Source organism: Gastrolobium bilobum, unplaced genomic scaffold (assembly GCF_033153095.1).
Source record: "Gastrolobium bilobum isolate Gb01-03AN ecotype WA unplaced genomic scaffold, APGP_CSIRO_Gbil_v1 utg1031, whole genome shotgun sequence".
NCBI lineage: Eukaryota > Viridiplantae > Streptophyta > Magnoliopsida > Fabales > Fabaceae > Gastrolobium > Gastrolobium bilobum.
In genome coordinates this window covers 720,148-822,031 of record NW_026899326.1, presented here as the reverse complement: position 1 = coordinate 822,031, position 101,884 = coordinate 720,148, and the positions used below count along the sequence as shown (strand labels likewise).

The 101,884-nt window shown below is 33.0% G+C and overlaps 5 protein-coding genes and 1 pseudogene across 10 annotated transcripts; 1 reads left to right on the top strand and 5 right to left on the bottom strand.

The window, feature by feature from the left end:
- Nucleotides 1–6,694: 6,694 nt before the first annotated feature.
- LOC133289674 (uncharacterized) lies at nt 6,695–17,548 on the bottom strand. The gene is made up of 6 exons (XM_061487665.1): nt 17,108–17,548; nt 12,950–13,084; nt 12,746–12,833; nt 9,900–9,994; nt 8,120–8,287; nt 6,695–7,246 (listed from the first exon to the last, which is right to left on the bottom strand). Exons 1-6 carry the CDS (start codon nt 17,430–17,432, stop codon nt 7,086–7,088), a joined length of 972 nt encoding a protein of 323 aa, XP_061343649.1. The 5' UTR covers nt 17,433–17,548; the 3' UTR covers nt 6,695–7,085.
- A 2,741-nt stretch (nt 17,549–20,289) lies between these two features.
- Nucleotides 20,290–24,582, top strand: LOC133289686 (zinc finger protein VAR3, chloroplastic). The gene is made up of 7 exons (XM_061487679.1): nt 20,290–20,679; nt 21,174–21,291; nt 21,904–22,262; nt 23,264–23,380; nt 23,693–23,812; nt 24,007–24,099; nt 24,186–24,582. Exons 1-7 carry the CDS (start codon nt 20,324–20,326, stop codon nt 24,298–24,300), a joined length of 1,278 nt encoding a protein of 425 aa, XP_061343663.1. The 5' UTR covers nt 20,290–20,323; the 3' UTR covers nt 24,301–24,582.
- Nucleotides 24,583–25,924: 1,342 nt separating this feature from the next.
- On the bottom strand, nt 25,925–94,001 carry LOC133289687 (putative pentatricopeptide repeat-containing protein At1g12700, mitochondrial; annotated as a pseudogene).
- On the bottom strand, nt 32,458–41,274 carry LOC133289682 (mitogen-activated protein kinase 9). Of its 2 annotated transcripts, XM_061487675.1 has the most exons (11): nt 38,365–38,739; nt 37,088–37,496; nt 36,886–37,013; nt 36,670–36,729; nt 35,839–35,988; nt 35,452–35,607; nt 35,208–35,345; nt 35,037–35,110; nt 33,667–33,768; nt 33,151–33,373; nt 32,458–32,532 (listed from the first exon to the last, which is right to left on the bottom strand). In XM_061487675.1, exons 1-11 carry the CDS (start codon nt 38,683–38,685, stop codon nt 32,458–32,460), a joined length of 1,836 nt encoding a protein of 611 aa, XP_061343659.1. In that variant the 5' UTR covers nt 38,686–38,739. The 2 variants fall into 2 exon arrangements, with proteins under 2 accessions (XP_061343659.1, XP_061343660.1); XM_061487676.1 differs by lacking the exons at nt 32,458–32,532; nt 33,151–33,373; nt 38,365–38,739 and adding an exon at nt 41,253–41,274 and having other exon boundaries at nt 33,663–33,768; nt 37,088–37,498.
- On the bottom strand, nt 44,555–64,430 carry LOC133289681 (probable serine/threonine-protein kinase SIS8). Of its 4 annotated transcripts, XM_061487672.1 has the most exons (14): nt 63,489–64,430; nt 61,783–62,220; nt 61,381–61,484; nt 60,692–60,993; nt 59,771–60,643; nt 59,611–59,651; nt 59,166–59,234; nt 57,732–57,832; nt 55,619–55,697; nt 55,417–55,515; nt 55,264–55,332; nt 48,796–48,845; nt 46,340–46,516; nt 44,555–45,011 (listed from the first exon to the last, which is right to left on the bottom strand). In XM_061487672.1, exons 1-14 carry the CDS (start codon nt 63,978–63,980, stop codon nt 44,858–44,860), a joined length of 3,048 nt encoding a protein of 1,015 aa, XP_061343656.1. In that variant the 5' UTR covers nt 63,981–64,430; the 3' UTR covers nt 44,555–44,857. The 4 variants fall into 4 exon arrangements, with proteins under 4 accessions (XP_061343656.1, XP_061343655.1, XP_061343658.1 ...); XM_061487671.1 differs by having other exon boundaries at nt 59,771–60,993; XM_061487674.1 differs by having other exon boundaries at nt 59,771–60,993; nt 61,783–62,239; nt 63,489–63,626.
- On the bottom strand, nt 74,890–80,403 carry LOC133289683 (uncharacterized). 2 transcript variants are annotated; one of them, XM_061487678.1, is made up of 5 exons: nt 80,195–80,403; nt 79,155–80,087; nt 75,645–75,713; nt 75,402–75,550; nt 74,890–75,317 (listed from the first exon to the last, which is right to left on the bottom strand). In XM_061487678.1, the coding sequence occupies exons 1-5, from the start codon at nt 80,315–80,317 to the stop codon at nt 75,209–75,211; spliced, it is 1,383 nt and encodes a 460-aa protein (XP_061343662.1). In that variant the 5' UTR covers nt 80,318–80,403; the 3' UTR covers nt 74,890–75,208. The 2 variants fall into 2 exon arrangements, with proteins under 2 accessions (XP_061343662.1, XP_061343661.1); XM_061487677.1 differs by having other exon boundaries at nt 74,890–75,550.
- Nucleotides 94,002–101,884: the final 7,883 nt, after the last annotated feature.

Here is a 101,884-nt window from a genome sequence, read left to right as displayed (position 1 = left end):
ATGTGAACAGAAATATATCAAGTGTAATATAATATATGAGACGTCATGAGAAGGTAGTTTGAGGTGTGAGTTCCGAGCACTAGGAAATGTGTGTATGTTTACACCGAGTGTGGTGGTATGAATTTTGGGTTCCAAGGAAAGTGTGAAGATTGTCGGGGATTATTGCCTTATGATACATAATAGCAACGTGTTAATGGTGAAGAATCGAGTGAATGTTGTATTAGAAGGGACTAATGAGGAACAAATGTGTAGTTAAGATAGTGGCCTGATGGCCTTTCATAAGAAGTTAGTTGTGATGGAATTAGGTGGAAATGTTAATATGGACCAGTGACTTAAATTTTAGTGATATAAGAAAGGTTGATAACTCAGTGGAGTGATTTGGAGCACGGTAAACGATACATGCTAAGTGAGAGAGATATATCTTTGGGAGATACACGGTATTGATAAAAATTTTAAAATTTGTTTAAGGATGAAAGTAGTGCCAGGTGATAGAACGATTGTGTTTAGGGATTATCAATATGGGGAGACTTATATGTGAGTATAATGATATAGTATTTTTAGTGGGACATCCATGATAAAAATGTCAATAATGAGGAAATGGTGGTATAAATGAATGAAAAATATGTTGAATCTATAACAGTGTTACAGAATGATGAATAGGAAGGGTTAAGTGCAAAAAATATTAGGGAGTAGGCCTTTGATACGGAAGGCATTGATGGAAGTTGAGTTTAGGCTATGAGAGGGCTAAATTGATAGAATTTAAATGGTTAAGTGATAAATAGATTAACAGGGAGTACAAATTATAAATGTGATGTTGTAGGTGAAAATATTCATGAATGGAATTGTGGGAGAAGACCTGGAAGTGACTGACAGGGAGTATCAGCTGTTGTGAGGATTGTTAGCTTCGTGTCCCAAAGAGAAAGACATAGTGGTGATCATCTAAGAAGGTATGGAGACACAAGACAACACCTCACAATTCTAAATTAAGTATTAAAATATTAAGTGAGTAATTAAGTGAAGGATTAGTGAAAATTCTAAAGATTAGGCCAAAATGCAATGAAAGGGCAAAACGGTAATTAGCCAACACGCAACCCTAGGAAGATAAAATTTGAGTATAAGGTCTCAGATGATAAAAATAACCCTGGAAATGGATTCAGAACGAAAAATGGAGTGGATAGGCAAGTTTCAGAAAAATCAGTGAATAGTATTTTTACCGGGTAAAAACACCGCGGTACGATTGCACCGTAAAATGTGCCAGTTGAGTTTTGAGCTCTAGATTTCAAATATGATTTATAAATGGTCTATAGAAATAGGAAATATGATTTCTGATAATATTTGATGGAATTAAGTCAGTTTGGGAAAGCGTGCCAACGGCGCGCGTAACAGCTTAAAATAGTGTTTTCTCCGAACGACCGGAAAACTCTGGATTCATCTGATCAAGTATAATTAAAGGACAATGGTTAATGTTAAAAATTAGAGTTTTTAAATAGGTTGTGAATTTTTGAACGTTTAGTGAAAGTTTAGATGAATTTTAAATCGCGTGACGTGGCGTGGGACCCACCCACTCAAGTCCACTTAAGCCACATCACCTCCCTCACCATTCATCATTTTCTCTCTCCCTCCCTTCTTCTTCTTCACGCATGACAGCCCCTCCACCACCATCTTTGTGCAAAATTTTCAATTCACCATAACTTGGTCGTTTCTCCACCGAATCAATCGATTCTTGTCTTGAAATTCGATGGAAATCATCATCCGAACTCGTTCCACCGATTAGTTTCCCTTGAAACCCTCTCTTTGGTGAGTTATTGCCCATTTACAGCTGCAAATGTTTGGAGGAATTTGAGGTTCATGGAGTCATTTGAGCTTCCATTGCTTGGAGGAGTCTTGGGGTAGCATCTAGCCTTGGTTGTGAGTATATTTTCATCTCATTTACATGGTTTGATTGTAGTGTATTTTCATGAACCCTACACCTTGATTTCGTGATTGGTGATGTTAGAGAGCTCAATTGGAAAATGTGTATTAGATGATAATGTCTTAAAATGATGTGTTAGAGCTAGAAATGCCATGAAAATTATTGGTGAAAAATATGGATTTTTAACTTAGAGAAAATTGATGGTGTCATGACTTTGTGTTTGAGATTATTGGTAGGATTGTGTTGGTGAGTTGTTGAATGATTATATGTTGATATAATGGTGTTGTATGGAGTGTGAAATGATTAAAAATTGAGTGAGAATTCTTTAGAAAGTCCAAGTGTGCAAATCGGCCATAGAGAGAGTTTTAGGAAATTGATGTTGTTTGTGTTGATTGGATGATATATCAAGTGTTGAATGGTATTAAAATGGGTTGTGTGGTGGTTGGAAAGTGGTAGAATCAATGGAAAATAATAAATTGTTTTTAGGGACATAAAAGAACCTAGAGTGGATTATTTAGCAAAACGATGCTTAAAAGACGTAAAACGAAAAAAATGGCACTTGAATTAGCCTCTTGGCAACCTAAGGATGTGTAATAAAATGAGAAAGAAAATTTAGAAAAATAAATTTGAATTTTTGCCTTGTTTGGCCGAACCTTCAAGAGGAAGGGGAGGATTTTGTGGTTTTTCGCATTTTGATAGAATTGACGTATACTGATGGCTGTACATGGTGGTATAGGTTGTCGTACGTCGATTTGAATCCCAAACCGTGAATCGGTGGATTGCCCTTGGTCCTGGACCAAGTGGATTGAGGTAAGTGATTGGATCAATGTATGTATAATTGTGAATTAGCATGTGTTGTGTGAATTTCGAGTAATTGGGAATGTCCTCTGTGTAGGCATTCTGTTGAGTAACAAGTTGGGAAATAAGCTGCTGTGGAGCTAAGTGGAGGAAGTATTAAGGTAACCTCTTGGTACTGGGGCTTGTTCCCCTTTTCTGTTCCACCATACCCGTTGAGGGTAATGGTAGGAAGTGTATATGAGTAGTGTAGAACAGCATGAGCATGCATGTAGCATTTATGAGGGTACTTATGTACCGAGTCTCTGGCCAGTAGACAGTGTAGCCTTCGGGCAGTGCGGACTTCCACTGGATAGGTCTCCGAGAGAGAGTTCCAGTTGACCTAGAGTCGTGGTGTGTAATCCGGTTAGGAGCACACTAGGAAGTCTCGGGTGTATATGGATGGGAGGGGTACCTTGGTTGTGGTTCTAGGAACACGCCTTGGATGATACCGGTAGGCTTATATGCCGAGGACGTTGCGTGGTATTGGTAGCTACCATTCCAGCTTCGTCGTATTTTATATCCCGATATTTCCCAGTTTCTCTAAATCCCTTGCTATATCCCGTTTTGAAAGTGGTTGTTTTATATTATTTATATGCATCGAAGTGAACCATTGGGCGGAGTTTTCTCCAGAACCTCTGGGTTACTGAGATATATCCGTATATCTCACCCCGTCTTGGGGGCATTATTTCAGGAGGTAGCAGTGGCACAGGAACGGCAGTCAAGATGCCCTAGGATGAGTCGTTGGAGGACTTTTATGTTTTGCATTTAGATGGTCGTTGGGCCTAGGCTGTATCTAGATCATGAATAATGTATATGATTGGGAGCATGGTCATTATTTGTTCATAATGTATATCTTGTCTAAATGTATTCTTGAACACCATGTTATTTAGGGAGTGTTATCTTGTCTATTTTAAAGAGGAATTGTAATATGTTCATTGGAGTTGTAAGTGGTACCTGAATTGATGTAATCATGAATCATGTGTAATATGATGAAAGGGCTTTAGGCCTATTTTAGGATCATGATTAATTGTATATTGAGAAAGTTGCATGTAAATAGACTTGGGTGATTGAAACAAGCTAAAGGTTTATAAAGTGAGCCATATATTATGAATTGTGTAATAACTATATCCTGAGTTGGGTTGTAAGTGCCCCAAGGCATTGTTGGTCCTTGTGTGTGCCACCCATTGGTTATTAGGTACATTTGAGATACTAAAAAGCTTATGTAAATTTGGGGATTTTAAGAAAAACAAAGGAAACTCTGGCGAATTTTCGGTAGAATTGGCAGATTTTAGACGAACTTCGGGAGAGCATATCTCCCTCCAATGAGGTCCGATAGGCACGTGCCATATGCCATTTTGAAGCTTGAGATGTCCCCTACAATGTTTCAAAATATTAGAATATTCTGGGCTGCACGCAGCCCTGTAGGAGCCAGTGAAAACCGACTGTCCAGAACCCCCTTATGCAGGGGCTGTTTCTGGCAGTTTTTTGGAAATTAATTACTGCTTCGTTTCTCAGTCAAATTAAGCGTATGATATATCAAATTGAAGGTTGAGGTGTCTAGTTTGTAGAATAAAAATTTGAAAGCAATTGGATGAGTGAATTTTCTGCAGTAATTCGTGGAGTGAGAGAGGTTTTGAGCTGTTTTGGGGTTGGTTGGTTGTTTTGCTTATCCAACTTCAAACGGCGATAGCCGGAGCAAACGAGTTCCGATTAAAGTGTGTGATAGCTTCTTAGAAAGAGAATTAAGTAAGAAAAAATATAACTCGAAAGGATGGTCTAATTGTGAGCGGTGAGTTCGCAGAAAATTAATTAGTGAACCATGTTCAAAAAGGTAAAAACGTAAATTTGAGAAATTGGCTAAGTGGGTTTATGGGAACCCCTGAGTAACTTATGATAAGTAAAATAATACATAGAAATAGTTTAAATAAGTATTCCGCAAGAGTTTACACTTACGGTCACAGCTTTTAATTATTACGCTTTTTATTGTTTTAAATGCTTGCGTAATAATCGGAAAAAGTTTATTCGCATTTTTATAAATGAATTGTTGTGATTGTAACTGCGCTTAATATCATAATTAATGTTAACAATACCGGTGTACAACGGGCTGTTACACTTAGTACTCTCCTTTCCACTTCCTAAGATTGTTTCCCATGTCTTTTATTATAGTAATTTTTGGTGCCTAGAATGAACCATGCTCTGATACCAAGTTTGTAGGCTTGGGTCGGAGTTGGCCGATTCCAGATTTTTTTTTCTGAGAGCCGTTAGATCAAAAAATATCAACAACTCTGATTTGCAAGCATGTGACACCATTGATCTTTTTTGATCTAACGGTTCTCAGATGAGTTGTCAAAATTGAAATTTGACACCGGTGTCAAAGGATCCTACCTCATGTGTATATATATATATATATATTATATAGGGAAATAGTAGTCTCATGTTGTAGGAGACTACTATCTTATGCCATAGACAGTTCGATAAGTTTGCTGCTATTTTCTTTTCTTTTCTTTTCTCTTTTTTAGTGGTGTATCCCATTATTTTGTGTCTTAGCATAAGATATGCTCTCTCCTACAACATGGGAGTAGACAAACCCATATATACATGGATTTTATTTATCTCATGTCATAGAGACAAATTTGTGGGCTCCATCATCTGAAAAATAAAAAAAATAAAAAAGAAAAAAGTGGCATAGTTATCGAAGGGTGTGTAGGAGAGAAAGTTATCACATGTAGCATAAGAGTAGTTTTTCCCTATATATATATGAGGAAGGTTATACTTACAACTTTTTTTTTACAACCTCTTCCAACCATATCTTAACACCGTTGATTTCCGTCAATCAACGGTTATCATTTATTATGAATTAATAATTAATTAATGAGTTTAATTTGCGAAAATCATAACCGTTGATTGACGGAAATCAACGGTGTTAAGATATGGTTGTAAGAGATTGTAAAAAAAAATGTTGTAAGTATAACCTTCCTATATATATATATATATATATATATATATATATATATATATATATATATATATAGGTTCGTCTTTTCTATGATCAATGTAGATAAATTATTTATATTGAGCCTAAAACGACGTCATTTTGGGACCGAAATCAAGATATTTTTGTAATTATAATTTATTTAAGAATTAAAATAGTCTTTCTCATTATAATTTTTAATCATCCATCCCAAGAAAATGTGAACTATCTTAGCTTTTTCCTATATATCATTTTGGTTATATATTCATTCATGGTGTGAAATTCAATATATATATATATATATATATATATATATATATATATATATATATATATATATATATATATATATATATGCTTTAATATTTTTAAAGTGAATGTAAATAAGTTATCTACATTAAACCCAAAATGATGCCATTTTAGAACAAAAATTAAAGTATTTTTGTATAAATTATAAGTCTTTTTAATTATAATTTTTTAATTTTTTAATCCAAAACAATAGAGTGAATGTAAGTAACTTAGCTATATTAAAACCTATTTTAAATAGTTTAATTATATTGTCCTAAAAACAATTCATTAAATGTAATTATATTTTTATAATTAAATATATTTAATAACTTTCCGTATTTCTTACGTAGTTATTCAAAATTAAGTAAATTAAAATAGACAAAAAAATAAATATTAAACTAAATGAAACATAAAACTATCTTTAATTGTAACTGACATTCTGAGGGTTCTCCCAAGATTTTCTTAACTCAAGGTGCCATTGTTGAAAGAAAAAAAAAAAACACCAAATGTTCAAGAAAAAAAATAGAAAAGAGAGAGTTCCAAAGGAACAATCACTTTATATAACAAATAATAAAGATAGTAAATATATTTAAGACATCGTAAATCATACTAGATGTGGGAGGAGCCAGGGTTCAAAGCTTTGATAATCACAATCATATTTTGATCATGTAAATTTACACCAATTTAGTTATTCAAGATTTGTTTACAATCAATTGATCAGGGATCACATCAAAGTCCATACTTAATGAAGTTCTTTTATGTATTCAATAACCCAAAGTTTTAAATATCACAGGCACAGCAGGTATTGTCTTATTCTTGGATACAGCTGAAAGATTTCTTCAAACTCTACATAACAGCTGTTATAACATATATGAATCATTTTTCTAAAGAATCGATTGATCAGCAAAACTTTGCCTATATTTATAACTAGCACCAATCGCAGTATATTTCTAATGAGCCAAACATGTTCATTGAGAAACCGAAATGTATTCCCTTCCAACCAGTGGAGGCAAAACCTCAGAGCATAGTAATAGAAGCAAAAAAAATGTATGCAGTCTGGACTCAACAGAACCCAGTTTAGGCTTTAATCCTGCAAGACTCTCCCACAGCGTTCTCCATTCTTGTGTACCACTCACCAATACGTGTGTGCTCCACCATATCCTTGCCAGACCTCAAATAGCGTATGGGTCTTAAAACCCCAAAGACAGCCAGGTCGGCAAAGTTAGGCTTAGACCCTCCTGAAAAGATAGAAAAGTAATCCTTGTATCATACCCAAAGAATGCAAAATGATTATTCATCACAATAACACTAAGAAAATTGAAGTAAACTGAAGCAAGCGCTGGAGACTTAATTATTATAGCTAAACTAACAAATAGATATGCAAGGTTTACTTTTTAGTTCTTACTTTTAAGGATTTATTTGGTGAACTAGATAGAATAACGATTAACGAAGAATATGACGAATACAATAAGAGGGTTGGATAAAAGTAGGAAATAACATAGATATGGTAAATCATATATTATTTTATGTTTAATGCACACTAAATATGCAAGGTGACAACAAGTTGCATGATTGTTCTCATGGCCTTATGCTAGCTAGCTATCTGAATTGTCAGTCCTTCCTACTACTTGATATTCCATTTGGCTGGCCAATATGTACAGACTCTCACATTCTCAAGGAAGTTCCAAGAGACAAAGGGCTACTTTCGGGGCAAAAGTTTCCTATCCCACTGTTAAATCCTAACCCACCCCCATCTTCAGTATCATGTCCATCAAACATGCCCTAAATGGTTCCATGTAGGTTCTGAACTATGAGTGATCTTATAAGGTCCAAATCAAACAGATCAAGTGGAGATAATTTCAGAAGAGTCATCAATGACAAAAAACTAAGAAGTATTATAAATGGAGAACTCATGATCAATACTTTGACCTGCCGAGGATATATGAAGCTATAATTTATTTATTACTCCTTTACTAGGCAAAAAATCACCATAAAAGAAAATTAAATCATTAAAGCATTTTGAGATATATCCAGCTGTAGTTTAACGTGCACAAGCATACACACACTATATGTGAATGATAGTCTCCTTAACCCAACAGTGGAGTACATACCAAGGAACTCCCGGCCATTCAGAGCATCCACCCATGTTTCTGCTGCCTCATAAAGAGCAGCACGTTCGTCAGTAATGTTATATTTCTTCTTCAGATTCTTAGACACAAAATACATAGCTGCAGCTCCAGCATACTTCACCGAGACTTTTTCCATAAAGCTGAAATTGCCTAAAATGTCAATAAAAATGAAATACATTATCACACATTATCCATTTGTGAAGTTTAAATAGAGCATGGCCAAAGAAAAAAGTTTAAATAAAGAAGTTCAAAGAAAGCAAATTGAGGATTTGCATGCATGATAATTACGGGCTGAAAGCAGAAAAAGCACAATATACAAAGAGAGATTTGAAGACATGTTATTTCCATCCATGCGTGCATGTATTTGTATGTGCATAATGAAAAAGAAGATGGAAAAAAAAGCTTCAGCTGCGCATGCATGGAATTAATATAGATTGAGCAAAGACACAACATATAGGAAAATTGTTAATTCTCTCATTGAGAAAAAATGACAACTCCTGGTCAAAGAACTGTTGTATAAGTCAAAATGGGAGAGCTGCTAATCAATCTCTGTGTGTGTGGGAGCATTTCAGTGTCGCAGCACCAGTGATAGTCATCCTTTGTAAGAAATGTTTATTAGAATCAAATTTGACGACTCAGCGATAAAAAGTAAAGTTTGAAAATCTACTTTGTAACCATTGGTATTAGCAAGAATGAGAAACCCAAACTGAAACTATTATTAGACTCTCTTTTCAGACCAAAAGCAGATTACATGCTATGTCCTCTAAAATCTTCTGTAAGTCATAAGATAACGGAATGCAAATCCAAAGTGTCTCTTGTTTCTTTTATTGCCACACATAGATCTCTTTCTATACCCATCATCTTCTGAGCCTTCCCAATGCCCACATTTTCAATTATAAAAAAGGCATCCACCAACAAAGCTCGGCATAGTTGGTAGATGATTGGGTCTCTTAAGCATGCTGATAGAGGTTCGATTCCTGACCGTGTATGGAAAAGGCTTTGATGGTAGAGACAAAACCCACTTCGGTGATCTCTACGCCTCGAAAGTATTAGTCTTCGGCTGTCGGTTGGAGAATACATTGAGGAAACTCAAAAAAAGGCATCCCAATTCATGAGGATTATATAACTATGACAGGCCCGCATTTTTGAAGTTGTAAAAACTAAGGATGAATGGAGGTGTAAAAAGATGACCCTTTCACAAATAAATAAATAGTTCTAGAATCTGGAAAGAAATCCCAAACACAATTATGTAATTTTTTGTGCTTTATATCTCTTCTACTTTGAGTTTCTTTCTTTGCCGGATAACAGATATCTGACAAAATATTTGTTCAATAAAAGACAAACTTTATGGGAACAATACAAACTTTAGGAAATTAACAGATGGACACACAAAAGACAAAAACAAAATGACCTACCTCCAAAATGAAAATTAAAAGTGAAAAACACAAGATATTAAATAAAAAATAAGCTTAAGAAATGCCCAATAGTTCCAAGAAAATTTATGACATCAATAGAAAAAATGTTCATATCTTATAAATGCCTCTCTTCATGCTGGAAATTGGATTATTGCATTCAAAAATAATATGTCCATCTTATCTACCAAGAATAGACTTTGTTCAAAACTCATGCTTATTGAGATATCAAAGACAACTTCATTAAACAGAAAACTTAGTGGAAAGAAACAAAAATCAAAACATAAGCTCAACTAAATGTAAATAATAATAATAATAATAGAACAATAGCAAAGTCCAGTACAACTCACCATTGCTTGTGATATAGTCAAAGGATTCAAGTGCTTCCGAAGTATTCCGATATATGTTAGGTGACAGAACATGTACCAAATGATTATCAACCCACCTATATCAGAAGAGTAAAATTGATTAGCCTGGTAGATATATTACTTGCTAACTTATGCTAAGCTAAAATAAGATTCAATCAATTTCCTCAGACATTTATGTCTGAGTTTCTAACAACAGGTTCAATTTACCAAAAGCAACTCAGGCTGCCCATATTACTGTATCATGCAATCCAAGCAAAGGGTCGAATTGTTTGGGAATACAAATTTAAGTATAAGCATTGGATTCTAGATTGAGCATCATACTGAAAAGAAGTGCTCATAGACACAAATTGACAGGTACTAATGTCTACATTCTACAGACAACCTCTCTTACTCATGTAAAGAACCAATTCAATCCAAAAAGTTATGTTGTTGGGTGAGGTTACATTAATGGTTTTATATAACTTTAACACACACCCTCACACGAGAACCCATTGGGCTTGAAGGGTGGACAATGCACAAATCCATCTACCTAAGCTAAGAAAGTCCACAATACTGAATTAATTATTAATTAAATGGGGGCGGTGAGAATCGAACCCGTGACATGAGGCTCTCATACCATGTAAAGAATCAATTCAACCCAAAAGCTTAAGCTGTTGGGTGAGACTACATAAATGATTTTATATAAGTCTAACAACTCAAATGAATGGCATTTATTGTGATCACAGGTGGAGCAACAACAAAAGAATAAAGGGGGGCCAATGTAAAATATTTAATGGTGAAGAGAAGAAATAAATACATCAAGAACACCTTTATCCCAAACTAGTTGGAGTCGGTGGTAGATGAACCCAAAAAATGGTATGAAAAGATTGTAAAAAAAAACTATATATATATATATGGGATAGGATATTGTGACACACAAATACTGTTACGCACAATGTTACGACCACATCTTAACCGTTGATTTCCGCCAATCAACGGTTATCATTTTTCAAATCAAACTCATTAATTAATTATTAATTCGCAATAAATGATAACCGTTGATTGGCGGAAATCAACGGTTAAAATGTGGTCGTAACATTGTGCGTAACATTATTTGTGTGTCACAATATCTTATCTCATATAGAAAAGCAGTACACAATTACAAGGAAAAATAAATTAATATAAAATACAAATAAGAATATAAAAAGGATAGAAGAGAATAAGAAAGTAAGAAATAAAATTAATTAATTAAAAAATAAATAGATAAATAAATAAATAAAATAACATAAAAAGGGATATAGGGAAAAAGGAAAAGAAAAACACATAAATAAATAGGTAGGAGAAAAAGATTGAAAGGAAAAGTGGAATAAAGAGAAGAAGGAAGAAGAAAGAGAAAAAGGGGGGGGGGATAAAGAGGAAAATGATTAAAAAGGGACTGTCTCGAACATAGGAATAAAAATGGGTCTAACCCTCCACCATGCTTATAGCTTTTCTCCATTTCGTCCTAAAACACTTCGTCCGCCAATCTAAATCTCACTCCATTAAGTCTTGTTTTACTACCTTCCCCCAAATAAGTTTCAGTCTACCTCTACCTCTCTTTATGTCAAGCTCTTGGTAACAAACATTTGTTCTTACGAGAGCATCCAAGGGCCTTCTTATTACGTGCCAAAACCACCTCAATCTATGTTCTCTCATCTTTTACGCCATCGATACTACTCTCACCTTTCGTCGAATATCTTCATTTCTTATCTTATCCAACCTCGTAAAACCACACATCCACTTTAACATCCTCATTTTAGCTACTCCCATTTTACGCTCATGTTACCTATGTGTTGGCCAACATTCAGCTCCATATAACATTACAGGCCTTACTGTTGTCATAATTCTATTTACATTGAAAAGTATGTCATAATTCTATTTTATTTTGGGGGGCGTGGGAAGGTTTGCCAAGGCCACCCTTACATAAACATAGTGCCACCCCTGGTTAGGATATTCATATTGAACCAAGAATACAAATCAAGGGAGTCATAAGTAAACAATTGAAAGATTGGAAGGTTGACTGAAATCTGACCCATGAAGAGATTTAGTGTAAAGAACTAATTCAACCCAAAAACTTAAGTTATTGGGTGAGGCTACATTAATGGTTTTATATATCTCAACACGCCCCCTCACACGAGAGCCCACTGGGCTTGAAGGGTGGACAATGCACAAGCCCACCTACCTGTGCGAACAAAGAAATTCCACTTGAAAGAAAGTGGGGGGCGGCGAGGATCGAACCCGGTACACCGAGGCTTTGATACCATGTAAAGAACTAATTCAACCCAAAAGCTTAAGCTATTGGGTGAAGCTACATTAATGGTTTTATATATCTCAACATTTAGTAAATAATAATCATGCATAGACATAATCTTCTGAACAAGTTACATGTAATAAAGAATGACTGAAATCAAACTGCCACATAGAAAGAAAGCAACAACTTGTTTTCACAATCACATAATAAATGCCCAGTGATACGTAAGCTTGTTAGCACAGTAGCACATCGCGAAAGAAGTGGAATGTTATAAAATCGTTACCGAATATATTTTCTTCAATCCTAAAGCATATGGGTAAAAGAAAGAAAGAACAAAAAGCAGAGCAAGAAAGAAAGCTTTATCTTCCAATTAAACAAACCATCTCTTCTGTAGTTGGTTCAGATGAAAGTATGCAAACAACTTCCTAAAGTTGAAAAAATGACATACATTCAAAATTCAAACTGCTGAAAAAGATTGCTGCCACTTTCACCCAATTATATTTATTACAGACATGCTTGATTGAAAAATAAAACAGGATCAAGAGAAAGAAAACCATACCGCCGCCATTTTGTCTCTTCGTCATCCTCAGAAGTTGAATCTGTCTTTTTCTTTGACAAAATCTTCTGTCCCAGCTTGTCAATAATAGCTGCCAAAAAAAAAAAAAAAAACATTAGTGAAATATTACAGTGTGGCTCATTCAAGGGCATAGTAAGTACATGAGAATAAGTCACAATCAATTTTCACACGAAATTTGCCAAAAACCTGATGAGTCATTTAGCTGCTCGCCATCTACCATCAATATTGGCACCTTCTTATACTCGGACCATTTTATTTCTTTCTTACTGAGTGGGTTGACCTCCACAACTTTGTAAGGTATATTGTGGTAGTCCAAAAACGCTGGTAAAGCAATAAAAACATCAGCAGCAGAAACTAGGAAAATGCTGTGAAAGCTCCATGGAAAAACTACAGTAATAAAAAAGAAAGAAGTAGAGCAGAATAACCACCAACATCCTAGCACAAGTTCACCATTATAAGTGAGATAAAACAATCGGGGAGGAATATAAAGTCATTTAAAAGTTTTAATTGACTAACAAAATTCCATTTTTTCCGTCTTCTATCTATTTCTCAGACTCATCACTTCCATTTAAAATTTTCATATAACAAAATAAGTTTCCAATGGACTGAGCACAGGTGACCTTTGGCTTTCATTTCAAAATAATAATAGAAAAAAAAAAACTTTCTTTTACATATATATAATAGCAGTGAGAGTGTGACAATGTTAGAAGAACTAATAATAATATAGTTGAGATTAGCACCTCTCAAGCCCCTCTATCTCATTGTATGTATATATAGGAATAGGAATTTTCCCCTTTTCTGGGGTCGATCCCCTTGTATTTAATGACTAATATAACTGATAAATTAAAGCTAATAGATTAGAGCTATTAGATATAAGCTAATCAACAGCCAAAATATAACAGAAACGGTAAAGAACCTTGGGATACACCACCCCAAAAGCTAGCTCAAAGGGTGGGAGTGCCCAAGGCCTTATAAAGGCCACATTAGTTGCACATACAACCAATGTGGGACTATATATCTCAACACGCCCCTCACACAAGAGCCCATTGAGCTTGAAGAGTGGACAATGCAACAGGCCCAACCTACCTGTGCTAATAAACGCCACAAGAGAAAGTGGGGGGCGGCGAGGCTCTGATACCATGTAAAGAACCTTGGGATACACCACCCCAAAAGCTAGCTCAAAGGGTGGGAGTGCCCAAGGCCTTATAAAGGCCACATTAGTTGCACATACAACCAATGTGGGACTATATATCTCAACAGAAACTTTGGAGTATACTTCATGGGCTTGAGGTGGCTTTGAATGCTGGCTACAGAAGGGTCATTCTAGAAAGTGATTTGCTTACAGCAATCACTGGGCTCACCAAACAGGGTGCAATAGTTCGTGAGGAGCGCTTGCTATCTCGTATAGGAACGTGGATTGGAAAGGAATGGGAAGTTCAAATTCAACATACTTTTAGGGAAGGGAATATGTGTGCAGATTGGCTGGAAAATTACTTGTTAAACAGCGCGGAGCAGGTTGATCAAATTTTCTTTGAGGAACCTCCAGGTGGAATTTTTTTGTTATTTATGGCGGACCTTGCGTCTGTAGGGAGAGAACGTTTAGTTACTCTTCCTTGTTAGTTTGTTTTCTTTAGTTTTTGCTTGCTGGGGTCTAATCCCCTTTTGTTTATAAAAAAAATAAAGCTTTAATATTTCTATAGTGAATGTAGATAACATTCATTACCAAAACGACGTTGTTTTGGGTTGAAAGATTAAAAAATTATAATGAGAAAGACTATTGTAACCCTAAAATAAATTACAATTACAAAAACACCTTCAATTTCTGCTCCAAAACGACGTCGTTTTAGGCGCAATGCAGATAACTTATTTACATTGACGGCAGAAAAAAGAAACCTTATATATATATATATATATATATATATATATATATATATATATATATAGGGTTCGCTTTTTCTACAGTCAATGTAGATAACTTATCTACATTGCATAGTAGTTAATTGCGCCGCAATAGCGCCGCAAGCCGCATAGTATGGGTGTTGCGGTGCCTCGCCTCAAGAAACCGCGTCTTGCCGCACCGGAAAGTAATTGCAGCCATTGCTATCGCATTTGCGGCCAAATCGCAGCCATAAGGCAAAATGTCAATTTTGTACTAAATTTAAATGTGTAACAGAAAATTTTTAAGAGTTTTTTAGTCTATCTGTGTCATTCTCTGTCACTTTTGCAATCTCTGCCTTTAAAAAAAATTTCTTTTTGTCATAATTTATGTCATATTTATTCAACTATTTTCGCAACCGCAACCCGTTATAGCGCTATAGCGTTTTTTGGGAGTGGCCGCAATCCGCATTTGATAACTTTGCTACATTGAGCCCAAAACGACATCGTTTTGAGGCGGAAATCAAGGTATTTTTGTAATTATAATTTATTTTAGGGTTATAATAGTCTTTTTAATTATATTTTTTTAATTTTTTAACCCAAAACGACGTCGTTTTGAAAGCGAATATAGATAATTTATATACATTCAATTTAGAAACATTAAAGCCAGATATATATATATGTGTGTGTGGGGTTTACATTTTTGCAGTTGCTGTACGTGCAGCAATCAAATACTTGTCATATATATACGTGAAAGCATTAAATGCAGGGAATCATAACCATACAAAAGATGAAAGCATTAAATGTGAGGAATCATAACCATACACCTGTCGTTGTTGTACGTAAAGCGGCTGCAGAAATGATTTTACCTATATATATATATATATATATATATATATATATATATATATATATATATATATATATTGGTCATGCTATTTTTACATCAGTGTAATAATAATAGTGTTATACCAAATCTTGACCATTGATTTACTTGCATCGAATGACTCACATATCTAATAAATTAGAGTCATTAAATATAAATAGAATTAATGGGCCAAGGTTAAATACACCACATAAATTTATCCTCATATATATATATATATATATAGAAGGGTTATATTTTTTTATTTTTTATCTTTGTAAATAAAGAGGGGCTAAGCCCCAGGAACAGAAAGAAATTACAAATCAGAAACTAACAAGCTAGACATATTTCTAGCATCAGCAACTATAAGTTCCATCAACTGAGGAGGAGGATCTTTAAAAATCTTGAAATGGAGATTATTAGTCTGCCCAGCTTTAGCTAACCAATGAGCACATTTGTTGTTTTCTCTCTTGGTATGAACAAGATGAATAGTCCAATCTACTTTTAACCATAATCTCAATCTGCTAGTGACTTGAGAGTCCCTAGGATCTTCATGCTGCTCCTTTAACATCTTGATGGCTTGGCTAGAATCACATTCTAGCTCTATTCTTTTTAATCCTGTTCCCCAAAACATTTCCAAACCTTTCAGTAATCCCCATAATTCAGCATCAAGAGGATTGCATGAACCTAAATTACAATAGAAGCTTCCCAAAAAGGATCCATTGTGATCTCTTAATATACCACCACAACTAGCTTTTTTCATGCCACTAGAAGAAGCTCCATCACAATTCAACTTAACCCACCCTTGCTTGGGGGCTGTCCAAACACTAGGGTTATATTTACAAACTACATTACTTACAAACTGTTATAATTAAATCTTAACCGTTGATTTTCGTCAATTTAATAGTTATAATTTATTGGGAATTAATAATTAATTGATAAATGTGACCCAATAAATTATAACCGTTAAATTGACGAAAATAAACAGTTAAAATTTTATTGTAAGAGTTTGTAAACAATTTAATTTGTAAATATAACTCTCCTCGTGTATGATGGAAGTTATATTTACAACGTCTTACCACTAAATCTTAACTGATTTCAGCCCATCCAATTTATTGATCACATCTATAAATTAATTATTAATATAACCGATTGGTGGAAATTAAGATTTGGTTGCATGATAAGCGAAGAGAGATTATAAATATAAGATTCATATATATATATAAAACAAAACAAAGGGTTATATTTATCTCATTCAACGTGAGATAACACATTTTCCTACACACATAACAAAATAACCAAGGTGGATCCCACTTTTATTTTATTTTTTCTTTCCAATCATCTGTGGGTCCTTTTTATTATTATTTTTTCGCTAATATAAGATAACTTGTCTACGTCGAAAGAAGAAAGAGATTTCCCCCGAAACAAATTACGTTTTCATAATTTCGAATCAAAGACATGTGATAAAGAATTGAAATTTCAACAAAGAGACAACTATCGATTGCAATTCAAAGCAAACTATGTAAATCAACATTTGCATCTGAACGCAACACCATACAATTCCAATCCTAAAAACACCAAAACACAAGGAAGAAAAGTTTCACCTTTGACTTTATTGCAGAAAGGGCAAGCCTCGTACTGGTAGAGAACAACCTCGTTGGGGAGAGCCTCAGGCGGCGGCGGCTCCTTGGCGAAGACTTCCTGGACAGAAGCGGCGGCGACCAGAGCCCCGGCGACGCCGAGAGAGGCGCCGGTGAATGGAGCGAGGAGAGACGAGAACCATCGGCGGTGAGCGCGGGTACCGCCGGTGGAGCTGCCGTAAAGAGCGGCCGGGAGTAAACGGTTAGGGAGGGCGAATGAGGCGGCCGGAGAACCGCCGCGAGCGGCGGCGAGGGTTCTACAGAGAAGAGAGGATGAAACCCTTCTCATAATAGCGTTTTCAGATTCAGAAACAGATCTCTGTCTGTGATCGTTAGAACTAAGTAGAAGGGTTTTATGTCGGTGTCGCAAATCGAAAGGGTTTTAGCTTTTTCTCCTTGATGGTCGTTAACGCCTCACGTGGACTCAGAATTTTTCATACACACATATTTTGATTAAAATTGCTTTATTCAATTTAATTAATAATTAATTAAGTCTGAGTTGAGCCTGATGTATTATCTATTCTTCAAATTTAATAGGCTCTCGTATGAGAGGCGTGTTAGAGTTATATTAATCGTTAATGTAGTCTCACCCAATAATTTAAGTTTTTTGGTTGAATTGATTTTGTATATGATATCAAAGCTGATTGTTACGGGTTCGATCCTCGTCGTCCTCCTATTTAATTAATAAATAATTAAGTCTTATTGAGTTTCTTAGCACAGGTTGACGGACCTGGACATTGTCTATCCTACTTTCATGTAAGAGGGTGTATTGGAGACACCCAACAATTTAAGCTTTTGAGTTGAATTGGTTCTTTACATATGTTCGATCATTTCCAATATCATATAAAAGAGATTTAAAGTATTAATCATATATCGTCCCGAATAAGATTGTCTCCCGTAAAGTATACACATGGATTATCCAAAAAAAAAAATCATCTAAACAACTTATTGTAAATAAATATTTAAAAAAAAAAAAAAGTAAAAGAGAATTTGTCATATATTTCAAGGGTAAAGATTTCTCCGAGTCAATGGAGATAAATTATCTCTGGTAATCTCGAAATGATGTTGTTTTCTGGCGGAGATCAAAGTAATTTTGTAATTCTAATTTATTGCAGAGTTATATTAGTCTTTATCATTATAACTTTTTAATTTTACAACCCGAAATAACATCATTTTGAATTCTCTGAAGATAATTTTATCTCCATTGTGACCAAAGAAATATTCTTCCCATATTTCAAGTTAAATTGTGAATGCATAAATAAAGCAATCACCATCTTAATCTTAATAAAGGGGCAATTATTGTGAAAAGTGACCAAACAAACACTCTAGTTCCTTGCAAATAACAGTTGAAATTAATATTAATTTTATCTCTTACATATATATTAAAGTGTGTAGGGCACATGTCGGGTCATGTGAAGAGAATTTGTCATATATTTCAAATTAAATAAATTGTGAATGCATAAATGAAGCAATCACCATCTTAATAAGGGGGCAATTATTATGAAAAGTGACCAAACAATCACTCTAGTTCCTTGCAAATAATAGTTGGGAATTGGGATTAATATTAATTTTATCTCTTACACACATATTAAAGTGTGTAGGGCCCAAACTCTCAAGGGTATTTTAGTTGGCAACTAAGGGTTTGCTGGAGTAGGTTCAAATCCTACCTCAAGCAAATTCTTGAAAAATCTTTAGGAGCTAGAGGATGTGCCTCCCTCCTCGAATGTAGGATTAGTCTCATCCTTCCTCTGGTAGCGAAGCTCAATGCACTCGTTGTTCCAATGAGGGGTAGCCTTTAGAGCCGTACTCCAAGGACAAGGTGACCGGAGGAGATTGAATTAGGATACCTCCAGATTATACCAAAATAAAAAAGAAGCGTGTAGGGCCCATATGGAGTCATACGAAGAGAAGAAAAAAAATATAGATCTCATACACTTTTATATATATAAGAGATAAAATTATCTCTTACAACATGAAAAATACTAATAGACAAAAGTTATTTCCAAGTGATTACCTCTATCCACGTAAATGTAATAACTGATAGAGTCAAAAAAAAAATTCGTGACAGAGAAGAAAATTTTAAAATTTACACTAAAACAACACAATAGTAGATAATACGAGGAATAAGAGTAATAATTTTTTTACCCAGTGTAGCTCAGTTGGTAACTTGGCGCTGAGTTGTTGGACATGTGTTCGATTCCTGCTGAATGCATTCTTGGGGAGGGGGCTGAACCTTTAGCCATCACTGCTCTCCCACACTCCGGATTAGTCTCATAGCCGGCTCAAAGAGTCGAAGCTCGTGGGGATACCGGAGGGAGCCAACTCGCCTCAAAGAGGTAATTAGGATTGGGTAACTACAAAAAAAAAAGAGTAATATTTTTTTTTTAAAATCAAGATGTAATTTATGACAAAGCTCTGATGAATTTGAGCGACAAGATCGCCACATACTACAAGTAAATATTGAAATTGTTGCATCATGACCAGAATAGAAATATATATGCCTATGATTTGTAATTAAATAACAGTGACAGTAAGCTTTACACGTTTTTTGTAGTTGTTCGTGTTCCACTCACTTAGTATTGTAATGTAGGAAAATTTCTTTGGTGCTAGGATTGACTACGGATTCGAGTAATAGCACATGATTTCATAAAAACGTACGATTTTTCTGATCTAAACAAAGCAGATTTTTCATAGATTTGACTCCAACTGGGATTATCCGAGACAAGTACTGCTTGTTTCGGAACTCCCACTGCACGGGAGTGGTGCCCCTATCAGGCAGCTGCCGATACCAACGCTGGCTCCATACTCCCAAAGGGAGATTGAGAATGTACAGATGGACCGTACATTCAGTGTATCTTTCACTTATATCGTGACACGTGTTTTTTTATTAAATTAATAATAAATAATTTATTTTAAAATTAAGAAAAAAAATTATTTAATATAAAATAAGACATATGTCACAAAATAAAAAATACACGGAGCTTTTAGTACATATGTAATACCAAAGATATTTTGATAATGGAGGCCCCATTGGGCCTCACGTGCGCAACCATATTTTTTTATTTTATTTTCTTGAAAAAAAAAAAAGGTTTTGAAGAATATCTCAAAACCCTTGGAGTTGTTGAGCTGCGAGGATAAACCTCTGAGGTAGCATTTGAAAGAAAGAAGAAGAAGAAAAAAATGTCAGCTTCAAAGCTCGCACTGTACGGAATCGGAACCGCACTGTTCCGTAACCGTCGAACTGCAACTTCAACTGTCAACTCTCCATTTCTATTCTTCAAACCTATACCCTTCGCGCCACCGCTCTTCCACCGCCGCGCTTCCTCCTCCTCCGCCGCCGCCGATGAAGAAACCGTATTCTCCGTCGACCAGCACCATCCCTGGCCCGAATGGGTCTCTTTCGTTGACCGCTTGAAGACCAAAGGCTATCTCACAAAACGCTCTTCTTCAAATAACGATGAGAGTGTTTACATAAACATCTACCTCTTGAAAGATGCTTGTCTCAGCTTCTCCCGTGACCGCTACGATCTTTTCAAGTGCGTTCTCTCTCTCTCTCTCTTATAATTTTGATTTAATATTACTTACCTGATTTTGAGTGTGAAAAAAGACTTGTTTTTTAAATCGAATTGACCACTGGAGACATGATTTCCTACCTGGGTCGAATTGGTCACTAATATAGTTTGCTTGGTGTGTTTGGTGAATGTCGATGAAGGAAAAGCTATTATTTTTATATTATTATTATTATTAAGGATGCATGATGAGAAGGGTCTAACCACCAATTGCAAGTGACATAAGTTTGTTCCAGCTTAATCAGTCATCTTGAATTCAAGTTCAGAGTAATTAGTGGTCTTGAATTCAGCTATATTAAAAAATTTGGTAGGTAAAGTTTTGTCATTCTTGTGGTCCTTTTACCTCCACACGATTCATTGATGAACTGGTGGAAATTTTTTTACAAAACTAGGATCTAGATGAGATTTATATGTTCCTTATTAGAATTAATTTGACTTTTGTTGCTTGTAATGTTATGTAGATTGCTGGCATTGAAAGATATCCAATCAATTGTTGAGGGAGGATGTCCTAATGTTCTTCGTAAACCTGTTAACTCGGCTAAAAGGTTGAGAGCCCACCTGCGATTGGATGAAGGGGATGTATGTATGTTAGTTCATTTTTCCGAAGCATTTATTTTTCCTACGTTTTTGGTTGCTACTTGCAAAAATAAAGAGCGAGTCTAGAGTAGGGATAAAATTACTCCTTTGTGACTGGAAAGTCACAGGTTCAAATGCGAAAAACAGGTTTTTCGCAAATACGTAAAGGTAAGGCTGCTCAAAAGGATTGCTCTCACCCTTGTCCTTGCTAGTTGGGATTTAATGAGGAATGGTTTGGTTGCTACTTGGGAGTAATAGTTGATAAGACAAATACTAGCAACACACTCTTTTACATTCTTTTTTTTCAAAGCACTGTTTTTTAACATCAATATCAATATCTCCTTTATACCAAAATAGTTGGGGATGGTAGTTGATGAACCCATATAAAAGCTTTAACACACTGTTTATTAGGCGAAATTTCATGCTAGCCTAACTAATAAAGTTTAATTGGTGGGGTTAGTATGGAATTTTACCTAATAATAAAGAGCGTGTTAAAAGCATTTTTCTAGTTAAGCAAGATGTTCAATGCTTTTATTAGTCTATGATATTTATTTATTTGTTTTTTCTACTTGAATTTGAGGAGCCATTTTGATTTCCTATCATCTGGCAAGGCAGGTTTGTAGTGCTTGCAATCTGCGAGGCTCCTGTGATAGAGCTTACGTGATTTTAAAAGAATTTGAAGCTGATGCTCGGACTGTGGATATAGTACGGATACTTTTGTTCTATGCACTAGATCCACTTGTTCTTTCTGGAGGAGAGAAACCACCGGGCAGAGAAGTTATTGAATCATCTGCAAGAAAACTTCTCTCTCAGCTGATTGAGTTGAGTGAGTCGTACCCAGCTCCACCTCCTGCTCCCGCTCATTCAAAGCTCACTGCACAGGATTCTGTGGCAAAAGGCCAACCTCTAAGATTTATGACTAATAAGTTGTCTAAAGATGTTGAGATGAAGAAGGGTGACTGGATGTGTCCAAAGTGAGTTATATTAGCTCATGGAGATCTATACTTAGCTTGTGTAGCAATTTCTGCATGTTAAATTTGATTTTCTGCATGTTCATAAAATCTGGAAGGCTTTGTTAATATGGAGAAGTAATATTTCTCCGTTCATCAGCCATTTTACTTCAGAAATTAAACAGGTAAATCCATCATCAATTGATTCCCTGCAACATTTGTTTTAAAATACCATTCAGCTTGCTATCTGTTTTGTGTCCTGAATTCTTTCAACGGATTATTTGCACTCTGTTGGACAGCTGAATTTGGCCTAATGACTGACATTGGCTTTCTTTGCATTAATAATATGATACCTTAAAACTTCAGTTTCATAAGTTCTCTTCCACCAAACTGATCCATATGATCATATTGGGCAACCGCTGGAAGGCACTTAATCTCATGTTATGTAAACATTCTAGTATATTAAAGATTTGATTGTATGTTTAAGCTCTTTATATTCTCTATTATTGCTTCAGTGTAATTTATTCTGTGCATTTTATTGCTATCTTATGGTGTAGGGCTGAAGTTTTACTAAGATAATAGCAACTAGACATTATAGATATAAAACTCTCTTAAAATGTGCAGTGAGAATTATTAGTTTTTGTTCCTGTGTAATAACATTTATTTTTTGTGTGATAGTCTTTAGTGATAGTATTCATTGAGAAGTATTTTTGGCCATTGGATAGGTGGATTTGTCTTCTTTACCTTTTGTCATTGATACAAGTTTATTTCCTGTGTGATAGTTTTTAGTGATAGTATTCATTCACAAGTATTTTTGGCTGGTGAGAGAGTGGATTTGCTTTAAATCCCTTGTGCCAATAATACACTTCTTCCTTATCATGAATATTGATGATTTAACTTTCCACAATTCGTGTTATTGGAAATGTTGTATGTCTTTTAACATCATAAATTAGATGTTTGCAATTGAATAATTCATTTCTAAGAATTGGTTCTCTTCTCTCTTTTTTTCCCCAAATTTCCTGCAGATGCAATTTTATGAACTTTTCTAGGAATATGCATTGCCTAGAATGTAATGAAGATAGGCCAAAGGATATTGACTTGCTTGCTGTTGAAATGAAGCAAGGAGATTGGAACTGTCCTGAGTAAGTCCTGTAGTTGCCTACTAGCATTTCTCCCAAGGCATAGTCAAGTTCTATGTGTGGTCGTCAGCTTCCCTTCTAAAGTCTGATAATGTCAGTTAAAAACAATGAAATCATATGAAGTGCCTCTTGGCATCTTCTATGAAATCATATGCATGTCAATCTGACATGTATCTTAAAGATGGACCACTCATAAGATTTTTCCTCTTCTTTTCCTATGTTGTCAACATTCATGCCGATCAAATACTTGTGTTCAATTATCCTGTATTTAGTGTCTTTTGGTCTGATGACAATTGCTCTTTGTTTTTGCCACAGATGCAGTTTCTTAAATTTTTCCAGAAACACACGGTGTCTAAAATGCAAAACAGAGGGGCCGTCAAAGCGTGGCAGTACAGGGGAAGTTGAAATAAAAAAAGGAGATTGGACTTGCAAGCAGTAAGCCTCCTATTTTTACTGACAAGGAAATTCCCATTGAAATATTTTTAGTTTCTGTTCCCTATGATAGCAGATGAATCAATTTTATGTCAATAATTAAAATTTTGATTACTCTTGCTAAACCTAAAACATTGATAAATTTCACACATTGTTAACAGTTAGTTACAGTTTCATGAATTTCACTGTGTATGTAGGTGCGGGTTCATTAATTATGCTAGAAATTTGAAGTGTTTACGTTGTCCTGAGCAGAGGCCCAAGAAACATCCTGGGGATTGGAGTTGTCCCAAGTGAGTCCATTGTTTTTCTTCCCCTCGCCCCTTCCTATCTCCTTGCATGCTAAAAGTTTCTTGTTTCATGTATATGCTTCTTGTAGGTGTGATTTCTACAATTTCAATAGAAACACGGCGTGCATGAAGTGCAATACTAAATGCCCTAAAGAACAAGCAACCAATGATTATAACGAGCATATATGGAGACGGTCAAACTGATCAAAAAAAGGCTATCAGGCTTTTTCATTGGGGGGGTTCATGATTTTGGCCTTGGCTTTAACAAATATTTTTTCGTAGATGCAGTCTCTATCTGCCCATGTTTCTTAATCAATCTTCTCATTAATGTGGTGCTAACTGCTTCGTCTTTAGAAATGCTACATACACAACAATTAGGGATACGCATGTTATTTGATTGTATGTGTGTTTTAATATGATCATATACAGTTCTAAAAGCAAATTTAATGTGTTATGTAGTATTATTCTTGATATACAGAGCAGGATTGAGCCTTGTGAACTTTTTTTCAGCTTTATTTAGCTTCAGGTTCCAAACATAAGGGAACTCGTTTGCTGCATATGCCATACCTTTTACTAAAAATACAAGCGCGCACCATATAAAAAAAAAAAAAAAACAGGAAACAACAGGTAATGATAATGGCATCAAAGGACAACATGAAGAATACAATTACGAAGGATGCATATGGAAACCATGATGCGAGAGAAATCATGATCAATCTAGGTACCACTTAATAGCAAAAGAAGCACTTCATATAAAGTAATAGCAATTCTGAGGTTCATGCCGGTAAATTGCCACCGATTTTCGAGAAACCACACTTCATTGTGCAACAATCACGTCAATGAACAGTTTAGCCTATTATCTATGCCAGCTCTCATGGTGAAATAGAATGTGTTTCACCATTTTTCTAGCTGTAAACTCAACAGCAGAAAGTATTATGCAAACATAAAAAGACGGATTTTGACAAGACTTTGTAAGGTTCAGGATAAGAAACACAGTGGGGCAAAGATAAAATCATGTGTAACAATCCACCCTGTTCCTGCACGCTATGATCAAAGGGACAATATATCTTCTCACATGACACAAACCAAGTTCTCAAACTTTCAGCAACTACAAATACATCTTAAGCACTAACCCCGTGAGCATTGAGAAAAAACTGGGAAGATCCCAAGAGCAAGGCAGATTGGGATTACCAAAGGTAGACAGGATGAAAGCCATATCAACACTCAAAAAGTCAATCAACAACACAGGCCAAAATCAATGAAAAAGACAAGAGTTAATCTAAACTTAAGTAGCAGTGAGGTCATTGCATAACTCAACTCCTGTACTAATCATTCAAACAAATTCAACAATAGAAAAGCTCCAATTAATTGTGCAGCAAAGACCTCAGGAAAATGGCGGGAACTTCAACACCTAAGACAACTCAAACAATGCAACCAAAATATGCTTGTGTATTTAAATCTTTGCTCTCTGTAAAAATATCACAAGAAAATTACAGCCAAAAAAAATAAAAATAAAAAATCCAGCTCTACCATCCATAATTTGGGGTAAATAGAGTCAACCAATGCACCCAAAAAAAAAAGTCAACTAAAAAGGATAAAGAATTCCAAATAATCATATCAGTTTCAGCTAGGTTGGTTATCTGAAACAATAACAATGGACAGTGACAAGACTATCTTTAAAAGTAAACGAAGCAGATGGCCTGTACAATGGGGAGAAAAGCATAGTTATGTCAAGACTCCGACAAAATGACCATTGTCATCATTACAATATCAAGATGAAACTAAAAACATGTCTTATACTCAAAACAAAAGTGATATTGAGTCCATAGCATAGTCCATCTTCTTTTTTATGTGAAACTACCAAAACAAATGAAGGTTGGTTTGACATCATCAAAATTAAAAATAATGTAATGTACAACTAGAAAGCATCTCACCTAGTTTTACTATTACATAAGGCCTCTAGCAATCATTTCATGAAGAAGTTTCTCTGCTTTATCATTCTCAGCTTTTTCAAAGAGAGCACAAATAATTGTTTCAAAAGTCACAGAATTAGGCATGCAATCATTGTCTCTTCCATTTTTGCTAGCAAGGCCAATGCTTCACCAAACAAGCCCTCTGTACAAAGACCATTGATCATAATAGTATACGTCCAGACATCTAGATGATAGCCTTTAATCGAAAGATCCTCAAAAACCTCTTTTGCATTCTTAAGTCTTCCACCTTTGCATAGTCCATCAATAAATATATTGAATGTTGACACATTTGGCAGAATTCCCTGATCTTTAATTTTGGTCAGCAATGCAAACGCCTTGTCAAGATGATGGTTTTTGCATAAAGAGTCTAATAAGGAATTGCAAGTGATTACATCAGGTGGTTGACCTCTATCATGCATCTCATCAATAAGATCCCAAACATAAAAGATTCTCCTTTATTTGCATAAGCCATCAACAAGAGAGTTGTAAGTTACCATATCAGGAATCATATTCTTGCAATGCATTTTTCTAAAGAGATTCATGGCTTCATCCACCATTTCACTCTTACATAATCCACTAACCATGATATTATAGCTCCGAACATCAGGAGTCACTCCCTTTTGCCCCCATAGTGTTGAATACATATTTCGCATGGTTTACTTCATTAAGTAACCAATACCCATCCATTAATGTATTATAAGTAACAACATTAGGTCTTACACCTCCTTTTATCATCGCAGCTAACATATTTGTAGCCTCTTTAACCTTTCCTTCCTTACATAAGGCATCAACAAGTATAGTAAAGGTATAAGCATCTGGTTTGATTTTTTTCCAATAGCATAATGCAAAAGCCATAGATTAGAGTATTGTAAGTGACAACATCAGGAGGAATTTTCTTGACAACCATTTCATAATATAAATCACATGCATAACTTACAAGCTTATCTTTGCATAGACCTATCAATGATTGTGTTGTACATTACTACATCAGGCTTAATCAATTGTCCTTCAATCTTTCTTAACAATTGGAGGCTGCTTTTATTTCTCTTATTTTACGTAACCCATTGATCAAGGTCCCATAACTAACTTGTACAACTGAAAACAGAATAGAATTTCACAGCCCCCCCTCCCCAACACTACCACCCTCCTCCGACCAGCAGGATCCTAGCGCACAAGCACCACCGCCACTGCCACCATCATCCCCTTAATTAAGGGGCATATCCAATCCCACGTTTCTCATGCCGTATGCATCTGTCCATGCTGTTTCTAGGGGCAAGAAACAGAAGACCAGTCAAAAATGAAAGCTTGAGCGTAGCGGGTATGGGGGTATGCGAGTATGGGTAAATTCCGTGAATTCCATCTGTTTGGAAAGGGAAATAGCTGTGTTGTAATGCTTCATCTTCGCAAATGAGCCTAAAATCTTGTTTCAGAATGAACGGCGATTGAGAATGAGAATTAGAGTATAGTCTCATTGAGGTTGAAGGGAACCTTAGGATCGAAACAGCATACCTTAACCTTGACATCGACATCGACATCGACATCGACGTTAACATTGTGTTCGCAGTCGCAGCTACCAATAGTGTTAGGGTTTGTTTGTGAAGAATGAAAACCGATAAATGGTTGATGACGACTTATCTGATTTCTTGCAATGGTAATAATATTATATATTGAGGAATTTTTTTTATTATTATTCAGGTTATTCCAATAACAAATAATATTATTTTCCTCTAAGTTTGGATCTTTAATTAAGAAAAACAATAAAAAATGACTTATTTTCTGAATTATACTTTACCTCAACGTGGTTAAACTAAAAGGGTTTAGTATTTGTCTTTCTAAAATATATATAATTATATCACTTTAAGAGAGAAAAAGACACGAACAATGAAAATTACGAGGAGAGAAAATAAGTAAATAAAAGGATGGAGATTTCAAGCAAAAAAAAAATTTATGAAAATTATGACGCTTGGTATATTAAAAAAATTAAGAGTAAAATTTATGACTTGTAAAATTTCTCTCATTTTTTAGTTTATTTTAAGAATTAATGTTTCTTTTGCAACAGTAAATAACTTCATCCTCAAATTCAAGTGTTTCTCTTATTTACGAAGTAAGTTAATTAGTAATCATTTCTATAACTTGAAGTTCCAATTTAATAAAATATTTAAATAGCCGTTTATATTTTATGCTTCTAAGTTTCTTTTATGAATAATTGAATATATTTTTTTTGGTACAAAGTTAATTGAATACTCAACTCCAAAAGGATATACATGTATTTTGAAGGAATGTATAGGGGCTTGTACATCAAAAATCCAATTGCAATAGAGTTATCAAAAGGAATATATATGTTCGTAAAGGCCTAGCTGCCACAACAAACATGTTTGAAAAATAATTTGATTAGAATTTAGAAGTAAGAACATTGGATGTGTGGCCAAAAAAGCAACCATGATTACTCTGCTTGGAAAGTTATGTATAACAACTCAAATTTTTAATAATTATTTATATATGGTTATTATGGATATATTATGTAATTTTACGGTGAATATGTTACGGAAGGTAGAATTGATCCGTTAATCATTCAATTGACATGAAATAAATTATGAAAATACAATTCATGCCAAGCAAGTCAAGTAGGACCCTAAAAATAATACTTGAAAAGTTTAGGGGCCAAATTTTAATTATGTGAAAGTATAGGGACCATTTTGCAATTAAGCAAAAATTAGGTCTAAAATTTAATTAAATAATATGATAAAATTCTATGGAATTTTGTAAGGGTTTTAAGTAGTCATAAACCATGTTAAATTGGAGTATATGTTGTGTTTTGATGAGTATGGAGTTGATTGGATTAAGTTTGAATCATTGGAAGTTGAATGAAATTCGTGGAACATGTAAACCTCAAATCTGTCCTATTTTTCAAAAATTCATACTAGAGTTATAAACCTCCAAATTGAGTGTTGTTTGTTGCAAATTACAGCTGTGGGTGTCTAGTATAACATACTAAAATTTCAGGGCAAACGGATGAGAAATGAATTTTAAGTGAATTAAATGGTGCGGACTATTCAGACTGAAAATTAAGTCACTATTTCGGCCATATTGAGTAAAAAAAAAGGCTTGGAAGCTTGTTGGCTTATGTTTTAAGGATGTTTGGTGCTAAATGAATGTATTAGGATGAAATGAATTAGTTGATTTATTAGTTGAAAGCATAGAATGGTTATTGACACTTTATGTGATCATTGAGCTTAATAATGGAAAATAAAGTTAAGAGTTGTTTTGTGTAGTCTTTGATGAAGAATAGAATGCATGAAATGCATGGTAACCTTACTAGTACCATTCGACCACTATGTGGTTATGTGATCTAGGTATGGTTTTTAATTCAATTAAGTGCTTGGTTGTATAAATCAAATAAAATTAAGTGTATGTTATGTATGGTGAAAGTGTGGAGACCTAAGTTAACCTATGGGTTAAGTGAATTAGGTTAAATGTGTTATATGTAAGACTTTAAGTATATGTTTAAGTTTGAGTATTGACTTGTGAATTGCTATGAATTGATAAGTAAGAATATGTTATGAATTATGTAAACTAACTTGAGGAAGAATTTCAAAATATGTATGTATATAAGGGAATTCTTCAAGTGTAAGTAATTATGTATTGACATGAAGATCATGTTTGAATAGGTGATTTTGAAAATTACGAATATACGGATAACTTTAGTGACGTACGAGCAGGGTTTACAGAAAAGCTAGTTTCAGGTAAACTCTTAGTTTCGAAGTTTTCTCCGGTATGTTGTTCCACCATAGTCCGTTTGGATGATGGTTCATATGGTATATACTGTGATGAATGTAGGTATGTAACATAGTTGCATTCATGTAGCTCATGCAGATGATATGATATGACATGACACAATATGATATGTATGTATGATATATGGTTCTTGATCAATGAACACTCCATTGAAGACTTACGTTCTCAGAGATTATCTATGGACTGGTCAAAGTGAGAAATTACGTCGTGAGAGTCTTATGTTATGTTATATGATAAGAAATAGTATGAAGTAATATGATATATTGCTATGTGATAGGTTATAAAGAAATATGTTATGGTACGTATAGGATTGGAGAGTACAGGTGTAGACTCCTTTGCAGGATATAACCCCTGAGAGTATACGTTTATGTTAAGATCTCCTTTGCGGGATACAACCCTTAGGAGTATAAGTATAGATATATGTTATGATCTCCTCTGCGGGATATAGCCCCTGGGAGTATATGTATAGGTTAAGATCTCTTTGCGAGATACAGCCCATGGAGTATAGCTTAGGAATATGTATATGTATGAAATATGTATGTGATGAAATATATGATGTATTATATGCTATGTTATCTGACATTTATGTAGGAAGCGAACTCATGGATAAAGACTACTCCATAAACCCTGGGTTTACTAAGATGGTTAATCTCACCCCGTCTGGGGACTTACTTTTCAGGTACTACAGATGCAGGAAAGCCCTCACAGGGTAAGAGACCAGTTCAGGATGGCTAGAGACTAGCTGGAGCAGTTAGCTAGTGTAGCATTCTGGAGCATCACTATATATGTATAGGTTTTGTTGAGCATGATATGTTATGTTCATGCATATGTACAGTATTCCATTTTGAGAGGCATATATAGCCTATAGATAATTGTATACATATGACAGGATTATGTATAAGTGTGTATGTTGTTAAGTAGGTTGATATCAGTAGTGGCATAGAGCCATGTTCTAGTATGTATGTATATATATGGATTGGACTTTTCTGTTTATCTGGTGTTATGTAGGAAGTGAGATTTGATCCCTAGATTAGTCCAATTTACCGTTGTTATGCTCTCCGTAAAGACTCTATTAGAAATGGTATTCATTATCATATTCGGATAGTGATATGACCATTAATTATGGTCACATGTTTATTAAGTATGGATTCTATGCAGATATGTGACTGTATAGATTATGTTACATGAAAAATAAATTATGCACGACGATACGTAAAGATAATTTAAAAGGAAAAAAATTAAGTGACTAGTTATTTAAGTAACGGTGAAATATTTGCTTAAGCTTTCCGCTTCAGAATTTAATTATTCTGTGCTTTAAGTATCATGTGTAAGTTAACAAACCGGGTGTTACAAATGCATTGCATCTATCTCAACATGAAGCAAAGTGTGATTAATTAGCAACAGCAAAGTAGAGTTGCATTGATGATTTGAAGGAACTAAGTTTTGGCCAGGAGTTAAAAAAAAAAAAAAATTTACCATTCTTATCATTACAATATCAATATGAACCTAACAACATTAGAATTTAATCAAAATTAATGTGGTAATGAGTCCATTGCAAAATCCATCATCTTCCTTTTTTATGTGTAATTATAGACAGAAATACAGATTGGCCGGCCATCATCACTAGTTATTTAAGTAACGGTGAAATATTTGCTAAAGCTTTCCGCTTCAAAATTTAATTATTCTGTGCTTTAAGTATCATGTGTAAGTTAACAAACTGGCGGCCGACAGGGGTGTTACAGATGCATTGCATCTATCTCAACATGAAGCAAAGTGTGATTAATTAGCAACAGCAAAGTAGAGTTGCATTGATGATTTGAAGGAACTAAGTTTTGGCCAGGAGTTAAAAAAAAAAAAAAAAAATTACCATTCTTATCATTACAATATCAATATGAACCTAACAACATTAGAATTTAATCAAAATTAATGTGGTAATGAGTCCATTGCAAAATCCATCATCTTCCTTTTTTATGTGTAATTATAGACAGAAATACAGATTGGCCGGCCGTCATCAAAATTCAAAATAACTTAATGTGAAACTAGAAAGAATCTGACCTACTTTTACTCTCACAATATCCCTCTTGCCTTATCATTCATATGTTTTTCATAGAAAGCACGAATAATTATTTCAAAAGTTATAGCACTAGGGATGCAACATGCAACCATTGTCTTTCAAAAGTTATAGCAAGGCCAATGCTTCATTAAACAAACCCTCTTAACAAAACAATCGATAACAGTATACATCTAGACATTTATATGATAGTCTTCAATCAAAAAAAATTCTGGAAGACCTCTTGTGCATTCTTAAGGGTGGAAGACTTACGAATGCACAAGAGGCTTTCCAATATATTTTGATTAAAAGATATCATAGAAATGTCCAGAACATGGTCTTAATAAAGAGGGTGTGTTTGATGAAAAATTGGTCTTGCTATCAGAAGTGGAAGACAAGGGTTGCATCCCTGATGTTATATAACTTTCGAAACAATTATTCGTGCTCTCTTTGACAACTATGAAAATGATAAGGAAGAAAAACTAGTCAAATATTGATTTATTTACTTGATTTACAAATGTCCATACAAATCTATAGCTTGATTTATGCATGGAGGGTAGAAATCTTCTCTGTCAACTCGTCCAATATCTCATCATTAACTTCGGTAATTGGCTCCTCCTATCGAAAAAGGAGCACCGTCAACTTAACCAGGAGAGAAATGTATTCTAAAGAATGCAAACTGGAAAATAAATACAGATCATTTGAAGGAAGATGTATATTGTTTATTCTTATGACTACACGAAATATGCCAGACAGACCAAAATTTTGAAAGGAAAAAATGGCATAATATAGAACTTACATCAACATCAATTTTACCTTTTAACCAAAACTAATTTGGTTTATGAACTCAAATAAAAAGCAACAAAAGATTGAGGGAAGAGAAGAACAAGAGAGAAAGATAAATAAATATTGGGAAAAGGAACTAAAAAGGGTCAACCAAAACATAACCAGTCACAAGACAGGATAAAGGAAAAAGGTTGGCGTCAAGCATAACGAGCCAACCATTTAAAAAAAAAAGGTTATTTTTATGACATGAAACGTTTACGAGAATATAGAAACTTAGAAAGGACTAATATGTAAGATGGTTGAAGGAAGTCTCAATAAGTCACTGTGTTCTTACTTGGTAGAACAAGGAAATCCTAACCAATTATATATTTTAATGATTTCAAACTCTCCAGCTAATACCATTCCATTTTACCCAAAACAAGGACAGCACTTGAAAGAAGAGTTAACTACCTCTGGATTTTTACTTTGTTTCACATCTATACATTTGGAACCACTAATGCTGGCACTCTTCAACAGGCTACGCGAGCTGTAGTTCGGCTTGGAGATTCCATTTTGTGCATCCGAGTTTCCAGAATCCATCACATTAGACCCTGGAGGACTCTGAAGATTTGATCCAGTAGGCTTTTCATCATTGTTTTGATCATTTTCATCCTTGGGAGTAGAAACTCGCTCTCTAAAAAAAAAGTGAAATTGAAATTGTCAATACATGACTCTTAAACGATATCAGAGATAAAGCTTTCAGGCATAACAGGCTGCCTCATCTATGAAGATTGTGGATACAATAATAATCTGGATTAAAAATTTTAAAACCTATGATGGTAATAAAAAAATATACACAAAATAAACCTCCAAAAGAACAGGCTGTTATTCAGTGCACAAGTATGAAAATCCACATGTATTTGAACAGGTTCACCAAGTTTGGATCAAGAAACTGACAAGGGACCGAGAAGTTTAACCAAAACTTACCTAGGTAAGGAGGCATGCTGTCTCAGCAGTGGAGTGCTTCGTTCACCTTTGCCATAATGCTCCTCAAGATGTGCAAACTGTCGCTTGAAACGATCAACCCCACTGTGCAACAAGATAACACAGAATTACTAACTAATATCCCAAACATGCAACACTTTCAAAGAACCCACATTCCACAGTTCTTAGATGACATGCAAAACACAGACAATTAACCAACAGCTGCTTCTCAGAAGTCGAAAATTTTACCTGTACAAGAATCATCAACCGAAACTGATATTTAGAAGGAATTGAAATTTTAGAAGGCAAATCAAGCACGCATGTCGATGTTTTCTAATGGGGGCTCTAGTTCTGTATAAGAATCAAAGTTATCAAATGTGGATTGCGGCATGTCACGGCCAACCCCGAAAAATGCTATAGCGGGTTGCGGTTGCGAAAATAGCGGAATAGATATATGACAGAAATAATGACAAAAAAAGGTATTTTTTAAAGGCAGAGATAGCAGAAGTGACCGAGAGAGACAGAGATAGACTGAAAAACTCTTCAAAAATTTCTGTTACACATTTAAATTTAAGACAAAATTGACATTTTGCCTTATGACAGCAATATGGCCACGATTTGGCAGCAAATGCGATCGCAATGGCCACTATTGTGTTCTGGTGCGACGCAATTAACTACTTTGATAAGAATTTGCATAGAAAAAATCCAACAGAACCTTGGTGCATTGACAATAAATGTATACAAGGGATCCTGACAATGGCTATAAAATTAGGTATAATGAAAAGCATATCCTAAAAGCTGGCTGAATATCTTGTTTCATTTATGAAAGAACATGCCTAGAGGTAGGACAGACATGTAGTCTGAGCATATCTGCTTTCACATATGCATCAAGCCAACAATTTTCAAATGCATAGGCTGTTCAGGCACAGAGGTTTAGATCATCGTAACCTGGCCAGATATACATGCCATGTACCAGACCGTCACAATATAATCAATGAATCATGAAACCTAGACTAATAATCATTGGGATAGGTTAAAAGCTCTCTTAAGACATGCACTAAGAGTAATATCAAAAAATTGTTAAAACCATACATCTAATCAAATACTCTTATGATAGAAGCAATAATTAATAAATATCAAAGTTTTGCAACAAAATACTAGGATATGAAGTTTGAGAACACTATAAACCAGAAAAAAATTATTTCAATTATGAATATTAGATCATATTCCAAAATCAAAACAAGAACTTAGATTGTACTAAATATTTAGCCTAAAATTAACTTACTTAAAAACCATTGTTCAATGATAGCACTACCAGAAATCTTAAAACCAATTGAATTAGAGAAAAGGATAGCTCAGCATTACTGCTCTACCTTGGATACATGAAGCTGGTTTGGTCTCCACCACGAAGATATTCTTCGAGCATCTGGGGATGATACTCTAAAATCTGTTTAGTACAAATGTATACTAATTATTACCATTACCAAGGCAAAGAGGAGAAGACAATAAATTGAAGCGAGAGTCATTGAAATATATGGCCATACCTCTCGATAAATCAACTCTCTAACATCATCTTTGGTCAATTTTCTTCTCTCAAACTCAAACTCAAGTTTTGAAATGGGTTGAGTGGTTGGTTCACGGTCCACATTGGACAAACCATGGAAGTAAGGATCAGATAATGCCTGCAATCACAAGCATAACAAAGAAATAAGGAACCTGGGAAGTTGTATCCTCACATTTATCTTAAAGATGTTTCATTCAGTACATCCAACAAAACTGAAAATCAACCTCTTCAGCTGTTGGACGATCTTTAGGATCAAATGCAAGTAATCTTTCCAGTAAATGAAGAGCCAACGGATCTACATTTGGAAATTTTTTAGAGAATGGAACTGGTTGCTTTTTCCGCATGCTACTAAGGTAACGTCTAGCCTTCTCATTTCGAATCTGTAATATTAAGATTAAAATTATTTACAAGACGACAAGGGAGAGGTAGTAAAACAAGATAAAAAGGCATTTATTACAACATATCATAAGGTAAAAAAATCCGGCATGAAGCACTTCAAAACAAGAAAAAAATAAGTTTATAATTAATATTATTTGTCATTACAGGCTACAGCATGTCATAAGCTTGCCTATTGATGTTAAAAACTTCAGACTAGATTTGGATAAACTAACCTTCGAAATGGATTCAGCAGGAGGAGTACCAAGCAAATCAGTCATGAGATCCAATTGGTGTACCACATTTTTCCCAGGAAACACTGGCTTCCCGCTGAGCATTTCTGCAAATATGCATCCAATGCTCCAAACATCAATTGCGGGGGTATACTGCAAAAGACAAGTATTTAAAATTACACATATACTTCTATATTTTACGTATATTCAACTTCTTATATCATACACAACCAAGGCAGGGGAGGATAGAAGAGGTAACTGCTCTAGTGCATAAAAGGCTTCCGCAAAAGGATAATGAAGGAGCAACTGAAACATAATATGACGTATATGTAGCAATTGATATTTGATAAAATATATACAAACTACAAAGAAAGGTTTAAGAATAACATAAATCACAATCCCTTTAGATATAGGTAACAACTACCAGTTCTTGATTTCTTGTGTTCTTTAATTGTCCTAATTTTATCTAGTTCTTGTTGTTTTGGAGGTTATCTTATCATCCCCTAGTTCTACTTTCTTCCTTTCTCTGAAAAAAATAATATAGAAATAAATAAATAAATATAAGGCAAGGATATGTGTGATAGCAATTATCACCACAGATATGGCAAGAACAAGGAAATTAACACAGTTAACTCTACATTAAAGAAGTATAATATTTCCATGTAGATAGTATTATATATGCACATCAAGCTAATGTTCGGAATTCAAAGGTAAGAAAAGAGAGAAATGAACTATATCACATAATTAAAAATAATTGTATTTGAAGCAATAAAATAATTGCATTAACTCTACAGAAAAGGGGGATGCAAGGTGCAAAGAAGAAAAGAAGCTTACCTTTGAGAAAAAAGAACCACATAGTTCCGGTGCACGATACCACCGAGTTGCAACATAGTCCTTAGTAAGGTAAAACAAGTCAGCAAGATCTTTAGAAGGACAATTATGGAACAGAAACAATGAATTCAATTGCAATTTCCTGCTAAATATCTTAAAAGGCAGAACAGAATTAAAAAGTGCAACAGATTGCCATGGCATGCACAACAGAATACTTACAGTCCAGAATATAGCTGATGGAGCCTCATTAAAGGAAACCCGAGCAAGCCCAAAATCACATATTTTTAGTTTGCAATCAGCATTAGCTAGAATATTTTTTGGCTTCAAGTCACGATGAAACACATTTGCTGCAAGGAAAATATTATTTTAGTATAATATCACTATCTACAAAAGCCAAGGACTTAAAGAGATACAAGGATACCTGAATGTATATATTTCAGGCCCCGAAGAAGTTGGTACAAAAAAAATTGGTAATGCTCAGGTGTAAGATCATCATTTGCCTTAATAACTTGATGAAGGTCAGACTCCATCAACTCAAACACAACATAGACATCCCTGAACTCTCTCCGTGAGGGAGGAAGCATTATATGCTTAATTTCTACTATATCGGGATGTCGGATCAAACGAAGGAGTTTAATTTCTCTTAGGATTCGCGTGGCATCAGATACATGCTCAAAAACATCATTGATTTTCTTAATTGCAACCTTTTCCCCAGTATGAGTGTCTATGGCAGAACCTACAACACCATAACTTCCTTTGCCAACCACTTCTTGGATCTCGTACCGATTTGCCTCTCCATACTCAGTAAAAAACTCTGTCTCTGAGGCGCCCTGTTTGATAACCAGAAAACATTATGTAGAAAGAGACAAATAACATGTAAAGATGATTTGAGGACTACATGTTAATTTGATGTTGTATTTTGACCCACTGCAAATTCTAGTGTAACGGATGTAAAACACAAATGTAGGAAACATCAGAAAACATAACAAGAATATGTGTGGGACAGTCAAATTGGAGACAGCCTTGCAAATTCACAATGCCATGAAAGTTGGCACTTTTTCATATTAAATGCATTTGTGATAGCACGTCAAAGTGAAACACTAGAAACTTCAGAACCAACACCATCAAACTACTGCTTGATTCAAAATCATGCTAATTCCTAACTATAGTCAAGAGTACATGGGTAATTGGGTATAAATCAAAATCATGCTAATTCCTAACTATGCCTCTTCCTCTTTATTTCCCATTGTCAAGAGAACATAGCAAGAAAAGGAAAGTTAAGCAAGACTGGGCTAACTTGGTAATTACTGAATGCTACCTCTTAGTTCTCACAACTAACCAGGAAGAAGCACCAAATGTAATCAGTGACAATCTTTTTGCATATTCCCATACAAAACTTAAACAAACAAATAGAAAACCACACACAAACATACACACACAAAAGCCAAAACCAAAATACCAAACACAGATATATATAACCCAATTGATCAGATAAATAACAAATCATAAAACAAAACAAAAATCAAACAAACACAAAAAAGGGTAGGAAAAAAATTGAAACTTGAGCAACACTCATTACCCAAATAAGCTAAACTACAAAAAAAAATAAAAATAAAAAATAAAAAGGCTCGATCTTCATTCTGAGAAACAATAAAAACGGAACCCAACAAAAAAGTTTTATTTTTTTTAAAATGGGACCTTTTTGTTACGATCCATGGAAGAAGTATTGAAGTGGAAGCGTGAAGGCACTTTGAGAAGCTTCAATGAAGAGTTATCAAGAAAGCGTTGATCGGTTTCGTGTGTGGGAACTGTGTCCAAATGGGCGCGTGAATCTGTCACGAGGACGTCGTTGTTGTTGTTATTGTTTTCTTCTTCTTTAACGTTGGTATCGTTAACGTTGTTGGCATTGCTTCCAACACCAGTATTAATGTTGTTGTCATTAACAACGTTAGAGTTAATAGAAGTTCGACGATGGAAGAGGCGACGAATGCCATCCGCGAGTGTTCCTCCACCACCCATATAAACTGTCTCTTCCTCAATCTGCGCCACTCCAATCCACCATTGCCTCTCTCTCTCTCTTCCCTTTTCTAGTTCTCTTTTTTCTGTCTGAAATATTTTTACTTTATTTTTATTTTTATTTTTATTTTTGGGTAAATTTTTTAGCCCGAAGGCCGCGGAGACAACATGAAAAATAATTCAAGTTTGTGTTATTCTGATTCAATTTCCTATTGTTTCTGATAAATATAAAGGGAAATAATTTTTTTATATTACAGAAAACAAGAGTTATCTTATATAATAAAAATAAAATTATAAGTGAGATTCAGAGAATAGGAAAAACATAAAAATGTGACCAATTCATCTTTGATGTGTGCTGAAAATTTATTTATCTTACGCAAAATAAGAGAAATATAACCCAAATATAAAGTGTCTATCAAGATAATGATAGATTATTTTATCTATTTTTTTTTGTCTATCTTTTTCTATCACCCTCCAGCACTCTTAGATCAGAATCTCAAGATTATGATCTAACAGTGTTAAAGGTGATATGCGGAGATAGACAGAAAAAATAATAAGTAAAATATCCTATCTCATCATGATAACATGGGATTTTTTTAAGGGATTAACTTTTTCATTGCATGAGATAAAATATTTGCTGCAATTTAAAAAGATATTGTTTTAGGATTTAAAAAAGGGAAAAATATTTCTGCAGATAAGTTATCTGCATTTATTCCCAAAACCACGTCGTTTTGGTATTGAAATATTAAAAAATTATAAATATAAAGACTATTATAACCCTAAATAAATTAAAATTACAAAAATACCATGATTTCCGCCCCAAAACGACGTCGTATTGGACTTACTGCAGATAAGTTATCTGCAGTAACTGCAGAAAAAACGAACACTTTAAAAAAAGAAAAAAATGTTTGTCATTTTAAATGACATAAAGTTATGTCATTTAAAATGACAAACACGAAACTCTTAAAAAAAATACAATACATTTTAGTAAAATGATAATAAATAAAACAAAATAACTAAAATACTCTAAAAAAAATTTCCAAGACCACATGGATTTGTAAAGGTTGTCTTTAAGTCACCCGTTTCTCCTTAATGACAAAATAAGTTTTTGTGTTTTTTTTTAAGTTACAGTGATCAAATAATAAGTTAAAATATATGAAACATAATTATCAGTATTTTATGATACATGATATGATTCGTATGATATGATACGATTTGCAAGCACAACAATACATATCGCTAGGTGTATTTGAAATTTTTTTGTAAATCGGACGATACTGTATCGTACATTACGATACGCATCGTGTATTACACGATATGAAAATTAAATCAAAATTTAAAATTTTTAATACAAATCAAAAGAAATAAAGGATTTAATTTATGATTTAAATTAAAAAAATCTAAAAAATAATTATTAATAAGGAAAATAAAATAAAGATTTGATTTTATGATTTAAACTCAAAAATTAATCTGAAAATTTTGTATTAATAAAGAAAATAATTAAATATATATTTTAAAATTATTTTTTATTATATTTTTGTATCTTACGATTCGCTACGATTAATGATATATGATATAAAAAATTAGTCAAATGATACACGGTAGTATTGCGATTCAACAAGCTTGCTCTGAAATCTTATGTAATGCTTGTTTGCAAACAAATTTACAAGATTCTAATCAAAAGTATTCCTTAGATTCACAATTTATAATAGTAGTAAATATTTATTATTTTGCATAAATATCTTCTCATGAGAATATTAACAGAAAATGATCTTGCTGTGGATGCCTTTGAAGGTGTATGTGTAATGAAGACGTGATCCGTAAATGGCATGCTATTTTTGCTTTCCCTCGTTCGTTTATTTTATTATATTTTAATAACAGTAGAAGCAATCACCATCTGATAGTGGCAAAACGGAAATGTTTAAAACTGGCATTGACAAATGACAATGCATGCTCAATAGTGTTAAGGGTTAATTTTTTCTCATTTTACATGAGAAAAGATTCTCATGTTACACATACAATTAAAAAGTGGATCCCATCTTGATTTCTTTGTCTTATCACCTTTTTGTGAACCCCACTCATGTATTGAATGTGTCGCATGCGAAAATTTTCTCATGTAAAATGAGAAAATTAATCCCCTAATGTTAAAAGGTACAAAGACGCGAACCAATGCAAATTTAAAAATAAATTAGTTAATAATGCAACAAATTTATTTCGAGAAATAATATAATCAATTGTTCATGAGAGAGATATCCAACCAGTTACACTTACAATTACACATATGGAATGTGCAACTGTAAATAAAAATTATTTACAGAAATAATATAATCAATTGTTCATGAGAGAAATACCCAATCATTTACACATGGACTGTGGAACTGCCACGTAACATAATTAGTTGAGTTGTACACACCTTATGTACCACTCTTGATCCACAAAATAATTGATTTTTTAAATTTAAAAATGTTAAACTTATTATATTAATCATGATTTTATTTTGTTTTTTGTTTGAATTTTTTTGCCAAAAAATGAAAAAAAAAATTAATTATTAAATCGTAATTGATCATAATTTGATAATTGATTTTTTTCCATTTTCGGTGAAATAATTTAAATAAATTTAAATTATCTGCTTTATTTGAATTATTTCACCGAAAATAAAAAATCATAATTATTAAATCATAATTATTTTTTATTTTTAGAAAAATTATTTTAATTTTTGTTTAGCTCATATTTATTATGTTAATTATTATTCGACTATATAAATATTTGTGATGCTAATCAATATTTACGTGGAGTAGAGGGATTAAAGTGTGTATGTAATGTACAACTAGTTGTTGACTAGAGATGAAACTTGGTCGGACCGGTTTACGGGGCTTATGGCTTGGCTATATCAGGTCAGATCTAACTTAGTATATTTCGTAAAATAGGTCGGGTTTGGACCTTGAAAAAACTTGTTTAATAAAAAGCCGTAAACTCACTTTCACAAAGCCTGACCTATAAGCCTACAAGCCGACCTATATTGTATTATTTATTTTAAATAAAATAAATAGAATAAGTATGTCTTGAAGAAAAAATAAAAAATATAAATTTAATCAATTGCAATTATTTATAACTTAATTATATTCGCTTATATTTTAATAAAAATATGACTTTATTTCTTATATAGGAGAAACCAACATCTCAGCATGTTAAATTGTGTATATAAATATATTAAAAGATTTTTGGGAGAAATTATACTTACTACAAGCATCATGATGTGTTTGTTGGATTCATGTAGTTATTTTAATTTACATAGTATGGATTTGTTTGTTGGATATGATAAAATATATATTAGTTAGTTTGAGCATTTTGCGTTTGAAAGTGACTTAATTACAGATTGTATGAGTTTTGTTGTGATTCATGATTCTGTTTAGACGTTGAAATTATGATTTTTGGTTTAGCAACAGAATTTGAATATTTTGTAAAGTTGATTCATGGTTCTACTTAGAAGTTAAAAATTAATATGCTAACGGGTTAGGTCAGACCATTTATTTTTTTATAAACGGACCAAGTAGGCGAACAATTAGACTCATACTAAGTTTGGACCAGTCTAAATTAAAAAAATTTGATGTAGGGTTAGACTTTTTGAGACAAAGTTTGACCCAACTCAGCCCACTTTCATCCCTAGCTCTGACATTATCATGTGAATTGCACATGGAGGTATGTACAACTAGTTAGGCATTCCATCTATGCACAACTAATTGTGAATTTATCCTCCCTACATAACTGATCATATTATTTTTGAATTTATATTAGTTACGTCTTTTTAGCCCACGAGCTATATTTTGAAGTAAAATCTTCAAAGATTGAAATAAATAGGGAAGTGGTTTTATCATTGTAATAACAATTATCGTCATTTTTTATTTTCGAATACAGGAGACATATTCCTTAAAAAAAAAAAAGGGTGTTTAGTTGATATGTTTTATTGTCATAATCAGACATTTATCACTAAATTTTTGTTTCTTTTTTCAAAAATAAAGAAAGTGTCTATTGTGATCTTCAAATTTGGTATTATTTTTAAAATATTTCCAAAAAATATCCATTTTTATTTTTAACATATTTTTATTAAAAATAAAACAAAACATGCAAAGCAATCTTGCTATATAGTGGCCAACAAATGTAACCTCCATTTTAGATATAAATAATAGGATAATAGGCTCTCATGTTGTAGGAATTTGAAATTCTCCTACAAATTATATACTTCGGGAAGTACATATTTATAATATTAAAAAAAAATCATACCCCCTATATCTATGTACTCTGGGAAGTACATAATTATAATATTAAAAGTTATTTTTTTCTTATATTATAACTATTTACTCTCCGAATTCATAATTTGTAGGAGAATTTCAAATTCCAGCAACATGAAAAAAAAGGACCCATAAATAATTCATCCTAAACTATCAAATTTATGGTTAATATGAGTGAAAATACCTCACCAAAAAAAAAAAAAAAATATATATATATATATATATATGAGTGAAAATATTTTTCAAAACAATTTCTTCATTGGAAAAAGATAAGAGACTTGTCCTTATGCCCACGTTTTTCTTATATCACTTCTCTTTTATGTAAAATTTTCCTCATTTAATTTTTTGTTTTATTGCTGGGAGATGTTATTCTACTCAAAATTTTCTGGCTCTCGAATTATATAGACGGTTACAGAGTTTACTCGTGTGATATCCAAAATATATTTGTAAAAAACTCAAATAAAAGGCAACCATACGATACAATTTTATGAAGTCATTGTGACTATCTTTTATACACTATCAATTCATGCAAAAGCTTTGACTCCACTATACATGACACTGAATAAGTGATGTTTTATCGAAGTGAAATTTGAATGTCAAGAATTAAGCCTACAAGAAAGACGGAGAAAAAAAAAAGACACTAAAACAGTAATTTGTCATTTGGATAAAAGAATTTAAACAGTAATTTTTCATCTTTTGTCACATTTCTCTAATAATTTTTTTGGGCTCATCTGAACTAACATTATGAACTCAACTATATTCGATTATATGAAAAAATAGAGGAAATATAATTTCTCATGTTACACAAGACAAAATAGTCTCGTACATACACATGAGAGAAAAGATGAATACACATTCACCTTAGTAGGTCAGATTCACTTTTTTATGTTCGCATGAGAAAAATGAATACACAATTGAGTTTTGATTTCATGGTTGGAGTTCTTGTTATAATCTTTTCTTAACCCTTCCATCTGTGTCGAGGCCAGTTTCAGTTTCAAATTTTTGTGCTCAAGGAAGAAAAAATCACCAACTGAGATAGGAAGATCAAGGTAAAAACAAATTTACCAACTAAGATTGTTAGCTGCATGAATATAAGGCAAAGCTTAATTCATTTCTCTTCTATCAAAAACCAATGGTGGAGATTTACAGATTTATTCAAAAAACCATTTAGGTGCTATTTTTTCAAATAGCTTCATTATTATTATTATTATTGAAGAGATAGAGGTGAAGTGATTGATCTAGAGAAGGTAAATATGATGGAAAGCAAGAAGACACTGCTATGAGGTTTATGGTACATTGATACTCTTGTGAGGCCAACTACTTTGCTGTGTTTTGAGCCTGGTGACAAAAGTGTCATTTCTCCAAATGCAGATTTGATTTCCATAGCTCCAAACTCAAATTTTGCATGTTTACCATTTTATTTTTATTTTTTTTCACACATTGGGCAAGCAGAGTGTGAGAGGATGTTGGCACAATCCAAATAGGCACACAAAATTTAAAGCATTTACACAATCAAAAAACTGTTTTCACCCTTTCTCCATCTTTTGTTCAAGTTATATAGCTCCATAATTTCATAACTATTTTTGGGTATCAAAATTTAGAATTGGTTACAACAATTACAAAAGAATTGTGTTACAAACAAACGGTACAGCTTGACAATGACTGCACTGCAGATTGCAGAAGGAAAACCAACAAATAAAAAGGAGAAAACAAAGAAAAAAGAAAAGGAAAGGCACAAGAGTGAAAAGAATCACAACCTTGAACTAGAATTAAGTTAGGTGATAGCTTCAACCACTCACTCTTTTCATTCAAAAAAACTATACAACTTGTCCTCCATTTTTTAGCAGCAAAATGAACAAAGATTTGGTTAGTTGTATGATTGTTTCCTATCTTGCTGAGTCTTCTGCCACACGTGATGACTGAGCCTTCTCATGCTTACCGGGTGCACTTGGTCGAGGCACTTGAGAACCAATTATTGGCTTCTGTAATGGCTTCAGAGCCGCCAATATTTCAGCAAATGTAGGTCTCAACTTTGGATCTCTATAATACAAAATAGTAACATCCAGTCACTGGAAAAAAGAAATTCTTTCACGGTAATATATATCTATAACATGCAATAACGAAATACATTATTGTAAAATTCATATTCCCAAACTAAAAAAGCAAGCTTATATCCTTTGCAAGTTCTCGAGCATGTTCTGTTCTGCTGCAACTATTCATAAAGAAACATCTGAATTATATAATAAAGAACTATTTCAATCCAAAAGCTTAAGCTGATAGGTGAAGGCTAAATAATAGTTTTATATTATATTTTTTTAACATGCCCCCTCATACAATAGTCAACTAAGCTTGAAGAGTGGATAATGCATAGACCCATTTATCTGTGCTAAGAAACTATATAATATTCAATTATCTATTAATAAAATGGGGACTGTGAAAATCAAAGTCGTGACCACTTGGTCACATAGGCTTTGATACTATGTAAAAAATTATTTCAACCCAAAAACTTAAGTTGTTGGCTAAAAGTCATATTAATGGTTTGATATTATATTTCTCTAACATATATCATGCCTACAACGGTGTTAACATGTAAACTCATACAGAGATGCACCTCCCAGCGAGAGTACACCAACAGCCAAAAATATACTAAGAAGAATACTAGGGAAATATTTGAGAGCATATATCCATAGGGTTTATCCAAAATATATATATATATATATATATATATATATATATATATATATATTCGAATACAGAAAAGAGCCTCTTTGTAATTATGCTAAGGTAAGGTTGCGTACAAAGATTTCCTCCACCCCACACTCGCTAGTCAGGTTAAACGAGGAGTGATTTTTTTATTAGAGGGTAAACTGGAGCAGTGGTAAAATTGTTCCTTTGTAACTGAAAGGTCATGGGTTCGAATCCAAGAAACAGCCTCTTTGCAATTATTTGCAAGGGTAAGGCTACTTGCAAGGATTGCCCTCACCCCACATTCGCTAGTCGGGTTTAAGTGATGAGTGGTTTTTAAGGGAGCGAACTGGAGCAGTTGTAAAACTGTTCCTTCATGACTGAAAGGTCATGAGTTCGAATCCAGGAAACAGCCTCTTTGCAATTATGCAAGGGTAAGGCTGCGTACAAGGATTTTCTCCACCCCACACTCGTTAGTCGGGTTTAACGGAGAGTGAGTTTATATATATATATATATATATATATAAAATACATAGGGTGTCTGTGTTTTACAGATTATCCCATTACAATACAATTCTCATCTCTACTCTTCCTCACAAATGCCATGAAGAAAATGCATAAAAATAAACAAATTTACAGACATCTTAGAATGAAAGCATAAAATGATTAAAAAATATACTCACGTCTGCCAGCATTTCCTGATAATATCAGCAATGGCAGGGTCCACATCGTCTGGGATGTCAAGACGGCGATGTTGGAAACCCACAGCACCAACAACCTGCATTGGATTCATTCCTCCCCAGGGTTGCTGCAAAGTAGAGAGCTCCCATAATATGACCCCAAAGCTATAAACGTCACACCTAGATATTGGATCACAACTTATTAGCATCATAAAACAATGAGGGATTAAAAAGTAACAAAGTCAATGAGAACATTGGTGTGAGACAAGGGATCAAGCCAAAGAACAAAATTTTACATGAAAATAAAATCCGAATTGTTTTTTTCCCTAAAACTCCAGATGATTCAGCAAGTAAGCAGGCTTCAAGTTTTTCCTCTTTTTTCTTTATTTTTATCTCTCTATTTCTTTATTTTTTTTATGTATTTTTATTTTTACTTTCTTTTTTTTTCCTCTTATATATCTTTATTTTCACTTTCTTTCTTTTTTCTTCTAAATTGTTTATGGCTATGTTTTCATTTCTAGTGTTATTATATTTCTTTTAATTTTATTTTTATCCTTTTTTTTCCCTCAATTTTTTCATACTTTTCATTTGAGTTCATCTGCTACCAATCCCAACTAGTTTGGGATAAAGGTGATGTTGATGAAAAGATTTTATTAGTGAAAATTTTGAGCCTAACTAGTTTGAAAACAGCAACAAGGCTTCCAACTTCTCTGCAGATGAGATGATATATATAAGATAAGGTGATGCACTTACAGTTGGCCCATTGCACATGGCTCAAACATTGATTCAAGAGGTTAAAAAAACCATTAATGTAGCCTCACCCAACAGCTTAAGCTTTGGGATTGAATTGGTTCTTTACATGGTATCAGAGCCTCGTGTCTCGGGTTCGATCCTCTCCGCCCCCCACTTCTCTTGTGGAATTTCTTAGCACAGGTAGGCTGGGCCTGTTGCATCATCCACCTATGAAGCACCGACACTTCAAAAATCCTGACGTGTCGTGTCCGACACTCCTCGACAACTCCAACACGTGTTATAGAAATTTAAAAAAGGGTTCAAAGGTTGCGTTGCTTGAGTTTTTAGTTCCAACTATTAGATTTGTTGGATTACGATTATCATATTATTGAGTTTGATATAAATATTTGGAATATCTTATGTTTCTTTATAAAATTGATGAATATTATAAGTTTAATTTTATATTTTTATTAAATTATTGAATATTAAATATAATATACACTACATAAATTAAAAATATTATTTAATATCAAAACGTGTCCTAACGTGTCGAAATCTAACATTTTTTAGAATTAACGTGTCAGAGTGTCGTGTTGTATCGTGTCACGTGTCAGTATCGGTGCTACATAGTCATCCACCTTTCAAGCCAAATGGGCTCTGTTGTGAGGGGGCGTGTTGAGATATATAAAACCATTAATGTAGCCTTACCCAACAGCTTAAGCTTTTGGGTTGAAATGGTTCTTTACAACTAGAGTTGTGGCCCAATAAGTATGACCAAATTGTTGAAAGAGACAATGATTTGAAATATAACAAATTACAATCGAATCCAAGTCTCAATAAAGCAACATATATGATTTTGATTTATTTGACAAGAAAAGGAAAGCAACACATTTGGTGTGATTTGAGATATAAGATTTGGTACGTATTTTGAATGATTTAATTGTAATTATTTATTTATTTTTAGAAGCTAATTACTGTTATATTTATTTTAGGAAGTTTTCTTATTTTTAAGATTTTAGATTTTTGAATTTTGAATCAATTTGTAATTAGTCTATAAAAGGGTGCTTATGACCCTTATTCTAGGAGTTGAATTTTGTTGATAATAGAAATTGAGAACCTGAGGGTTACTCTTTTATAAAAATCTCAACTTTCTATTTAGCCACTTTTCTATACGCTCTCGGCATCACAAGGAGGCACTCCTAAAAAACTATTCCATATCATATCATATCAGAGGACAAACAGGCAATATACAGCAAAACACAGGCAATATACAAAGCCCTATTCCACATACAAAGCAATATACAGCAAAACTAGTCCAGAACATCAAACAGGCAATATACAAAGCCCTATTCCATATCATATCAGAGGACAAACAACACCCTTGAAAACACAGGCATTTGCTTCAACCAAATACAGCAAAAAAATGCACAATGCCATAGCTTCATTTTTCTCAGGAAACTATTTAATCAAATCATGAGAAACAGCACCAGGGTGGAAGCACACCCATAGTCACCAAGAACTCCAACAAGTTTTTTCCTTAAGAAATTAGCCATCAAACAATGCAAAAATTAACAGTTACCGGTTCCTGAACAAGCCCTAAAAATACCATACATATTAGGAGAAATATGGGTGAGGTTTGCAGCAATGCCGCATGTTATTTTATGGCAATATTAAGTTAAGGAGTTGAATAACAACAACAACAAAGACCAAGAGTATAAAAAAATTACTTTTCATTTGAAGGTTCATTCCTCAACACCTCTGGAGCCATCCACTCGGCCTGAAACATAATTTACAAGATAAAGTAACTAATATATCCAGTTGCAGTGAGTTTGAATCTTTTATTCACAAAGCAGACCCAAATAGAATGATAATGAAAGAATTGAAATTCCTTATGCAATGCCCAAATTAAAAGCAAAACTAAAGCTCAGCATGACCTGATGACACATGTGAACAATGAAGTTTCACTAATACAGTCAGTTGCAAAATTAAGCTGCCTATACCATCACTTGAATAAAGTGTTTAACCTGCCTAATACTGTAAAGAACCGATTCAACCCAAAAGCTTAAGCTGTTGGGTGAGGCTACATTAATAATTTTATATATCTCAACACGCCCCTTAACACGAGAGCCCACTGGGCTTGAAAAGTGGACAATGCACAAGTCCACCTAAATGTGCGAAGAAAGAAATTCCACTAGAAATAAAGTGGGGGGCGGTGAGGATAGAACCCGGTACACCGAGGCTCTGATACCAACTTGAATATAAAATAATATGTTGTGTATTAATCTAATACAAAGAATTACAATATATAGAGACCCTAATGGACTTAAGTGAGAAGCCCAGATCTTATACAAAAAGAATATCTAAAGATAGGAAAGTAATCTAATCTATTAGGGGTGTTCGCGGTCTGGATTGGATCGGTTTTGGAAGCAAAAATCATCTGATCCAATCCCTTCGGTTTGATCATATAATAATCTATTCGGTTTGGATTTTTTTTCAAATCCGATTCGATCCAATCCAATTTTTTTCGGTTTGGATTGGATCGGTTTTCTGTTTTTTGACAATTCTAAAATTTATTTCATGATTATTGTGCAAATAACATCTTTTGTATATATTGGCTTTGTAAAAAAAAAAATTGAAATACAAAAGCATTAGTAAACTATAATATAGTTATGTTACCAAAAAAAAACTATAATATAGTTTTGTTTTTTTTTTGGCAATAAGATATGAAGCTCTACAAAGATAAGATTTTGTTGATAAGATGTGACTTATTTTTTTTCTGGTTTAGTTTATGGGTTAATGGGTCTTGGATTTAGAAATCTTTAGGCTATGATTAGGGAAAGACCCAAGTAGGTAGAGGGGAATTAATATATTGGATCGGTTTGGATTGGATCGATTTTCATCAACCCATCCAAAAACCGATCCAATCCAATTTGCGGTTTTTTTTCGGTTTTCGGTTTTTCAGTTTTCAATTTATTTGGTTTTTCGGTTCGGTTACTGCGGTTTGAATCGGTTTGGATCGGTTGATGAACACCCCTATAATCTATACAAATCAGAATCAAATCTATATATCTAATATTTCTTATTCTAACACTCCACCTCAAGCTGGTGCGTATATATTGTGAGCACCAAGCTTGCTACAAATGTATTCAACCCGAGGACCTCTAAGAGCTTTAGTGAAGACATCCGCTAGTTGATCATTAGAGTTGACAAAAGCCGTTTTGATTTCTCCTGACTGAATCCTTTCTCAAATGAAGTAAAAATCAACCTCTATATGTTTGGTTCTCTCATGAAATACAGGATTAGAAGATATATGTAGCGCAGCTTGATTGTCACAAATGAGTGTCATGGGTTGTTTCTGTTCATAAAGATGAAGCTCCTGAATCAACTGCTTTAACCAAATTAACTCACAGGTAGTAACTCCCATTGCACGATACTCAGCTTCTGCACTAGATCGAGCAACAACAGGTTATTTCTTACTCTTCCAAGAAATTAAGTTTCCTCCAAAGAAGACACAATAGCCGGAAGTAGAGCGCCTGTCTAAGGGTGATCCTGCCCAATCAGCATATGAATAACCACAAATTTCTGTATTTCCCTGATCCGAATACAACAAACCTTTTCCTGGTGCTCCTTTGATGTATTGGAGGATTCTCACAGCAGCATCCCAATGAGAATCACAAGGGGAATCAAGGAACTGACTAGCCGTACTAACAGCGAAAAAAATGTCTGGCCTAGTCACAGTAAGATAATTTAGCTTCCCAATTAGCCTCCGATAACGACCAACATCAGATAATGCCCCCCCCTCTGTCCGGGCAATAACTTGACATTGGGATCCATGGGTGTATCAACTGGTTTACACCCCAACATACCTGTCTCTTCTAGGATATCCAAGGCATACTTCCTTTGACAGATAGAAATGCCCTGTTTAGATTGTGCCACCTCAATTCCCAAGAAGTAACGCAGCTTCCCAAGGTCCTTTGTTTGAAATTGACTGAATGAATGCTGTTTTAACTGACGAATTCCAACTTGATCACTTCCGGTGAGAATGATGTCATCAACATAGACTAACAAATAGATGCACTTATCAGGAGATGTGATCCTATAAAATACATAATGGTCAACTTTACTGCGGATTAAGCCAAACGCCTGAACAGCAGAACTGAAGCGACTGAACCATGCCCGAGGAGACTGCTTGAGACCATATAAGGATTTGCGAAGACGACACACCTTCCCAGACTCCCCCTGAGCAACAAAACCAGGTGGTTGCTCCATGTAAACTTCTTGTAAATCACCATGAAGAAAGGTATTTTTTATGTCAAGTTGAAGGAGTGGCCAGTGACGAACAGCAGCAAGAGCAAGAAATAGGCGAACTGACGCCATTTTAGCGACCAGAGAGAATGTGTCGCTATAATCAAGGCCAAAGATTTGAGTAAAACCTTTTGCAACTAAGCGAGCCTGAGACGATCAACATGGCCCTCAGGTCCAACTTTCACAGTAAAAACCCAGCGACAACCAACTATAGACTTCTCTGGAAGAGCAGAAACAAGGTCCCAAGTGCCATTGGAATGAAGTGCAGTCATCTCATCAAGCATCGCTTGACGCCACCCTGGATGGGAAAGTGCTTCACCTGTGGTCTTAGGAATAGAAACAGAAGAAAGACTAGAAACAAAGGTGAAATGAGGAGAAGAAAGACGGTCATAGCTCAAAAAGGTATAAAGAGGATAAGGGTTACGAGTAGTACATGTACCTTTTCTTTGAGCAATGGGAAGAGCCTCTGGTGAAGGAGCCGGAGAGGAAGAATCAACAGCAGTGGACGATGAGTCAGCCAGAGTCAAGTCGACAGGAGGCACAGTCTTATGACGCTGATAGGTGAGAAGTGGACGGTCCTCAGGTATGGAAGCAATAGGTTGCTCATCTAGAATAGAAGTACCTGCAGCTGGAAAAGAGAAGTCAAGAAAAGGAACAGAAAGAACATGATCAACCTGTGACAATTGAGATGGGATAGAATTAAAGGGTTGTTGATCAAGAAGAGTGACATCAGCGGAAACAAAATAACGCTTAAGATTAGGAGAATAACAACGATAACCCTTTTGAAGACGAGAATAGCCAAGAAAAATACACTTAAAGGCTTTAGATGTTAACTTGTCCTTACCAGGAGTGAGATCATGAACAAAACAAGTACAACCAAAGACATGTGGGGATAGAGGATAGAGAGGAACATTTGGAAGCAACAAGTTATAAGGAATGTCATTATTAAGCACAGATGAAGGCATACGGTTGATGAGAAATCGAGGCAAGGACTGCATCGGCCCAGAAGTGAAGAGGAACATGCATGTGAATAAGAAGAGTCCATACAGTCTCAATGAGATGTCTATTTTTACGTTCAGCTACTCCATTTTGTTGTGGAGTGTGAGGACAAGTAGTTTGGTGTAAAGTACCCTATTTGGCTAAGAAATTAGAAAAGTCAACAGAAACATATTCCTTAGCATTATCACTACGTAAAATACGAATAGAAGCACCAAATTGAGTATGAATTTCAGCAGAAAATTTTTGATAAATAGAAAATAACTCAGAACATTAAATAAATCCAAGTACAACGTAAAAAATCATCAATAAAGGTAACAAAATATCGAAAACCTAAAACAGACACACTACGACTAGGACCCCAAATATCTGAATGGATAATTGAAAAAGGAGCATCAACTCGTTTATTGACTTGATTGGCAAAGGAGGAGTGTATGTGCTTCCCTTGCTGACATGACTGACAATCTAAAGTCTGAAGACCGGATAAAAGAGGAACCATCTTCTGCAATTTTGAAAAACTAGGATGCCCGAGGCGACTGTGGATGAGTTGTGGAGATTCTGTGAGAGAGCAAGCAACTGAAGGACTCGGCACAACGAGGTAGAACAGACCCCATGACTCACGGCCCACTCCAATCGTCTTCCCCGTACCCGGATCCTGTACAGAAACAGAATCGTTTGAGAAGGTGACAATACAGTTAAGAGAGTTGATCAATTTACTAACAGAGATTAAATTATAAGGGATGTCAGGAATATAATAGACAGATGTCAAAGTCAATGAGGAGGTTGGACAGATTTGTCCAATCCCATGCACAGGGGCTTTAGTGCCATCAGCAAGAGTAAAAGAGGGTAAATTATCAGAATATGTAAGGGATAAAAAGAGTTACTTATTACCACAAAGGTGATCAGTAGCACCTGAGTCAAATATCCAATGACCAAGTGATGCAGAATGAGAAACACAAGCTACGAGATTACCAGTTTCTGAAGCAGAGGGCTGAGACTGAGGAAAAGCCTTCCTGAGAAGGGTCTGGAGTGCTACATAGTCTGTAGAGGAGAGTGAGACTGTACGAGTTGAAGCAGTATCCGATTGAGCTATATTAGCAGCATGAGAGGGTCGTAGGTGAGGATACTTTGTATAGCAACGTTCCTCATAATGACCAAGTTGCTGACAATAATAACGAGGTCCCTGACCACGTCCTCGTGGGCCACGTCCTCCCTGGCCTCTACCATGACCACGACCACCTCCAATGTTCCCGCGAAAATCAGTACGGGAAACTAGAACAGTGGAATCAGCAACAGTAGATGATACAGGAGCAGATTTCTTATTAAGGTTCAAAAGACGATGATACGTCATTGATAGATCAGGATCCCCACTGGTCAAGATAGTATCCCGGACATTATCATATTCTTCGGGAAGACCAGAAAGTGTGGCAACCATAAAGAGACGTTACACCTGTTTCCGATATGCAGAAGAATCAGTAGGGTATGACAACATATCCAAATATGCCTGCATCAGAGATCGACTTTTGCCATCTGAGTGTCAGATGATTTGCGCAGACCCATAAACTGAGACATGATGGAATAGAGTTGCTGAACATCATTAGTGTATAGGTGTTTTGCTTCCTCCCACACGTCATTGCAGGTTTGAAAAGAATAGAAGATTTCCAAGACGACTGGATCAATAGACTGCCAAAGGATACTCAGAAGCTGGTTGTCAATCCTTTCCCAATCAGATTTTTCTTCCTTAGGAATATCAGTAGATTTAGTTGTGAGATGGTTCTCATGTCCCTGTCCAAAGAACCAAACTCGAACAGAGGTAGCTCAATTCTTGTAATTAACAGAACCCTTCAGCTTTGAAGAGGTAATGGGCCCAACATTGGTGGAGATGACATTAGGGGAACTTTTGGCAGGACGAGAGGGAGAACTGACCTCCGAGTGAGTAGGAGAAGGTGCTGCCAAGATAATAAATCACAAGGATATATAACCAAGTGAATAGAAACTAACCTGATCGCAAATCAAGAAGAGGTGCACACAAAAAGTGAGACCCACAAAGAACCAACCACAGATCTGGAAAAAGGAGGAGAAGGCGAGCTTCTCTGTCCAAGAACGGCCGGAAAATTCCACCGGAATAGTGCACAAGCGCCGGCAGAAGATGGCGCGTGAGCACCATGCACAGAGAAGACTGGTGGCGCGTGAGGGCTACGATGGTGGTCGGACCTCCACAGAACTGGTCGCCGGGAGGAGAGGGTCTTGATCGCAGGTGGTCTGGTCTGAAAACTCGCCGGAAAATGTCTCTGGCGGCCGGAACAGTGACGGACGGTGGTTGCGGTGGCGGTCGGAGGTGCTGACGCGTTCGGAAATCACTCAGAGGTGGCTTACAGCCCTAGATGACTTGCCGGAAGGACGCACGACAAAGAAAAGAGGACTCCTAAACAGTGGGCTTAGGTTTTCAAGCGAAAACAAGGTTTTAAACGAAAGCGAGGAAAGAGCTCTAGTACCAAGTAAAGAACCGATTCAACCCAAAAGCTTAAACTGTTGGGTGAGGCTACATTAATGGTTTATATATCTCAACAAATACAATGAATGCAACTAACAGAATCATCATGCAAATTTGATTGTTTTGTGTTCTGTTCTCAAAGAATTTCTTTAAAAAAAAAAAGTATGTATGCACACTTTTCACCAAAGACTATCCATCCATACTTCGTTGGACCACAACATTTGAAATTGATATTATAGGGGAGAAAGTTCCTAGCCTTCCAAAACTGTTGTTAAATAAAATAACAGATGTGCATACATAGCACATGATTTCAATTAAATATGTCACACCATGAACAACCAAGCAAGCAAGAGGATGAAAGAATAAACAAGTCAAAATTGACAGTTTTATGATGGCTTACTGTTCCTGCAGTTGATCTGGAAGAAAGGAATGTGCTATGCTTCATTCTCGATAAGCCAAAATCACATACCTATTCAATAGACAGAAGAATGTGATCAACATATATCATTCACCATGCTATCCATGAACTTTAATCATGAGATTGGATAGGCACCTTTACAACCCAATTTTTGTCAACAAGAAGATTTGGGGACTTCAAATCACGATGCACGATCACTGGAGTACACTTGTGCAAATAGTTCATTCCTCGAGCCTGAATATTCAAAAGAAACAGGTTATATCAACTGAGCTTCACCGGTTATAGCAATAATTTTCTGAATACAGCAACATTGAACTAAAAGATCATAGAAACTTACAGTATCGAGTGCCATCCTCAAACGTCTTCGCTCGTCTATTTGACTGTTTGGTCGGTGAATTAATCTATACAAACTTCCTCTGCATAAGATGATCTACATCTCAGTATTTGAAGAGTCCAAAAAAAAACCCTCTGAAACATTAATTAATCAAATACAATAAATACCCCAGGGAAGTTGTAGGGGGTCCAAATCAATGAAGTATGTACACACAATATAGTAAAATCTATAATTTCTTACTTTGTCTGCTTTTTATTTTTTTGAAAACCATGTCTAGATTAATACATTGTATAGAGATAATGAGTCTCCAATTTACTATGTATTAAGGGTTAATATGAGCATGAAATTGATTTAAAAGTAATTAAAAGTTATGAGAATTATAATTTAATTGTTATTTTATTTTCAATAATATTCTCATAAGATTTTTTTATATTTTGCAGTAAATTTCAGCTCAATAAAGATCTTATCAAATCTTCCTTTGAATATTTTTAAGGAAAATTTTCCATTAAATTAAAAAAGGAAAGATTTGAAGGATTGGATCAAAGATATGATATGAGATTCTAGTGAAGATTCCATTGAAGATATGATGGAAAATTAAAAGATATGGTTTTCATCCCTATAAAAAGGCATCTCTTGGAAACTCAAGACACAATTCGACAGAGGCAACAATATTCAGAGGAGGAGACTCACGCTGGAGATCAGGACTCTGGAGAATTTGAAGATTGAAGACCATTGATCTTTCTTCTTCATCTTTTCTTTCTTTGTTATGAATTCTTTTTACTATTTTAATTTGTTTAAGTCAGACATGAATATGTCTGACTAATTTCTTTTTGTAGTTGGGATCATAGACCCAATGTGAATTCTTTATATTTCCTGTATTGTTTTTATAAGTTAATTAGTTAGTTTGTTTTATTCTGCCTGTGTTAATTTTTCCATATCCTTATTAGAACTGATCACTCTAATTATAGGGCTTTGAGGGTTAGGGCTCACAATAGACATATTGGGGTTTTAATTTGGACAAAGGTAGAATAACAATTTGTGCATGACCTAGACATAGGCTTACATAGATTGCAGACTTTTAATTCATTTGCTTAATGCTTAATTCAAGAGGGATTACTAGGACACTAGGATTCTAATTGGGTTAAAGGGTTGAAATCACTACGACATTAGTTAATTATAAAATACAATGTAGGAATATAAGGGAGGATTGGAGGTGAAGTGCATCTTGGCTACAGCCTTTTTACAATTTTTAATCAATCTCATAATTTCTTGTCATTCTTGATATTCTTGCATGCGTTTTAAATATTATTGTTTTTAAAATTCTGTTTTTAAATTACAATAATCAATCACTTTCACAATCAAACCAAATTTCTTTTCCAACTTAAAGGGAATAGTTAAATTAGCACTTGGTGCATTAATCCTCGAGGGAACGATCTTTACTTATCACTTTTATTACTTGAAACGAACGGTATACTTGCCGATTTCGCAACAAGAGCCTCACTCATTATCTAGGTTCATTCATTGTATGTACTTGTCTAGATTCTAGGTTCATTGTATAGCACTCATTTTTTGGTTATAAAATCAACTTTGTTGTGTATTTTAGACAAATGGAACTCATAATTCATCTAATCTCTCCTCGTTTCCTCCTCATTCAACATATTTTATTAATCACACAAGCATCAGAAAACATTTGAGTCTAAATCAATGACATGTAAATTGTAAAGGGAACATTTGAAAAGCCTACATGTATCTTCAACTTTGTCTATTCACGGCTAGAATATTCCACCAATAGAAAATGCAATTGGGCATTATTAAAAAACAAATAAATAAGTTACTAAATGCATTTATGAAATGAAAAAATCTTAGCAGGTTCTTGGTTATTACTTTCCAAATTACCATTTGTCATTTGGGCTACACCCACATCATTCAGTGAACCAATTTGGAAAGAATTTTGGTAGGAGTAGCATTATTGATTTGTCTTGTAGAGAAGTAAGAACTTTTTCATACAATACAATGTCAGTGGTAGGAAATATCAACTTCCAAAAAAACTGCTAATTCACAATCAACATTCTCATAATTCATATGAAGCTCTGGAAAGTGAAGAAATCCAAGTTACCTGGGAAGAAATTCAGTAACAATTGAAAGATTTGGAGGTCGAGTTACAGCTCCCATGAAGAGAACGACATTTGGATGCCTCAATCTTTTCATTATTTTGACCTATTGAAATTTAAATCATAACTTTACTGATCTCTAATTTATATAATAGGTTAAGTAAGCTCTTATATCATCAAAACTTATTAGCATGCACAAGTACATTTGGCATTCACAGCAAGAATTACTACTCAATTTCAACAAGGAACCAGATAAATATGAAAATTAGGTGGTGGGCCAACAAAACAACTGAAATTCAAAATATTTGCAGATATAAAACCAGAATTTCATCCAATGATATTTTTAAATGGTGAATGTTAGATATAAAACCATTCACGAGCCTTCGCCTAATAGCTTAAACTACTCGGATAGTTGATTTATAAAATAGTACAAGAGCCTCTCTGACTGGTCAGCAATTCCATCCTTGTTGCCATCATTATTCTCATAAAAAGAATTTTTTCAGCAAATGATAAAAGTAGACCTGTGCATGATACACACTTTAAGCCGAAAAGACTCTTGCATGAGAAGGTGTTTAGATACAAAACTATTCATGAGCCTTCACCAAACAGCTTAAACTTTTGACATATTCATGATGCTCAATCTTGACCAAAAATTTAGAAATTTCAAAGAAAAATATTATTACTAAAAATGATCAACCAAAAGGTACACATGCTTGCTAGTTTTAGCATTTCCCAACATCTGTTAACCACCAAAGATAATGGACAAGGGTCCAATTTGATCGTTTCAAATTTAAATCCTGTTATGTTAAGATAAACATGATATTTGATGTCAAATAATGACATAATTATCCAAACATTTATACGTTATAAATAATATAACATAAAAGACTCATTAATAATTATTTGAGATCAACAAACGTTGCAAATATGACACGAGATGTAAACAAAAAAATAAATAGGATAGAGACCTAAAGTTACTATCATGGACTAAAAGACTTGGGAACCAGTCTACATCTCTAGAGTATCTTTGAGGTGAAAGAAATATTGAAGTGATTTTGAATTTTAGCATGTTATCTTAAAAGCAGAATCCTGTTTGGAAACAAAATATATAACAAAAAAAAAATGATGACTAAAACATAAAATGAAAGCAGAAAACTGATCTTGACACTCAGAGTGAAGATGTACGTTAACTTAATAAACTGAAAACCATGAATTCAAAATGAAGGCAACTGATTTATAAAACACTCAGAGTGAAGATGTATGTGATTATGAAACACACATATCACATAAATGAAGGCAACTGAAAAGATAAATCATGAAATATATATCTAAAATCCTAGTTGAAATATTTGTAGTTGATGAAATCATTAATCAACTGAAATTACTGATAAGTAGAAATTGCAAAAGAAATACAGTGGGGAAGTAGAGGTGACCTGTACCTCACTTTTGAATTCTTCAAGTGATTCACCAGATATATCTTGATCAAGAAACCTCTTTACAGCAACTTCCTACAAAACATACAGTGGAAATGCACTGTAAACATAAGAATTCTATAATCTACAACATAGCAGAAAATTACCCATAACAATACTGACAAGAATAATGGGAGATAGTCCAGTAAGCTAGCAGTACATATGGAAATATCAGTGATGATTATCTTGTTCATATTAAAATTAAACTAAATCCCAAGAATTCTTGGCACACATTCAATTAATTAAAAAATTACATTTTATAATTTGTTCCATATACACAGGAGCAATTGCCGCAGTAAAGTCTTAACACCTTACGTTTCATTGCAACAGAAATTAATAAAACGAAGACGCATAAAACATGCCTTGATGATAATAATAAAATTGATTAGGTTTGAGAATATAAGAAACTCACAGTTCCACACCATTCACCTCGGTACACTTCCCCATATGATCCTGCATGTCAAACATATGCCATTCAAATGCAATTAAGTCTTTATATGTTAAACGAGATAAATAACACCATCTAAGAAAAGAATGTAAACAAATTTTATAGAACAAAGTACAGTTATTACCAAGTCCAATACGCTCACCCAGCGTGATTTCCTCCCACGGAATGTCATACTCGGCAACATCATCTAATGCAGAATCAGATTTTGTGCTATCATTACTTACTATTGATCTATCAGATATTCTCTCGCCTTCTGAATTTGCGCCTAAAGCAATATGCTCTCCATCATCACTACCCTTCGGCTCATAGCCAGCATTGTCTGAATCTCCATCACTTCGACTTCCCTGCTCGTATTGTTTACTGACAGCAGCACTGGTGGCTACTACAGCTGCAGCAGTAGCAGCTGCCGCTACTGGAAGGTCAATGTTTGAGTCAGTGCTTGACTTTGCCACAGCAACTACCATAGAAGATGCGACAACGGCGGCAGCAGCCGCTGCTGCAGCAGCAACCGGGACATTTTGCCCATATTTAATCTGAGTTGGTACATGCTGTCCAGCTGCTTCCCTTCTATAAAGAGGAAGGTTGATTCCTAAACCTTCTACAGGCTTAAAATGCTCCAGCTGACTGCTAGAACTTGCTTTGGGATGAACTCTGTAGTGGGGCAAAGGAGGCAAAAATTGAGCAGGACCAAGATTATCATCAACCTCAGTTTCTTGCCGTCCACTTCCCTGTTTATGTTCATCTTTTTCTTCAGTTGGGAAGTGGGCCTCAGTTGGGGAACCTACCTCCTCATGATAAATTTCAGAAAATAAATTTGGAGGAGCAACAACACCGCTTTCGAGAAAAACATCATGAAGTTTCTGAGCTAAGTGAGGGTTCTCCTTGGCAGCATCAATCATATATAGGGAAACATCATTGACTTTCATTCTACGTACTGCAGGGGAACTGATCCCTTCAGTCCAAGAAGGAGATCTTGCATGCAAATGTGGATGATTAGCTCTGCCAGGAGCTTCCTGCCCCATGATCTTCTCAACATTGTGGGGACTTTTGAATTCATTCAAGTGTCTTATTGATTCTTCCTTTCCTGTGGTGGGCCTGCTTACATCGGATTCTTTCCCTGCATAGGAATAATGTTTTGATCTGTTCCCTTTGTCTAATATCCCAAAATCTGAAGTTTCTTCAAATGAACTTCCAACCCCACTGCTGGATGATGCTACACGAGAGGAATCAAGGTCTCTTGATAAAGGACTGGCCACAAAAATAGAGTCATCATACTCGGTATGTGAATCAGTTGCATCAGATGGAATAAGAGTTCCAGGATCTGCCATCAGGTCAACAATGTACTCCCTGAAATTTATATCAAGCACATCTTATAGATACTGAACAAGGCTTTGCAACTCCTACTTTGAGAAAGATACAAAAAGAATGAGATAATATTCAACTAATAGCACCTTTAAAAGATAATTAGAAAAAATAACAAAAACCTACAACAGCAAAGGAAAACCAATTACAAAGACACTAGTAACAATACACAGCTTCTACCCCAGAACAATATCACACAAAAGAAGCATTAAGAAACATCATTTCATGTGTACTCCACTCAATTGGGTATTGATGACAGAAAACAAGTAAAGCAATTAGTATCTCAATGGCAATGCACAGAGAAATATATTATAAACAAGCAATTCAGCTTAGTTGCCCAGATCATAAAAATACAACTTCAATAGCAGTTACCTTCCATCATCAATCTTGACAAAGTTTATTGCCACTTCATCAGAACCTGTATATTGCAGTCCTTTTACCAATCGACATGGGATGCCCAAACTATCAGCTAGAACCTACAATTATAAAGCAATAATTTTTATTGCATATACCAGGACTTCTGGAAAATTAAACTAGAGAGTTGAAAAAGCAGACAAATGTGAAATTCAAGATTATCTTAAATACAATGGTGTGGTTGATCTGTTAGACGACCCCACATTACAGGAACATTAAATGCATGGTAAAGTTTTGAAGTTTTCAGATAATATAACAAAAATATCATAGCTTGTAGTGGTCGCAATTGATCTTTCTCTTGATATGATCTAACAATTTTTTTGGCGTGAATCTAACAAAATTAAATGGTGGGATAAGTACCTTAAATAACAACGCACGATGCCGAGCCAATCCAATAGTTAGAGAACCAAGGGGCAAAACCATGCTACCAAGTGTTGCTTTCAGACTGTCACTAAGACTCCTCCATGCTCTTGTCATGCTTTTAGGATCTCCAACTCGTCCACCCATATAGTCAGCCACAAGTATTGCAAGCTTGTGCACCACATCGTTATCTATAACTACTTCAAAATCAGGTCTTGATTTGACAGTCAGCTCTAGGGCTTTTTGCTCAAGTTTCAACAAATTAGAATCAGCAGCCCTATTGACCAAGACAGCTTCCCATGTGACACTACCTGAAATTGGTGTTCCTTGTAGATCTACGAGGGAAGGCATTCTTGCAGAGGTTGACTCAGTCAAGATCCCATACAGATCATAAAAACCATCCATGATCTTGTCGTCATAACCAAGAGAATTGTAATTCTGTGAAGCATGGATAAATCTACGATATGAGATAAGTTAGAAAGGAATATACATAGGGCGAATTAGAGTAAAGTGACCAAGTGACATATAGGAATAAGTTTATTTTACATCAGAACTATTTAATATATGGATCATATAAAACAATCCAAACCATACATAGCAATCTAAGGGAATCCTATATTCTAATCCCTCTAATATATAGAACCAAAAAAACCATTAGAAGCCAAACATAGAAAAGCAGAAACGATCCAGAATTATCTCTAAAAAGGGGCAAACCATGACTGCTTGTCTATAACCAAAGATCTTATATCAAAGTTACAATATCATTTTAAATAATTATCCTAAAAGCATAGGCTTTAAGGAGACTAGTACAGCAAAGTATACCAGGCTAGCCACATCATATACCAACATTACGTGTGATCAAATGATTGAAAATTACACAATAAACAAGGGAGATTTAAGAGGCTTTTTGACAAGATAAAAACTAAATATAAGTTACATATTAAGCGGGGGAAAAGTTACAAAATGCAGGAAATCCCCAACAGCAGACAAATCTCTTTGGTGCAAGATAAAGCCAACATAGAAAATTCTGACTTTTACCTAATATTATTTTTCTGACAAATATGTACCCGTCATCTTATCAAAGCAATCTTGGAATCTTAAAAGAAGGAATTTTTCCCTTGATGTAAAATTACATATAAGGGAGAAAGAACATAAACTTAAAATTTAGAAAAAAGAACTGTAGTTTGGTCAAACTTAAACATAATCTTAACTCCTAAGGATAGTTTTCCATATCTTCTTATCAAGAGGGAAGAGGCAAACCAATTTGTCATATTCCAAACCGGAATTTAATCCCCGACAGGTTAGTCCAAAATGCAAGCATGCATAGTTCAGAATGTTATTAATGTCTAAATTCAACCAACTATGATGATTTGCTCTCCGTGTCATTTCACATGATGTTAAGGGCAAAAAACCCACATGAATAAGGGCACATGTGATATAAACACAATCCCAGATCCTTCCTTCCATCTTTTTTTTCTCCTTTCCTTCAGGCTATGATCTATACCTTTAATTACAATGCCAATGAAGTACCATCTACGCATCTGAAATTCTTTACAAAATTCTGGCAGCCCCATATCCTTTCTAAGAATGACATAATATCCAAACTTAATACTTCCAGTATCTTTTCCTCCGAAAGCACCATCATAACAACAAGAATGTGACTTCAACTTAAAGTCAATGTACTTAAAGTGAATAAATTGACTTACCCAATAACGGTAGGCCACAACTTCAGCTGGTGAATTATCAGGGTCACAAGACCCCAAACTGATCTGCTTAACAGCTTCAATCTGCACAGCCTCAGGATCCTCCTTTGCACTCAGCTTTAAAGCCAGTTGTATCTGATACTCTTCCTCTACTTCAGGATCCCTCGAAGCACTAGACTCTGAATCATGCCTAGCTGAATCTGAAACAACATCCAAACCCCCACTGTTCACCGTTTCAGATGGCTCCATTCTCACTCCTTTTGCTTGGTTCAAAGATGGAGGACTAGGACTTTGCTTATTAGCAACTGAATGCAACCAACCTGAGAGCCCCGAAAAGGGTTTATGCTCAGAACTTTGAGAGGAACGAAAGTTCAAAAGCTTCTTAGAGGATGAAGATGAACCATGATTGGAGTTGTTTCCCTTTGATGGAGAAGACCCTTGTTCATTTTCTGATTGGTTAGACATGATATGAAGCTTCTTAAGAATGCTCTTCATGTCTTTTCACTGAGCAATAGTACTGAATGCTAGAGAAGTGGAAATATCTCCATAATGAACTTTGACCAAGCATGAAATCCAAATCTCTTTCTCAGAAAAGGGTATCTAAAAAACTATTCAAAGAAGCTTCTTCTTTTTTTTTACTTTTTTTTGGCAAAAAGTTCTTAAACCAAGATACCAAAACAATCAAATCCAAAAAACAGCATGCAAGGTTCCAATCAAAGCGACCCAGATGCTTGAAATGAAATGAAGCAGCTTCCTATATACCAGACAATAATATACAGTTACTTTGAAGACAACAAGGAAATTCCCAAACAAATAAACATGTGCTGCCACAACTTCAGATGTTCTGTGCTAACACACACAAACACACACACATCATCATCATCACCTTTAGGAAGAAGAAAAAACGAGAATCCCTGAGCACCCCAGATTGAGAAAGAAAGGATCTTTCCAATCAGAGCTCAAGAATAAAAGGGACATAGGAACTGTTGAGGACAACATCAAAGGGTAATTAGAACTAGAAGAGCAAGCAAAGACAGGAGAGAGAGAGAGAGAGAGAAGCAACAAGTGGGGTGGGGCAGTAGTAGGGGCCCACAAAGGATGATGATGACCCATTTGAGTACACACTGGTCGAAGGATTTCAAGGTGCAAAAAAAAAAAAAAAAACTTAAACTTGGTGGGAAACACAACAATGAACCAACATGGTTTTTAATTTATTTATTTTCATATATAACATGTTTTTAAAGTAAAAAATATTGAGAATATATTTCAGTTAATTTTTATTTTTTCCAACTTGTTTTTATAGTGTTTAACTCTTATTTCAAATCACCATTACCGTACACAATTTTCGTTATCATCGCTACCACCACTGTTATCATTACTAATATTGTTGAAACATCTATAAGTTTTAATAATTTGTTATCAAAATAAAAGTTATCAAAAATGTTTTTTTATATATTTTTAAAGATAAATTATTTTGTTTACTTTTATTTATAACTACCTTATTTATCATTCTCCAACACCATTAAATTATAATCATATCATTTCTTTCTCCTTTTGAGATTTTGATTAAAAGTATTGAAGATTGGTATGCAAGATGTGCATAAAAAAAAAAATACGTAGAATAACATATTTCATATTTTTATTATGTAAAATAATTATAAAAAAATAGTTATAGATTAAAAAAAGTCCTTGATTCTTCTTTGTTGTAGACTTCTAGCCAATGTGTCTCTTGTTATTCTCTTCTTCTCTTTAATTGGATGAGATGAGTCTCCCAAATCAAAATGTTGGTGGCATGAGTTGGCATATTTGGGAGAGTAAAAAAGACCCATTCCTTTTGAGCTCAGCTGACACCCTTTGGCTATTTCAAGCAAACCCAATCTTTGTCCTCCTCTCCTTCATGATAAATGCAACTTTTTCCAACTAGACGACAAATGGTTTGAAGTTTGAAGTGTAGGTGGCAAAAACTCACTTTAATGCTCAAGCTTCCAACCAAGCTCAACAAGGACTCCTCTCTCCAACCCGAACAATTCCCACTTTGTAGGTACTTGTTGGCTTTTGATGCTCTTTATTCAATTCAATTCAATTCAACACTACTCGATTTGGCTAAGTAAAACATTAACTAAATTACCAATTTAGGTGTAGATATTGTTTTTATAAAACGTTAATCACAAATCGTCCAATTTGATGAGCCACCAAATTTTCAATTTGACCGGCTGTGGTAGACCCATATTTTACAACATTGATTTATTTATTTTTGTGTTTATTATATCTTTGTTGGTATTAGAAATAAACATTATTATCAACCATCATTGATTCAATTACTAAGAAATTCATTTTCTTTAATAGAAATATTTTATTCAGAGTTTGGAAATGAGAAAATAATCTTAACAAAGCTCTCCTATAATGGACCCGACCATACTCCAACCTTAAGATACAATTGTTTAATGGGTCTTATGATTCTCATGTTATAGGAGATAATTTTATTTCTTACACGTGTAAAAATGTGTGAGACATGTAAAAAGAAGAGAGAAAAATAAAACATGAGTTCGAAGATAATTTTATCTCGTATAAAATGATAAACATTAATTAAACCCTTTTGACCATAATCATTTGAAATGGGAAATATTTTATTGGATTAATTCAAAATCTAAATATTTTATTAAAATAATATAATAAAAAATGCATGGGTTGTATTTACGTTTAAGTCATACATGAAGTGATATACAACTTGTAACATGTGTCGTCCATGCATGAATCATGCTCCTTCCCAAACGCGATTTGAACAGGGGCGGAGCCAGAGGGAGGTTAGGGTGGGCTGTCGCCCCCTTAAAAAAATTGAATTTTTTTTTATGGAGTTGAAGGCTATGGTACTGTTGTTAATGTTAAATGTGCTTCTTCTGAAAGTTCTGGTTTGAGATCTAAGTTGAAATCTACTTCCACTTCACTTAATGTGTATGTGTGTTATGTGTACCCTTTTTGCATTTTTTATTTTTTATTTTCATTTGCTATTTTTCGATTAATGAAAGCTTTGACTTTTTTGCTTACTCTTTTTTCATTTGTATGATTGTGCTTCTCTTTGCGTAATAGTTTCATATAGAGAAAATGAATTTGCTCTAACTTAAAAGATTCACTTTTCGGGCTACTTAGATGCAATCTTTTGTTTTTTTTAAAAAAAAAAAAATTATAGTTAAAAGCATTGTTTTAGTTAATGTTAACATTAAATGAAGGCACTCTCCTTTTTTTTAATTATTGCTTTAAACTACTTTTTATGTATGTTGGATCTGATCAATAGTATATTGTTTCAGTCTTTGAAATGTTGTTAATGTTAATATTTTGGTATGAAATTACCTAAATGAGTTCCATGAAGATATGAGATCAATAGGTAGAGAAAACACTCATATTATGTAATATAAAAAAGGGCGTTAGTTTTCCTATGTTGCAGATGATAAGCAATAATTCATGTAGATACATAATACATGGGCCCATCATTTTAAAAAAAAAAACAAAAAACAAAAATAAATGGCACAAGTTTCGATCTATGTGCAAGAATTGTAATATATTTTGCTACAACAGAAAATGATGTTTTCCCTATAAAAAATTAATTTCACACCTTCCCCTAATCCTAGCTCCGCCACTAGATTTGAATGTACATACTCTTATGTATGTCTTATAATATTATTTTGATAAAATATTTAAATTTTAAATCAATGAATGAAATATTCCACCTTTACATTAAATGGGTCAAAATTAAATTTCGAAATAAGAAGATTCAGATCAATCCCGCAGCAAAGGGCAACAACAACAACAAAAAAGTGCACTAACTTAAAGAGAAAGAAATAATTTGAGTAGGAGAGGGAAGAAAAAGTCATGGAGGTAGATGTAATATCTTATTTTTTATATTTAACATATATTGCTGCTTTATTATTGACCATTGATTCTATTGGTATGTCTGCATCTAACAAGTCTAAACTAGTGAGGATAATGACTGCTTGTAACAGTTCCCCCACACATTTATTATTTATTAAAATGATTGGTTTACCTGTTCTGTTCTGTTCTGTTCACTTAAAATGTTTAATTTAAAATTCTTGAATCTAGACAACTTTAGATTAGGATGATGCCTTCTTTTTATCCGTAATCAGGGTGAGATGGAAAAAGTAGCTGATCAGGATAACACTAATCCATATATATATGGGTGTCCTTCTCACTTTTGTCTTTCTCGTGGTTCCCTATTTAACAGATAAACATCTTTTTTTTATATTTGAGAAAAAAATTATCAAAAAAAAAAATCCATCATATTGAAAAATAATTCTCCTTTTGAAAAATACATATACCCAGTTGGAAGTTATATCTGATGTATCAAAATTTTGTTCATTTAACAAGTAGTACGAGGAGAATTTTTTAGTGGCAGGATATTCTTACATAAAAATAAGAAGTCTTACGTCAAATCTTGATCATTGATTTGTTTTCATATAACGGTTTAAATATCAAATAAATCATAATCATGTAAATAAAATCAATAGCTAAAATTAAAAATATAACTTATCTGACCTAATTTCTTGTCCTCTTAAACCATTTATTTTATCAAAATAATTATTTTATTCAAGTATGAGGCCCAAATCAATTTTGATGACATGTAGAAAAGATCTCTTCCCATAAAAAACCAAATTTTGTTTAAAGAAAATATTTTTTGGGAAATATATATGTCCTGTAATAGGACAATAATTTTTTTTCCTGCACTAATAAATTTTGGTGGGCTCCATTATAAAAGAAAAATAAAATTAAAAAAAATACTAGCACAGTTTCCAATGAGTAGGAATTATTTTGCTTTTCCTATTAAAGGCGTAACATCCCTTGTTACAAACGTTAATAAGGAATATTACATGATTTATTTTTATATATATATGTTTTCTTATTTTATACTTCGTCAAAGAAAAATAAGATGGAAAGAAGTTGAATTTAATAATAATAGTGAAGAAAATTATATAAACATCTATCAACATACTTTAGAGGCAAAGTTAAGTCAGATAGTTACATACGGAAACTATTTTACATAAGTCCTACAGTCTACTGAATATTACATCACTTCAGTTTATTTCTTACATCACATAATTATACAATACAAAAGTCTTATCCTAATCTAGCCTATAGGTGTAGGTCTCCACGCTATCAGCATAGAATATGGAAGCGGCTCCTTGATTTCCTACTACAATATAAAACTCGATGCGGTCCTCATAAGAGTAAATATTGGTACTCCATCCTTCATCTGCTAGGCTTAGAGTAGGCATTATGATTTTCTGGAAAGGTTAGCACAAAACAAACACACGTGAGATAAATCTCATTAATATCGATGTTTTCTAACTATAACCATTTACAGCCGTAATAACGGAAAATACCATTCTCTCAGATAATTTAATAAAATAATATAATAAATAATACATTGTGTAATATTTAACTGAAGCTAAATAATTTCCCAACTTTGTGGTCTTCTGCATATGAAAGATTCATTGTGGAGGAGCTCAAACCACGATAAGGCGTTTCTTACCTTCAAATCGTCTAAACTCAAACTCTGTGGTTCAGTTCATAGTAGTCTTCATCAGTTAAATTTACATATTCTCTTTGTAACTATTTGGTGCCAAACAATTCGTCAACATGATAATCCGTTGTTGAAAAGGAATAAAATTTAAAAGAAACTATATACTGCAAAAGAATAAAAATCAAAGAATAAACTCAACAGAAAACATATAAAGAAAAGAGTTCGGTAAGAAACAGAAGAATATATATAGAAGAGTCGGTAAGATGACAGTATTAAAATTAAACATCGTTTTCAGAAAATGATTGAAACACGAGAGAATGTTTTTAAACTCTCAATATTACAAAAGGATCCATGTATTCCCCATATTTTTTTCCCTATCTTTTGGAATCCAATCAAAACATATTAGAGTTTTGGAAAGTCAAATATAGCAAATGCTAACCTCACTCTTTCAGCAGTTCAAGCAAGGTTTAAGTACAGGAACCTGCCCCAAAATAAAAAATAAAAATAAAAAAGCACATATAAATATAAACATATTGGTTTGCTAATTGCCATATGATCTGATTGTTCAACACCTTCTCTTTTTCCTTTTTATCACAAGTTGAAAGATATACCTTTTTCTTAATTTTTTCCGTTTTGTTCAATTTTTTTGTTGTAAAGATTCCTGCCGTTAACAACCCAATATAAAGTTCCATTTTGATGATTTGTTGTCCTCCAAAAAGTAAGACATTACCTGGCCATCCAGCCTAAGATTGCAAAAAGAAGAGAAAGTAGAATTGGGTTCACTTGTCCTTAAATACAAAATATTTAACTACGCATATAAGCCATGTTTATCTTCAAAATTAGTACTGTGGGTAGACCTACTCAGTTGCCACTTATCCCAAGTGCAGACGTAAGTTTATTTTATTTTATTTGTTATTACAGGGAAATTGCATTTAAAACTTTGGGTGGCCTGTGAATAAATAAAACAGGGAAAAGAGTATAGGCAAAGAATGAATAAAATTGTTCAACTTTCTGTGAATGAATAATGGGTGGTCACAGGACAACTTTGTCTTTGTTGGCTTTGTGTGAATGAATAATCGGTGGTCACTTTGCAACTTTATGTGAATGAATGAATACAAAGCCTATACTTTTTTTCCTGTTTTTTTCATTCACAGACTGTGAATGAAAGCCATATATTGCAATTTTTTCCCAAAAAATTTCTATCCTGCACGATGCATTTAAAACTTTTTTAAAAAAAAATTCGAATAAATCTCCCGACATTAAGTACACAAACCTAAATAAAATTTTCTTGATTCATCACTGCTCTGTAAAGCACTAGGGGCTCGTTTGGTACGTGGGATTTTTGGAGATTCTCGTGAAACTGAATTTTTCTAAATTTTTTATTTTAAGATATTATCGTAAACTGAATGTAAAAATTATATTTTTAAAATTTGAGATTCCCAGATAAAAAAAGATTTTTCGTGTGCCAAACGCCCTCTAAATGTAAGTATAGCTCCCTTTTTATTGCATAGTTGATGAGATGATGTGATGAAATGACAAATAATAATAAATGGACTATATGACCATCATGTAACTCAAAGAAAATCAATTTTCAAAATATGGGATTCACAAGTTTTGTTTTCTCTTTCCTAATCTCACTCTCTCTCCTTTACTGTACTGCGAGCATAAATAAACAATGCTTTCTCTATAACATAATAATTATAAAGGTAAAAGTGTATATCATTTTAAAAGATATAAAGTTGTGTCATTTAAGTGAGAGAAAAAGATAAATTATGGAAGAGAGAACGGAGGGAATTTTTTTTAAAGATATGGGTCTAATTTTTTTATGAGAGTGAAATGAAAGGATGTAAAGTGTGTTATTTAAAATGACTTCTAATTATAAAACAGAAAGAATAATCAACAAAAAATTCTTTGCCCTACATAGACAATATTATTGGTCACTTTTTACTAGTTTTAACTAAAGAAAAAGTGTATCAAATGGTGGTAGCTCAGTTGGTGCATGAGAGCTAAGCAGGTAGGGGGAGAGCATGTGTTCGAATCTCCCCAGTATCACCTTTGAGAGGGGTTTAAAGTCTTAATCCTGGACCCGCCCCGAATCGGATTAATTGTAAAGCAATGAACCGATCGGAATATTTCCAAAAAAAAACTAAAGAAAAAGTGTGTGTCATTTTAAATGATGTAAAATTATGTCATTTTAAGACAGAGAAAGAGATAGATAAAGGAGAAGAGAAAGTTGACAAAAAAATAAAGGTGTGAGTTTCATTTCTGTATGAAAGTAAAATGATATAAATTATGTCATTTAAAATAATAAACAGTTTTTCCTTTAACGAAAGCTTTCATGATTCATATTTAAATATTTTGTTTAGTTTCCATTTGGCGGTAATCCTAATGAAAGGACTTGACATGGCACATGTTCTTTTTAAGCCAACTATGATTTACGTGGAGAACTTGTGAACAAAAAATGTACACTAAATTAAATTTGAACAATGAGATTTTTCAAAAATCGAACTAAAATTCTTACCTAAAATTGGCAAACTCACAATATATATTTTTTTCCCTTTATTTCTTTTCTTGAGAATGGAAGGTTGGTTTGACCCGTTTTTCCTTTCAAAAAGAGTTTGCATATTTTGGAGAATATGCTATAGTTTTTTTTTTACTAAATACTAATTTATGCTCTCTCTTATCCCATCATCTTGACTTTTCTAATTTTAATGCATTTCCATATTCTTCTCTACCACCAATGAAGACTTCTTTTGTTATTTTTTTTTTATTCTTAACTTGGCTATTGATCCATAATTTCAAGTAGCTTTCAAATCCTATGGCAAAACTCCCCCAATTAAGCTAAGGATCAATCAAACACGTGCTTTTTTATTTTATAAAACTCAACGACTTTGGGGATCTTGACATCAATTTGATCCCAATACTCCTTGCTCTAAGTTGTAACTCCTTGAATTGAATGTATTATGTATATGTTACGTTCTTGTTTATTTATTTTAAAAATTTTGAGATGATATGCAAAACTATTAAAATATCTCAAAGTCTTCATTTGACTTCAATTTATATAAAGAATATATTTTTCATGTTGCATGAGATAAAATTGTCTTATGCAACACAAAAAAATAGATAAAACTCATTAAAGAGAAGAGAGAAAAAACAAGCGGATCTCACATACTTTTTATGTATGCACGAAACAAAATTATCTTATGCAACATGATAAATATATTTCTTAATTTTTATTATCTGTTGCATAAATATTTTTATATTTTTTATTATAGAATTACAAAGTCTAATTTCTCATATAGTTATTATTATGATTAATATATTAATGAAATACTATCATAATAAAAAACTTTGACAATTGATCAAAATTAATTTTTAATTAAAACTTGTACGATTTTTGTCTTCTGCATCAAGCATTGATTCAATTGGTTGACTTCATAAATTGAGCATTACTTGTTACACGTAATTGTTTAAAAAAAAAATTAATATTATTTTCTAATGGCAAAGCATATGTGAAATTGGCTAAACAGAACGAATAAAATTCAGAGTAGTCACAACTTTTAATAATATATTTATTTAATAAAAAATAATCAAATAATTAGGATTCATAACGCTCAGGTAACAAAAAGGAAAATAACAAGAATTATAAAAATATCCCTACGGAAATAAAAAAGATAAAACAAATTGAAAAAAAATTACAAACTCAATAAAAAGGACCCTAAAAGTCTAAAAAACGTTGGGGACTCATGATTTGAAGGGCCCAATCAAATTTGAGCTCATTTTGAAATGGTTATCCCGAGATTATCTTTTATTAAGACTTTCTCAAAATAATTTACTTTTTTTCAAGAGTTAAAGAAGAAACCGCTAATTAGTAACTACTTAGTGCATATAATTCAATAAAAAAGATGAAACAAAATGCTACATAACAGAAGAGTAATTTGGTTCAGTTCCATTGTCATAGTTAGATACAAAGAAAATTCTTATACTATGTAGGACACCTGCTAGTTTATGACTCATTTTTATTAAAATGCTTCGCCTTTGTTCTTGATTTAGCTTGGCTATATGTATTCTCTCTGCTGATGTTTTTGTCTTCTTATTATTTGTTTCATGACCCACTTAACTTTGTTTATGTAGATATCTATTAAATGCGTGGGGTATTGTCTTCTCAATCCCACGAGCAATTTGAACAGTATTAGATCTCATACCTTCTTTAGTTTTGATCACAATAATTAATAAATAAGTGAAGATAAATTATCAAACAGGTTGTTTGTTGTTAGAAAGTTTGATGCAAGATTTAATTTGTGAAGAGTTATGAAGAAGTGAATGCAATAAAATTGTCATGAAAAATTGAAGATTTAAGTTGCAAGAAAAAAATTTAGATTTCATGAAATAGTTGGATGAGGTGAATCATGATTATATCTTGGGTTACATTATCTTAAAGTTTTGGAGCTACTGTAGATAGAAAATATTTATTTTAATCTAAATAAATCTTTAAGATTTGGTTTTTTATTTAAAATAGAAAAAGTTAAATTTAAGATTAAATTCCTTTTTGAAAAATTTGATTCTATCTTATTTAAATTTGAGAAAGTTAATTTTTTAGAAAATTATTTTGAAAATTTTGATTATATTTTAAAAAAGAAATTTTGGAAAATTTTCTTAAAAATATTGAAAAACATATTTAGTACAAAAATTTAGAGATTTTCCCTTTGTAATTGATTTTTAAAAAAAAGTTAATTAAAACCATACTTTGAATCTTTCTTCAAAATGTGGGTAAGCATTCAAGATAGAAAACATGTTGAACGTATCATGAGTAAATTATTGTACATATGAAAAGTATTATCTCTAATCCAAACAATAAATAGAAGAGAAAAAGAAAATTAAAGATGAGAGAAAAAAATTATCGTGAGACCAAAAATACAAAGTACCAAAAATACGAGTCTAGGAGATAAAAACAAATTATGTAATATAAGAAAAATATTACCCTTCCATAATCACCAAGACCAGAAATTCAAAGTGTAATCTTTCAATATTCTATAATTTGTAATGGGCCGATCTAGTTATTCCTTTACAGTTTCAATAAGACTGACCAAAAAAAGAGAAGGAAAATAAAATAAGAGAGACAGAAATAAATGTTAAATAAAACATTGCAAATATGGAAGGAGGTAGTTGCCCCACGAGTAATTTTCTCCTTGGTTCTCCCGAGTCTCAACCTTATGATCCAACAAGAGAAGGTGGAGCAAAAAATATTTATTTCTTATTTTTTGAAAGGGGAAAATTATGCCTTGATTTCAAATTGATCCACAGTAACCAAACAAATAGTAAAGGTGATAAACCTAAAATAATGATAAATATAACAGCCCTTTTTTACAAAAGAAACCTAAATAACAAAGTTCATGTTAAGAACCTTGGGATACACCACCTCAAAAACTATTTCAAAGGGTGAGAGTGTCCAAAGCCTTATAAACTCCACATTAGTTGCATCTTAACACGCCCCCTCACGCAAGAGTCCCAATTTTTGGTTTACCTTTTTTGTGCTTCAACTTTAAAGTGGGGGCGGTGAGGATCGAACCTCAAACTCTGATACCATATTAAGAACCTTAGATACACCGCCCCAAAAGCTAGCTCAAAGGGTGGAAGTGTCCAAAGCCTTATAAACTCCACATTAATTGCTCTTCAACCAATGTGGAACTATATATCTCAACAGTTCACACAACCACTGAATCACAGGAAATTCCACACAATCTAAAAATTAATATAAAAAAACTAACAAAACAAATTAAAACCTATCAATCATACAGAAATAAATAAGAACCAGAGAATTACAACAAAGGAAGGGGCAGAGAGTGAGAGATAAGAAAAGCTTAAAAGGGACCAACATTGATAATAAAGCTGTCAAAGTCAAACAAATATTACTTGAATAAGAGAATCATCAGTACTCTAAAATCTAAAAATTACTTAAGGGGTCAATCTAGAACGGTTCACAACAACAAACTAAAATGGACAGTCATTTCACTCTCAACCAAGAATCAGTTCTGCTGCTTCCTACTCGCTTTACAAATCTGTTACCTCATATGCCCTTGTTAAAAAACACTTGTACAAGTTGTTCCATGTAATTCTTTCTACCTTCATAATCAAATTCAGGACCATGTACTTCTTCCTAGCTTGCACCTGATTCCTAAGGATGAAACTCTTACTGCTGCGGCGGTGGCGGCTGCTGATGATACACATATTGCTGTGCAACCGGCTGCAAATGAAACTGGGGATATTGCGGTTGTTGAAATATCTGTGGCTGTGGCTGCAGTTGTGGTGGTGGCAGCTGCTGTTGTTGTGGTAGTAGCTGTTGCTGTTGCTGCTGCTGCTGCTGCTCTTGCTGCAGGTGCTGTTGCTGTGGAAGTGTTTCATCCCTTAACGGTGCATTGAGGTCCATAGTTCCCAGTACTTCCAATTCTTGAATTGCTGCAATTGCTGTGACTGGACTTTCATGGTTAAAATGAGGCTTAAGCACTGCAAGAGATTCCTTGACCTTTGATTGCTGCAAATTAATGAATGGAGATAGAAATATGACAACTTTACAATTATATATAATAAACAATTGATGATTCAAACCAAAGACTATTTTAGCTTACAAAGTGTTCAAGTTTCCTCGTGAGATCTTCATTAGCAACATTTTGCGAGGTACTAGCAGCAGTTGTTCCCTATCCCACCAAAAAAGATGCATTAGAATATGGAAACAAGAACAACGTCTATAAATTTAGAAAACAAAAAAAAGTGTTAAAATATAGTTTTTGTTCCTTATATGTGATACTAACTTTCAATTTGATACTTATGAGTTATGCCAACAGAGTCTTCAATTTAATCCTTGTATAAAAATCATTTTTAATTTAGTCGTCCTCATCTATTGCTGTTATAATACTGTATTTTGAAATTAAATCACCATAAAGTGTAGGGACCAAAGTAAAAATGAATCTCATGTATAGGTACAAAAAATAAGCATTGTTATAATTCCCAGTAACTCTACTAATAATGACAGTAAATAGCAAGGACTAATTTGAACCAATTGTACGCATAAGGACAAAATTGAAAATGAGTGTTCTTTACAGGGACAAAAATATATTTGAACAAAAAAAGGACATCTAACAATGATAAAGTAATTCAGTCATTTCAACTCTAAGCACAAAAATAGTAACATCATTAGGTATCTTGGGAACAAAATTAATTTTAAATCATACAAAAAAAATTGTTATAGAACTTGTTCATACATTTCTATGATCCATTCAGATCCTTTTCTATAGATGATGTACTCTATCCCACCAAAAATGATGCAATAGAATATGCAAATAATAACAATTTCTAGAAATTTAGAAATAAAAAAAGGTAGGACATCTAACAATAATAAAGTAATTTAAAAATTTCAACTCTAAACACAAAAATAATAACTTCAGTAAGTATCTTGGGAACAAAAACAATTTTAAATCATACAAAATTTTGATATAGAACTGGTATATAATTTTTTATAGTCCATATAGTTCTTTTTCTATAGAAAGTGTAATAGAATATGCAGAAGTTGTAACCTATCCCATAAAAAAAGATGCAATAGAATATGCAAATTAGAACATTTCCAATAATTTAGAAAGCCAAAAAAAGTAGGACATCTAACATAATAAAGTAATTCAAACATTTCAACTCAAAACACAAAATTAGTAACTTCATTAAGTATCTTGGGAACAAAAACAATTTTAAATCATACAAAAATTTTGGTTTAGAACTTGTACACACTTTTCTATAAATCTTGTACTAGCAGAACATGTCCCACCAAAAATGATGCAATAGAGTATGCAAATAAGAACAATATGTATATATTTAGAAACCAAAAAAAAAAAGAGAACAGGACATCTAGCAATAATAAAGAAATTCAAACATTTCAACTCTAAACACAAATTAATAACTTAATTAAGTCTCTTCGGAACAAAAACAATTTAAATCATAAAAAAAAAATTGATATAGAACTTGTACATATTTTTCTATAATCCATAAAGTTCTTTTTCTATAGAACTTGTACTAGCAGAAGTTGTACCCTATCCCATAAAAAAATGACGCAGAAAATGCAAATAAGAAAAATTCCCATAAATTTAGAAAGCCAAGGAAAAAACAGAAGTAGCACTTCTAACAATTATAAAGTAATTCAAACATCGTTTACAAAAAAGAAAAAAAAAGTAATTCAAACATTTCAACTCAAAACACAAAAAATAGAACTTTATGGGAATTTTGTGAACAAAAAACAATTTTAAATCAATATAAAATTTTCGATTTAGAACTTGTACATACTTGTCTGTAATCCATGAAGTTCCTTTTCTTAGAAATTGTACTAGCAGAAGTTGTTCTGTATCCCACCAAAATGATGCAATACAATACGCAAATAAGAACAATATCTATAAATTTAGAAAGCAAAGATAAAAAAGGGGGTGATATAAAAAAAAAAAAAAAAAAAAAAAAGATAAAAAAGGGGGTAGGATATCTAACAATAATAAAGTAAGGGAAATAATTTTCTTATGTTGTAGAAAAATAGTTATCTTATGTTATAGAAACAAGATTGCAAGTGGGACCCATAGGTAAGAGGAAAAAAAAGAAATGGGACCCATCCATCTTTTGTGTGTGTAGAAAATTTAGTTATCTTCATACAAAATGAGATAAATATAACCTAGTAAGTAATTCAAACGTTTCAATTCCAAAACACACAAATAGTAACGTTATCAAGTATTATGGGAACAGAAACAATTTTAAACATACAAAAACTTTGAAATATAACTTGTACATACATTTCTGTAATTCTTAAAGTTCCTTTTCAGACTGAATAATTCACTCATACTAAATTCTACGTGTCACATTAGTCCTACAAAGTCAACTTGTGGTTTAAAGATAAAATCTACAGCTTGGCCTACTATGAAATAAAATAAAACAAAACAAAACAAAAAAACATTTTTATCAAACTTTTGGTACATGATACATTGATACTACACTGTTTTATTCATATGGTTCCCCAGTAATGCAATGAACAACATTAAAACAGTCCAAAAAATGCAAGTAAGAACTATTTTTACAAATTTAGAAAGCAGAAAGAAACAGTAGGACATGTAATAACAATGAAGTAATTTAAACATTCAACTAAAAACACAAAAATAGCCAAAGTAACTTTATTAAATATCTTGGGAACACATTCACCAATATATATCTTGGGAACAAAACCTTTTTCAAATCAAGCAAAGATTTTGATATAGAACTCGTACATACTTTTACATAATCCATAAAATTCCTTTTTCAGACTGCATAATTCACTTATTCCAAACTCTGCATGTCATAGTAGTCCTAAAAAGTAAACTTGCAAACACAAAATTCACAACTTTTCAACGGACATTGCTATAAAGTTTCAGACTGCATAATCCATTCATGTTAAATTCTGCATGTCCCAATATTTCAACAATGCAAATTTGCAGTTTAAACATAAAATTCACAGTTTTTTCAACAGACATAAGCACAAAATACTTTCAGTTACTAACTTATTATCACCTCCAAATCAAAGCTCAGCCAGAGAATAAAATAAATAAACCAAATTTAAAAGAAAACAAAAATTAAAACATAAAGCTACAATGTTTTATTCATATATGATCCACTGGCAATGCAATGAGCAATATTAAAACAGACAACATGTCAAACTAAATCAAAAAAGAAAGATAAAAAAAGAGAGAGTTCAAAACAATAAAATTATAACTTACATAAACCCAATAAATTTACAAAACATTATTTATTCTCTCTAGTTACTCGTTATAAAAACCAGACATTAAATCCTCGCATAATCATTTTCAATTCATGGAAAATACCCCCCTAACTTTCAAAAATAAAATGAAGATTTATAAAAGTCAAAGAGGAGATAAGATAACAAATACTATTTTTACCCAATCAATCAATCTAGTACAGATTATTAAGTACCCAATAAATAAATAAAAAACCCAATTTCACAAATCTTATATATATATATATATATATATATATATATGCACAAACATAACCGAAGTCTTAAAACTTGGAAAGAAGAAAAAAAACAGAACACATTGTAACATTGGAAAATACACATGTATCACCTTCCTTGGGCGGCCCACAGGCTTTCCGGTAGGAAACTTGGCCTGCGCAGTCAATCCCCCACGCCCTCTTCCTCTTCCTCGTCCACCACCGCGACCACGACCCCGACCACGGCCCGGGGCAGCAACAGCAGCAGCAGCCACAGCAATGGCAGGGTTGGTATTTTTCCTGGGCCTTCCTCTAGACCTTGGAGCCTCCGCCACGACGGGCACAGCAGCACCACCGTCAGCCGGTGCTGGAAGTCCGGCTGCAACGGCGGCAGCAGGAGCTGGTGCAGCAAAGGGAATCGGAGTTGGTTGCGGCTGGTTTTTCGGCGGTCGACCCGGTCGCCTCTTGAGCCCATCAGAAACAGCCGCGACGGGCTTTTCTTTAGGGGGACGGCCCACCCTCTTCTTAGTCTTAGACCCAGGCGGACGACCTCTGCCCCGGCGAGGAGCCGGGGTCATCGAAGCAGCAACAGAAGGGCCCGGGCCCGCCTCCATCTTTCGAGGACGACCCGGGCCTCTCTTGTTCTCCTCAGGCACTGCTGCTGCTGTTCCTGCAGCCTGCGGGTCATCAGCAAGCCCAAGAGCGGCCCAGACAGGCTCGGCATTTTGCTGCTGGGAGTTGTTGTTATTATTAGCATTCTGTATGGGCTGAGGTTGAAGGTGTAGGGCTTGGGCCTTGCGGGGGCGACCTCTGGGCCTTGGGGATTGTGAAGATGAGGGTGCGGCTGGTGCTGTTACTGCTGGGAGAGGAGCAGATCTAGGAAGCTTGTAAGATTTCTTGACCATCACGAGCATTCCGTTGTTCTTCAAACGCTTCAAGTGATGAGTCAACAAGTTCGAGTGATTCGGTGGAAGCGTTTCCTTGTAAACTTGCTCTATGTACTTCGCTATTGCTCTTTTGCTTGACCCATCTTTCTCCTTCAGTGCTTCGATTGCTGTGTATATCATCTGAACAAAACCCATAAACAGTAACAATTAGAAAGAACAACAAGAACAAGAAAAAAAAAAAAGAGTGAATCTTTTTGCAGAAAAAAATATGGGTTTTTTTTTTTTACCTCAGCGTAAGGTGGGTGGTTCAGTTGTGGCTCCGGAATGGGAGCTGGAGGGTGGTTGTTCGGTTCGGCGGCGAAAGGGACGGTGGTCGGAGCCGGAGCTGGAGGGATCGAGGATGGGTCCATAGAGAGAGAGAGTGAGTGAGGAGAGAGAGAGAGAGAAAAAAAAGGGTAGATTCGAAAATTGGGAAATGGATGATTTACTGTGTATATGAGAGAGAAAGAGATAGAGAGAGAAAAATGATATTATTATTACAAAGAGAGAGAGAGAGGAGAGTTAGGTGGTTTTGTAAAATGTGATGTGTGCTAGGTGGAAATTAAAATTGAAATTGGAGAGAGAGAAAATAATAAAATAAAATAAAAGGGTTTGATTTTATCATGTTGTATGAGAATTTAATTTTCATGTTGTGACTCAACTAGTGGTGAGTTCCACATTTATTAAAAATAAAAATAAAAATTTACACACAAATCGAAGAGTCATGACATGAGAATATAATTCTTATGCAATACGAGAAAATATTTTCCCAAAAATAAAATGGAACAATCAAGATTTAAAGGATGGTGTCTTAAAATCTAAAGGGAGAGTGATGAGTATGATGAATTGATGATGATAGATTAGATTGAGATCTTATCTTCACCGTTCATTATTAACATTTTCCCTTGTTTAGATACTTGATGTGGATTCTATTATGTCGTTTTTCATTCTTTTTCTTTTTTTCTAATAATTTATTTTAGAGTTTTAATTTTTTTATGCAATAAAAAAAATTCTCATATTATATATACATCTTGTGTGGATCCACATTTATTTTAAAAATAATATACAAAATTAAAGAATCATTGATAGAAAAAAATAATTCTCTTATAACATAAAAAAATATTTTTTCTTTTTTAATGGTTTTTTTTTTATCTTTGATTTGCTATATGGGGTTTGCAATTTGGCCCCTTGATTTTTTTTCCCCCTTTTTCTCCCTCTTGTTTTCCCCCCTATTTTTTTCACTTTTGTTTTAAAACAGACACACATCCTTTCAATCCTACTTTCAATCTTTCAGCATTTAATGTGCAGCTGGACACTTTGTTAACTTAACTTACTACTGTACCTTGATGGGAAATGATTTCTTTCTATCAAGTTTTAGTAAAATAGATCTCATATCAATCAATAGTTGAATGTTTCAACTCAAGGATTTAATTCTTAAGTATTAACATATCATTTAATGATTTGTCTGTAAAATGAACAATAAATGGATGAATTATGAACTGAACATCATAAGATTTGTTTTGAACAACAAAGTAGAAATTGAATTTAGCCGAGGCTTGTTGTTTCTCATTAAACAAGTAAATGAACTACCACATACAAGATCTATTAATTTCTTTTTCATTCATGTAAATATTCAATAATACAATTTATACAAATTCAGATATCTAAAGTTTGGAGAATCATCATTCAATTACTAGTATTTCAATTTGATTTATTATGAGAGATGCTGTCATGCACTCAGAAATTTAAATTTAACTTAAAAGCTGTGGAGTAATGGAGTTGTATTTATTTAGACAGTTGTATGCTGAAAAGTTACAATGAAAACAAGGAATTATTATTCCAATGGATTTATTGAAGAAGTAACGTAACAGAAGAAGCACACCATCTTCATCTATTGAGATATTCAATTCAAACTTTTGGCTCACCAATTTATTTATTTTCAAATTTTAAAGAAAACAAAACTTCTCCCGCCCATTTGAAAAAAATAAGAGCTAATACATTTTTGAAAAAAACCTTACTTTGGAATTATATTTAAAATTTTAAACAATGCAAGTGAAGTCATTATTGTTACGTATACATCGCGCTCATTGGTCCACATTCCACAAGGGTAAGAATACAAAAATCATTTTAAAATACACGATGTCCATTGTATAACTCTCGGGGTGTATGAACTATGAAGTCTAAATATTAATGGTCCAATTTTTTAAGTTTATTATACAACACTGAAAGTGTATGAAGTTATGAACTACCAACGTTACAGTTTCAATTTTTCAAACTTGTTATGTAACGCTCGAGGGCAATAAAAAAAACTTAATAATTGTGATTAAAAAATTTAATTACTTGATTAAAATTATTTTCAAACGTGTTACCCAATTAATAAAAATATTTTCAGTACTACAGATATATCGACCATTCTGTACATCTTTTATCAAATACAGTAAAAAAATAATATATTTATATTATTCTTATCTTTATGATTATTTTCTTCTATATCTCTATTTTTTTCTTTTTTAGTATAGATGTACTTATTCCCGTTGTACCCAAGATTTGCTCCCAATTAAGTCATGAGTAGTGTACTTGTGCACATTATTGTCAAAAACTAGTGTAAAAACGTAAAAACTTACGTTTTTACTAGAGTGATACGTGTTAAAACTCAAGTAAAAACTGTCATTGGTAAAAGCTGGTAGAAACGCCGCGTAAAAACATAAAAACGGTAAAAACTTACGTTTTTACCGTTTTGACCTTTTTTACTTAAAACTAAAAATTTAATAAAAAAAAGATTTAAAAAAAAAAACCTAATTTTCGTTTTTCCCAAATCATATTCACAATATCTTAATATCTTTTTATTTGGATATATGTTTTTTATAATTATGTATTGTAAAGCTGCAATTCTATTATAAGTTATGCTATGAGAATCATTTTGTGTTTTTGGATCATTGTGTGCATTGAAAGAAGTGAAATTATATCATAATGACTGATGAGCGATGATCCAAAATCTGCAGAGTGTATAAAGCAGTTAGAGCAGATTGGTTATTCATTACTTGTTAATTATCACTGTTTATAATTTTGATACTTGGTTATGAAAAATAATTTTCCTTTTTAGATAGATAAGTGGCTCAACACACATGTTCATTATGCGATATTTTTTTTACATGCATATATATAATTTTGTATCTTGACCTTAAGTGGTAGAAAGTAGAAACTTTACGTTTTGAGTTGTTTTTACGTTTCTACCACTTCTTTCCGTTTCTATGTAGAAACTTGAGTTTGATAACATTGCTTGTGCACGTTAATTCACAAGAATTTGTCACGTGACAATAAAGGTTGGCATGATTTGACATGAATATTGAATGGATTGTTTTATTCTAGAAAGTATGGATACGTTCTTTAGAGTGGAAAATACGTGTCGGACTCGTGTTCGATACCGACACGTTTCGACATGCGGTTAATTTTTTGGGACACGCTATCAATATTTTTTGACTCATTTTTTTTTCAGATCCAGATTTTATTGTATTTTATCTTTTTAACTAAACATGGAAAATTAATTTATAAAACAAATATTTTTTGTTATGAAATTTGAATATTTGATTGTTTATATGACTTATTATGAGCTGTTATGTGTATTAAATGTAAACTATATTATATACATTAAAAATATTATTTAATATCAAAATGTTTCCTAACATGTTGAAATTTGTCATTTTTTAGAATTAACGTGTTGGCGTATCATGTCATGTCTTATCCCGTGTCGGTGCAACATTTACTGAACCAAACCGAACTTTTATATTTTATTCGAATTGGTTTTTTTTTTCAAATTGATTCATGGTTCAAAACAAATTTATGTTTTATAGCTGGTTTTGAACCAATTCAACGCATACAAATTATAGTAGCCATGATCTTCCCATCCTCTCTTCGTATATTTCAATTCTCTAAAAGGTAATCTTTTTTTGCGCTTCTATTAAAATGAGTTCAAATTCACAATTAATACATGGATATTACCTAAGTTGAGGATTTGTTATTACCTATTCAGTCACTAGCTCTCAATAGTAAATCATATATTGTATCGTGTACACCTCCTACAACTGACACATAGACCACAACTGATGAATATATGTATGTGTAGCTATTACTCCATCTTGGACAAGTATTCCACATTACACGTATTAGTTCACACGTGTTATAGACAACCACAATGATATCACGTGAAAAACTCCCATGAGTTGAGCACGTAGTAAGTGCGAGACTCACATGGGCTTGTTACGTGGCAATTATACATGTACCACACACGCAACTAGTTGCACACCAAAATGTGTGTGTAATCCGTGTAAGATTCAGAAAATTTTATTTATGTCCGCACCATTTTGAAAAAAAATATTTAATTTTTTTAAAATGCATTAAAAAATAAAAGGAAATATACGCTCCTAGCTCTTATGTTGGTTATACTACTTAGTCGACTCTGTTTATTTGATACTCTTTCTGTGTTGTTCACTTGTGGGCCAATGATAAAGGCCACAACAGTTGCTGAGCCCCAAACCAAAAATGCTGGTGCTAACCATTAGCAGCTCAGCTGATCTAACGATAGCGTTTTGATGGCTGAGAGGGTTAATTGTTTAGTGACCTAATCAACTTTTTACTGTGTGGCATTTTGAGATTTCGCTGAACCCAGAAGCTCCTCGTTTTCTATATGTTCTCTCTCTGTCTAAAACACTGGTGATAAGGTTTATTTAAGTGTTTTGTGAGGCTGATACTGAGAGGTGCATTAATAATCTAACTTAATAATGATTATTAAGTTTTTTTCGCCAACACTCGAGTGTATAGAGTAACATCCTTCGATTGTTAACTGAGGAACGTATCCTATGTATTTTAAACTCTAATTACGTACGTCAATTATACATAAAACTTGGAATGAAATTTTTATTAAAATTGACTTTATTACATAATATATAAAGTATAAATTAAATCAACATAGGGTATAAAATAACCCTTACAAAATACAAATACTACAACCAAAATATATTATGATCTAGTAAAGAACTTCAAAACTAAATAAAATTGTAGACTTTATTGGCTAATATGTCTTCCTTGCACACACACAACACTTACTTTAGGCTCTATCCTTCACTCTGGAAGCACACACTTAATGAGATTTTTATCCAAGTGAAGATAACAATTTAAAATGTTTTAGCATAAGTGTAGTGTCTCCAGCCATAACATAGTATTGAAAAGTATCCATGGTTTTAAATGAATAATGTTAACATCATAATATTTCAAAATAGTCTAACATCACAAATACATATATATAACATTATCTGTCAATATATTTTCAGAAGCATGAATTTTTCTATATATCAAAGCTTTATACTTTGCAAAAGCATCCTTCTGCCTCTTTTTATCTAAAGAATTTGTTCCTTAACTCAAGAAACTCATTTTCTTGACCATATATATATATATATATATATATATATATATATATATATATATATTATATACACCTTTTACGAGGAATACCACAAATCCTTTAGGCAGACAAACATGCAGACACCTCCCAAAGGATCCTATAAAATAAAATTGTATGTTATAACATACCATTATTGAAATTTGGCATCGCAATAAAAGTAAGAATAATCACATCACTACACTAAATCTAAAAAAAATGTAAGTTATAAGAATTCTTCCGTACGAATTTTACCATGATAATTTACATAAAAAATTAAAGACATAACATATCAATATAGTTAACATGTAAAAATAAAAATAAACAATAAATAATACATGTACAATATTTATTACATATAATATACTATTCACATATATGTTACTGTGCACATAAATGATAATTATAAATTGAAATATTCAAAATTCTTAAATATAAATTAGAATATATATACATAAATATACACTTATAATATGTAACAACATAAATTGCAGAAAAGTAAATTGCTGAATTATAAATTAGTAAATATGGGCTATAAGTTATGTCATTTTAAGAGAGAGATAGACACAAGAAATGAAAATCATGGGAGAGAGAAAGTGGGTGTTTTTTTTAATTTAAAATTTAAATAAATTTTTTTTTCTGTGACTATCTCTCTCTTAAAATGACATAAATTTATGTTACTTAAAATGACAAACACTTTTCCCTAGTAAATATATATATATATTTACGTACTTAATTATAAAATGCAAAAATATAAATTATTGTAATATAAAATGCCAAAATATAAAGTGCAAAACTATGAATTGTATAAAAGTAAATTGTTGAAATAAATAACATAAAATAAATCGGAACGGGGTATCCATCGCCATTGGTTAGTAGAAGAACAGGAAAAGTAAGATAAATAACAAAATAACACTTCATGGCGTTTACATCTTAGAAAAAAGAAATAAGTTATCCTTACTCTTAGAGTGTGTTTGGTAGATGATTTTTTTTTTTTATCTGGAAATCATGATTACTGAGAATATGGTGAAAAAGTAAATTTTTCGAGAACGTTACCAAAAACTATTTAGTAGGTAAAAAATAGTACCGAAAATATTGGGTAAGTTTCCTTTTTTTCACCCATTGTTTTCTATTTTCCCAGCAATCCAAGAATACCTCCCTTGGAATTTCCATTCACAATTTACACACAAAATGGATTCCCAAATAAATCACTTTCCCGTGCGAATTTTCTGAATTGTGACAGTGATACCAAACATGGTCTTCTTGAAAATTTACCCACACTTTCTTGGGTATCTAAAAATAGAAAATTTTCATTCACAACACCCTCTTAGTATTTACTTTTATCTTTCTTATTATAAAACTTCCCCACTCTAAAATTTCCTTCTTTTTCTCTCCCTCTTTCTTAATAAAGTTTTTTCAAAATTTTGCAAGACCCTTTACTACATGATTTTTCTCAATTTTGAAGTAATGATTAATGGTTCATCAAGCCTCTATTTATAAGAAAAATATTATCAAGCCAATGGTAAAAATTAAAATGGTAATAGTAAAATATTATTTATCTAATAATCATTAAAGAAAACATTTGCATGTGGAATGTCTTGGAATTTTGTTTATGATACTTTATAGTTGATTTATATATTTTAGTAATTTTGTTTATAATAATTTATGATTGATTTATATATTTTTGTAATGTTGTTTATGATAATTTTTGGTTGATTTATATATTTTTGAAATGTTGTTAATAATAACTTATAATTGATCTATATATTTTTTGAGTATAATTTATGATAATTTATCATTGATTTATATATTTTTGGAGAGTAATTTATAATAATTTGTGATAAAATGGTATCTTTTGGAGTGTTTTTGATGATTAAATTATTATTATTAATTTTATTTTTATTATGGGGTCTCAATATTAATGTTCTATATGAGTACTGCATTGAGATACACAAAGGGACAACCCAAACCTAATTTGATATTTTAGTAAGGCCAGTTTTTTAATTTAAATTTGAGTCAATAATAGCTTGATTTATAATTGGGTTGGAAATGGATGGATCCGATGTTTAAATAAAATATATAAACTTAAATATTATATATATATATTTAAGTCATAATTTAAAAAAAAATAAAATTAAAAGTTGTTTTACAACATATACTAAGAAAAAAAATATTAATATAAAAATATTGAAATATTATGCAAAAAGTATTAATTTAAGTGTCTTATAACTTATTCTTTAATTTAATTTTTTTTTTTTGTAATTTTTAGTTGTGATATCGATGTAAAGAATTTTTTTTTTCTTTTACTTTTTAAAAATATTAAGTAGCATCCAATCAGGATAAGTTAACTCAAAGTAGGAATTTTGACTGAAGTGTATAAAGTTTGTACGTTAATGTTGGATCATCAAATACGAGTATTGCTTTTCCTCGTGAATTAGCTTGGTGCGTTTGGCTTAATTTGATTTGAACCTAATTCGATCTTTTAGTGAGATTAATATATTTTTTCTTACTTTAAATTCAACCCAATTATATCTTGATGTATGATTAGGTTGAAATGTACGTGTTGATATGATGTTTAAAATAAAATGAATAAATATAAATATTATATATATATATATCTAAGTCATAATTTATTTAAAAAAAATATTTTACAATATATACCAAGAAATAAATCATATTGATAAAAAAAATATACTATAATACTATGAATAAAGTATCGATTTAAGTTAAAAATCTTATAACTTATAACCAATTTAAATAAAAATACAATTTTCTAAATATTAAGTACCATGCACTAGGTTAAGCTAACTCAAAGTGGGTATGCTGACTCAAAAGCTAATGGGGTATTATAATCTTATCCAATAAATATTTAGGTTTGGTATGAGCTTGAGTACATTTGGCTTTTGAAAATAACTACACTATCTGCTTTTGTAATTGCAGCATAATGACTCAGGATTATGGTAGTTAAAATTGAAATTTTATCTAAAATTAAAAAAAAAATACAAATCGTAAAACGTAAAATTTTAAAATAAAAAAAAAAGTGTAAAAACGTAAAAGCATTTGATATTTTAATGAAATCGTTTTGATTAAATTTTTTTGTAAAATCACAAATTTAAATCAAAATTTTAACTACCATTCTCAGGGACACTGACCAATACAAAAATACAGTTTGTGGTGAAGCAGCCAATGTCATAAGTTTTCTTCTGCAAGCTGAAGAAGTTACTATATAATCACTTTTCCCCCCTTTTGAATTAAAGAAATAAACTTAAATAGTCTTTGGTTTATACGGATTTTAAGCAACATTTGAAAATGGTTTCGCAATAATTATTTGTTACCATAAATATAGCTATTTTTAGTCACTATAATTATTTGATCATTTATTTCTCACACTAGCTTATCTATATATAGTTATAGTAGATTTCTTCATGTCTCATTGTAAATTTATCCGTGTTTAAGCTTAACTAACTGTATCCGTTTTACTAATTCATTTAAAATAGATTAAACAGTACATGGCTCAACTAATACCTTAAATGAAAGAGTCAAGTTAACAAAATAATTAAGTAGTAATATTTATTATTAATGATGTACTTCTTTTTGTTTATATTATTAACTTTAACATGCGTCAAATTTTTTATAAGTATAAAATAACATAAAAAAATTAAGATTTTAGTTAATATATGATGTTTTACAAAAAAAAAAAAATATTAAAATGAAATTAAGATGGAGTTAAAAAAATAAATTGTAAAATTAAAAAAGGTTAAATCAAAACTTTAAATACTTAGTATGTCCTAAAAGAATTCAATTAACATGTCAAATATATCGTACAATGATATTTTTCTTTTAAATTATGAATATAAAATTAAAAAAACGCATCTAAATATTATTACAAAAAAATAAATTAAAATCGAATGATATAATTATTAAATTTTACGTATAAGTAATCAATTCTATTATAATTTATGAAAATAATGCTTAACACTTCTAGTCAAACACTATCTTTACAATGTTTAAATTATAATTTTTATAAAAATGAAAAATAAATAAATTTAAAAATGCACTAAATATTTATTCATTAAATAAAAATATTATAACTATAAATATTTAATTCATAATAACTAGTACAACAAAGTTTACTCTTTGGGTTTCAATGATGGAAAGTGTTGCACACCTTAAAAGTTTCTGCCAATAATGAAATGTTGAACTTAATTTATGGATTACAAATTTGTTGAACTTAAACCAATATGCACAATCAGACCTGTGGCGTGAAATCAATGGGGATGGCATGAAAAGACCTAAAGGGGATGTGGTGGCCCACTGTGTCTTGGAAGGGAAAAGCTGAAAAAATGAGACAAAGACAAAGCAATGCTATATACAGGTCACTAGAGGAATTGGAATTTTGTAATAAGGATTAACTTTTTGACAATTATAAGGAAAACAAATCATTTATGCTCAAAGATCAATAACCAATTTGACGTTTAATTAGTAAATGTATTGTGATTGCATTATGATTCAACTAAAAAGTTATCAAAGTTCATTTTTAGTAACAATTAGTCATATTATTTAAATGAAAGACTCAAGTTTAGCTACATGGATATATGGGTGATAATGGGAGTAAATTTTCAGTACTCTATGCAATATATATTTCATTATTAAAATTAGAAATAAGTGAACTCATAAAACATTAACAATAAAAAATAAATGAAATAAATGCAATTAGATAAATTTATGTATTTTAACTTGAGACAGGATATTGTTACTACCAATTAGTGTCATTACCGATGTCGCTATCAATTTGTTTCACCGTTAGATCGATTATGTTGATCTAACGATTCTGATTTAACTTTCTAAAAATCTTATTTCTTCTCCTTATATTTAATACTTTATATTTATTTTCACATTTGTATGATTATGATTCTCCATATTTAATGCTTTCATATTAAATATAGGGAATTATAACCATACAAAGATAGAAATAAATATATACGTGGGATCAATATAATCAATTTAATGGTGAAACAAATTGGTAGTGACATTGATAGTAATACTAATTAATAGTAATAATATCTTATCTCTTTTTAACTTTGGTATAGTAATCCCTTTGGCACTGCATGATATTTCCTACAAAGGGGAAAGACAGTCCAAGACAAAACGATGATGGTGAGGGTGGAATGCCAATAGCAATGACAGTGAAACATTGGAGTGGGGTTTTCACATCATCAGAATTTTGGTTGGCAACAAGTATTATAATCAATGATCAAATCCTATTTGTCATAAACTTCAATAAACTTTGAACAATTTTTTTTTTGGGTGAATACATTTAAACATTTATGCTCCCTAAAAATGCAACTTGTTTATCAATATACTTAACCCTTCACAAGTCATATTCATCATATTCTTCTTTATCAGAACATCATAATCTTTTCAATCAGTGCTACTTTGTTACTGCAAAGGATTATCACCACAAGTCTGATTGGACATGCATGATTTATAGCATACTTACTTTACCTAAATTTTCATTAAACCCATGTTATTTAGGTGGTTCACCATCACAGTAAGGATTTATGATCTAAGAATGAGTCCCATTACCATAATAGATAATAGATACATACATGACTAGCTGTGGTAATACAAAATGGTAGAGTCCTACAGTTAGCTTCTACCCAAAAAAAAGTGTAGGATTTCTATGTAAAAAATCATTGTCTTTGTGGACAGGGGCATAGGATTGAATTTAGGTTTCTGAATCATAATGAAAGTTAGATAAATTATGAATAAAAGCTTGAATTATGCATGGAGGGCAGCAACCTTTTTTTGTCAACTCATCCAATGTTTTACCATTGACCTCTTTGGAAAAAGGAACAATGTCAAAATAAATGAAAAAATATTAGCAGTGCTGATTTTGTATTATTCCATAAGGTGTCCGTATATAGACATATAGACGTGATGTACATTAGCTTAGAAATGAGAAAGTACATGGAGCTATCCTATCTAAATAATAAATTGAAAACAGATTCCTGAAGTCATTACCCAAAATCATCTATTGCATTTTAAAATAACTCCAGTCCATTGTGAAGCAATGACCTTAATGAATATATCAGCAAGCATAATCATAATCTTTATCCATTAATCATGATATTATAGTCTTGAACATTAGGAGTCAATCCCCTTTGGTCACATAGTGTTGAATAAATATTTTTAAAATGCACATAGCAATGTCTTTGCACCCCTAGGCTCATAGCGCCAGAACCTAGCATCATGGAGCCCAGTTATTTCTGTTTGAATTAGAAATAGAGTAAGGGGAGAGAAATAACTGTCAGTGCATATTCAGCATTATATCTTAGTTGACAATAAAGGGATAACTCACCAAGTAATTGGATATTAATCAAGATTGAGGATTCGATCATCAACTGGGTTTAGAGGAATTGAATTAAACTCAGATTAACAAGTGAACTCTGAAACTAACATATTTGATCATCATTTATTTCATTTATCTTAATCATCTCATGAAGGATTTTTTATCCAAATGATTAAGATTGAAGGGAGTTTCAGAAGTAACAAATAAATACAAGAGGACGATATCAGAACTCCCAATTTATTACTTGAAAACAATTTGTTACATTTATCAAAGGCTTATCAAGTTTTTAAGTGAGATATTATGTGTATTTCATATTACAGCCTTACAAGTAGAGCTCTTTCATACACAAGATAATCATAAACCTATGGCCCTTTTTAAGTGACGATGTTATTGGTGCTGTGGCTTACAAATTGGAATTACCTCCGGCTTCAGAAATTCATGATGTCTTTCATTTATCTAAACTATAAAAATTGTCATGATCCTTCCAAAGTCACTAAAGGTTAAGTTGAACTTTAGTCCCCTATTCTCTTATCCCAAAAGAACCTGAATGCATCCTTGACAGGAAGATGGTGAAACTTGGTAGAGTTGCAGCCACCAAGGTATTTCCCTAAGACATAACAGCAATCAAATAAACCCTTGAGGATAAGGGCCTGCTCCAGCACAGGGTGCTTTAGCTGTAACATTGTGCTTCTAGTTCTACAGTACTTTTCTATTTCTACATTTATAGACTTTTTGTTATATTGGTTTTAGGTTATTTTGGGTTCAGGGGATGAATGCAGTGTACCAAAAGTAGCAAGACCCAAAGTTGGTAATGATTGTCTGCACCCATATAACTAAGGAGCAAAAACAGATATATATTTGGGTCATGAGTTTTCCCTTTTCTTTTTTGCCACACTCCTTATATCTCTTCTGTTCATTCTTTTCAAATGGCAAAAATCAGATGGTGATCAATTAAACATAGAATCCTGAAGTCACTATCCAAAATCATCAATTGCATATTAAAATAGCTCCAGTCCATTGTGCACCAATGAGCGCAACGAATATATCAGCAAGCATAACACCTGAGGCAACTCAGAAGTGAAACTAAAACAGATATGTGTTTTTTAATTTTTTTCTTCACAGTAAAAAGAATACAAGAAACAAACACTCGAAAAGAAATAAACAGTAGTAGACTAATCATAGAAATTCAAGCTAGTAGGTGTGGTGAAGAGAAAGTTTTCACTAATTACTTTAAAAAGTAAAGAAGTTGGGCACCAGCACCAGCACCAGCAAAGTTTAGCTTTTCAATTAGACTTTGGAAATTTTTAAGCAAATTCAGAATACAAATCACACGCATCACTTACAAGTTTATCTTTGCATAGGCTATCAATAATTGTGTTGTACATTACCACATTAGGATTAATCAACTGCCCTTCAATCTTTCTCAGCAACTACATGGCTGCTTTTGTTTCTCCTATTTTACATAACCCATTGATCAAGGTCCCATAACTAACTTGGTCTAACTGAAATCCTTGTGGCACCACATTGTCATGAAAGTGCAGTGCTTCCTTAACCTGGCCATTTAGACAGAAACCTTTCATAAGTGTTGTCAAGGTAATTGTATTAGGATGATAACCCCTCTTGAGAATGTTTCCTAATACAGAAAGAGCAAAATTCATTTGACCCAGCCTGGAGAATGTCAAAAAAGGGCAATCCCCAAAGATATCATCAGATGATAATCAGAAGATGCACGATGCCTCCAATGGATGCAAAGTTTTGCTGATTTCTAAAACCAAACAAGTGTTATTAAGTCGCATGGAAGGAAAAGGGAAACTCTATTTTCTCTCTGCTGCAAGTATTGAGGGATAAGGAAGCAAAGACGTTATTCAAGAAAAAGGCTGAAATAGGTTATATATAAATTCTAAATTTGAAAAATTAGCAACTCAGATTGTTGAAAAGTGTGAAGGGTTGCCCATGTCAATAGTTACAACTGAAGGGGCATTAAAAAACCAGAGCAAGTAGATATGGGATGATGTTAACCAAAAGCTTGAAAGGGAAAAGTTTTCTACAAAGTTGAGTTATGATCTTTTAGAAAATGAGGAGCTCAAATACACGTTCTTACTTTGTGCTCACATGGGTCATGATACATTAATTATGGACTTGGTTAAGTACTGCATTGGTTTGGGTTTTCTTCAAAGAATTAACACTGTTTGGGGTAATTCCCCTGAATTCCATCTGTTTGGAAAGGGAAATAGCAGTGTTGTAATGCTTCGTCTTCACAAGTGAGCCTAAAATCTTGCCAAATTGGAAGATGGGTGGGGTAGGACGCATAAGGAGCAAGCGATTGAATAAGGAAAAGCGAATGAATGGGGATTGAGAATGAGAACGAGAGTATAGTCTCATTGAAGTGGAAGGGAAGCAAAGAAGAAAAGTGGGGTTTGAACGAAACCTTGACATTGACATTGACATTGACATTGTAGTTGCAGCTTGCACGCAATTGGGGTTTGATAGGAATGTTCGCTGCTACCAATTGTTTTAGGGTTTGTTCATGTCGCAGCTTCCTGATTCTTATCAATGATTGAAAAACGGAGACAAATGCGTAAAGCTATATTTTCATGGTATTAATCATTCAAAGTTAATGAAAATATTAAATCGATTCATCTCTATAAAAAATAAATAAATCATGTTAATGTTATCTAAATTATTTTGCATTTTAACAAAGGGGATTAGTTTTTTCATGAGAAAATTTTATCTTTCTAAACGCACAATAAATTATTGGGATGAGAAGACAAAAAAACTTCACCTATTAATTGTGGGTATAGGAATGAAAAAATTTTCCACTCAAAATAACACAAAGTTATATCCTTTAAAAGGATAAATATTTTTATCATTATAATTTACTTGAAAATAAAAACGAAACTATCAATTTAACCTTTTAAAGGTTTACTTCAAATCAATTTGATTTTTTAAAAAAATTGTTACATTAAAAAAGTTCTTCAATAATTAAAAATGATATAAAATGGCATATTGGTTTTTTTTAATATTTGGAAGACTTATTGAATATTATAAATCGTTATAGAATTAAATAAAGGAAAATATTTGTCATTTTAAAAAACATATTTATTTTTTGTTTTGATGACTTTTTTTTTTGGTAAGCTGATGACATTTTTTATCTTCTTTCTCATTCACAAAATAGAAGAGAGAGAAAAAGAGAGTTATGTGAAAAAAGAGAAAAAGTTAAAAAGCCACCAAAGCACAATAATCTTTTTTTTGGTATTCTGGTTGGGAAAAAGACCCCAAACAGGCTAAGAACAAGAAATACAACGAGTACTATCAGTACCTCCTAAATCTGCTAAGTATAATAAAAAAATACCATGAGGAGGAGACGGAAAAGAACAAAAGTCCTCAAGTGTCGAATTAGCCAAAGGTAAATTTGATAGCCAATCTGCACAACAATTACGATCTCTATACGTATGCTTTATCTTAACTGACCATTCCCTGTTCATCCAAGCTCGTATACGAGACACCATATGGTACTCATAGGCTGGCTCACCTGTTTTAGTAAGCCAAGTGACTGCCGTTGCCGAGTCACTTTCTATAATCACTTTTTTCCATCCTCCTTCCCAAGCCAATTGAATTCCTTTAAAATACCCCACAATTTCGCTTGGATAGCACTACAATATCCCACTTTATATGAAAAACCATTCAACCACTTACCTGTACCATCTCTTATCACTCCCCCACACGCTGCCAAGCCAGGATTTCCTTTAGCAGCTCCATCTGTATTAACTTTAACCCAATCTGGTTTCGAAAATTTCCAAGTGATTGAAATCTCCATCTTTCTTGAACTATGCGTCCCCTGATTCTTCCTATTTGCGACAGCCCAAAATTCCTTAGCTTGACTTGCTGTGAAGTCATGGTTATATGCATATTGAAGATTTTGACTACCATGTGACTTGTCATTCCTCCCTTCCAGCATAGCCAAGCTGTAACAACAAAAATTGTATTCCAAGGCACATCACTATTATGAATGGTATCTATCCGAAGATTGGATATAATCCAATTGTTACCTTCCATTACAAAAAAATCTGGGCAAAAATTTTGAGCTCTTAAATTAGTCCATAGAGTCTGGACACATAAACAATCACGTAAAGCATGAATCCAGGACTCTTCTGCATTATTGCATAAAACACACAAAGAATCCCCCAATTGCATATGAGCCATCCTTTGCTTTGTGAGTAGTCTACCATGAGCTACTTTCCACTAAAAGAATTGGATCCTATGTGGACCTTATCCAGCTCCAAATTAAATTCCAAATGTCAGAGCTTACTAATTCCATCTCTGTTTGCTTTGAGATCAACCCATATATACTTTTAACCGAGATGCCATTACCTCCAGCAATATTCCATCTTAAATGATCACCACCATCAAAGGGGTGAGGAGGGAGATAACTTCTAATAGTTTCAATTTCCTTAACAGGAAGTCACCTGGACAACCTTTCTTTATCCCATTCTCCAACATCATTGCCATAATCAGCAACCATTTTTCCAGCCTCCTCCCACAGACTGGGGTGAATTGTCTTCTCAATAATTCTTTCATTTCTATTTGCCCATTTTTGCTACCAAAACTTCATTGATCTTCCATCAGCTATCTCCCAATAAGAGTGCTCATCCATTTTCCTCCAAGCTAAACAAATATGTTTCCAGAAGGGTGAATCACTATTTTTATAGGAGAAGATATCAGTACCTGTACGATGAGGAGCATATTTGGCCTTCAGGAATTGCACCCACAAATCTCGCGGGTTAGAGTATATGTTCTAAGCAATTTTAGCTAAAAAAGCATCATTAAAATCAGCTATATTTCTTAGACCCAATCTTCCTTGGTTTTTGGGCTTGGTTATTGTATTCCAACTAATGAGATGTAGCTTTTTATGATCCTCTGTATCACCCCCAAATAAATTGTCTCTGCATTTTCTCCATCTCATTACAAATACCTATCGGTAGTTTTCCACATTGCATTTGGAAAGTAGGAATGGTAGCCAAACACAGATTGAGTCAGTGTAACCCTTCCTGCTTGGGATAAACATTTTGCGTGCCACCCTTATAGTCTTTGACGCATTCTATCTAGAATATCCCCATAATGCTCTTTGATAGTTCTTCCATGCTTCATCCAAGTTCCCAAATATCTGCCAATATTTGTAACTCTTTTAAAACCACTTATTTCAGCAATCCTGACAACACTTGCTTCATCAGTGTTTTTTGAAAAATATATACTACTCTTCTGGCCACTAATTTTCTGACCTGAGACTTGTTCAAACAGATTTAGGCATCTCAACATGATATGAATTTGTTCCTCACTTGCCTCCGCAAATAGCATTGAATCATCTGCAAACATGATATGGGATATTGGAGGTTCACTACTACCAGCCCTTATAGGTTTCCAAAGGTTTACACTAACAACAGTGTCAATGATATGAGTAAGTTTCTCCATTCCTAAAACAAACAAATATGGAGACATAGGGTCACCTTGACGAATACCCCTAGAAGGAAGAATTTCACGAGTCATTCCACCATTCCACAAGATATTAATTATAGGAGACCTGATTGAAGCCATAATGACATCAACCAGTTTATTTGGGATTTGCACTTCCTGAAGAATCTGATGAATAAAATTCCAGTTCAATCTGTCATATGCCTTATCCAGATCTATCTTTACTGTCATGAATGCTTTCCTACCCCTCATTCCAGTATCGGACCTAGAAAATTTTATTTATGTGTGCATATTTAGTCCGAATATTTAGTGGAAGGGATTTGGGGGCAGTGCTTCCAGAAAAATGCATTAAAAAATAAAAGAATATAAAAAAAATTTATATCCCTGATGTTACATGAACCAATTTTTTTGTCATGTTAAGAAAAAGACAAGACCAATTCATTGAATAATGTGTCATCTCACTTTCTTTAATATTATATAACTTGACAAAAATTTCATTCATATAATATGAGGGATATAATCCTCAAACAACAAAAGAAAAGAAAACTTGAACTCAACATAAAAAAATTGTAATCAACTTAATGATATAAAACCACTAAAACATAAGCAATAAATAAGATGTGTTTCTTTCTTAATATTTGTGCTTTATTTCTGGTAATACAACCACTAAAATTGTTCCTTGAGTGACACTCATAATTAATTAAAAAATATATCTCTTCTTTACTAAAAAAATATATGACCAAATTTATGTGTGCACTTGCACACATAAAAAACCAAATAGGTCTGCCACTACCTCATTCTGTGCATACTATCAACTAACTCTTGTACAATAACTATATTGTCCTGTATGTGCCTTCTTGGGACAAAACTTGCTTGGGCAGGTGAAATTAGTCTCTCCAGAGTTGGTTTAAGTCTCTGGACCACAAGCTTAGACAGCACCTTATACAGAATTGAACAAAGAGAAATAGGCCTGAATTGCTTGATGTGAGTTGCACCCTGAACCTTAGGAATGAGCACCAACAACGTGGTATTTATAGAAGCAATCAGATCTGGATTTTTCCATAATTCTTGGATTAAATTAACCACCTGATTCTTCATGCTTTTCCAGTTACGTTGAAAAAATAATGTAGGGAAACCGTCAATACCTGGTGATTTATATGGCTGCATATCAAACACATATTGTCTAATTTCCTCATAGTAAGGATCTGTGGCCATACAATTTTGTTCAAGGGTAGAAAGGGATGGCCACATGTTTGATGACTCTAACCACCTCCTAATTTCAATATCTTCAGAGAACAAATCTTTATAGAACAAATGAATTAGCTCAATAATCCTATTCACATATGAAACCCACTGATTGGACTCATTCTTTAATCTTGTAATCATGTTTGTATTCCTTCTTATAATAGTGTTTAGATGATAGAACCTAGTATTATGGTCCCATCAACTATTCACTTATGACGAGATTTCTGAAACCATAATAAAATGACATAAAATTGTATTCTTTAAAATGATAAAAAAAATTCCCTTAAATAAATGTCAAATGAATATTTAAAAGACTAAATTAGTAATATAGTCTGCAAAAAAAATTAATGTTATTGAAACTTTTGTACATATTATAAACTTTTTTATTATGATATTCACATTAGATATAATAAAAAAAATTAAGTATGTAAAATTAGCATAATAAGTTTTATATATATGTATATATATTATGTATATGTATATATATTGATCTGAACCCATACTAAATGGGTAAAGGGTTTAATATAATAAATAACCCAAGTGGCATAATGACAAAGACTTAAGAGTAAGGAAATGAGATTTGGATTCTCTTATGTGGAAAAATGATCATGTGGTCATGTTATTTGATCACAATTCACAACCACTCATTTAAAAATCAGATAAGAGAGAGAGAGAAAAATGTATGATTTTTAAATGAGTGGTTGTGATCAAATAAAATAATTACATGATCATTTTTCCACATGAGAAGATCCAAATCCAAGGAAATGTGTATACACAATTAGACCAACAACATCACGTAACTCATAAGTTCTATTAAAAGTCAATGATTAAAGGATAGACACAAGGCTCCAACTAAGCCTACACATTATAGCCCATCAATACACATCCCACAAACGGGATAGGCTGACAAAGCCACCATAATCCACCAATAAGAGTGAATGCTATCATACTAAGGCGACACAAGCAGGTAATGTCACCACTGGCGGACCTATTCTTGTGCACATGTCTGCAAGTGCAGACGAAAAGTTTTGGAAAATAAATAAAATGAGTTACTATTTTCTTATTAAAACATGGAAAAGACATGTTTGCATATGGATAAAAGCAAGTATGATGGATCACTCTTTGTTTTCTTATAAAAACTTCAACATGGTTTAGTTGATTGTCATGAATGAAGTTTGGAAGTCTTTTCCATGTTTTGAATTTGGGAAGTAATTCTGTTCAAACAAAATAACTCTCTGCTAACTAGAAAACATATTTAAAATAACTTCCGTAGAAAGTGTTGAGCTTAATTAAATCTTCAATTTAGGCTTCCATTATTCCAGAAAGGGTAAGATTGATGTTTTAGGAGATCCTTCTATTTTCCTTCACATTGAAGAAGGAATTTTTCCTTTGACAGATGCTGACAAGCTACAGCCTTTTGGTCAAAGTGAGACGACACCAAAGGAGGAAGTTATATTCACTATGTTATCAGGCAATGCAAGTGACATATAAGCTCCACAATCACCTCTAGATTAATTGGGGTTTGAGTTGGTTAATCTGTTGGGTAAGGAGTTTAAGGATGGTTTTTTAACCAAAGTGGAAAAGGAACTGCAAAGATAACCAACCTCAGTTAATCATGATAGGGATGCAGGATGGTTAAAATGCTTATATACTTTTATTTTTTAACGCATTTAAAACTTTCTTTAAATAAAATTTTTCGGGGGCGTTGCACTTGAACCCCGCCACTAAATGTACAGACATAAATAAATTTTCCTGAGTTCATCACTGCATGTTACTATTATATAAGGAACACTTAATCATCTTCTCCAATTTACTTAAGCTCATTCATTCAAACACTGACTTGAGCGTCAGAGTACTTTGCAAGTACCCCATCTATTCCAGGCATGCAAATCTCTTCAATACCAGTTCAACCATCCCACAAATCCACCCCACATAACAACCTAACTGATCATATTACAATTAACCTTCCAGCATCACTTGGATTAGGCTGAATTGTATGTAGTCAAACCAAACTTTTCTTGGACCAATCCTATATATAGTTATGTTCTCTTTTATTCTATTTAATTCCACTCTTTTTACATATGTGCACATCTGCTAAATTTTGACCACATTTATCTAATTTTAAGATACACTAAAAGGTTAATTGTTTCTGTTTTTAATGTAGAATTTTTTTTTCTACCACATTCGTATAAAAGGGAGTTGGTTTCGTTAATTTTTTCCTCTCTTCTCTTTAAAATGGGATCCACTCATTTATTATGAATGTGAAAAAAAAATTCTACAATAAAAACACAAACATTTTTCGCTACACTAAAAAATAGAATAGAGCATATATATACCGTACCATTTTAACACTTTTACCAAATGATATCTTAGTTTCATAACTAATATCCATAATTTGTTTGTAGTATATGATAATTGTTATTTAAATTATGTTTAAGTTTTTAAAATTTTATTTTAATCCTTAGAAAAGGTTATACTTACCATAATTTTTCTAACTACATCTTACAATCAATCTTGTTATCGTTGGAACAAAATCAAATTAACGGTCACAAAATGGCATCAAGTGAGAGTCATTCTTTTAATTTTGATTCAACAATAACAAAGTGATTATAAGAGATGTTAAAAAAAATGGTGGTAAACATAACATATTCCTAATCCTTACATTTTTTTAATACAACATAAGATAGACAAATGATTTTTTGGTATGCAAAAGAAAATTATGTAAGGAACAATTAAATTGAATATATACATTTAGGCATGATCAATTTATACCAGCATAAAAATAATAAGTTTTATATCAAATCTTAACCGCTGATTTTTATTAATATAATGATTATAATCTATTGTATTACACCTATTAATTAATTATTAATTCTTAATAAATTATAACAGTTAGATATTTGGTATGTTTGGTATAATCTATTGTATCACACCTATTAAAGCTCATGTTGTCGCTCGGTAGACTTTTTTTTATCAAAATTGGAGAGTCTTTAGGGGATGTTTGGTATACTTTTTTTGGTTGAAATGGTAGGAAAGTGAGGTAGGAATTTTTTTTTACTATGCTTGGTATGAGTAAAAGTAAAAAAATTTCAAGATACTTTTTTCTCCATCATTTCCATTTTTAACTACACATGGAAAAAAATAATCTCATCTCACCCATTGTATTATTTTTTTCGACCAACTGAGAAACGCATTTTTCATATTTTAAGACAAAAATGCCCTTACATAGTGTATCAGCAGATGTGTAAAAATGGATAATTTTATCATTTCGATTCAGATTCCCATCAATATTTTACAATCAAATAAACATAGCATCAGTAAAATTAACTCAACTTTTCCGAAAAAATTTGGCCTACCAAACATTTTTTCGTAACTTATCCAGAAAAAAAATTTCTCACCATATTCCCGAAAATACTTTTTTCTTAATAAAAAAAATAT

Excerpts from the sequence above, each read along its gene's own strand:
- LOC133289674 (XM_061487665.1), bottom strand. The coding sequence starts at position 17,432 with ATGAGAAGGGTTTCATCCTCTCTTCTCTGTAGAACCCTCGCCGCCGCT. Across the intron at positions 12,834-12,949 it reads GCAGCTAAATGACTCATCAG|CTATTATTGACAAGCTGGGA; the intron begins GTTTTTGGCAAA and ends TTTTTTTGGCAG. Across the intron at positions 7,247-8,119 it reads GAATGGCCGGGAGTTCCTTG|GAGGGTCTAAGCCTAACTTT; the intron begins GTATGTACTCCA and ends CTATCTTTTCAG.
- LOC133289686 (XM_061487679.1), top strand. The coding sequence starts at position 20,324 with ATGTCAGCTTCAAAGCTCGCACTGTACGGAATCGGAACCGCACTGTTC. Across the intron at positions 21,292-21,903 it reads TGCGATTGGATGAAGGGGAT|GTTTGTAGTGCTTGCAATCT; the intron begins GTATGTATGTTA and ends CTGGCAAGGCAG. Across the intron at positions 22,263-23,263 it reads GGTGACTGGATGTGTCCAAA|ATGCAATTTTATGAACTTTT; the intron begins GTGAGTTATATT and ends AATTTCCTGCAG.
- LOC133289682 (XM_061487675.1), bottom strand. The coding sequence starts at position 38,685 with ATGGGTGGTGGAGGAACACTCGCGGATGGCATTCGTCGCCTCTTCCAT. Across the intron at positions 37,014-37,087 it reads CCTGAAATATATACATTCAG|CAAATGTGTTTCATCGTGAC; the intron begins GTATCCTTGTAT and ends TTTTCCTTGCAG. Across the intron at positions 35,111-35,207 it reads GAGAGTTGATTTATCGAGAG|ATTTTAGAGTATCATCCCCA; the intron begins GTATGGCCATAT and ends TGTACTAAACAG.
- LOC133289681 (XM_061487671.1), bottom strand. The coding sequence starts at position 63,980 with ATGAAGAGCATTCTTAAGAAGCTTCATATCATGTCTAACCAATCAGAA. Across the intron at positions 60,994-61,380 it reads GTCAAGATTGATGATGGAAG|GGAGTACATTGTTGACCTGA; the intron begins GTAACTGCTATT and ends TATAAATTTCAG. Across the intron at positions 45,012-46,339 it reads ATCAGGAAATGCTGGCAGAC|AGATCCAAAGTTGAGACCTA; the intron begins GTGAGTATATTT and ends TTTGTATTATAG.
- LOC133289683 (XM_061487677.1), bottom strand. The coding sequence starts at position 80,317 with ATGGACCCATCCTCGATCCCTCCAGCTCCGGCTCCGACCACCGTCCCT. Across the intron at positions 80,088-80,194 it reads ACCACCCACCTTACGCTGAG|ATGATATACACAGCAATCGA; the intron begins GTAAAAAAAAAA and ends GGTTTTGTTCAG. Across the intron at positions 75,551-75,644 it reads CGAGGAAACTTGAACACTTT|CAATCAAAGGTCAAGGAATC; the intron begins GTAAGCTAAAAT and ends ATTAATTTGCAG.